General features: G+C 38.4%; 1 protein-coding gene across 2 annotated transcripts; it reads right to left on the bottom strand.

Annotated features, from left to right (window-relative positions):
* Positions 1-33445: 33445 nt before the first annotated feature.
* GPR63 (G protein-coupled receptor 63) lies at positions 33446-99329 on the bottom strand. 2 transcript variants are annotated; one of them, XR_004284843.1, is made up of 3 exons: positions 99235-99329; positions 48137-50843; positions 33446-33477 (listed from the first exon to the last, which is right to left on the bottom strand). XR_004284843.1 is itself a non-coding variant. In XM_032339016.1 (2 exons), the coding sequence occupies exon 2, from the start codon at positions 50695-50697 to the stop codon at positions 49438-49440; it is 1260 nt and encodes a 419-aa protein (XP_032194907.1). In that variant the 5' UTR covers positions 50698-50843; positions 99235-99329; the 3' UTR covers positions 44799-49437. The 2 variants fall into 2 exon arrangements, 1 of the variants encoding a protein (XP_032194907.1); XM_032339016.1 differs by lacking the exon at positions 33446-33477 and having other exon boundaries at positions 44799-50843.
* Positions 99330-144179: the final 44850 nt, after the last annotated feature.

Here is a 144179-nt window from a genome sequence, read left to right as displayed (position 1 = left end):
AGCCCACTTATACACCAAATGTCCTAGTTCACACAAGTCCTCAAGTGAGAACAATCAGTTAGGGCTCCACGGCAAGAGGACGTGATAACCTTTCTGTGATCCAAAAGAGGAGAGTCCAATGATCAAAACAATAACCTTGTCTTTCAATAACCATCCACAGCTAAACATGATCAGGAATTCTAATAACAGATCACAGGAAAGAGGTCACCAGGCTCCAGCATGCTCTTATTCTACCCTGTGAATGAATGACTTCATGTCTTTCTGTTGATCTTGGAAAGTCACTGAGGCCATGTTAAAAACACCGACTCTCAAATGAGCAAAGGGAAAAGTCTGTCTAGATATTCCTTCTCTTGGACATTTTTTCAGGTTTCAGCCTCAGCTTTTCGAGATCTTAGAAAGCTAAGAAAAAACAAAGACATATGAGCTATGCTTGGCCAGTGTTGGCTTTCCAAAGACAAGTGAAGAGATTCAGGACAACACTGCTACTTATAATCACTGCAGCCCACTCAGGAAGATTATTCACTAGATGACAATATTAACCCAGAATTATCATCATACAACTCTTCTTGCCTCCTCCTGCAACAAACTCACATTCTCAATAATATATCTTTGGCTGGGGAAGATTGAGTTAAATTATGCGGTTAATAATGCAAATTAATTCCTGCGATATTTTAATAATCACTCACTCATAAAACATTTGAATTACATTTTCAAAGAAATCACTGTGCTGGGGTACTATAAGTCTTAATTACATGTAAACAAGCCAAGATCCATTTCTTACCCAGCAACTGATATGGTAATTTTCAAGCAGTGAAGAACCATTTAAATTTCCATTACTGCCACTGTCCTACTTCTCAAAATCCCCTTTGGATTCACATATCTATAGTTTTGGAGTAAATAAAATCACTGACTTAAAAAAAAAAAAAAAGATGGCATCGATAATATAAAATAAGAATTTTCCAGACACCATCTGATCTTGGGTTGATCATTAGCGGCAGCCTAATTACAGAATAAGACAAATCTTTTATCAGAAAGCAGGCAACCCAGAGGTCTAATAAGTGGAGGAATTACCAGTGAGGATGGTTAGAAGGTAGAATATATTTGGCCATTACAAAATAAAAACAAAATATTTACTCAGGGTCCACCATATGTGGGTAATGGGGCTTTATTTGATACTGTTGAGGAAATATAATTAAAAACCAAATCTCCTGGGGTGACTGGTTGGCTCAGTTGGGTTAAGTGTCCAATTCTCTATTTCAACTCTGGTTATGAACTTAAGGTCTAGAGATTGAGCCCTGCATCAGCTCTGTGCTGGGTGTGGAGCCAGATTCTCTCTCCGCCTTGCCCTCTAGCCCTCCCCTGACCTAAAAAAAAAAAAACAAACAAAAAACAGAAAACAAAAAACCTCCTGGCCCAGAAATCCTCTCCACAAAAGTAGCAGAAAAAGAAAACACTATATCCAGAAGAAACAATTTTTTATATGTTTATGACAGGAGGTACTTTTTCAACTTGAAGCAAGGTGCCCACTAAAGTTGGACTCCTACCCTCCCACAGAAACTGGAGAGGAGCTTGGTATTTATATTTTAAAGCAGTGGCTCCTGGAGCCTTGAGAAAGACATTCCTGAATCATAAGACTGACAAAAAGCTTATCTAGTCTTCAAAGGAGATATATATATATATATATATATATATATATATATATATATATATATATATATTTTATATATTTCAAAGAGAGAAAAAAATACATGCAATTACAATTTTCTAAAGTAAATGCTCTAAGAAAAAGTAGGAGGCAGAAGTTTCTTCCCTCATTTACAGTAGAGTTACACTTCTCATTTTTAATTTTTATTTGTCCTGAAAGGAGTAATTCTCAACACAGACCCAATTTCTTCCAGTCTCTTAATGTCACATAGATCTGAATTTTGTTCTCAAAATTCATGACTTCCCATTCAAGCCTTTGCACTGCTCATTTGTGTTGGGGTTTTTATGTGCATGGCAAAACACAGCATTGGCAGCTCCCAATAAGAAGGAGGGTAACATACTCATTTACTCTGAAACTGGGCAAAAGATTGGTCGCTGGAGTATTTCACATGGAGCCAGAATCAAAGTCTGTAGAGTATTCCAAGTGTTGGGGAAATATAATTAAAAACAAAATCTTTTCCCAAGCCAGAAAACCTCTCCACAAATATAGAAGAAAAAGAAAATAATTGTATTACTGAATAAACTTAACCTCCATATAATACTCATCACAGGCAATCTACTAAAGAGATTGCAAAGACTGAGAAAAAAATTGTACTCTTTAAGTAGTTAAGTGGCTACAACCCATGACATCAATGTTTTCAAGTTAAAAATTGCTAATTTTCTCATATCTTTATGACCGGAAGTAGGGTTTGCAATTTGGAGTCAGGTGACCACTGAAGTTAGGCTCAGAATCTTCCAGAAGAGTGTGAGATAGTGTGTTACCTTCTTTGATGATCACATTTCTGAAGGAGTGGTTTTCACCGGGTCCTTGAGGGAACTCTTAAATTGTGAGACTAGTAAAAGGCTTATTTAGCATGTCACCTTTCACAAGAAGCTGAAGAAACTCAGCAGGAGAGGGATGCATAGTACATCTAAGGAGACTGGGCATGAAATTTCACAAAGAAACCCATGGCCAAGTTTGGCAAAGAAGCATTTTGAAGTATTTTGTGAGCTTGGAAAATGTATATTCCAGGTGACCAGGGAAGACTGGAGGCCACTGTTCTCTTTCCTAATGTTTGATATAAAGTCAGATTCTTATCATTGCACAACCAGAGATAATGGGAGGAAAGTTTTCATTTGTGACTAAGATTGAATGTCTTGTCAGCAAGAAATGAGAAGAAAGTAACTCAAAGGAGAGTTATCTTACTTCTAAAAATAAGGAAATGTGATATTCTTCCTCTTCTTTTTTTTTTAAGATTTATTTATTTATTTATTTGACACAGCAAGAGAAGCAGGGGGAGTGGGAGAGGGAGAAGCAGGCTTCCCACAGAGCAAGGTAGCCCCATGCTGGGCCCAATCCCAGGACCCTGGGATCATGACCTGAGTTGAGGGAAGATGCTTAATGATTGAGCCACCCAGGCACCCCAGGAAATGTGACATTCTTACACTAAATGTGATAATTAGTATTCATGTACTCACTGCCTATTATATACCAGTCACTGTTCCACGTAAATAAGACTAGGAAGATGCCGGCAATCATGGAGCCTAACAAGTATTAGAAAACTCACGCAAGTAGATAATTATAATCAAGAAGGGTAACTTACAAAATGAGAAGCATAGATGACACAGATGTTGTCAGAAACCCATGTTTGAGCTGTTAAGGAAGGTTTCCAGATCTTTCTAAGTCCAAACTGAGACTCAAATGAAAAATAGGAATTACTGGGACACCTGGGTGGCTCAGTGGGTTAAGCCACTGCCTTCGGCTCAGGTCAAGATCTCAGGGTCTTGGGATCGAGCCCCACATTGGGCTCTCTGCTCAGCAGGAAGCCTGCTTCCCTACTCTCTCTCTCTCTCTCCGCCTGCCTCTCTGCCTACTTGTGGTCTCTCTTTGTCAAATAAATAAATAAAATCTTAAAAAAAAAAAAAAGAATAGGAATTACTACCTGTAAGTACAATACGATAATGGATTTAAAATGGTGACTTCCAGATTTAAAAAAATTTAATTCTCCCAAAGTATTTTTACTAAAGTAAGGAAGTGTGGCCTGGATCTTAAAAGTATTTCCACCAAAATAGTTAAACTTCAAAGAGAAAAACTTTCATTATCCGGAAAATGCTTCTTATTCATCTCATTTCTTTAATGATGTCAAACTGTTCCTTTTGTTTTCCGAACTTCAGATTTCACTGCTTGAGTCTTCAGGAGTTCGAGGAATTACTTAGCATAAAGAGAAGATTCAAATTACTGATTATGGGGCACCAGGGTAGCTCAGTCGGTTAAGCGGCTGCCTTCGGCTCAGGTCATGATCCTAGAGTCCTGGCATAGAGTCCCACGTGGGGCTCTCTGTTCAGGGGAGAGTCTGCTTCTCCCTCTCCCTCTGCCTACCACTCTGCCTACTTGTGCTCCCCACCTCTCTCTTTATCAAATAAATAAATAAAATCTAAAAAAAACAAAAACAAAAACAAATTATTGATTATGATTTTGCCAAATTCTTTCATGCTTTACCCAACCAAATTTGCTTATAATACATGGGTACTCCATCAGGTGCTGGGGATAACAACATAAAAAATAGCCAGTCCTTCCCTTCAAGTATCTTTCTGTACCAGAGTAGCAATTATAGAAAGAAATAATTGTCAGCTACCTGCCATGATGGATGCTTCCCAAAGTCACACAATAATGCAATTACATGAAGGCTCTAACATCTTTACATCACCAACAGATTGGAAACACACATTTTAACAGATGACCACCTTGAGGCTGCTGCCAGCTTAAGACATTCATTATCTTTTTTTTTCTTTCGAGATTTTATTTATTTATTTGAGATAGAGAGAGCACAAGCAGTGGAAGGGGCAGAGGGAGAGGGAGAAGCAGACTCCTCACTGAGCAGGGAGCCCAATGTCCCAGGACATGCAGGTGGCTCATTAACGTCATTAACTCATTAACGTCAATGGTTGTACCATTACTGACTGGTCCACTACTACTATTTCTGATCACACCTGTTAATGGCAGTTTGCAACATGCTCTTACAGTGTATCTTCTGCTGTCCACCTCTCCCAAAGAAGAAAAGGATGACCTAATAACAGTCTCAAAAATCATCATCATCATCATCAGCAGCATCAGCATCATCATCATCCACATGTGTGGATACATTCTTCCATTGAGAAATCTTTTCTAAAATCAAGACAAGGGGGACATGGATGGCACAGCTGGTTAAACATCCAACTCTTTTTTCAGACTAAGTGGTGATCTCAGGGTCGCAAGATTGAGCCTTGGATGTGCTCCATGCCCTACAGGGATAGGGGGAGAGTCTGCCCTACAGGGATAGGGGGAGAGTCTGCTTGGGATTCTCTCTCCCTTTCTCTCTCACCCTCTGCCCCTCCTGTTTGTTATCTCTCTTGTGAGTGCTCTCTAACTAACTAAATAAATCTTTAAAAAATTGAATCAGTAGGGGCACCTGGGTGGCTCAGTGGGTTAAGCCTCTGCCTTCGGCTCAGGTCATGATCCCAGGGTCCTGGGATCGAGCCCTGCTTCAGGCTCTCTGCTAGATGGGGAGCCTGTTTCCCCCTCTCTCTCTGTCTGCCTCTCTGCCTCCTTGTGCTCTCTCTCTCTCTCTGTCAAATAAATAAGTAAAATCTTTTAAAAATTTTTTTGAATCAATAAAAGCAAGGCAATATTTTACCTCTGTTTTTAATTTGAAGATGAAAGGAAAAAGTGAATAGATCATTAAATTTTGAAATCATACAAACTTCTTTATTAGCTATTTTCATAACAGCTCAGCCAGAAAAACAAATGCTTTATTTCAGCATTTCACTGAATAAAATAGATATTTTCAGCAGGAAAAACTCAGAAAGAAATGGAAGGAGAATGCTATATTTTTCCATTTAAAAGAATGGTAAAATTCAACTTAAATATACTTAATTCATTGATGGAATTTAGGTATTCGTAGATTCCAGGTTATTGTGAATATATAATAAGTTTTTAAAAGTTAAAACATTAGTATGTACTGACTGAGTTTTTAAAAGTTAAACATTAGTATGTACTGACACTACACATTACAGGGAAATTAATCCTTAAATTGAAAATTTAGGTATAATTGCAACTAATCACTTTAATTGTGTAATTGCCTAGTCTAAATGGGCTGCTTGCTATAAGCTGTGTTGTGGGTAACTTTTTAATTAGATCTGTGTCTTGAGAAACAAAATAATCCACCAACGCCATGTTTATCCACCAATAGAACCATGTCTATCCACCAATAGAACTCCTAAGCAATGAAATCAAAAGGAATAAAAATCCATGCAAATATTCTAAAATAATAGTTGCTAGATTGTAATGATTCTCCCAAATCCCTAGGCTGACTTTTAATATTATCTCATTCAAAACAAAAAAAGCTTTATCTCTTTTCAAATAAAATAATGCTCAATTTTTAAATTTTCATGCAATACAGAAGTTCTATTTCTAAAGAATAAACACAAAGCCAGATTTCATGTCTCCACCTAGAAATAACCACTGATGTTTTCTTTTATATCTTCTAGACTTTTTACTATCCATAAAAATTTTCTTACAAAAACTGAATTATTTTTAAGTAATATCCCTCATTCTGTTTCATTTACTTATCTTAATATTGAAATGTTTTAGAATCTATTCATAAGTTCTATCTTTCTTAATGTATATGTTTTTCACCATATATATATTTTCCTTATTTATCTAACCGATCCATTGTTAAAGCTCAATTGTTTTCCACATTCTTTTTTTGCTATTATAAGAAATATTATCAGAAATAAACATTCTTATTAGACTTTTGAGGCACTTTACTTGATTAATTTCTAAATTTGGATTTTGGGGGTCAAAGGGTATATATTTAAAATATATAATTTAAAATATTTTGTTAAATATTTCTAGATTTTTCTCCAAAAGGTTATATCAACTTACAGTCTCATTAATAGTGTATGAAATGGCCTATTTCCTGACATTTGACCAACACTAGTTCTTATTAATATTTTTAATTTTCATCACACTGATTTGGAGTTATATTCTTTGTTTTGATTATAATTTGTTTCAGTTATATACCTACATCAAAACTTATCAGTATATACTCCAAGTACATGCAGTTTATTGTATGCCATTTATACCCCCAAAAAGGCTGAAAAAAAAAAAGAAAACCCAAAATGAAGGCAAGGCAAAAAAAAAAAAAAAAAAAGGTTTGGTTTTAATATATCTTGGATTACGGAGAAATTGAATAATTTTAGGTGCTTATGGGTTGTTAGACAATTGTGTTTTTTATTACTGACTTGTGTGTTCTCTTCATAAATTAATAACATATGTAAATATATATTACATAATTATACATCTATTGCATAATTACACATATATTACATATACAATCAAATATATATCACATTATATGTAAATATATTTTCCAAGTTTGCCTATTTTGATTCTGCTGTATTTGGTCACCAGCAGTTTCAAATATTTATGTACCTAAATCTACTAATCTTCTAGATTGTCAGGGCAGGGTCCTGCAGCAACATTTCTAAAGCGATAACAGTATTAATGCCAAGTGTTTTTCGAAGGAGGTCTACTCACTGTCCCCTGCCTGCTTTTGAAGCTCCAGTCAGAACCAAAGTAGGTTTCAGAGGACACAGGAGCCATTTATCTTCTTCCAACCTTTCTTTTTCTAGACAGAAAAAGTTCTTACAGCTCCCACAAAGAGTCACACACTTGTCTTTACAAAGAGCACATATACTCTGTTGAATCATAAAATGAAACGAATTTGACAATTTGGGACTTACAAGAATGGCAACTTTACTGGGCTCAATTTAACAGGCAGACCCAGGTACGTGTCAGAGATTTGGGCGTGTGGATCGCTCAGCAACGGCAGCCTGCAAAGAGGTGGATTTCTGGGAGGCGAAGTCCCATATGGAGAGAAGATTGTGATCTGTATGTGTAAAAGTCATCTGGTACTGGGAGGGATAGAGATCGGAAGAACGGCTGCAGACGTGATGGCAATGCCATTCGTTTCCCGGGCCAGGGCAGGCCTAATTCTGTTCACGCAGAACTGTGGTGTGCAGGCTTTCAAATTATGGTGACCCAACCCTGGCTTCCCCATCACCCTGCTCCTCAGCTATATTCCAGAGGAAACGGAGGGCAGGAAGTAACTTTACTGAGGCCACCAAAGTAAGGAAGTTTAAGTGAAACCAAGGGAATTCAAAATAGGAGGAAAGGCCAGGTTTGGGGAAGACATGGTGACTAGCACAGGGCATCTTGGTCTTCATTGGGCCCTTGAGGCAGGTGACAGCACCAACTACAAGTCCAGTGTAAAAATATATTCAGATATAGAAATGGGATACATTTGTAGAAACGAGAGGTAAAACTGTTCAGGAAAGCAAGCATTAGAGATGTTAAGAACTCCAGAGCAGGAAATGGAGACAGCACAGAATGATGAGGGTCTTAGGTTCCTACTGGGCGTAAAGAAACACCACAAAGGGCTATGGGGAAGGTAGCCGGGGTCTTTGATGGGAGAGTTGCTTCTATCGTGGGGCGCAGGGGCATTGCTTTTTAAAAAATACGGAAGTGGTATTCCAGAATACCTAGAACTCCATGTAGCACTCAACTTCAGAATGCTGAGATCAAAGAAAGATGCTGAAGGACAGAAAACTCGGAAATCATATTGTAGAGAAGAAGGGAGACTGAAATTCTCTGAATTTTGTTAAAATGTAAAATGATGTTCTCCCAAACACGAAGCATTTTACCTGGGTGCTGACCTTTTTCAAGGTGAAATGAGACAGTGTCAAAATTAACCTCCTGCTGGATGCTTTCCACCTTCTGACTTTGAAATTCACAAGAGATTTGAGATCACTGGAATGGATTTGCATGCAACCTAGCAAAGCTGAAACAAGACCCTTTCTCTTTCCCTCTCTATTTTTCTCCTTCCAGTGTCTTCCCCTTCCCCCAACAATCTCTATGTGTTACTTTTCTCCCATTTTTTCCTCTAAAGACAAGTTTACGTGGCACTGTCTGATAAATATCAAATAGCCAATGCAATTAGGCCAATTTACCATATTCACCCTGAAACCGCTTAAAAGCATAAAGTTGAACAAAAGTCAAAACGGCTGCACTAATGCTTCAGGAAATCTCAATTTTAAACTAAGTAACGTTTTTCCTCTCTTCTGCAAACCTCCCCTTCTCCCTTCTTAGACTTTTGCTCCAGGAACCCCATTGCACCTTGAGGACAGGATGAATAACGCTGGAGCACATACATAATTCCTGTGAAAACTGGATAAAACCCCCTTGTCCCTTTCCTCCGGGCAGGCTTGCAGTTTTGAAGGTCTTGGGCTGCTGTAAAGCAATAAAGCCATTGTTCTTCTTTATACGCAAACCGTCTTTGTGTTACATATTTTGGATCTGGAGCACAGAGGTCAGTTTTTGACAAGCTCATGGAAAAAAACAAAAAACAAAAAAAAACAGTGGTGCTTTGGGCTGGGCATTGTCCCTTCACAATATCAAAGTGTGACAGACGTTGACTTTATCAAGCTTTGTAATAGTCAAGAAACGTCAGGCAAAACCCAAGAAGGGGAAACCCTGCTTGTGAGGAATGCATCCTTCAAATTAAATTTAATACTGATCCTTCTCTACTTTTACAAATACTTATTAATAGAATTCACTGAATTTGGGGTGCCTGGGTGGCTCAATCTGTTAAGCATTTGCCTTTGGCTCAGGTCATGATCCTGGGGAACTGGGATTGAGCCCCAAGTCAGGATTCCTGCTCAGTGGGGAGCCTGCTTCCCCCCTCCCTCTGCCCCTCCCCCTGCTCTCTCTCATGTTCATGATCTCTCTCTCTCGCTCGCTCTCTCTCACACACGCACGCTCATGGCATCTCTCTCAAATAAGTAACACCTTAAAGAAAAAAAAAAAAAGAATTCACTGAAATGATCCTATATGGAATCTCTTTGAAGAAACACTATTGCACTACATAAAGTGTCCCCAGGAAGTAAAACCTGAAATTAAAAAAAGAAGTACAAATGCACAGGCTTACACCTGAAGAAACTAGGCGCATCTGATGTGTGAGCTGCTGTCCTTTCAACCATTCCTTTCTCTGCAGGCCTCTCTCCCGCTAATCACCCGCTGAACTCCTGATACTGCCCTAGGCACTTCGGGCATGTCATATCATTTCATCGTCACCACAGCCTTGTAAGATAGGCATGGTCATCTTCATTTTAAAGGGCAAGGACATCGAGATTCATAGAAATCAAAATACTTTGCCTTAGCTAATACCTGGTCTTGTCTGAATGCAAATTACATACCTTGGGAGACATTTATTCATTCAACAAATATTAATTGAGGGCCTGGGCACTGGGGATATAGCAGCAAACAAAGCAAATTTCTTGTCCAGACGGAGCATATACTCTGGTGGAATTCTATCTCAATTATGATATTATGCTACCATATCCCAGCAAACATTCCTATTCCTGTCCTTTGGCAATGGCTGCTGACCAGTATTTTCATGGGAGGCACCAAGAACTGAACATGATTAAGCAGCATGAGCAAAAGAACTTGATGGACCGATTTAGGTTTTCCTTTGATTCTGGATACTTCTCATGCTTGTGATTATCTTACCTTAGTTGGGATCAAAGGGTAAAACTGGTTATCAGCCTATATCATAAACTTGAAAAGAAGCTTCTTTTTCCTTCCCTTTAAAGAATATAAATCCAAGCTAGGCTAATATTTAGGGTACAGGAGACATTTTTGGTTCAGAATCTAGCATGAGTCAGAGATTATTTTTCAAGTATTCAAATGGCCCTGCAAAGAAGTGTTCTGAGTTTTACTATTGCTTAAGTCATCTCTGTAAGTTGGACTGGTATAGTGGAGCCAAACTTCACTCAACCTTCCTCCCTGCAACTGGATGTGGAAGAAGATAAAAAGCAATAATGAGTAATCACATGTTTCTCATATAGTCTCATATATTCCTCACTTCCTATTCACATGCTCAGGGAGGACAGTCGCCCGATAGAGGGCTCTGAGAGAAGAGAATTTTGAAACTCAATTTACAATTGGCCCAAAAGTGAATTAACTGAAAATGGGGGTCCGGGAAAGCAAGTGGTATTCTGCAGCAGCCATCAATATCCGCCCACCCCCCTACAGTCCAAGTCAGAGAAGGAAGGTCCAGATCAGAATAGGTCCAGCAAGAGGAGCTAGAAGATGGGGTCTTTGTTTTCTCTTCCGGGGGTCCATTATTCCAAGCAGGTCATCTGTTGAAACATACTGGATAAATGGAGTTAACTGTCTATAAATCAAGCTAGCCCAAAGCCATTCTGTAATACCTCACACATGTGAATACCCTACCCATTTAACTCACAAAGGTTTTGTAAAAATGTAACGGAATAATTTAGTTTAAAATGCTTAACACAGAATATGTTGCAGAATATTAGTTCTCATTAAATATTTCAAGAAAATAGCAGTTACAATTATTTAATCTATTAAATGAAAAGGTCTGAGCATAGGTATGATTTCTAGGTTGACATAACATGGACAATGCTTGACCAACACGAATGCCACCAGTGAAAAATAAATGGGGGAAATACAAAGATCCCTAACCCACAGTCTTGATATCTAACCTGCCAGTTATAAAGATTAGCTAAACTTGGAAAAAAAACAAGAAGACTGAGTGAGAGGAAATGCACAGGTGAAAAATATCACCTCTTAAGCAACCACAATCTCCTTTTCCATAAATGAACATTAACCACTACAATTCTTTAACTCTTATACAACTATTTTTCAAAAAATAAATAAATGAACAAGAATAAAATTACAGTGATTATGTTCATAATACAATCACAGCAATAATTACATTCAGCTTATTAAGTAATTTTGCAAGGAAATATCTTTAAATATCTCAAATTCATTTCTGAAAATGAATGTTTTAGGAGCCAATTAACTGAGCAAGAAAGATCAAAAGAGCTCTAACACAGTAGTGTTAAGAACTATTTTTAACCACCCTTAGATGTGTCTTTATTGTTTCATTAAATTCTGCCCATGACCTAGATAGCTACCTTCTCTCTTCACCTGGTGTTTCCACCTCAGTAAGATACACTCTTCCCAAAAAAATTTAAAAAAAAAAATACACACTTCTCATTTTTTACACCATACTATTTTTACTTTAACCAAGGAAGTCAACTGTCAATGACTTTAATATCATGAAATCTGCTTTATTTGAAGGCACTTTGGGAGTTCATTAAAAAAACAAAGCAAAGACACCCCAAATTATAGTTTGCAGTCAATGAGCTAACCTTGAAATCGTTTTTAGATGAAGTTTAAAAATGTAATAAGGCCATATACTGTGTTCAGATAAGCAATAAGACCACAATTCTTCTCAAGAGTCTTGAGAATGCATACTGTATGCTTATGCAGGTGCTCTGTAATTATAAAGAAGCATATACACCTAGTTTTCAGGTTTCTTAAGGAAGCTTATTCACATAGAACTGGTGTTCTATGTGAATAAGCACTGGAGATCAAGGATAGGCATTCAATAATTTCTGTCTAAATAGATTACCAAAACTACATTGCTCTATTATAAACATTCTGTTGTACAATGACTTTTACTTGGAAAGTTTAAATATATGGAATTTTAAAAGCTCCAAGATCATAATATTCATTCTTATTCAAATGGCTTCTGGGAAATTTTCAACAGAGCCACCTTTCTGAGGAGAGTTTCATTAATGATTTTCACACAGTCAGTAGTTTTTTGAGCTGTGGGCTTCTTAGTTCCAGCCAAATCCCTGGCCTCATCATTTCTGGAAATGTCCCTTGCTTCCTCAAGCTTTCCAAAATGCTTTCCTAAAAAACTTGAAGTATGATCATACAGAGAAGTTAAAGAAACTGTCCATATGAAGTAAATTGTAAAGAAACATTTAGTCTTTAAGACAGCAAATAGAAGAATGCTAGCCACTTCCATTTTTTAAGTATCATCAAATTCCAGACTTCATACCATTTGACAGATTTCTGAGGTTTTTCCCTATCTCGTTGCTTTTATATGTTCATTCAATAGGCAAACCACAAGACCTCAATCACTCTTCAACGAGGACTCACAGATCATACCAATCGAAATCTCATTAACTTCTACCTAGAGTTCCCAAAATACAATTTCAATTTATTGGGAAAGATTAAAAGACGTATTTGGCATTTGTACTGCAATGAGGAGTTAGTAGTGGGTGAAGGACTATCAGTCTCGGAGTTTTATTCTCTTTTTTATAAGCTTATGTGCTAATTTTAAAAGGCTTACCAAGTGAGTCTTCTAGACAAGAAAATGGAGAATTAATCAATTCCTAGAAATGTCTCAGTGTAAAACACATGAGCACCTGTCGCTGCCAGACCCGAGACCTTAACTAACCCACAAATACATACTTCAGCAGATACAGAGAGGCCTCCCTTTAGGTGATAGTACATTTTAAAATATTTGGCTGAAAGAGACCCAAAATTTAAGTATTCTCTTTGATTTCTCTATGTCTCAGAAACTCTATGTTCAATTCTTCAACACGTTCTGTCAGCTCTTTACATTCAAAATTTTCCCAGCTGGCCCCACAGCCCTGCAGGTTCATGGTGGCTGGGCCCTGTGCGCAAATCCAGAAACAAGCCCAGAGCCACAGAATTTCACCACCACTCAGTAATATGGGGCTCTCAGCATGGCCACATTTCCCCTTGGTCCAGCCCGCTTCCATCTGAATTTTTCTGCAAATTTCCTCCTACAATATTACAATATTGGGCAGTAGTGGATTCTGAGTGGTTGAAAGTGAGGATCTGGTTGACCAGCTGAGATAGGAGCTAAACAATGAGTAGTGATGTTTTGTTTGGAGCAGAACTGGCCCCCAGCCCCGGGCTCCCCTGAACCTCAATAAAGAGACCTCACAGAATGCAAAGGGAGATATAATGGTGGGTCTGCTGGAGGATCAACTGGTAGGATGAGGACATTCCTGGTAGATGAAAATGACTCACTAGCTGTCATCACCATTAGCTGCATCCCACTGTGCCTCAACAAGTAGTTCCCAGAGCCTTCTTTCTACCAAGCCTTTCCAATATCAGCCACTGGTTCCTTCCCTGCAACTACCAGCTCCAATTCCAGACTATCTTGAGGAAGTTGTAACTACCAATATTAAATTTTACTTGGGAAAAATCTCATCACATATTAGAATATGGCTTAATTGACATTAAAAAGTTTGCAGAAAGGTAGTCTGATGTGAGTGTACATTGATTGCTGAGCCCAAGGCTAAGCACCTTGGCTCACCTGCCCAAGAGTACCTTTGTGTTGGGACGAGTCAGAATGCAAATCACCCAACAAGAATACCCTTGTTATAATGCTACATACTTATAAGAGAATTCTAGTTGAAATGACTAGTCCTTGTGGTATGCTGAATATAGCACTGCTGGGACTCACTCAGACCTTCATGAATTGCAGCCTAATCACCAGAAAGCTGGACAGTGGATGGACACACAGGAAGAGGCCCTTGCCAGAGTCTTCCTCTTTGCAATCAATCACAGCTACTCACTTTATTTTTGGACTCTGAGCCTGATTTGTCTTCTCACTGAGTCCAGATTGGAAGATGGACTATGAGCAATTGACCTGGTACAAACTGGGTCATGCAGATGAGATCTTGTCAATAGTTTGAAACTGCCTTTAGAATGTAGGCAAAGAATTCATGTAAGAGAAGATCACCAAGTGATTTTGTCATTACCTAGAACTGTTGTTCATAACGGAAATGAAACATTGAAATCTCTAGAACATAACCACTTTTTTCTATTGCCATGGCTACCACCCTAGTACAAGCCACCATCTTTTCCATCTCCACTAATATAGTATCTTCCTAACTAGTCTACCTACTTCCACATTTGTTCACTGTGGTTAATACTTCACATGGAAGTTGATATAATTCTTTTAAAATAAAAGCCAGACCATGCTATCCCTCTGATGAACACATTTCAAAGGCACTCCATCACCCTCAGATAAAATCCAAATTTTCAAAATAATCAGATTTTATATTTAAGCAAAATCCTGGCAGAGTAGATAAACTGCATTTCCCAGGTAATAAATGCTCCTTAAAAACAAAACCCTCTTATAAACAAAACAAAACAGGAACAATCACAAACCCTGTTCATGGGAGGATCATTTTCTCTCCTTATTTCTTCTCTTTTGTAGTCCCAAAGGCTTCCTCATTACTCACCTTCCTCTAACAAAGTCCTTGGCATCTGGCTCATAGTCTTCCTCACCACCCCAAGACTTATCTTCATCCTGAGGGACTCCAATCTCCTTTTTAAGCCCTAATCACTGAAGTTTCAGTCCCAGCATGTCCAGTTATCTTCTCAGAGCTTCTAATTCCACTACTTCCACAGTCAGTTATCTACACGTCACAAACTTCCCTCCTTCCATCTGGCTTGCTGATTGAATCTCTTTCATTAACCAATCTTCTTGCTTTTGGTCTACTTTTTTTTTAGTTTCTTTTTTATTCATCTTTGATTCTATTGTCCATAATTTCAATCATAGTCAAAATTTTCTTATCTTGTACTTTTGTTGCCACTGTCAGAAAAAATCTCTACCCTAGAGAGCTATAACTATTATATTTCTTATGTTGACTGAAGAAAGTCATAAAATAAGGTAGAATGATTTCACTTTAGACTCTTGTTTACCAACCCAAACAGAATCCCAACACTACCTGGTATTCAAACCATGATTCACTACTCAACTCACTTTCTCCTTCTCCATAGTGGCTTATTGAGAAAACAACATTCTCATGAAGTGTTAAAATACAATTTTTAATGGAATGTTAAAAATGAAACATCCCCAATTTTAAAAATATAAATTAAATGTATTAATTATGAGAGAAAATAAATAATAAGGTACCTAGCTCAATCTGACAAAAGGAAGAAAACATGGAAAGAAAATGTGCAGCAAAAAGAAAGTACTATCTATTATGGCACAAAAAATAAGATGGCATAAATAAATCCAAATATATCAGTAACTTTATAAATAAAATTGAACTAAAATTCCATTTAGATGACATATCTTTCAGAATGGATTTTTTTAAAATTAAAATATGGCTATGTGCTCTTTATAGGAGAGATACCTAAACCATAATGATATAGAAAGGTTGAATGTAAAGTGGTGAAAAATATATACTAGGTAAACTATAGCCAAAAAAAGTAATAAATAGTAACTAAAAATGTAATTGAAAACCAGCTTTAAAATGAAAATCATTATTAGGAATAAAAAGAGAGTAAGTACATGATAGAATGATTTAACCGTTCTAAACATATTTAAATTATAAAAAGAAACTAAAGGATATATTTAGAAATCTGTAATTATAGTGAAGAAATTTTCACACATATCTCTTAATAAGTTAAAACTATATAGCATTTAATAGCATTCATATGTCAAACACTATTCTAATCTCTGTAAATGTATATTAATTCCTTTGCTCCAAATGAGCATCTTCACTTAAATGTCTAGTAGACTCTCAATCTTAACACACTCAAAATGGAACTCCTAACTTTCACCCCCAAATTTGCCTCAACCACAGACTTTCCACTTCTTACTGATGTTCCATTGCTCCAGTCACTTTAGCCAAAAGCTTCGGAGTGATTCTCTCTCCTCTTTCTCTCATACCTCATATCCAATAGGTCAAGAAGTCCTGTTGACTATGTCCTCAAGATACATCCAACCATCTCTCACCCGCTTCTCTGCTACCCTCTGGCCCAAACCACTATCATCTTCTGCTTACACAGACCATCCCTGGCTTACCATGGTTCAGCTCAGGATTTTTCAACTTTATAATGGCATGAAAGCTGTATGCATTCAGTAAAAACCCACACTTTGAATTTTGAATTTTAGTCTTTTTCCAGGCTAGAGATATGTGTTATGATACTCTCCTGTACACATGCCACCATTCTGTTGTTCACTTTCAGTACAGTATTCAATAGATTACATGAGACATTCAACATTACATAAATATGCTTTGTGTTAGATGATTTTGCCAAGCTGTAGGCTAATGTAAGGATTCTGAGCATGTTTAAGGGAAGCTAGACTAAGCTATGACATCTGGAAATTAGGTGTATTAAATTCATTTTCAGTTTACAATATTTTCAACCTACAATGGGTTTATTAGGACATAATCCCATGGCAGGTCAAGGGAGATCTGTATTCCTTCAGCAGCCTTGTAACTAGTCTCCTGGATTCCACACATTCCATGATACCATTCTGTTCTCAACATAGCAGCCAGGGTGATTCTTTTAAAATATATGTCAGATCAGATCATGTCACCCTTCTGCTCATAAGCCTCTGAATTCTCCCTTTACATAGAGTGAATGTAAAAAATGCTTACAGTGGTTTCCAAGGCTCTACATTCTTGATCCCATTTTACCTCCTAGACTACTTACTCTAGCATGCTTTCCCTTGCAAACCCTCTCCATAAAATCGCTGAATCCTGAAACATGCCAAGCATACCCTGGTCCTTTTGCATTTTCTTCTGTCTGGAATATTTTTGTCCCCGATATCAGCATGGCAAGCTTCCTCACTTCTTTCAGGTCTGCACTCAAATGCCATCAGCCTCATGAGGCTAATCCTTACAACCCTATATAAAATAGGAACTCACCTCCCACTCTCACTTCTACCCTCCTTCTTCTACTCTATTATTTCCATATCTTCGAAGATACTATATAATTTACTTACTTAGTATATTTTTTTTTCTTTCCTCAAGAAAATATAAGCTGGAGTGGGGGTATATTTTCTGCACTTGCATGTCATATGCCAAGAATTGGCACACAATTTTAAGGAATTAAATATTTGCTGAATGAATAAATGAGTACTCAAAAACTCACCAGAGTTAAATGGCATTGTTGATCATCCCAATTACAAATGAGGAAACTGAGGCACAAATAGGTTAAGTAATTTGCCCAAGCAAAACAATGACAGAAAACAGATTTGCTTCTGTTTTCCTCACATGTTCTTTCAACTTCTATGCTGTACTAACACTCAAATACTGCTCCTCAGCAACTAAGAAACCAAGCCGCAAAACCACCACAACAAAACATGAATATTTGAATCACAAAGTAAACAAATTATATATATATATACTTCATTCCCAATAGAATTCATATCTTTTTCAAGCACATTTAACATATTTACCCAGAAAAAAACATGTTAAACAGTAAAAGATAATGCCAATAAAGATTCAACATAATACAGACATTATTTTACTTCAAACATAATAAAACCAGAAATTGATAAATTAAAGATACTTTTTAAAAGATAATAAACAGATGGAATCTAAAAATCATACTTCTAAATAATTCACATGTTAAAAAAGAAATTTGGATCAGAATGAAACATAAAAAGCACTAGATAGCTAAATTTCTGGGAGTCGTTACATTTGTTTCTTTTAAAGCTTTCTATTTAAATGTATGTTAGAAAACAAGAAAGACTGCAAATATGTGAACTAACAATTTATTCCCAAGAAGCTGGGAACAGAATTTACAATAAACACAGACAAAAGTATAAAAGAGGAAATAAAGATTAAAACAGAAGGTAATGAAAAAAAAAGTAGATGTGATTCACAAGTTAGTACTATTCCTTAGACAAGACTATAAAATAGATAAGTTGCTGGTAAGACTGACCAAGAAAATGAAAGGGATGATGAAAAGAAACAGTATCAGGAATAAAGCATGAGGTATAATAGAGTAGAGATTTTATTTTATTTTATTTTATTTTATTTTATTTTATTTTATTTTCAGAGTAGAGATTTTTTAAACATGGAAAATACAGTGGGGGTTGCCTGGCTGGCTCAGTCAGTGAAGTACTCAAGTGTTAATTGTGGGGTTATGAGTTCAAGCCCCACGTTGGGTGTGGAAATTACTTAAAAATAAAAGCTTTAACAAAATAAAGAAAATACAGTGAATAACTTCATGTCAATAAATATCAAAACTTGAGCAGATATAATAAATTATGGGAAATTACCAAAACTAACAAAAGAAGAAATAGAAAACTTTAATAAATTTATAACCACTAAAAAACTGGGGTTGGTATGTTAAAATCTACCTACAAAATCAAAAGGGGAAAAAAAAACTTTTATGTGGCCAGAAAACCTTACCTATATGTTCTTCAAAATTATCAGAATTCATATATCTCTCATAGTTCACAGTTTCAAAGAATACGAAATTCAGAAAATTTCCCTAACTCATTTTGTGAGGTTGTTATGACACTGATGTCAAAGCTGGGCCAGAACAGTACAAAAAAAGAAAAACTAGCAGCCAATCTCACTTATGAACAAGAACATAAATATCCTAAATAAAATGTTAGCAGACTAAATCAAGGATTATGTGAATGTAATATGTGAATAATCTATGTAGGGAGTTTTTAGGAGTCATGGCAGTTTACATATCAGACGATGATTGAGAGGATTCTGAGAAGATGGAGGAGTAAGAAGCACCGAGAATCTCTCTCCCTCCTACACAACAACTGCATTAGCAAACTCTGTCTGATCCAACTATTTGGAACTCTGGAGTCTTTTGAAGGCTTGCAACATCTAGAAGAAGGCTTAGATGGTAAATTGGCATGAATTTCAGCTCTTCTACAGTAGCAGCCACCAATCTTCCACATCTCAGACACATGGCAGGCAGATGTGTCTGACATCCTAGAGCAACTTGCAGCAGCTTATGGAAACTAAGGTGGGCAAACAGCACTCTGCCCTCCAACTATGAGGAATATTTGCTCTGATAGCTGATGGCTGCTTCTGATCACAGAATTGAAGAGAGGTGGGCGGTCCCTGTTACAAAATCTCTCTCCCGTTGTTACAAGCCCCTGTTCTAGCTGAAGTGAATTCCAGGGGATTTAAAGAGCCAGTATCCTCCCTTCACCTTTAATTCTTCTCCTTTTCCCTTTTTGAAGCCAGACATTAAAGGTTAGGACATTCAAAAATAACTACATATTTGGGGAAAATAAGAAAGTGACCACCCATATCCAGGAAAAGGTTAAGACCTGAGAAGACCTTAGGTTTATATCTCAGGCTCATCCTCAACACAGAGCTAGCTTATAAAAATGAAAATAAATAAATAATAACAAACAAACAAATAACAAAAAATAGCAGACACTAGAAGGTGGGGAGAATCTGATATCCATAATTACCACATCATTAGAATCAAATGTCCAGTTTTCGACAAAAAAATAATAAGACATAAAAGAAACAGAGGAATATGGCCCATTCAAAAGGAAAGGATAAACAGAAATTGTCCCTGAAAAAATATCTGATGGCAGATCTACTAAACAAAAACTTTAAAACAACCATCTTAAAGATGTGCATTGATCTAAAGGGAGATGTGAAGAAAGTCAACAAAATGATGGAGGGACACAGCATAAATATCAATAAAAAGATAGAAGACCTAAACAAAAGCAAAAACAAACTCTAGTTGAAAACACAGTAACGGCAATGAAAAATTCAGTGGAGGGATTCAAAGATAGATTTGAGCTGCCAGAAGAATCTGTGAACTTGAAGATAGGACTATGGAAATTATTGAGTCTGAAGAATAGAAAGAAAAAAGATTGATGAAATGGCAACAGAGTGTTAGAGACTTGTGGGATACCATCAAGTAAATCAACACACTCATTGCGTAAATCCCCAGAAGGAGAAGAAAGAGAACGGGGCAGAGAGAATATTTGAAGAAATAAAGGCTGAAAACTTCCCAAATTTGATAAAAGACATGAATGTAGGGGCGCCTGGGTGGCTCAGTGGGTTAAGCCGCTGCCTTCGGCTCAGGTCATGATCTCAGGGTCCTGGGATTGAGTCCCGCATCGGGCTCTCTGCTCAGCAGGGAGCCTGCTTCCTCCTCTCTCTCTCTCTCTCTGCCTGCCTCTCTGCCTACTTGTAATCTCTGTCTGTCAAATAAAATAAATAAAATCTTTAAAAAAAAAAAGACATTAATGTAAATATCCAAGAAGCTCTATGATTCCAAGTAAGATGAACACAAAGAGATCCACACTGAGACATACTATAATGAAACTTTCTAAAGACAAAGAATTTTGAAAGTAGCATGAGATACAACAAATCTTTAATAAGATTATCAGCAGATTCCGATTTTCTCACCAAAAACTTTGGAGATGGGGCGCCTGGGTGGCTCAGTGGGTTAAGCTGCTGCCTTCGGCTCAGGTCATGATCCCAGGGTCCTGGGATCGAGCCCCGCATCAGGCTCTCCACTCAGCAGGGAGCCTGCTTCCTCCTCTCTCTCTCTCTGCCTGCCTCTCTGCCTGCTTGTCATCTCTCTCTCTGTCAAATAAATAAATAAATAATCTTTAAAAAAAAAAAAAAAAACTTTGGAGATCAGAGAGAGTGGAAGAATGCATTCCAAGTACTTAAAGAAAAGAAACAACACTGTCAGCCCAGAATCTTACATCTGGCAAAACTGTCCTTCAACAGTGAGGGAGAAATTGAACAAAAGCTGATGGAATTCATTATCACCAGATATGCCCAAGGGAGTTCTAGAGAATGAAATGAAAGAACACTAGACAGTAACTTGAAACCATATAGAAAAATAAAGAACTCAATAAAGTTAATACATGGGCAACTAAAAAGCTAGTATTATTTTAAGTATTGTTTGTAACTCAAGATTTGATTCTCTGTATGATTTAGGAGATTAATAGATTAAAAAAATTACTAGTTGAAATACTAGTACTATTGTAACTTTAGTTTATAACATCAAATTTTGTTTCCTACATAATTTAAGAGAATAATGCACTTTAAAAATTTATTAGTTTATGTTCTGGGGCACATACGATATAAAATATAATTTTTGGAAAATTAACAACTGAAAGGGATGGAGACAGTTAATTTTTATATGTTATCAAAGTTAAGCTGCTATAAATTCAAATCTGAGTGTTATAACTTTAGGATACTAAATGTAATCTCCATGGTAACCACCAAGAAAATAGCTATAAAATATACACAAAAGGAAATGAGGAAGGAATTTCACTACAAAAAAAAAAAAAAATCAACTAAATGCAAAAGAAGGGAGCAATGCAGAAAATGAGGGGGAAAATAACTATAAGGCATATAAAAAAGAAATAGCAAAATAACAGAGATAAATCCCTTATTATCAGTAATCACTTTAAATTACAGTTGACCCTTAAACAACAACAGTTTGAACCTCAGAAGTCCATTTACACGTGTTTTGTTTTGTTTTGTTTTGTTTTCATTAAATACAGGACAGTACTGTAAATGTATTTTCTTTTTCTTATAATTGTCTTGACAACATTTTCTCTTTTCTAACTTACTTTTTGTAAATGTACAGTACATAATGCATATAACATATAAAATATGTGTTAATAAACTGTTTATGTTATCAGTTAGACTTCAGTCAACAGCGGGCTATTAATAGTTAAGTTTCAGGGGAGTCAACATTGATACATGGATTTTTGAGTTTGCAAGGGGTTAGTACCCTTAACCTTACATTGTTTAAGGGTCAGCTGTACTGTCTCCAATCAAATCTGAATTAAATTCTCCTATCAAAAGACAGATATTGGCAACATGGATAAAAACACATGACCCAACTATATGCTATCTTCCAGAGACTCACTTTGTAACCAAAGACACGGATATACTGAAAGGGAAAGGATGGAGAAAGATATTCTATGCAAGTAGTAACAAAAAGAGTAAGGGTGGTTCTACATATTAGACAAAGCAGATTTTAAATGAAAAATGGTTACAAGAGATAAGAAGGACATTGTTAAAGAGTTTGATACAGCAAAAAGATATAATAATGATAACATTTGTATACCTAATAACAAACCATCAAAATATGTGTAACAAAATCTATCAGAATTGAAGGGAGAAATAGACAGTTCTACAATAATAGTTCAAGACTTCAAGACTTCACTCTCAATAATGGATAGAAAAACCAGACAAAAGATAAGTAAGTAAATAAAAGCTTAACATAATTAACCAACTAGATTTAGCACACATGTATAGAACACTTTATCAACAACAACATTTAACTTATTTTTCTCAAGTTCTCATGGGCCATTTTCCAGGATAGAACATATAACAGACCACATATTAAGTCTCAGTAGAGTTTAAACGGTATATATTATACAAAGCATCTTCTCTGACCACAACAGAATGAAATCAGAAATCAATAAGAGAAGTAAAACCAGAAAATTCACAAATTTGTGGAAATTAAACATTAGTTTAAAAATCAATGAATCAAAGAAGAAATCACAAGGGAAACCAAAAAATACTTTGAAGTGAATAAAATAAATATCAAATTTTGTAGGACACAGCAAAAGTAGTGCTAAGGGGGAAATTTATAGCTATAGCTACATGTATTTATTTGTTTGTTTATTAATATAAATAGCTATAAGCCTATAGCTATAGCCCTGCTAAGGTAGAAATTTAGAACTTATATTAAAAAGAGAAGAAAGATCTCATATCAACAACCTAACGTACAATGTAAGGAACTCAAAAAAGAACAAACTAAACCCAAAGGTGGAAGGGAAGAAGGAAATAGGAAATAATAAAGATTAGAGCAGAGATCAATGAAATATAGAATAGAAAAACAATATGGAAATGAATGAAGCCAAAAGCTGGTTCTTTGAAAAGATCAACTAAATTGGCAAACCTTCAGCAAGACGGACTAAGAAAAAAGAGAAAACAAAATTACTTATATAATTACCAAGTCCTACAGAAATAAAAAGGACTGTGAGAGTGCTATGAAAAACTGTATGCCAATAAATTGGGTCATGTACAAGAAATGGAAAAATTCCTAGAAACACAAATCATGAAGAAAACATCTTAATAGATCTATAAGTACTTAGGAGAATGAATCTCTAACAAAAAACCTGATGGCTTCACTAGTGAATTCCAGCAAACATACAAAGAACTAATACCAGTCTTTCTCAAACATCTCCAAAAGAATGAAGAGGAAGGAGTACTTTTTAACTCATTCTATATAACCAGCTTTGCCCTGATAGCAAAGCCCCAAAGACACAACAAGAAAATGGAGAACAATACCTGTAATGAACGCTGATGAAAAATCCTTGACAAAATACTAGCACACTGAATCAGCAGCCTACTAAAAGGATCATATACCTTGACCAAGTGAGATTGATTTCTGGAAAGCAAGGATGGTTCAACATACCAAAAACCTCAGCCAATGTAATACATTACATTAACAAAACGAAGGAAGAAAAAAAAAACCACATTATTATCTCAACTTATGCAGAAAAAACACCCAAGAAAATTCAATATCTTTTCATGATAAAAACACTCAGCAAACTAGAAGAAAGAATACCTCAACAATAAACATAATCATTTGCTCTACCACAACCCCTTTTCAAACCATAAGCCATGGATACTTGAATGGAGAGATAAGGCACCTGCACATAAAATTTTATGAAGCCTGCAAAAAGCTGGGTGGTCAGCACGCTTCCTTCAGTAACTGTGTTCAGCTTGCCTAACTAATTATTTGGTCTATTTCTAATCTACCCCAGACCCAAAGGCTGACAGATTCCCACATTCAAACATAAAAGCATACAAAATTTCATGTGAGTGAAAAGCCCACACTGTAAAAAGGAGGGGCTTCTTTGACTTCCTCATACTATACCAGATGTGCAGAACATGCACATGTATGGTACAATTCCTTAATAATGCATTATCATTAAAATTATTTTTGGAGTCCACTCCCTACCCCTAGGTAAATCAAAAACCAAATCATCCACATAGATGTCCACACCTTTATTTTGGTCTTCTTAAGAATATGGCTATCTTTTTCCTCCCCCCGCCAAAAATAAATCAAAGAATAAAAATGCAGTATAATTTCTACTTCTGAAGTGAGATAGACCATAGGTCATGCTTAGCTCTACTTGTACTGATCTTGAAAAGCTGGCAATGAAGCCCTTCTTTTGGCCCTGGCCAAACTACTATTTAAAAGCCATTGGGAATAGATAGATGTACATTTTTACAATTATATTTTTTTTAAAAACACACAAAAGCACACACATGTTTTAGTTCACTCCTTCTTTTTTCTCTTTTAAACTTAAGCTTATGAAAATTAAATCATGTATTCAGGAAAAGTTTTTGTTCTGTGTATTTATCCGCAGAAGTTTTCACTTAAAAGCAAAGATCACTGTGGCATTCACTCTTTCGAAAAAGGCTTATCCTTTCTGTTACACTTCAGTAATTAAGGAAAGTATTCCTAATGAGCACTATTTTGACAATAAAAAATGACATCCGAGCAGAAATGTGTTAACTAAGTTACTGATCTTTTGAAACAAACAAATAATATTAAACAAATCGTGAACAAGTATTCAGGATAATTAGTATTGATTTCTACATATTCAAGGATTTTTGAAGTTGTGAGAGTCACATCCACTCCTATGTTAGAAAATCCTCTTTAAAGCAAGAAAGCCTTCAAATGCTTATTGTCAAGGGATGTTGCATAGGATTTACACAGCACTTCAAAAACACTGAATGTAATTGTATTAAACTTCAGTCTTCCACCATAATTACAAAATAATATCTTTCAGAAACCATACCCTCTTTTAAAAGACAAAGAGGAATTTTCATGAGTAGATTTTAACATCTGAAAATATTAATTTTCTTCAGTACTTCTCTATTGTTGACTTAAGGTAAACTTCTCCCTGTTCTCTCCCATTATAATCTTTCATCTTTATTGAGTGCTACTATTCCTGAAAAATATATTTCCAAAAACTTGCTAAGCCTGTGACCACAAGGAAAACTGCCTACATGAAGTTCACAAAGGTTACACTCATCCAGTCCCTTCAAAGGAAATCAGCAACTCCCAGTATCAAATTTCTTGTTTGTTATTGTTTATGGTCAGTTTGGTTTTTTTTATTCTGTTTTGATAAAAATGCTAAAAACTCTCCTGTAAAATTTAGGATCTGGGAAAGCAAGTGTCAAATTTCATTTCCAGCTGAACTCTCCAGCTTCCCATCCCGATATACTCACTCCCCATACATTCATTTAGTAACCCTCTACCCTCTGGTCTCTACCTAGGAAAAAACCAGGAATTACTAAAAGAGCTAGACAGGGTATTCTTTAAGGCAGTTAATATCAATTGTAGTATTACCCAAGACAAAGAAAGTCCAATTTTAAGAATACCAAACACTATCCCTTTTCAAGAAGTAATGTTAAACTTTTGTTAATGATAGGAGCCACATAAATCTCTCAAGAAACCCAGAGTTTCTCCTAAGAAAGACATCAAATCCGAGATGCTAGTAATAATATTTCATTCCAAATACTTTAGGATCCTAGCTACCCCTAAGGAGATGATCCTAACTCTACCCTCACAAACACATACACAGACACTATTTCCACTCTTAACCTCCACCAGATTTTAACTTGAGCCTCATCTCTGTAAAGCTCCAAGACCCTAGAGGAGAAAAAATTCATTGGTTTTTCAGAGTATGTTTGGATTTGTACAAAGAAATTAGAAAGAATTAGAAATTAGAACTACCTGGGATTTTATCATATCTGTGGAGAAACATAAATCCTGGGAATATGGAGAACTAAAGACACAAGGAATAAGGGTAAGGATCAAGAGAGAATACGATAAGGAGGAGGGAGCAGTCCTGTGGTCCCTCTGGGAGGCTGAGGTAGTGAGATTCATCCCTTGTAAAGGGATGCAAGGAGCGAAGTGGTTAACTTAGGAGCACAGTGCCCCCTACATACTGACCCTTTCACTTACTTGGAACTGACCTATGCTTTGCAGTAAGAAGCTTTTTACATTTTCAGTGGTGTCGTATATGCAATGAGCTCCGCTGTCGTTCACATAAGGCTTTGACATGATAGCCTCCTTGTCTGTGGTCCAGTGGGAAGCAAGGAGTATTTCTCAATAAGAGTATAAACAATAGAGGACAATAGTTTTTGTCATTTTTTTCTTGCTATATAACAGGACCTAAACATAAAGTCACTCAATAAACATTTGTTGTGTGAACATTGAATCACTTTGCCTACAGACTACCCTGTAAGAGAATTGCAGCTCTTCAATAGCAGATTCCAGATTAGAAACTCCTAAGGTTCAGGGAGCCTGAATGGCTGAGTTGGAAGAGCATGTAATTCTTGATCTTGGGGTTGTGAGTTGGAGCCCCACATAGGGTGTAGAGATTACTAAAATAAATGAATAAACTTAAAAAAAGAGAGAGAGAAAAGAAAAAGAAACTCTTAATGTCCAGGCCTGTTATACTTTTCACACAATATCAGATACTGACAAGCAATTAGGAGTTTAGTGTGTAATTAAGTAATACTCAACACCTTAAATTTAAATAAACTTGAAATGCTAGGGAAACAAGCAAGGAACCTGGGAACAGATTCTGGGAGAGGGATGAAAATAATTACTTTCATTTTTAAAAAGAAGAGTTTAATTTTTTAAGCTTAATTTATATAAACCCCAATTTAATTATTCTAAACTCAGACTAATTATAGGTAAGATTATATTTATAAATTTTGAAAATCAAAATATTTTATTTTTAGAAGACTTACTTATTTGAGAGAGAGAAAGTAAGGGGGGATAGCTCAGAGGGAGAGGGAGAGAAAATCTTAAGCAGACTCCATGCCACGCATGGAACCCAAAGTGGGGCTCAATCTCATGAACCTCAATCTCATGATCATGACTTGAGCCAAAGTTGAGAGACGGATGCTTAACCAACGGTGCCACCCAACATTCCAAAATAATATTTTTTAAAAGTAATAAATCCAAAACCTCTTCATGATCAAAAACAAACAAACAAACAACAACAACAACAACAAAAAACAAAACTTACACTGACCCGGAAATAGAACGGAACTTCCTCAACTTGAGAAAGAATATTACTAACTGCACAATTGAAACTAATATAGCACTATATGTTAACTAACTGGAATTAAAATAAAATAAAGACTTAAAATAAATAAATACTCTGAATAAAAAAAGAAAAAAGAGGCAAACAAAGAAACAGGCTCTTAATGTAGAGAACAAACTAATGTATACCAGAGGGAAGTTGAGTGGGGAGATGGGTTAAATAGGTGATGGGGATTAAGGAATGCACTTGTGATGAACACCTTGTGACAGTTTTGTATGAAGCATTGAATCACTATACTGTAACCTGAAACTATCATTACACTGTATGTTAATAATAGGAATTTAAATAAACACCTTTAAAAAAATAATATCTACAAAATATCTAAAGCCAACATCACACTTAATGGTGAGAAACTAGAAACTTTCCCAGTAAGATCAGGAACAAAAGTAGGATGTTGCCTCTTATCACTGCTTTTCAGTATCACACTGGAAGTCCTAGTCAATGCAATAAGACAAGAAAAAGGAAATTAAATATATACAGACTAGCAAAGAAAACACGAAACTGTCTTTATTCACAGATAACATAATCATCTTTGTAGAAATCCAAAAGAGTTGACAAAAAAAAAAAAAAAAAAAAAAACTTCTGGAACTAAGAACCAAGTATAGCAAGGTTGCAGGATACAAACTTGCAAGTTAAAATAAAAAAAAAAAAAAAAGAGTCACTTTGCTGTACAATAGCAATGGACAAGTATAATTTTAAATTTAAAACAGAACACCATTTATGTTAGCACTCCAAAAAATAAAATAGTAATCAAACATAATATGTATTATACTACATAAGGAAAACTATAAAACTCAGATGAAAGAAATCAAATAAGTAAATTAATAGAGAGCTATTCCATGTTCATGGACAAAAGACTAAATATTGTCAAGATGTCAGTTCTTTGCAATTTGAGTGTAATCCCAATGGAAATTCCAGCAAGGTATTTTGAGAATATCAGCAAATTAATTATAAAGCTTATATGAAAAGGCAAAAGACCAAGAATAGCCAACATAATATTGAAGGAGAAGAACAAAACTAGAAGATTGACACTATTGGACTTTAAGACTTGCTATAAAGCTATAATAATCAGGACAGTGTAGTATTAGGGAAAGAACAGACAGATCAAATGTGATACAATAGAAAACCCAGGAATAAACCCACATAACTGCAGTCAACTGATCTTTCACAAAGAAACAAAGACAGTATAATGAAGAAGACAGTCTTTTCAATGAATGGTGCTGGAACTGAACATCCACTTGAAATCAATCAATCAATCTAGACATAGACCTTACACCCTAAAAAAAAATTAACTCAAAATGGATCACAGACCTAAATTTAAAAGATAAAACTCTAAAACTCCTAGAAGAGAAGAGAAGAAAATTTGATCACCTTGCATATGGCGATAATTTTTTGGTACAACACAAAAAGGCACAGTCCACAAAAGAAAGGTGAAGGTGAAACTGGATTTCATTAAAATTAAAATGTTCCACTGTAAAAAACACTATCAAGAGAATGAAAAGATGAGCCACAGGACAAAAAGGGAATATTTGCACAAGACATATCTAATCGAGAACCACTAGCCAAAATACAGAAAGAACTCTTAAAATTCAACAGTAAGAAAATAAGCAACCCAATTAAAAAATGAGCAAAAACTTTAACAAAAAAACCTCACCAAAAAAGATACATAGATTGTAAACAGTGAAGGAAAAGATGCTCCATGTCATATATCATCAGGGAAATGCAAATTAAAACGAGATACCACTATGTACCCTTTAGAATGGCCAAAATCCATAAAACTGACATCAAGTACTGTCAAGGATATGAAGCAGTAGAAACTCTAATTCGATGCTGGTAGAAATACAAAATGGTACAGCCACTCTGAAAAATAGTTTGGTGATTTCTTACAAAACTAAACATACTCTTACCACTTGATTCAGCAGTCTCACTCCTTGGTATTTACCCTAAGAAACCCCAAATCTATGTCCACACAAAAACGTACACATGGATGTTTATAGCAGCTTTATTCATAGTTGCCAAAGCATAGAAGCAACTGAGATGACCTTCAGTAGTTGAAGGGATAAACTAAAGTATACCAGACAAAGGACTATTATTCATCACTAAAAAGAAATGAGCTATCAAGCTATAGAAAGACATGGAGGAAACTTAAATGAATATTACTAAGTGAAAGAAGCCAATCATACATACCATAAAAATAAAAAACAAGAAAAGCAATCACATCTAACATTTTATAACTATGTTCTTATCCTCAAACTCTATGAAACTGATATCATTATCATACTCATTTACAAATGAGAATTTGAGACTTCAAAAGGTTAAATTTCCCTGGGAAATACTGTTTCATCAAGGATCAAGTCCCCGCAGTCCCTGTCCAGAACAAGGGTACTCCGTATCCAAGCTCCACATTCCTTGTCCTTACGGAACTTAAAGGGTGCAGGAGTAGAGACAGAAAAGCAACTGGCTTCAATATTAGAGGTAAGAGCTGCATACAGATACCACTGTTATCATTCCATTTATTTGGAATCTTAAGTTGTGTCTCCTGTGTTTTGGAGATAATGATAAACTATCAGGCTAGCATCCAAACAGCTGAGCAGTAACACCAGATGCTGTCACTACACTCAGCAATAGCCACAGTCATGTCTCCTAGCTACACACTTAATGAAACAAAAAATGCCACAGTCCAGCTACTTGTCTGGAAATATTCCCTCAAATTCACCATGTTCAGAAGCTCCATGGAGAGAAGCACTCCCTATGGAGGACTTCCTGACTTCTTCTGTCAATTCCCCCTGATTTTGCTCAGTGAGGTCTAGTTTCAGAATACACCAGACTGGCAGAGAGGAAAGTACTGGTCCTGCTTACAGTTCTCCCTATTGGGCTCTTACTGAAATGTAATCTTAAGTGATGCTCTCCACCTATAGTGAGAGGACTTGACAAATTCTAGAAAACTGTGTATTCTATTAAGATGATATTAAGAATGCCTTTCAACATGATCTCTAGTATCTTACCTGTGAAAGAAAACTGAAAGTGGTTTATGGTCTCAGTGCCAAGAATAGTTTCATTCCCACCAAGACTGACTTTTGCTTACCTTGTGACCTTGACACTCCTATGAAAGATCCCATTTCCCTCTTTGTATTGGCCCTAAGGAAGCTCAGAGTGGATGTGTGGCACACCCATGCAATTTGTGTGCCTACTTTTATTCCCAACTCTTTCTTACAAATTAACTCTACTTTCCCTTGTACTTCCTTAAATTAATTCATCTCAATGAATTGTGTGTTTCTTGTCACCTAAATTCATTTTTTAATAAGACAAAGTGTAAATATATATTTGAACTAAGTATTTTATCCTCTTTTTTATACTTTCAAATACTACAAACACACCATGATTGGAACTCAAGCAAATCTAAGTTACAATTCCACTTACATAAGTAAAGAAAGATGCCTTCATCTGCACCAGAATTTCACTGACTTCTCACTTGTGATAATTTGTATCTCTGGTAAAAGAAGGGTCAAGGCACATCAGAATTCTCTTCAGCTTTGGCAACTGTCTGGCATGCTAACTTCTACCTGCTTGAACCAAGCTTACATTATTAATGAGTTTTCTGATTGTTGCTTTGAAGCTAACAGACATGGAGTCTTTAAATTAAAATAGAAAATAGTACCTAGGGGCGCCTGGGTGGCTCAGTCGTTAGGCATCTGTCTTCGGGTCAGGTCATAATCCCGGGGTCCTGGGATTGAGCCCCAACATCGGGCTCCCTGCTCCACGGGAGGCCTGCTTCTCCCTCTCCTACTCCCTCTGCTGTGTTCCCTCTCTCTCTGTGTCTCTGCCAAATAAATAAATAAAATCTTTAAAAAAAAGAAAGAAAGAAAAGAAAACAGTACCTAAAATATAAACATCCAAGAAAGATATTAGCCCTTCTACATGGCAATAAAATCACCCAAAGAACAAAATGAAATTACCTAGAAAATAACTTTAAAATAACTTGCTACAGAACAGGAAACATAGGATTCTATCAGAAAAGAATCCTAATGTGCCCAGGGTGCATACTTAGTATCTCATTCCGTTAGCCTTCTGTGAATTAAAACACAGGACTATTCTTACGACTGAGAGAATTTCCCCATGTTCTCAAGCTTCTCTCTCTCCCACTCTACTCACAGAAGACTACCAGCATATTCCAGTCAGGAAAAAGCATATATAAATCTTTAGCTCATTGTAATGAAAAATCAAAACTAAGAAAACCCAAATATGTTTGTAACTATCCTAAGAAGAAAAGTAAAAGATTTTGTCTTAACTTTGTCTATTTGTTCACTTTTGTTTCTTTTTCCTTTTCAATGATTTCATGAAAAACTCAGGGTTTATTCTCCCTAAGCCTTGAATCATTTTATATTTAGACAAGCTGAGTCTGGCTATCTCAGGAAAAATCATGCTTCAGACTTTTGCAATATTTCTAACCTCAAAAAATTACCAGTGTTCCTGGAGTCTAAAATGACTATACCCAGAGGAGCTAATTTTCATCTGTGCTTTGAACTTATGCAAAAACCACAGCTGCCTTTATCTGTCTGGCTTATAGGTTAATTTACCACAGGGTGTTCTGTTTGGTTCTCTCTGGTATTATTTAGCTGATAAAAACTGGGAAATATTGTGACTATCTGTGTCTTGCCCTTATTATACTGTCCGATTTGGTTCAAATCATCTCACCTCACCCTCCCTCTCTCTCTTTCTCTGTCTCTCTGAAATTAGGTTTTGCTGTTGCCAAGAATAAATTGTTCCTTAGGGAAACCAGTAAAAGTCTTGATTGTGTGTCACCTTGAGCACAAGTGTACCAGGTAATTTTCGTTTTACCCTCTGTTTAAAATCACTGCTTCCAACTCTTGCTTGTCTTTGAAGGGAGGTGGGGAGCATTGGGATCATTATAAAGTCTGTTATTAGTCACAATTTTTTTTTTAAAGATTTTATTTATTTATTTACAGACAGAGATCACAAGTAGGCAGAGAGGCAGGCAGAGAGAGAGGAGGGAAGCAGGCTCCCCGCTGAGCAGAGAGCCCGATATGGGGCTCGATTCCAGGACCCTGGGATCATGACCTGAGCCGAAGGCAGAGGCTTTAACCCACTGAGCCACCCAGGCGCCGCCCCAGTCACACTTTCAGCCATAGTGTATCTACTAGCATGGAAAGAGACTAGCCTCAATCGGCAAGAATTAATATTTAATAGAGCCATTGGAAATAAAGCATATATCCCCCACTGACGATAAATAAACAAACAAACCCAAGAGATAAGTCTTCATTTCAGAGGGAGAATATGAGACTTTATTTGCTGGATTAGGGTTAAAATTTTAGCTCTTTCTGGATTTCATCTAATTTCTGGATCCCTCATGAAACCATTCCTTTATTACTTGCAGCTGTAATGCCTCCCTTGGGCTGCTCCCCTAGGTGCGGTTCCTTGCAAAGGGCTCAGGGAAAACATTTCCAGTTAGTATAAGCAGAAGAAAGGACAACCTGCTTTTTTTAAGAAAAATAAATTTCAAAATTTCAAAATGGTAAACTATGGTAGATACCATAAGACTAGCAAAGTTTACATACCCTTCACATTGTCTAAGCCACTCCATCAAGCAATGTTTTCTTCTAATTTCCAAATTCGGACACATATGAAGGTGGAATCATTAGTGAGGAAATAATTAAAGATCCAAGCATATAATTCAGAAAAAAATTTGAATAAAACTCTATGACAAACATTTAAACAGGCCAAAGTTGCACCAAGGTATCGCCATTGTGTGTAGTTATTAACAAGAATGAGTTATGTCTGTTGGCTAACCTAAAAAAACCCAGCTATGATCTATCAATTAAAAAAAACAAAGTTACTGTACAACAATGCTTACAGTATGACCTCATTTTTGTAAAATGAAATAAACAAACAAACAAAACTCAACACAATAGAAGGCTATAAGTTTCTATAAGCATAGAGGAAAATACATTAAGTATACATAGTTAATGGTTAACACTCATTACCTCCGTTTATGATCTTAAAATTAAACAGAACAAAAAAAGTAAGAAAAAAAAAACTATGAAGGAAGATATATGCATCATACATATGAAAGAACATTCTATTCAATTCAATGAACATCCGTTGAGCGCTCAGAAACAGGCATGTTGCTAAGATATGGTGCACTGGGCTACCAGTAATAGAAAACCCAACTCAGATTGCCTGAAGTAAGAACACTGATTGGCCTGCACAACCAGAAGCCCAGCAGTGATAAAGGTCTCAGGAGGGACATGATCTGGGACTCCAGCTCCATTTCACTAAGATTCTCTTGGTTTTCCCTTTCTCTGCATATTGATCACCACCATCTGATAGGAAGGATAGGACTTATTTCCAAATATCACATGTCCAGAAGGAGAGAGAATTGCTTCCCAAAGAGATGAAGTAAATGCTCCTGCCAAATCTCTCCTTGTGCCTCACTGGCCCAGTTGTGCCACATTCCTAATCTTGAAAAATTCATGACAAAGAAGATGGATATTAGATCAATCAGGGATAGTCTTGAGCAAGGCATGAAGACAGTCTACTGAGGAACATGGGCTGAGTCGGGGAGAGGACAGGAGTAGATATCAAAACAGGGTTCCATTAGCAAAGAGAACAAAGAAGTGATAACTATGGTCAAACATGAACAATAGCAGCACAGTCCTTACCTAGTAGAGTTTACACATTCCAAAAGGCAAGCAATAAAGAAGCAATTATGACTGGGAGAAGCATTATGGAGTATATAGTAATATGCTTTGGGAACAGATAGCAAAGGATTTATCATTGGCAATAAGAAGATAATTCAGGCATTACTCTAATGTGATTGCTCAGTAAAAAATTATTTTTTATATTAATGGTCAGAATGTATAAAACACGAGCCTTCAATATAAATACTCATCATCTGTAACACTGCCAAAGTTTTCCACCTCGCAAATATGGAAATTCTGATAAATTCTATTTCACATTATTCCCATCACAAAAGAAACATATATGTAAGTTGGGTTTTATACTGCATTCGTGAATACGTTCTTACAGGAAGAAAACGTCTGTTTTACTAAGTTTCAATGAAAATTTAATTTTCTACTTCTAATTTTACATATATGAAGACTGGAAGAATTTTGCACAAATTAGTTTGTGGCTCCAAACATTTCAAACACTATATTTCTGGTGCCAAGCACTGAAAGATGCATTCAGACAGTACTTTCATGTTATTCCTGGAAGCCATTCCTACACTAGATTTGCTAGTAATAACTTCACTGTAAATGCATCCCTCTAAACCAGAATTTGTGTGTCCCCGATTCAATTTGGATCCCAAACTACGTACAAAATTCCCAAGCATAAAGGAAGTATGACAAAGGTAATTCAAAGTAGAAAGAGACAATGGTCTTAGAGTGAATGAAAAACTATATATATAAATATTACCATTACTGTATTTTACACTTGTACACTGCACAAATACAGATGACCACAGGAACACATTGCTAAATTCCCACCCAAAGCCTTGAAAGGGGCTCAGGCAAGTGAGAAGCACAGAAGTTTGTTTAGGCTTCATTAGCTTTATGGTAAAGCCAGCTCTGCCTGGGAAAGAAAAGTAGGTTGAGAGAAGACTATGCAAATATAGGAAAGAGAGAGCACAATGATAGTTGAGGGCTTCCTGTAAGGGAGAAGCCTGGAGTGTGACACACTGAAGCAGGAAAGGAGCACAAGTTATTTCAATATAGGCAAGTTTGCCTATGTAGAAAAAATATGTTTGCCTATGTAGAAATAATATAAGTTTGCCTATGTAAAAACAATATAAGTTTGCCTATGTAGAAACAAGAAGTTGAAAGAGGTCTCCTCTTGTTTCTGTAACTTTCCATAGGAAGTAAAAGGCAAGGCTGTCTACAGAATGTGAATGGGTAGTTGTACCTAAGGAATAATGGTAAGGCTTATGAATAATCATTTGGGAACCTATAAAAGAGATGACAGGGCAATGGGGAAAATTTGCTAAATAGTGCTGAGGTCAAAATAAAATTGAAGAACATAATCTTGACATGTCACCAATCTTTAGGGTTGTGTGATAGTCTCCAGTAGAATACAGCAGCTTAGCTGAGAAACCAAATGTAATGGAATTTTGTTGCTTTTTGACCACCCAATATTCATAGACCATCATTTTATTCATTGTACCCCAATTTCTCTCTAGAGAACCATTTAATTATTCCCCCACTTTTAGCCCACATACTCTGGGCCCCAGTGTGGAGCATGTTCCCTAGACACAAACCAGATTGTTTTCTGTCACTTACAATGGAAGAAGTCCTCACTGAATTCCAGAAAGAAAGAAGGAAAGAGACAGAGAGGAAGGGAGGGAGGAACCAAGGAAGAAAGAGAGGGAAACAGGGAGAAAAGGAGGGAGGGAGGAATGAAGGAAGAAAAGAAAGAAACCGGAAGTGGCGTAGTGCAGATAATGGATCAACAAAATAAAACAGGAGAAGATAGAAGAGAAAGTAACTAAGGAGTATCTCGTCTTCTATTTGTACCTCGGGACTGAGACCACGTGCTTCTTGCAACTTCCCCAATAAAAGACTTGACAGGAAAAGAGGAGTTCGGAGAGTATTATTTATTGTGGCTTTCAAAGAAAAGATTCACTTAGGCTGAAACTGGCCCATCTGAAAGGAGAAAAGAATGAAAAGTATGGGTATGCAAATGAAGACCACTTCTGTTTGTGGTCTACAATCCAAGGTGGCTAAAAGTCTAGTGAAATGAAACCAAGAGTTGGAAAAATGGAATGCTTTCTTGTCAGCTAAGGTTCATGTCAGGAAAGGCAGGTGGGAGTTGTTCTAGGAGACCAAAATTGGGATATTTTCCCACTCAAATATTTGCTGTTATGCACTCTAGACTGACAAAGAGAACTAACCTAATTGCAAAAAGCTGGGATGGAGCCTGCGAGCAAAAGGCAAATTACTGGACTCTTACCGCTGCTATGGTTTAATTTTATCCCTAGGCAGAGAGCAAAATGGAAGCCATTCAGCTGAGTCAAGTGCATGAGCCAGTGTCTGAGACTAAGGCAAGGCCAGTAGCTACAAGACTGAAATTCCCATGCCCACTTCCATGATTCACAAACTCTTCTGATACAACATCTGACTTTGGATTCTTAGATCATGGAACTCAGGGAATGAAAAGGGGAGTGGGAGGTGGAAACCTTCATAAGTTGTTAAGGAAGTTGCTTTGCTTCAGTTCTAAATCAACTCCCAGGACCCCAAAATCTTTACTAACCTGAAGGCGACTGCTCCAAGATGATACTATTAGATGGCTCATCCTCCCCGTACCCATATGAGATGTAGCTATGGAAAGCAATGGACAAAGGAGAACTTCCTAAAGGGCAGAAAAGAGATCAGTCACACTGTTTATTAAACCTTTTGACTCAGTAGATCTTGGTAGCACTTTGTACTTTCATCAGCTAGATGGGCTTATTGTACACACGCACTTGAAATATAGTATTTTAGGGGTGAAAGAATCTGAGATACAGGCAACTTGGGGCACTGACCTATATCAATGATTGTCACTCATTCCACCTCCTCTCTCACAACCTGGGGTGCACAGATCATCAATGGCATAAGGAAATCAAGCACTAGCCTAGAAAATCTGAAAATCTGTCTTCTAAAATTATCAAATAGGGGTCCCTGGATGGCTCAGTCTATTAAACATCTGCCTTTGGTTCAGGTCATGATCCCATGGTCCTGGGATTGAGCCCCATGTGGGACTCTCTGCTCAGCTAGAAGCCTCCTTCTTCCTCTCTCTCTGCCCCTACCCCTTGTCTATGTGTGCTCCCTCTCTTAATAATTAAAATCTCAACAAAAATTAAAAAAATAAAAATAGAAGCTGGGCCTACATATGGGGTAGTTCTACCAGGTCACTATTAAATAGAGAATCCCATCATCTCAAGTGGTTTCCTCTCTTTGGGAGACTGGCCAGAAACAGGGTGGGAAACTGCTCGCTCTATTGTGGCAAAAAACACTGTTTTCACTAAAAGTCATTTCTTCTTCATTTGGGCAAGCCTTGAAGGAAGGTGTATACATGTGGAATGTGGGGGGAGAAGTGATGAACACCACTTAGGCTTAGGCCATAAAAATCTGCCAGGTTTCCAAGCATGGTACTTCATCAGTACAGTCTGCTGGATGTTGGCACAATGGCATTCACATGCTGAAGATGGCAGAGCTTCTATCACCCTGGATTCCTGGGCGATTACTTAGAACCAATCAGGAACATCTGAATTGGGCTATTATATGAAAAACATCAACTATTCTTGGGTTAAGCCACTAATTGGAGGGATTTGTTGTCATAAAAACTAGCACTAATTTAACGAATATTCAGATTGATGTTTGTGTCACATTCATGAGGCCAGAGTAATACATCCAGAATTATGACTGGACCAGGGGAGATGATTAACCAGGGTCACCTGAGGAAGCATGGCTAGAGAATTCTAGTTGTAATGAGAAGGAAGCAAAACTAACTGCTAGAGAAGTATCCCCAAAAGTCAGGATCAAGGGAGGAAAGCATTCATAAGAGAGGAAGTAACAGGCAGCAAGCCAGGAGGCCCATGAGTGAGTTGGGTTGCTAAGCATGAAGGCGATCAGAGCATGTGGTGGAGTTGAAGGCAGAGATGTGAGGGCAGCAAAGGTCTGTTTGCACAGATGCCCTTAGCAGGAGGCCTAAACGTGTGAAGGAACTGTGCAAATCCAGACACTTTCAGCCCCATCTCTCACAGCCAGTTTTGCATCCCATTAGCTTGCTAAAGCCTCAACCCACTGGCTTCATTTCTCCAAACCCCATTTCTCAAAGGTTGGTTCACTTCTCAAGTTCGTTTCTTTTTTTTTTTTTTTCTTTCTTTCTTTCTTTTTTTCTTTTTAAGATTTTCTTTATTTATTTGAGAGGGAGACAGAGAAAGAGAGAGAAGAAGCAAGAATGGGGGCAGGGGCAGACAGAGGACAAGCAGGTTCTCCACTGAGCAGGGAGTCTAATGCAGGGCTCAGTTCCAAGACCCCATGATCATGACCTGAGCCAAAGGTCGATGTTTAACTGATTGAGCCACCTAGGTGGCCCCCAACTTCTTTTATTTAACTTAGGTCTGTATCTGCCACACACTGATAACGTTTTCATGTTCCATTTCCAAGTCCTCAGCATATCTATGCTTCATAGTTGAACTTTTCTGTAAGCCAATAATTGTTGAGAAGCTTACTCTGGGTAATTGACCCCTATCCAGAAGAGAAAGCACCTGATGCTTTTCACTCTAGTGTTATTCCTAACACTCTCACTCCAAAATACCACTGTTTGTTAGCCCCTTCTGGGATTAAACTAAAAGCGCCTAGAGGAGCACCCACGGTGCAGAAGGGGGCAAATACCCATGAAGTCCCCTGCTTTGGGGACATCAGAACTTCATGACAAGTGCCACAAGCCTCCATGATCTCTTCACCAAGCTAAAATTCCTGAGGAAGGAGGCATCAAACTTTTTGTTAAAGGACTCAATAGAGACTTTGGCAGCCTCAGTCCTTCTCCACTACCAAAATCCTTCCTATCTCTAGTGGTCCCCATGTCTGAACCCCTTCCCAAGAAGAACCCCAAAACAAAGAAACTACCATCATTTGGATTATTCCAAGATCTCAAAGGTCTTTTGTTTGCCCCGGCCTCTAGGAACTGTATGCCTGTCTTGCAGGATTTCTGCCCTATCTTTGTAAGTTCTCTAAGGACAAGAGCTGAAAAATGCTTAATAAGAATCTTTGGTTCATTTTCTATGCTGCTTCTTTGCAAGTGTGTAACACATGACTTTAGATCACAATGAGAATATTCACGTTTATTTTGCGGGGTCCACCTAAGCAAATTATCGGCACTGAGTAGTGCTTAGCAATGCTGAAACTTGGATACTCCAAGATGAATATGTGATGAATAATGTAGACAGATCACCAAAGCTTATGGCCAGAAGATTATAGAAGAGTTGAGGACAAACTGAGGGAGGCCCAGAGGCAACAGGAGGAATCACTAAGTCCAAGGTAGGTCAAAAAGGACAATCACATTGTAAAGGAAAATCCATTATGAATGAGGGAGAAATAAGGTGAAGGAAACAAGAAAGCCCAAGTAAGAGGATGGACAGATGGCACTGCAAGGTGATAAAACCTGAATATCAGTGTCCACACAAATGAGACTTTGAATTTTTGCATCTCTACTTCCTGTGTCCTATGGCCTCTTAAAATTCAATTAACCACTTAGAGCCTTAAATTTAGGACTTGTAAACTACAATAATAATATCTACATCCTAGAGTCATTCTAAGAATTAGAGACTATATATTTATACAGATATATTACGTGCATCATATAGCAGGCATCAATAAATGGGGGCTGTATGCATAAGATTACTGGTTGTGAGCTTTCTGTGGCATTGTAAGCAGTAACAGTCTCAGCCAGAAGCTGATGACTGAAGTTGGCTTTGTTTGTTTGTTTGTTTTTAATTTTAAGTAGGTTCCACGCCCAACATGGGCCCTGAGATTGAGTCCCTTGCTCTATGGACTGAGCCAGCCAGGCGTCCTAAATCATTATTTATAACACTTAACTTGTTTCAGCCAACAATGAACCTTTGTTTAGTACTTAAACATTTTAGTATTTCTTCATTGAACAGAATAAGTAAACCCATTTTCTCTGTAAAAGTCCAAGCTAACTGCCAAAAACACAGTATGACCCCATGCATGCACCATAATATTACCTGTTTTTATGTAACCATCCATCTTGGCTTTCAATTGCCAGCATTTTTAAAGATTTGTTACTAAATATAAGTCTTCTTCATTTCTATGCAATCTTACTCTGATTTGGCTGCCTTTTTTTTCCTCCTAAATTCTTTTTTTTATTGAATCAACCCTTTGTTCTGGCACCATGTTAATATACCTTTTGGTCTATTTATACATGTCACATCTTGGACTGACTTTTTATTCCAAGTTTCTTCCTGGCAAAGACAATGATCACAGTGTGCATACTTAATAAATGTTACATAATAATAACCATTAAATATTCCTTTAAAATCTTAAGCAGCTTTTTATCTTTAGCTTCTACTTTGAGATAATTATATACTTCCCCAAAACTATTTATAGTTCCCATCAGGAAGAACAGCTGAAAAAAAAAAAAAAATGTGTTCCCAGTCCTGCCAAAACTATGGTAAAAGTGATTTAAACTCTGAATTTCTGTTGCAAGTGTTCAAATGGCATTCAACATATGGGTGTCTGAATCCAACAATAGAAAACTTTTCCTAACCAAACTCTTCCTGATGGAGGTGGTTATTGGACACATCTTGCCCACACACCATCATCATTCATTCACCAACAAACAGATATGCAAAACGGTTACAGAAAAACACCTTGTTCTTTGCTGTTCTCAATCCATCTGGATCTGGGCTCCTCAGCCGCACCGTGAGTCATGACCTCCTCCTTCCCTTTGAAGCCTGAGCACCAGCATATTTAGTCTAGACCACAAGATGTAGTCAGAGATGACCTTACAAATTAGAGGAACAGAGGACCTCCTCCACGACATGACTTGCACATCCCAGGGTCCAAAAAGTACATACATGTGTTTACTATTCTTGGGGTTGCCAGGTTTAGCAAATAAAAATTTAGAACCCTTATCCATTCTACAACCATCCCTACATCCCTATCCATTCTACAACCAGCCCATTCTACAGACCAGCCTAGCGACAGTGTCTGAAAACCCCCAGATGAGAACCTTCAGTCAGGGAAGCAGTTCTAGCTAGTGGGATGGTCACTGGGTTTGGAGACTGAAGACAAGGGCACTGGTCTCAGGTCTTGTCACTTAGAAGCTGTTTGGTTTAAGTAAATCCATTATGATTTTTACTGCTCAGACCCTATTCTCAAAAGGTCCATTTCCTGACTTTTGGGAACCACTGCGCTTTGTGAGTCCCTATGCTAGGTGCTGGGGAAACAACAGATGAGCACAGTGCTCTGCCCTCAGAGAGCTTCGTGTCCAGTGGGAAAGAAACCTGTGAATTCAACAGAGAAACATGGGGCTGGAAATCAATAGCACATGTCTTCTTTTGTTTTTGTCTTTTGGCTTTCATTGCTTCTAGGCCAGATTACGTTTCCCTTCAGTGTGCATACTACTACATATTTGTTTTCATGAGAAGCCTTTTGCCCTCGAGAGGTCAAATAGAACCCACTGCTTAGCAATAGTAGCCTCCACACAGATGAGCATGGCACCATAACATCCTAGCATCTAAGTCAATCATCATTTCTGAGATTACAGATACCTCTGGGGAGTCGTACAGGAAAATGTCATCTTTCTTCCTGTCAGAAAGAAGTGTCTTCTGTGCCCTTTGCAGTTACCCCACTCATCAGATGATGGTCCTGGAAGAGGAGATGAGAGCAAAAGGAAATTCTCTGGCTACTGATGGTTTCCCAAGGGGTCTCCAGCATCTACAAAGGAAAAGTTCTTCCAGCATAGACCCAGAGGGACAGAAAGGACAGCAATGCTTACCAAAGCAAATGTGGGGTATGCAGACCCAGCTTAGGTCCCCTCTGAAGTTTAAGTCCACACTGAGAACAAACTTCTGGCCCACATACCGGGAAGCAGCAATTCCTGGTCACATCACATTGACCTGGTTCCTTTGTCCATGAGTTCAAGTTCAGCGTTCTTTTTTTAGTGGGAAAGCTTGGATGATAAACTAAAATAATAATAATAATAATAATAATAATAATATTTTTTAAAAACTTCTTTAAAATGTAAACATTCTATTATTCTCCTTTCTACTAATAAACATGCACCTATGCAATTAAGGTACTGTCCAGGACCACAAACTGGCCTCTGCTTACTCAATCACTGGTTTTTCCAAACCTTGCAACTTCATTGTCCAGCCCTTCTCTCTGTAACAGTGAAATCTCACTGCCTGGAAGTGGAAGGAGCTCTGAAGTTGGAAGCCGTCAGCTTGGTTTGAATCCCAGCTCTGCTTCCTTATTGCTGCAGAAATCTGGGTAAGTCGTCTAGTTGCTTCAAACTGTTTCTTCATCTGTTTATTGGGGTAAAATGTATTTGACAACCTCTATGTATTTGACAACCTCTAATAGATGCACTATCACAGATGGTCAATAAGATAAATTACACTATTTAAAACATACCTTCATTAATACATAATAACAAAGTACAGTGATGGGTTTGGGTAGTTTCTTTCTCAGTGTAGTTTCTTTTTCAGTGTAAGAATTCAGTTGATTAAGCAGTTCTAATTCCTATACCAATCATGAGTTAATGGGCATCTTAAAACACTGCCATCTTATATCAGGCTGAGAGAGATCTGGTGACACAGTAGGAGTGTCAAAGTGGGAACAAGGACGCTGGAGTTCTTGATTTTATCACCTCCACCGGCTCACCCTGTCTTAGCTACTATACCTAAATGCTGGTGCATTAGACAAATCAGTACATCATTGAACCCAAGTGGTGCACCAAGGTGAAAACCTTTCCAAAAGGGATTCTGGGATCTATGCAATTTAAGGGGAGTACTGGGTATCAAAGTGTCCCCAAAATTTCTGCCATAGTCAGCAAATTCCACGAAGGTTCTGTGCAATGGGAGATGGTATGTCCAAGGCTGCCAGGGACCCAGTCAACTTAACCAGTCTCTTTTCTGGTGTAGCTAAATACAGTTAAAGACTGTATTTGTTCCTGTACCAGGAACAAATCAACCTAGGTTTTATGTTAATATTCACAACTTTGTGTGTAGGTTTTGCTGCTAAATCATTCATTACCTAGGGCATGCAGAGTTATAGTCATCCAGTATGATGCTCAGTAAGCTCTTCTCACTAAGGACTCAGTTCTCTCATGAGAGAATAATAGAAGCAAGGTGACGTAGAAAAATGAACTCTGGCATTTGGCCAAAGCTGTGAATCTAAGCTAAGCCTGAAAAAGTTACTTCATCCCCTGGCAACAGTTTCTTCAGTTGGAAAAAGGAGAAAACACTGTGAATTAAAGTGGATAAAGTATATTTTGATTTAAGTGGCCAAAAATGGCACCCATCATTACTATTAGCACACTTCTATGCTAAGAGTTAGTACTGTTATAATTGTTTTCAAATTCATGGGGTGTCTGGGTGACTCAGTGGGTTAAAGCCTCTGCATTTGGCTCAGGTCATCCCAGGGTTTTGGGATCAAGCCCTCCATCAGGCTCTCTGCTCCACGGAGAGCCTGCTTCTCCTCTCTTTCTCTGCCTGCCTCTCCACCTACTTGTGTTCTCTGTCTGTCAAATAAATAAATAAAATCTTTTTTAAAAAATTTAATTCTTTAAAAAGACGTCATCCTTCACAGTATCACAAACATAGAAAGGAAGTTGGTTTACATAATCTGGTCAATTGACTATTTTCCCTTTTGGGAAGTTTCAAGAGATACAGTGAAAATCAGAGATAAATACTGTGCCCTGTGATTATGTGGATTTGAATCTAGTACAGTCAGAATGTGCACTCCACCCTCTGCCACAAGCTTATCCCAATTGTTTTACTAACCTCAACACAGACTGAATTTTTTGGACTAGCAGTACAACATCATGGGAGGATTTTATTATATTTTAAATTTGGATTTCACCCTTGTAATGGTCTTTTGCTGCATCAGTTTGGCCAGGCTACAGTCTCCAGTTCATCCATCAAACACTAATCTAAGTGTTGCTGTGAAGGTATTTTGTAGATGTGATTAAAGTCCATGATTAATCCACATTAACTAAGAGAGATTATCCTAGATTATCTGAGTAGGCCTGATTCAATCGGTTGAAAGACCTTCAAAGCAGAACTGAGGTTTCTCCCAGGAGGAGAAAATTCCATCTTGGGCAACAGCTTCAGCTAGTACCTGTGAATTCCAGCTTGCCCTACCTGAACACCTGCCTTTGGGATTTCAGATTTATCTAGCCAGTCCCACAATCAGTAAGCCAATTCTTGCAATAAATCTCCTAAAAAATATCTCTACCAGTTTGGCTTCTTTGGTTAAATGTTAACTGATATAGCCATAAATTGTTTCTTTTTGCATTAAATCTAATTGACTGCACCTTGATATCTCAATTGTTCCTAAAGTTTCTCTTTATTATATTTACATTAAGTAGGGTTCATGGCGGATAAGAAATTTTTTTTTTCTATTTTCATGGTAGATATGAAAATGTTTTTAATTCACATGTTCCTCTACTTCACTATATCTTTCTTTCCATTTCAGGGAAAAAAAACTATCAAACGTAGATTCAATGGCAATCTTCTTTTGTAACTTAAAAAGAAATATGTTTATTGCTTAGGTGTGAAAAAGAAGAGAAAATACAATGCTCATATCTAATTTGCAAGAACCTGAAACTCATATATAAAAACTGGCATTTCCTATAGATTTAAAAGTGAATTTTAGAAAGAACTTGGGTTTTACACATGGAAGTGCAATCTGAAATCATTTTATCAAAATAGGAGCAGACATTGTCATAGCTTTGCCAAGTGAAAAACCAATTTTAAATAATTCAGGAGTAAAATTTCCATAATTCTCCTAGAGAGAATTCCTTAAAACCGTTTCTTAATACTAGTGGTCTTTTGCCAAGTTTCATCTCATCTTTAACTTCTCTGAGAACTTCTAAAACTAGAATATAATTATATACGCACAGGCTTTGAGAGCTAATTTGAAAATAAAAACCCAAAGGAAGCAGGATTTGAAACTCAACTCAAATTTTAATTTAACAGAAAGTATTACTCATGACAAATCTTTCTAAGATAGGATGAAGTAGTCCTTTAAAAAAAAACTCCACTTTTAGAAATGTTAAATATTTATTCATTTTCTTATTGGGAGCTCTTTTCCTGGTTGTAATAACAATATCCACAAATAACCATACTTTATTCCATTCTTGAATTATAACTCAAAATTCAAAATGGTTTTCTTTTTCCGTATGGGTCAGATACTATGTAAAATAAATTAATTTTAATTACAAAGGACTAGTACCATTATATAGTTAAGAAATGTATTACCATTTACCTGAAATAACAAACATGTGCTTTGATACTTTTATTATTTGAAAACTGAGTCTTCAATGAAGGCAGTTTAGCAGGATTATGGTTGTGAAAATAAATTTGAATTTAGCAGTCCTTTAAACTTAAAAACCATAGTAGAATAAAATGTCAAGCAAGTAGAAATTTTTCTGTGATATATACATAAATATTTTCATGTAAACAAAAGCAAAGATTAAGAACAAATTAAATACCTTTGTCAGCAACTGAAATTATACAATAAGTAAAAAGATTATTTTATTTTCTTCATGCTTCCATTGAACACGACTGGCATAGGAAGAGCAATGGGAAATTCAATGAATTTTACATTCCCCTCATACTCTTCTGGAGATTATATACAGTAATGACAACTGTCTAGAAGAAAATAAAACATAAGCAGAACTAGACTCTTGGAAGTCATGACTTTCAAATACTAAATGGGCTCCCTTTGCTCTAGCGTGAGACAACATGGCCTATCAGAATTTTGCCAACTGAAAGATATAGCTAATACCTGCGAGACTCAGCACTAACACATGTGGCAGCAAATTAGGCACAACGATGTATATATTTTCCTCTCAATGTGGATGACCCATGCACTAGGAGATAATGGCTTCCAACACTAACATTTTTGTGTAAAACAGACAATCTTAAAATTGGTATATTTTCAACAGGAGCGTTTCTTGAAGCACCCCAGGACCCAGGGACCCGCATGGAAATCAGAGTGCTCAAAGACATAGTATGCATTCTTGGGCCCAACCCCAGCTCCTCTGGGGAACCCGGACCTCTGCATTGTTAACAAGCTCCCCTAGGAATACTTGGACACAAATTCCTATTAAAGTTTGAATATCACTACTCCAGGCTATTGGGGATTTCTTTTGACTCTTTCCCTTGATCGCAGATATTTCATGATCTCTCTCATGCCTCTTACTTATTCACTAGAAGGAAAAGGAAAACAGAAATATTTCTGATTATATCTGTCAGTGGCAATAATCAATAGTGGTCTTTTTCCCCCTCAAGAAAACACAGGGGTATAGGCAAAATAGGATTTTGCACCTAAATTTTGCAAAGGTACATCAGAGTATATTTTTTTAAAGCTTCCAAAATGTATACATAACAAACACATTCAAAATGGTTTGTAAACCGCTCCCTATCAAGAGTCTCTGGTGCAAACAGAACCACTGCTGAGTGGTGGTGCTGAGCTCCCACTAAGGTCCCGCACAGTCTTCTCTCACAAACAGGGAGCATCTCAGCAGGCATCCCAAGTTCTTGCTCTTGCTCTAGCCCAAGAATGCACTGCCTACCGGGAAGCACAGAAGTACCCAAGAACTGCTCATAAAAAAGGACAAAGGAAACAAAGGTCAGTGTCAACTCCTATCACTAAAGGAGTCTCAAGACCCACTGCCAATATGGGAGATGAATACAGATCATGCTGACTTTCCTCAGACAAAGTCTCATTTCAAAGAGACATTATCCGCTTGCAATCCAGTCTATATTGAAAGTGGAAAGCATGATACACCTCGCAGGTGCGCCTATGTATCTACTACTACAGTGTTTATATTCTGTAAGATCCCTAATAGACAAAAACAATTTTAACCTATGAATAATACAAATTAGAAACCAAAGAGGTAGGTGACTGTCAGCAAAGGCTGATCCCAAGACAACATGCTGAGTAAGTCCTTTGAGTCCCAAAAGAGTTCTTTACCAGGAAAATGAGTTCTAATACCATCACAACTGCCTTGAGAGCAGGCTTCCTCAGGTCACGATGTCATCAATCTTCCAAAATCCTAATTCCTGATACTGTGCTATGTATGGGCTCTTCTGACATTCAGTAGACATTCCATTTGGAGAAAGAGCTAGTAAGTAAACTGCAAAGAAATAATACTGGAGACCAAATATTGATGCTGAGGTCAGCCAAGCTCTTCACAAATCTCTACTCTCACATGGAGGAAAGCACATTAGAGTTGGGCAAGATTCATCTAATCCAACTCTGTGGTTGTAAAAATGAAGAAAGAAAGGCTCATTTTTCCCACTGGCTCACACAGTACTAAAATGTTGAAAAGATGCTATAAAAAATCCCAAAAGTGTTCATGTTAACTCAGCTACTTGGCCACCATGATGTGGCAAAAAGGCTATACTTTCAACCCTTATGACTTTAGTCTGCAGTCCCGTCGCCAACAGGTGCTTTATAAAGTGTGTCAGTGGCCACAGAGCAAGGGGACAAAAGACTCTGGATGTACCTAGGGCGGGGGGTGGGGGAGGGTAGGTGGTCAGTAAGAGAAAAATAATTTGAAACCCCAGACCTGCCCTATTAAAACTTGCTCTATGTTCGGACCAGGACTTATCTTTGCTTCTTTGTAGAAGACACACTCTTGAGCACATTCACAAACTCCAGCTCTGTTATGGGCCAGCCCTCAGGCAACAGTGCTATTTTGTCCAGAACATTTAGACATAGCTGGACAACTGGAAACCTTGGACCCTACAAGGCCAAGACCTACATGCAGCTGTATTTAACTTCTCTGTAATCGTCAGTCACTTATTTTGCAAACTAAAAAACAAACAAACAAACCCAACTGTATTTCTTTATAGCCTTACTTGTCTAAGATTTTTAAGTTCCACTATAAAAGGGTTGTGAGTGAATTTTTTTCTATTTTCCACACTTTCTGTAATGTTTTCATATTTTTTAGTAGTAAAAAAATGATACTACTTTTAAAAGGAAGATCTTAGTGCTAATAAAAAATGCTACACAAAGTTCCCTCTTGACTATGAAATACTTAAATCTGAATGATGTGTCCATGTGGCAGAGAAGACCAGCAGTCTCAGGATGCTGACACATTTTTTTTGGATTCCAGCTCTACCATTAACCTTGGGCGGGATTTTCATCTCTCTGAGACTTACTTTCTTTGTAAAAAAGAAAAAAAAATACCTACCTCACAAGATGCTGTAAGGATAAAGATGCACAGTGCCTGGAAGATGGTAGGGGTCTAATGGTTGGTCCTTCTCCCCACTGGGACTCCGTGAGAGCACGGAGTGAAAGGAAATACCACAGCCCATACCAGCTACCCCCTCACTGCATCCTATTTAAATTCACAAAGATGCTCTGTCTTTTCAAATTGGCTCTGAAGCATCACTATTGTGCTTAGAAAAATGTCTACATTTTTATGTTCTCTCCTTTAAAACTGGACATGCAGATAAAACATTTCTTAAAAACCTATCTTCCTAGAAATGATAATGCAGTGTCCCCTAAAGCTCAACATGTCATGTGTAAAAACAATTCTGAAAAGCATGACTGAATTAGTTTGTACATTATTTCTTAAAGTGCACCAAAGTAAATATTAATGACCTTTAAAATGTCACTAACCCCTTGGGTTATTTATTTATTTTTTTAATAAAAGTGAATATTTATCTACTGAGATGTGTGTGGTTTTGGCTCCCATGTGATGGCAAAAAGCAGCAATGTCTTCCAGGAAAAAAAAAAAAATGACAAACTCAATTAAGCATACCTTAGCAGCATACAAAACACCTACAATTCAATGTAACCACAGGCTCAATAAAGCACAATCTTGATTCCTACTTCAAAAACAAAATCAGTCAAAGAAACAAAACACCATCTCCCCACCTTAAATCAAGGATTTCTCTTGAACCCTGGAGGTAACATCTGTGATCATTTCCCTATTGTGTATCCTTGGTAATAGAATTATAACTAATCACCCTTCTTCCTTTACACTGTGCGCACACACGCACACACACAGAAACCCTATAAAAACCGGTAAGGTATACTTGCAGAACCCATGGGATAGAAAGTTCAAAGTCAGATAAAGAGCAACCAACACCCCAAATGTCAGGCAGTGCCAATATTCACACCACTGTCCGGTGTTCCCCACACACATAGACAGCACTGGGACGTATCCGCCGCCTCGTGTGACCAGGAAGACGTGGCAAAAACTTGAAGGACTTGGGCATCATGTCCAGGCAGGCGTCATGGAATTTCTTAATCCTCCAGTAGTAAATCAGTGGGTTCAATGCAGACTTGAGGTAGCAAAGCCAGAGTAGCCAGGTGCTAATCTCAAAAAAGTTGTGCTTATAGTAAAAGTGCTTACTGAACGTTGCCACAAGGCTGTAAGTGGTGAATGGGGCCCAGCAGACGATGAAGACAGCAAAGAGAATCAAGATGGTGGTGAAGGCACGCGTTTTAAAGCCCATGTCAATGCTCATCTGGAAGGGTCTCTGTAGACTCATGAGACCCAACTTGCTGGCCTGGCTGAGGCATATACCCTCCGGGTAGCTGTGGATCCTCAAGGCATTGTGCCGAAGGGTGTTGAGGATGCCCATAAACGAATACAGGATCACCAGGAAGGGAATGAAGAAAGAAACCAGAGAAATCAAAATCACGTAAGCTTGGTAACCCGGATCAGTTGTATATCCAAACACACACTGTGGGGCTCGGGAAGGGATCTGCAGGTCAGGGTTTCCTACAGCCAAAGGAAAAGCTATACAAAAGGAGGCCGCCCAAGACACTGCAATCAGAATCTTAGCCCTATATGGATTTAGCTTATCCTGCCTCTGGACTATAATAAGGAACCTATCGATGCTAATGATGAGCAGGATGGCTACTCCCTCTATCACAAACAACCAGAAAAACATAGCAGACACCCTACAGAAGAATTTCCCAAAAATCCATCTTGTAGTAAGAATAGTTACCAAGGCGAAGGGCATGTTCAGCACTGCCAGCAACATGTCTGCAAATGCCAGGCTGGCAAGGAGGATGTTAATTGCAGAGCGCATGGCAGCTTTTTGGTAAACCATCAGGCAAACGACCAAGTTCCCAAGAAAAGACACAGACAGAATAAATATCATTATAGCAGAAAGGATGATCTGGAGAGGCAAGTTTAGGCTCTTAAAAACTGCTGGTGTTGGGGGTACAACTGTGCTATTCTTGGTCAAAGAACTCATCCCCGTGGGAGCCATCGTTTCCATGCTGTATCTGAGCAGTGGGCCAAGGCCGGGATGTTGGAATGGTGGAGGGACTGTAATGTTCACATAAGTGTTTTCATAGACTACAAATGTTGTGTTGGTTGCCCCGGTATGGGACGCAGTCAACACTGCAGAGAAGACCATGGTTTCAATAGGATGGAAGGTGCTGGCAGAGATATGGGTATTCTTCAAGCATTTCAACACAGAGCAGCAGTATCATGTTTCATTGATGGGTCTGGAAACACATTCTGGAAAACAGAGAGCTCCATCTTCCACAGCAGTCCTTTTGCCTGAAAACAAGCCCAAAACACAAAAAAGCCAATGAGAAATGGGCTTTGGAAATAACATTTGACTTCTTACCTTTCATCATGAAGGATCAGTTTTTTAAAACCTTGAAAAATACTTAAGCCTCTGGCCTATTCAGTGCTAAAATATGGTTGTTCTGTTTTATATTTGTCAACCACGATGGAATTTTCATGACATTTATATTAAAGTGAAAATGAAGAGAATCAGAAATGTATCATTGCCTCAAAGGCAAAAGTTATAACCTTCCTGTTAATTTTTCTTTTAAATTTCCAATGGCAGCATGGTCTTTCCACAGTAACTATTAATATAGTCTTTAGTATCTGGTTCTCCTGAAAGTACTAATATCTTTCCTAAAAACTCTTCAGTACAGGTTCATATTCCATTTTTACATTAACACAAAACTATTCAGCAAAGAACACTGAACTCAGTTTCCCATTGATTGCACTGTAATCACACACTTTTGTTCTAACAGCCATATAAGAAGGTACTAGGTTATTTTCTATAAAGGTCTGAAAGAAGTTCCTAGCTTTCCATTTTTGCATGTTTCTTCTCAGAAATCCCAACACCAACCATACAGGAGGAGTTATTCAAGAGGAGAAAAAAATTGTATGTAAAAAGTCTGGGTCATATTTTCAAGAGTTTTCTTTTCCTAAGCTCTCTTGTTTCTCACATTCTGTCTTCTGTACAATGTCCACTCATTTCCATCCTTTATTTCTGATTTACATATTTTATTATCTCAATTTCTTCTCCCTAAAACCAACTTGATTGTGTGCTAGCAACTTGATAAAAGATATCAAACAAATAACAAAGATGGAGATTCTAAAGGAGATAACCAGAAAAACACTAAGATGTGGAGAATGTATTATAAAACCTTTCAAGGGACACCTGGGTGGCTCAGTTGGTTGGACGACTGACTGCCTTCGGCTCAGGTCATGATCCCGGAGTCCTGGGATCGAGTCCTGCATAGGGCTCCCAGCTCCACGGGGAGTCTGCTTCTCTCTCTGACCTTCTCCTCGCTCATGTTCTCTCTCACTGTCTCTCTCTCTCTCTCAAATAAATAAATAAAATCTTTAAAAAAAAAAAAACCTTTCAAAAATATTTGGTTATCTTTTTTTTAAGACTTTATTTTTAAGCAGTCTCTACACTCAACATGGGGCCCAAACTCACAACCCTGAGATCATGCATACTCTATCAGTTCAGCCAGCCAGGTGCCCCAAAGATATTTGGTTACCCTGCTTCAGTTTTATCACCTTTTTCTTATCCTTACCCTCAACTTATTATCAACCTTTGCAACCCTAGAATTTTCCATAAGGAGCTTTCTTAATCTACTATTTTAATAAACCACTTTTATGGCAAAAGTTCTCTCTTCTTTCCTGGGGAGGCAACCTCTCTCCAAAGAAAGACCTCTCTTTGGGTTGATGAGTAGATTCCTTTAATAAATCTTGAAGATTGAGGGGAAAATAAATGCATGGAAGCTTAAATCACCACTGTAATTTGCGCATTTTTTGAGCTTAGAATAAAGTCATCAATTTTAGGGTAAAATGCAAATAAGTTCACTTTTTCATTTCTTGGGCTATGAAGGATGGAAGCATCCCATTTGCAAGACCCAAGATCCAGCACTCTAGCTAAATCACAGGCTGTCTGCCATACTTGTATCTCTCTACAATCCCCTCTTCGTTGTCCAGGGCTGACTTTATGAATAAAAATACTAATCTGTTTGCTCAAATACTTATTTTACTATTTCCTCCTATTTTTATAGCTTAAGTTCTTTGTCCCTATTAGCTTTCATCCACCTTCACATGTTCACTTTGAAATGCAAAATATACTTAAACAAGAGGACACACTAATCTATTAATTCTCAAACTTTATTAACCACAAAAGTCCAATGATTAGGGGGCAGTGGTAGCTGGAAAGCTTTACAACATAATCACCATAAGTCTCTTTAAAATTACCTAAATATAATAATTAACTAATTAAAATGATCTAAATATACATACAAATAAGAATAAAGACTGTGCTTGCAACATAAATCAGTTTCAACACAAGTCTATCTCTAAAGAAAAATTATAAATAGGCAAATGTGTATCTTAAGCCTAATAATTCTAATTGTGCTTGACCAAGTAAAACAAACATGTCTCCATCCTGAAGTGGTACACACTTTATAATTTATTTTTTCTCACTGAGGTATAATTGACATGTAATTTTATTTCATTTCATTTGTACAACATATTCGATATTTACATACATACTGAGAAATGATCACAATAAGTTTAGTTCACATCCATCACCACAGTTATGAAAAAAAATTTTTCCTGTGATGAAAATTTTTAAGATCTACTCTCTCAGCAACTTTCATGTATGCGATACAAAATTATTAACTATAGTCATCACGCTATACATTTTATCCCCATGACTTAATTAATGTATAATTGGAAGTTTGTACCTTTTGACCCCCTTCACTCATTTCACCCACTTCTACCTTCTGCCTTTGGCAACCGCTAATCTCTTGTTCTCTTCTATCTCTGAGTTCGGGTTTTTCTTATTTTTTGCTTGTTTGTCTTAGACTCCACATATAAGACAGATCATACAGTATTCATCTCTGTCTGACTTGTTTCACTTAGTATAATGCCCTCAAGGTCCATCCATGTTGTTGTAAATGGCAAGACTGCATTCTCTCTATGACTATTCCATTGTGTATATACACCACAATTTCTTTATCCATTCATCCATCAATGAACACTTGAGTTGTTTCCATAGCTTGGTTATTGTAAATAATGTTGCAATGAACAAGGGGTGCATATATCTTTCTAATTTAGTGTCTTTGTTTTCTACAGATAAATACCCGAGAGTGCAATTGCTGAATATTTAGCATTCTATTTCTAATTTTTTGAATTTTCATACTTTTTCCATAGTGGCTGCACCAATTTACATTTCCACCAACAACATATGATGGTTCCTTTTTCCCCACCTCCTTACCAATACTTATTTCTTATCTTTTTGATAGTAGCCATTTTAACAAGTATGAGGTGGAATCTCACCAGTTTTGATTTGCATTTCCCTGATGATAAGTGATGCTGAGCATTTTTCATTTACCTGTTGGCCATCTGTATATATTCTTTGGGAAAATGTCTATTCAGATCTTCTGCCCACTTTTTGTTAGGATTTTTTTTTTTTTTTTTTGCTATTGAAATTGCATGAGTTCTTTATAAATTTTGGATATTAACTCCTTATCAGATACATGATTTCTAAATATTTTATCCCATTCAGTAGGCTGTCTTTTCATTTTGTTGATGGCCACACTTTGAAACACTTTGTTGTTCAATCATGTTGAGGAACAAAAACAAAACCACAATTTAAGAGATGTTTTTTAGGTTGTTACATAAACATATATAGTCATAATATTTTTCTGCCATCAAAGTCCCCCTTTACTATAAAAACTTCCAACTTAATTCATTCCATTATTCAGTCACTAAATATTTAAGTACCAGGTATGTCCCAGGCACTAAAGAGATGGCAATGAACAAATAGTTTGAACTTCTGGTTAAAAAGGGCAGACCAGGGGCACCTGGGTGGCTCAGTGGGTTGACCCTCTGCCTTTGGTTCGGGTTATGGTCTCGGGGTCCTGGGATCAAGCCACCGTTGGGCTCTCTGCTCGGCAGGGAGCCTGTTTCACCCTCTTCTCTGCCTGCCTCTCTGCCTAGTTTTGATCTCTGTCAAATAAATAAAATCTTTTAAAAAATAAATTAATTAAGGAGTTGGGGGAAATTGGAAGGGGAGGTGAACCATGAGAGACTATGGACTCTGAAAAACAATCTGAGGGTTTTGAAGGGACGGGGGGTGGGAGGTTGGGGTACCAGGTGGTGGGTATTATAGAGGGCACGGATTGCATGGAGCACGGGGTGTTGTGCAAAAATAATGAATACTGTTATGCTGGAAATTAAAAAAAAAAAAAAAAAAAAAAAAAAAAAGGGCAGACTGATCACAGATCCTGCATTTCAAAACCACACTGAAATGACCGGAAAGGGATTTTTTTTAAACAAAATGTACAATCCCAAAGGACAAAAGGTATGAATGAAAAACACATCAACAGATAAGGAATTTTTTTTTAAGTGTCGTAAGATAAAAAGCAGATGGAGTAGCTGACTGAACAGAGCAGAAAACTCTCTATCCTCAGTATTTTCAGGGAAATATGCTTAGAAGTAGCTGACACACCCTGTAGGGCAGCTGTGGATTGGAAGGCACCAGTTCCCACAGAAAGTGTAGGTGGCGCTAAAAACTGTTACACTGACTGAAAATCTATCTCCAGTGCCAGGAAGGAGAACAACCCTCCACGCCCAGGTCTCCCCTCCACTGAGCAACCACATGAAAGCACACATGCCATTTCAGCAGCCCAAGTCTGTGACACAACCAAATCTGATGAGCATAAACTTGAGACTATGAGTGCAGGGCTGAAAACAGGAAGACTGACTGAATGTCTGCACATTCCACAGGAGAACCTAGCCTTCTCTACCCTGCTCCCACAGTGCCAGCAGCCTGGTATATGCTATTCATGCAAGGCTAAAATGTTTGCATATTCCAGTAACTAAAAAGCCCAAAGGAAACATTTCTAGATTCTAACATTTGATGGTACCCCAACAAAATTCTAGCATGGCGCCCAATCACCTTGTATATTGAAGCCCATCTACTCTCAAGCCCAACCCATGCACGCAGACTTTCTAATCAGCTTTTCGATGCCTATTAAATATAAATGATCAATTTTTCTAATATATAAAGAATCTACAAAGGAATTAAGCAAACGCAGTTTTGTAATTAAACATTAAGGAAAAGAACCTGAATTTATAGTATCAAGGAACATTCATGCACTTACAATGCCTTCTCCCTGGTATCTACAGTATTCCTCATTCATTACACTTCTGGCTCACCACAGTGTAAATGTAAATATTCTCTGGCCTTCTTCCTTTCTTAGTGGGAAGCATAACAACCGAAGCAAAGCTTTGAATAATCACAGCAACTACGTTAAAAGATTCCTTCCTCCAGGACTTCTCATCAAATACTACTGTGATCTGGAGTTACTGTTGAATTTTATATTAGATTAAATAAAAGTTTTATATAAAAATTTGCATTTCCAAAACAAAAAACAAAATTTGCATTTCCAAAAGAAACGGGACAGTAGCAACATGAGAACTAGAAAAGGAGCATAGTTTGATAATATCTGCATAAGAGTTTAATGTTTAATCTAATCTAGACTAGCCTTTATTTGTCATTTGGTGGAAGCTCTTACTACATTTTCCAAATAAGAAAAACTTAAAATTCTGTGAATGTGTGCATACATGTATCACCCCCCCACACGTATGTGCTCATGTAAAACTCACATATGGCAAAAGTAACTGGATTTATGATTCTTCCCCTTTTCTTAAGGCATCTCCAAGAACAAACACAGAAGCTGGGGTAATAGGTTAATAACGGGAGTATACTGTTTCATGTTTGGACTGTGCCAGAATGTCACAATTCCTGGGGTGTTGGTGGCTAGAATGGGCAGTGGAGGTTGTAGTATTCTCTAGTCTCCCTGCTACTGCAGTGCTTTAGATACTTGTTTATTCTCTGCAAAGAGTATATTCTCCTAGAAGGCATAGACTGATTTTGTTAATTTCATGTTTCCCTATGACTACTATCCTTTACATACAACCCAATACACTTTGGGAAAATTAAATTCGTTTGTACCATGTTTTGGAAGAGCAGGGAATTTCTTTACTCATTTTAATATTTATTTATATGAAAAATGAACATAATTTTTTAAATAAATTATTTTTAATTAATTTATTTATTTGAGAGAGAAAGAGAGAGAGAGCTTGTGCATCCAAGAGGGGGAAGGGCAGATGGAGAAGGAGACAGAGGATCTCCAGGAGACCACTGAGGGTGGAGCCCAAATCAGGGCTGATCTCACAACCCTGAGATCATGACCTGGGCCAAAACCAAGAGCTGGATGCTTAAACAACCAAGCCACCCAGGCACCCCTAAAATAATCAAATAGGTTTTTAAATGAGAGTTTAACCCTATACCACCCTTCACCAATCCATTACCATTTTCTGACATAGCCATTTTTCATTATTTTAAAGGATTTTCAAGTATTTATTCTTTATATATCTAAATAATATGAAGAAATAGTACTTTTGATTATCAATATTATGTATTAAATCTTGACTTCCTATTAGAATAGATGAGAGTTTAGATGTCACAACACCTCCATCTTATTTCTCCTCCCTTCATACTACCAAAATCTTACTTGAAATTTTAAATTACAATAGACACTAATGTTAACATTTGCTGATAAGCCAAGAGCATATTTTCCTATCATGTATAAATTTTGGACTTCCTAGAATGAATAATTTATTTATTCTTATTTTCAACTTTTAAAAATAACCATCGACCATTTTTTTACCAGCTCTACAAGACAGATTTTATTCCTAACCATATTTTATTTGGAAGGTCAAATTTATCAACTACATTTCTTATCTTACAGTCATGGGTTTTGTCCTCTTAACCCTCCCTGGAGGAGTTACTCTCTGGATCTGCTACGCAGACAGCAGCCTGAGATACCCCTTTACTACCATCCTGGAAATCCTCCTTTCGGCCTCTGGCTCTTGGCTTCCACATTTCTGGCCCTTTGTCTTCCACTTCGCTGCTTCCTTTGTTTACTTCCTTCTTTCCCAGGAAATGTTTGTCCAATTGTTTTCAAAGGAAGAATACAAGGGAGGTAACTTCTGAGTCCCAGTATGTTTGAATTAAGTTATTATTCTGTCCCTTCATTATCTTGGTTTAGAATTATCCAATGAAAATAATTTTCTCTGAGAATTCTGAAGGTGCTCTCTATCAGTGGTTCTCTAAGGTGAGGGCTCATAATGCTCCATCACCTGGAGCATTTGTTAAGCCACAGACTTCAGAATCTCAGTGCCTGAGTCACCTACTCTGTCTGGGGTGGGTCCCAGAATTTGCATTTCTGGAGGAAGGAAAAAAGTAAATGGAGAACTTTAAATTCCAGACTCAAGGATTAGTGAAAAAACAAAAAACTTCATTAACCACTGTGAAAGAAACTTCTATCAGCCATAGCCCCAGAGATGAGGTTTCCAAAAACTAAACCAAAGTTCAATCCTGTGGGTGTCTGATCAGAGAAATAAGAGAGAAATAATTAGAAGCTTATCAAGTCCTACTTGATATTTATTAGCATCAAGGCTATAAAATAGAAAGTAGCAGCCCCTCAATCAATTCCCAAACTTGAGCCAGTATACCCACCTAGAGTTTCCTGAGTAAAAGGAAATTGGGCCCCTTGAGGAAGGACCTTGCTACACAGACAAAAACCCTGTACTATAAATCTTCCTCCCATTCTTCCTCAAAACACCTGCAGCCAACTACCAGAGTGACTATACACTGGGGAAGAGGAAATAATCAGAATTTTGTGGGACTGTCCAATCTGGCTCTGAACTGGCCCTCATTCCTGAAGACCCAAAATGGTAACAGCTTATGGAAATCACGTAATTAATGGAGTTTGGGCTCAGTTCCAACTCCCACTCATCCCAGAACTCATGCTATCCTTATTTTCTGAAATATGAAGTTGGAACAGACATAGCAATGGGAAGATTCCCTCATTGGTTCCTTGATGTGTAGGGCTACAATTGTTTTTAAAAAAAAGAAAGAAAGGAAGAAAGAAAGAAAGTAAGAAAGAAAGAAAGAAAGAAAGAAAGAAAGAAAAGGTCAAGTACAAACTTCTAGTGCTGTCTCTACCTGTGAAAATAGTCAAAAACACTTCACTCTTGCAGAAATTGCAGATGTTAGGATCACTATCAAGGACCTGAAGGATGAAGGTGATCATTCCTAGCACATCCACATTCAACTTGCCTGTTGGCCTTATAGAAAACAGATGGATTTTGTAGAGAGCAGATGCTGTACCAGATGTGACTTCATTGCTGGAGTAAGACAACACAATCCCCAGCTCTGGCACACAGCGATTGATCTGGCAAATTGTTATTTTTTTTCTCTATATGTGTTAGCAAAGAACACCTGAGCAGTTTGCTTCCAGCTGGCACCCTGCTGTCCTACCCCAGAGCTATCAATTCTTCCAGCATACTGTCATAATCTAGTCCACAGGGATCCCACTTGTCTCTCCATTCCACAGAACACTATGCTTACCATTACATGCTGAGTGAACAATAAACAGTATCTACTCTACAAATATTGGTAAGATACATACGTGCTAGAGGGTGGGGAATGATTCCTACAAAACTTCAAAGGCCTGCCATCTTAGTACATTTTCTAGGAGTATTGTACTATGTCAAAATCTCTCTTCCTAGGTGATAGCTGGCTCTCCCTTTCACTAAAATAGAACTCCCCGCCTCTTAGTAGGCTTTTTCGAATTTTGAAGGCATCATATACCTTATATAGGTATGTTATTCTAATCCATTTATCAAGTAGCTTGAGAATCTGCCAGCTTTGAGTGGGATATCTGAGGTTTGAGTGGGCTGCCAGGGCAGCTGCTCTGCCACTTGGGCTATACGACCCAGATTCACTGGTGTTTAATATCTCTGGGACAGATGGGGATTCTGGATGGCATTTGGCAAGTCTGCTATAGGTGAATCACAACACAGATCTCTGGGATTTTAGAACAAAGCTATGCAACGAGAGCACTCCACATGAATTTGGTGTTGACCGACCTTCTGAAGCCATAACGTTGGGTGTGCACAGAGCATTTCAACCTTAAGCAGAAGTAGCATATATGAAATCAGGCCTGGCAGGTCCCAAAGGCACAGCTAGGTAACATGAGCAAGTGGCTCCGATTCCCAGAGCTCCTATTCTTGCTGCACTGGTCCTCTCTTCAAACTTCATCTGTAATATTCTTAAAGAAAATAAATTCTTTTCTCCTGAGTTTTGCTAAGAAGTATAATGTCAAAGAATGTCTTAAGCTTTTTGGATACAAATTAGCTTTTTACAGGTGCTGCTTTTTCACAGCACCTCTATGAGGTTATTACTATTAAAATTCCCATTTTAAGGATGAGGAAACTAAACTATGACATGACAATAAATTAGATAACTTAAAAGAAAAGGATAGATTCCTCAGAAACATACAACTTATGAAGACTGAATTATAAAGTTAACAGAAAACCTGAACAGACCAATAATGAGCAAGGAGAGTGAATCGGTAATCAAAAACCTCCCAAAAAACAAAAAAGCTCGGTCAGTTAAGCATCTACCTTCTGCTCAGGTCATGACCAAGCCCCACATCGGGCTTCCTGCTCAACAGAGAGTCTGTTTCTCCCTTTTCCCTCTGCCCCTCCACCCCCACTAATGCACGTGTGCACGTTCTCTATCTTAAATAAATAAATAATAAAATGCAATAACCACCTATAGCACACTTCACCCATGGAGAAGAAGGTGAGTAGCAAACCATCCAGACTGTGGGCTATATCAACAATGGGTCCAGCACAGGACTAGGCTCCCATCAGAGACCTCAGACCGTTCCCGGTCTCATCTCACTGTACCCATCCTAAGGGATGGCCTTGAGTCCACTGAGCCCAGGCTACTGGGAAGAGTCGAAGAGCACCAATTAGAAACAACTACTGCTCAAAATCAATGAAATAGAAAGCAAAAGAATAGTAGAATAGATCAAAGAAACTAGGAGCTGGTTCTTTGAAAGAATTAATAAGATGGACAAACTTTTGGCCAGACTTATCAAAAAGAAAAGAGAAAGGACCAAAATAAATAAAATCATGAATGAAAGAGCAGAGATCACAACCAACACCAAAGAAATGCAGTTATAAAAATGCATTATGAGCAACTATATGCCAGCAAATTGGACAATCTAGAAGAAATGGATGCATTCCTAGAGACGCATAAACTACCAAACTACCAAAACTAAACCAGAAAGGAATAAAAAAACCTGAACAGACCCATAACCAGTAAGGAGACTGAAGCAATAATAAAAAAAATCTCCCAACAGACAAGAGTCCAGGGCCAGTTGGCTTCCCAGGGGAATTCTACCAAATATTTAAAGAAGAATTAATACCTATTCTTTTGAAACTGTTCCAAAAACACAGAAATGGAAGGAAAACTTCCAAACTCATTTTATGAGGCCAGCATTATTTTGATCCCAAAACCAAACAAAGACCCTATCAAAAAGGACAATTACAGACCAATATCCCTGATGAACATGGATGCAAAAATTTTTCACCAAAATACTAGCCAATAGGATCCAACAGTACATTAAAAGGATTATTCACCATGACCAAGTGGGATTTATTCCTGGGCTGCAAGGTTGGTTCAACATCCACAAATCAATCCATGTGATACAATACATTAATTAAAGAAAGAACAAAAACTGTATGATACTCTCAATGATGCAGAAAAAGCATTTGACAAAGTACAGCATCCTTTCTTGATCAAAACTCTTCTAAGTGTAGGGATAGAGGGTACATACCACAATATCATCAAAGCCATTTATGAAAACCCACAGTGAATATCATTCTCAATGGAGAAAAACTGAGAGCTTTACCCCTAAGATCAGGAACACGGCAGGGATGTTCATTATCACTACTGCTATTCAACATAGTACTAGAAGCCCTAGCCTCAGCAGTCAGACAACAGAAAGAAATTAAAGGCATCCACATCAGCAAAGAAGTCAAACTCTCACTCTTAGCAGATAATATGATATTTTGGGTGAAAAACCCAAAAGACTCTACCCCAAAACTGCTAGAACTCATACAGGAATTCAGTAAAGTGTCAGGATTATAAAATCAATGCACAGAAATCAGTTGTATTTCTATTCACCAACAGCAAGACAGAAGAAAGAGAAATTAAGGAGTCAATCCCATTTACAATTGGACCCCAAGCCGTAAGATACCTAGGAATAAACCTAACCAAAGAGGCAAAGAATCTTTAACCAGAAAACTATAAAGTACTCATGAAAGAAATTGAGGAAGACACAAAGAAATGGAAAAACGTTTCATGCTCATGGATTGGAAGAATAATTATTGTGAAAAGGTCTATCCTACCTAAAGTAATCTACATATTTAATGCAATCCCTATCAAAACACCAGCAATTTTTTTCAAAGAAATGGAACAAATAATCCTAAAATTTACATGGAACCAGAAAAGGCCCCAAACAGCCAGAGGAATGTTGAAAAAGAAAACCAAAGTTGGCGGCATCACAATTCAAGACTTCAAGCTCTATTACAAAGCTATAATCATCAAGACAGCTTGGTACTACCACAAAAACAGACACATAGATCAATGGAACAGAAATGAGAGCCCAGAAATGGACCCTCAACTCTATGGTCAACTAATCTCCGACAAAACAGGAAAGAATGTCCAATGGAAAAAAGACAGTCTCTTCAACAACAAAAAAAGTCTCTCCAAAAGAAGACAGCCAGATGCAGAAGAATGAAATTGGACCATTTCCTTACAACACACACAAAAATAGACTCAAATGGATGAAAGACCTCAATGTGAGACAGGAATCCATCAAAATCCTTGAAAAGGACACAGGCATCAACCTCTTTGACCTCAGCTGCAGCAACATCTTCCTAGTAAGTTCACCAAAAGCAAGGTAAACAAGGGCAAAAATGAGCTATTCAGACTTCATCAAGATAAAAAGCTTTTGTACAGCAAAGGAAACAGTCAACAAAAACAAGACAACTAATAGAATGGAAGAAGATATTTGCAAGATAAAGGGTCAGTATCCAAAATCTATAAAGAACTTATCAAATGAAATGGGCAGAGGATATGTACAGACATTTCTGCAAAGAAGACATCCAGATGGCCAAGAGACACATGAAAAAGTGCTCAACATCACTTGGCATCAGGGAAATACAAAATAAAACCATTCACACCAGTCAGAATGGCTAAAATTAACAAGTCAGGAAACAACAGATGTTGGCAAGGATTCCCACTGTTGGTAGGAATGCAAGCTGGTGCAGCCACTCTGGAAAACAGTATGGAGGTTCCTCAAAAAGTTAAAAATAGAGCTACCCTATGACCCGCAATTGTACTATTGGATATTTACCCCAAAGTGATCTGAAAGGGCACATGAACCCCAATGTTTATAGCAGCAATGTCCACAATAGCCAAATTATGGAAAGAGCCTAGATGTCCATTGACAGATGAATGGATAAAGAAGATGTAGTGTATGTATGTGTGTGTGTGTGTGTGTGTGTGTGTGTGTGTATGTATATGTGTGTGTATATATACATATGTATATGTGTATATGTATATATATATATATGTATACACACACGTATATATGTATACACACATGCAATGGAATATTATGCAGTCATCAAGAAAAAAATGAAATCTTACCATTTGCAACAACTTGGATGGAACTAGAGAATATTATGCTAGGCAAAATAAGTCAATCAGAGAAAGACAATTATCATATGATCTCAGTGATATGAGGAATTTGAGAAACAAGACAGTGGATCATAGGGGAAGGGAGGAAAAAATGAAATAAGACAAAACCCAGAGAGGGACACAAACCATAAAAGACTCTTAATCTCAGGAAACAAAATGAGGGTTGCTGGAGTGGAGGGAGGTGGGAAGGATGGGGTAGCTGGGTGAGGGATATTGAGGATGGTATGTGCTCTAGTAAGCACTGTGAATCATGTAAGACTGAGGAATCACAGATCTGTACCCCTGAAACAAATATATATTATAAGAAAGAAAGAGAGAGAGACAGACAGAAAGAGGAAGGAAGGAAGGAAGGAAGGAAGGAAGGAAGGAAGGAAGGAAGGAGAGAGAGAAAGAAAGAAAGAGAACTACTACTCTAGAACTCTTCTGTTCCTTAATGAGTGAAGTAAACACACAATTGGCAACTGGGAAAAACCAGGAGGACTCATGGAAAAATCCAAGTGTTCTGGCAAATTCCTATGTGACAGAGCAGAATAAAAACAGGTTAGAATTTGAAATATTGGCCTTATTCAGACTGTCTGCCTCTGTCTTGAATGAAATATAAATCTAAAAGAAAGGAGAAAAAGACTTAAGAGAAAGGAGAGCGCTAGTCTTGACTTACAGAGCATCTCTCTCCCACTCTGGGACAGAGGCTGTGCTAAAGAAAAGGTCTTACACCACTGTATTTTTCTGATACTTGCCACACTCCTAGCCAAAAAAGGAATTTCACTTGTCCCCAAAGCCTTCCACTCTTCACCCCTACCTTTCCTCTCATTCAAGAAAATAATTAAATGGAAAACAGAGAGGAAAGAAATTACATATCACACATAAATCCATATTCTTTGCCTTTATTAGACTCTGACTACGTATCTACAGATTCCCATTAGAAAAGAAGAATGGCAAACAGAGAACACACCGGGATGGAAGCAAATATTCTGAATATACCCCTGAATTCTGTAATGAAGTAGGTGGAACCAGAAATAAAGAACCAAGCAGTTGACCTCAGAGGTAGCCCAAATTTTAACTTTATTTCATTAAAAATGACAGGAGCAGTCACTTTCATTGGGCAACCTGCTTTATAAGTAAAAAGAATAGTCCAGAGATAAATTTATACCACTATAAAGATATCTACTTTTTTTTTTTTTTTTTTTACTGGAGTCTGTTATTTTTTGGTTTATCTGTAGGTAGAGCAAAAGGAAGCGTTGAACAAACTAACCAGAAGAAAATATGCCAACAATCAAGTGGAGTAGATGGGGTAGGGGCGGGCTTATTTGAAGTTATTTTTATAAAGAAAAAAAAATCATCACTGAATCAAAATTTCACTTATTTTCAAAGTATATCTAACTTAAAATCTATATGCAATAAAGCTAAAGGGAAAAAACGCTGTGTGCACATTTTAAATGTGAACTATAAGCAGTGTTCTATTTATAACACTGTTCCATTCCCCATATATTTCTAATTCCAACCAGAATATTCACTACAAAAAAGAACTTTTCTCACTAGTGTTCCAAGGAACATTTAGTTCTTCCACGGACATTTTAAAAATTAGATTAATAAGCATGAGGATTTATTTGCATTCATGTTACTTTTCCCCATAAACACTGAGAAATTAAACTAAATGTCAGCAAGGGTCTGTTTCAGAGAATGTTCTAAGTGACTTCTGATGACAATTAAAACTGAAATTCAAGCAGCAAGAAAGAACAGCATTTAATAGAAAAGTAAATTAATTGTAATTACAAACTAGGAAAATATATATTTTACGTGGTTAATAGAAGATTAAGCTTCTAGAACCTTTCTAAAAATACACGAAGCGATAAAAAAAAATGATAAGCCCCATGGTGACAGGTTTTGTTCATATTCCTTTTGTCTCTTACTTCTAATTCGTATTCCTTGGCTCACATTTGTTAGGTCATTGTTCTGCTGAGAATCTTTACCTGCCTTGAAACTATTCTTGGGAAAAATGCTGGCCAATTTAATTTCATCAGCCTTTTTAAATAGTTCACAGATATGGTATTTACCTACCGCTGATGTTTCTTCACAATGGTGGTTTGTCTATAAATTCAACATTTGGAAGAAAATACCAAGGCTTATTTAATAGTGAAACTGGAATCTTAAATCATACTGCCTAGATCTATAACTTTCATTAAAACTTGAATATCTCCTCTTCTCACCCATGAACTATCTGCATAGGGCGAGGGGTAAAAATAAGTTTTATTTCTTCAGGGAGTAGACAGCATTTGACTGAAATCCACATGCTAATCAAAAACAATATAAATTCGGTGCACCTGGGTGGCTCAGTGGTTTAAAGCCTCTGCCTTCAGCTCCGGTCATGATCACAGGGTCCTAGGATCAAGCCCCCCATCGGGCTCTCTGCTCAGCAGCAAGCCTGCTTCCTCCTCTCTCCCTCTCTGCCTGCCTCTCTGCCTACTTGTGATCTCTGTCTGTCAAATAAATAAATAAAATCTTAAAACATATATATATTATTTCATTTGATTTTGAAAAACACCGGTTTTTAAAAAAGGTTTAAAAGCTCAGTTCTTTTCTTCTGTGCCATAAGCAATCTTCTCTTTGCCCAGTGCCATTACCCCTTGATGCAGGTACCTGCTGAGTGTGTTTTAATGTCCCAAACCTGACCTCTGGTCTCATGTATCCAACTGCTGCTCCCTTAGCATAACTCCCTGGACATCTCAAAGACACTTCAAACTGTGCATGTCCAATTAGATGTCAGTCCCTCCCCACTCGGAGTTACCCCACACCAGTGTTCTCATGCTCAGTGACAACTGCCACCCACCTGGTTATACATGCCAGAAACAGGAGTCACCTTGACATCTACCACTATCAGCTATATAACTCAGTCCTTTCCCCAAGAATGATCAATTTTGACTGCTACCTATTATTCCTATGAAGCCACTCTTCTCCACCTCCTCTGCCATCATCATTCTGTTCCAAACTAACAACGACTCTCATGAGGCAGGACTTTTTGCCCGGGTTATTCACAACTGGATTCCCAACACCTAGGACTGTGCTACTGCACAGTTCGTGTTCAGTAAACCCTTGTCAAATGAACAAACCACCTCCTGCTACCACCTACCCCCATTCCCTGTTCACTTTGTGAATTCTTATCCTTCGATTCCTATGGAAGTCTCTGGATACCTGACCAAACTGCCCACCCCCATCCTATTGTCTCATTTCAACATGTACTTCTCAATGATAACACTCCAGTGAGCAGTCATTTTTTTTTAAAGATTTTATTTATTTATTTGACAGATAGAGATCACAAGTAGGCAGAGAGGCAGTCAGAGAGGCAGGCAGAGAGAGAGGAGGAAGCAGGCTCCCCGCTGAGCAGAGAGCCCGATGAAGGGCTCAATCCCAGAACCCTGAGATCATGACCTGAGCTGAAGGCAGAGGCTTAACGCACTGCGCCACCCAGGTGCCCCCCCAGTCAGCAGTCATTTTACAGGGATCCATCTCATCTTTTATTCATGCCTGTGACCAAGCCTGCCATGTTTCTGTCCCCCCGAGAGAGAAAAATCCATGAAAGCAGAAATGGGACATTTTTTCATCAGTACTATCCTTAAACTCAGTTAAGAGCCTCCCAATAAAATATACATTCAATAAAAAGCTAGGGGTGCCTGGGTGGCTCAGTGGGTTGAGCCTCTCTGCCTTCAGCTCGGGTCGTGATCTCAGGGTCCTAGGACCGAGCCCCGCATCGGGCTCTCCACTTGGCGGGAGGCCTGCTTCCCCCTGCCTCTGCCCGCCTCTCTTCCTACTTGTGATCTTTCTCTCTGTTAAATAAATAAATAAAATCTTTTTTTTTTTTTAAGATTTTATTTATTTGACAGAGAGAGAAATCACAAGTAGGCAGAGAGGCAGGCAGATAAAGAGAGGGAGAGCAGGCTCCCTGCTGAGCAGAGAACCCAATGCGGGGCTTGATCCCAGGACACTGAGATCATGACCTGAGCCAAAGGCAGAGGCTTAACCCACTGAGCCACCCAGGCACCCCAATAAACAAAATCTTTAAAAAAATAAAAATAAATAAAAGCTACTAAATAACTTAAAAATTTCTGACATCATATTCATAGAGCAATGTCACCTTTTATATCCTGTTTATGACATCCTTAAAAGAAGAGTCTATTATAAAGCATTGCCTTTAAAGTTCTTTATTGAAACATTTGGTGTATCTTGTCTGTTTTGGAAGCAAGCTACTAAGATGAGCACAGGAATATAGAGAACAGACAAAATCAAGCACCTACTGGAATCTGACCGTTAGGGAAGTCTTTTTGTCCTCTAGGTAATGAGCCACAGAGTTGCTATAGTCTGAAAGTGTGTGTTGCCCACCCCCCCAAAAAAATTCAAATGTTGAAAACCTAATGGCTCATAGTGATAATATTAGGAGACAGGCCTCCGGGAAATGACTGAGTCATGATGGCAGAGCCCTCATGAATGGGGTTCATACCCTTATAAAAGAGGCCCCACAAAGTTCCCTTGCCATGAGAGGATCTAATGAGAAGTCAGCGATCTGCACTGGAAGAGGGTCACGAACCCGACCATACTGACACCCTGATCTTGGACTTTGAGCCTCCAGAATTGTGAGAAAGAAGCTACCCAGGAAGTGGTATTTTGTTATAGTAGCCCAAACAGACTAAGATAAGAAAAAATAGATGAACACCATTATATTAAACCCATAGTCTAGAAACTATGTGAATGGAAGTATTAGGTTCATAAACTAGAAGAATATGAATCTAAGATTAAAACCTGAGCAGTACTAAAAACAAAACAGTATAGTAAAAATCAGGGCATCATAAAACTCCCAGACTAAAAATGGGAAGCCAGGGAAAAGAATAGGGTTGAGGGTAGTTGGGAAGTGCTTTGGACCCTGCTGGTGTGCCTCTATTTTTACTCCCACCCCTGCCACCTGTACCTCCATAAATCCCCTGGACCTCAGCTGTTGGCCCAAATCCGACTCTACAGAAACCTCAGAAGTTCCAGCTCCTCCAACCACTCCTCGACTCATATTATTCACCACATTATGGGGCATGGGATCTGCTTCCCACTGACTGCCCAGAGCAACCCCTTACTCCCAATCCAAGGGTGAAGGTAAAACAACACCTCCATGGGGTGAACTTCAGCCTGAGAGACATAGAAAATGGAAAGGTATGCCCCTGAATGACCACCAGGCCCAGGGAGAGTTCTTCAAAGCCTGCTCAGAAGATCACTCACTTGAAGTTGCAGCTAGATCAGTAACATACCACCTTGCATGTGCTTTTCCTTCCTCCTATTTTACTTTCCTATCCCCTCACTCTCACTGCCCTGGGACTGCGCGTCCCAACATAGCCTTCCATCATGTAAGCTTTGTCTCAGGCTGCGCTATCTAAGAAACTCCAGCTAAGAAACACAAAAGCACTGGAAAACAGATACTAATCTAAAAGGACATTATTGTCACCACCTCTCTTCCTAATTGCAGTTCATGACCTCACCATCCATTTACTTCAACGCAAAACCTGGAAGTCAAACACAGTTTCTTCTCACCCTTCTACCAGCACACCAAATCAGTCTACCAATTTCCTCCCCTGAAGTAGTTCTTTAACTGTTTTCTCTCCTCCTTCTCCCACCCCAGTACCATGTCTCCAGGCCAGCCTACTAAATGGTCTCTCTGCCGCAGTCTCATCCTCCCTTTTTACTTTAATTTCAGCCAAGATAGCACACAGTGTCATATAAATTTCAGTTCCATAACAGAGTGATTCAACAATTTCACATATTATTCAGTCAGTGCTCATCAAGAGAAGCATAATCCCCTTCACCTACATCACTCACCCATGAACCCACCTCCCTCTGGTAACCATCAGTTTGTTCTCTACAGTTAAGAGTCTGTTTTTGCTTTGTCTCTCTTTTTCCTTTGCTCACTTGTTTTGTTTCTTAAATCCCACATATGAAAGAGATCATATGTTATTTGTTTTTCTCCAACTGGCTTACTTAGCTTAGCATTATACTTTCTAGATCTATCCAGGCTGTTGCAAATGGCAAGATTCCATTCCTTTTTACGGCTGAATAGTATTCTATTTTATACATATAATCTTCTTTATCCATTCGAATGTCGATGGACACTCTGGCTGCCTCCATAATTTGGCTCTTGTGTTGCAATAAACACAGGGATGCATATATCCTTTCAAATTAGTGTTTTCATATTCTTTGGGTAAATACCCACTGGTGTGTTAGTAGGTCATACAGTAGTTCGATTTTTAATTTTTTGAGGAACCTCCATACTGTTTTCCAGAGTGGCTGCACAGTTTGCATTCCCACCAACAGGGTAAGAGGGTTTTTTTTCCTCCACATCCCCACCAACACTTGTTTCTTGTGCTTTTTGTTTTAGCCCTTATGACAGGTGTGGGATTATATTTCACTGTGGTTTTGATTTGCATTTCTCTGATGATGAGCAATGTCAAGCATCTTTTCATGTGCCTGCTGGCCATCTGCATGTCTTTTTGGAGAAATGTCTATTCACATCTTCTGCCCATTTTTAATTGGAATATTTGTGGGGAGGGGAGTTGAGTTGAGTTGTCTAAGTTCTTTATATATTTGGGATACTAACTCTTTATTGGCTAAGTCATTTGCAAATATCTTCTCCCATTCTGTAGGTTGCCATTTAGCTTTGTAGGTTGTTTCCTTTGCTGTGCAGAAGATTTGTTATGTTAATATTGTCCTCCCATTTTAAATTCACTGACCAACTGTGGCCAGATGAATAATATTTTAAAAATCACAATCCTAATCATTTAAATACTTGATGAATTCAACTGCAACAATGGTAGCCAACCTTTTTTTTCCGGCCTGAGGAATCCAACGTACTCATAAGAGTTCAGGGGACAAGGGAGTTTATTAGGACAGTCACTCAAAAATTTGTATCAGAATTTCTGAAGGACACTAGAGTAGTTAGGGAAAGCTTCCTTCCTCTCTGCTCTTCCAGATTATAACATGCCCACTTGTTTTTCTTTTTTGTTGCTGTTACCCTTGTTTCTGACTAGTGCCTCTTCCCCTATCATCTGATAAGAACAGGGTTCCGGGGCCATGGAGGCAGTTGCGTGACTACCAGGCACTCCATCTCCCTGTAGCAACTGATGTGGGAACGGGACCATGACATCTACATCGGTTGGTCCCTCTACCTAGAGGACCTTCCCCATATCTGTCAGGTCACTCTTCTACACTCTTAAACTTCCTTTAAGAAATCATTCTATCCAGGAATCCTTCCCAAGACTGCAACTTGGGCTAAGCACTCTCTCTTTGCGCTCCAACTGTACACCTCTAGGTTAGCTCTGTGTTACGGTAACATTATTTCCCCAAGAGCAAGACACCTATTAGGAAGTTTTATCAGGCTTTTAACTAAGGCCAGGTAGTGAGGGAAGACTGATTTTAAAAAGTAATTTGGGATTCTTTTGGATTAAATACACTGTGTTACATATAAATACTCACCAAGTAAAACACCCATCTCTACGAATCCCTTCAAAAAAGTAACAGAACTGTCTCACACTTGTCAAGATTTAGAGATAATTTTACACTTAGAGAAAAAAGATACCAAAAAAGAACAAAAGACTATTTCCTTTTCTTAATCATCTACAATTGCTTCCCATTTCCATATATTCCAAATGCTGGCAACTCTTTAAGGACCTTTCAACCGAAATGACCAATATTTAGGGATTTAGTTAACTCAATAAGACATGATGCAGTCACTTTAAGTGCTACCGATGAAAACTTTAAAAACATAGAGGATTGCTTATATTGTAAAATCATAAAAAGTAGGATGTCATATTGCTTCTATAATATAACTACAACTCTGTTTTACATACACACACACACACACAGAAGCTCAAGGGAAATAATTACCTAAATGCTGTGTCATATGTAAATTGTGGTAGGAATGTGGACTTCTTCTTTTCTTACTGCATTTTTAATGTGCTTTTATTATTTCTATGAGAAAGTAAAAATAATTAAATTGAACCCCATGGAATAATTTCAATATATTTGAAAGAGTGCATAAAGCCACACCTCAATGAAATTCTTATAGTAAAACCTCAGCCTATAAGAATTATTCACTGGAACTGAGTAACCCAGCTAAACTGAGGTTAGTGAATGAAATTCACCAACCTTCCAACATATTTCAACAAGTACTATTTCCTAAAGCACACTTTCCTAGCCTCTTCAGTTACACTGCCTTGTTGTTTAAGGGGCAGATCAGATGCATAGGACACAGGGCTAAAGGACCCAGCTTCAGGGCTGCTCTGCTACTGTACATCTTGAGAGCTCCCAAAAGGCTGCAGAAAGACAGGTTTGGAATGGTTTGCTCTCCCTAGTGGGACAGAGGGTTGTTCCTGGGAGTCAGTGAACTGTATGAAAGGCCCACACTGCGGGACATGTCTCAAGGAGGTTCCCAGTATGTGCTTTCAGAGTCTAAAGCAACAAAGAGAAGGGAGCTAGCTATTCAGCTCCAGCTTCCACCACCCCAATTTTGATCACTTCCTCTTGCTCAAAGTGTCTTCAGCCTCTCCCTCTCCAGTGCTGCTGCGTCCTGCAGTATAGGAGGCTGATGCTCCATGGGGAAGACATCTCCACAACGTTGGCTAATGACTCCTCTTTCCTCCTCTTTTTCCTATCATTTCACTGATATTCTTTGATGTGACTCAAAGAATAAGCCTTTACTATGAAGCCACTTGCTAACCTGTCCCTTGTATGTAAAATATCAAATGAAAAATAGGCATATCTGAAATATTGGGACTTGTTACTCAAAGGAGAGTCAGCAGCATCTGTGTCACCTGTGGACTTGTTAGAAATGCAGAACATTAGGCTCCAGAGCTGCTAAATGACAATTTGCATTTTAACAGGATCCTGAGATGGAAAAACAGAGATGTTCGTAACGCCTCTTTGGGCATATTTTATGCAGTTTTGACTTCTAAACCATTGAGGTATTTTGTATATTCAAAAAACATTAAAGGGGTAAGTATGTAAAGTCTCAAAATTTAATACACACAGAAATAAATGAACCTGAACCTATATGCCAAATTGATAATCACACTGAAGAAAGTTTATCTTGTGTACATAGTACACTACTGTATGCCCCTAGAATACCCTGTATTCTGGGTCACCTGGGTGGCTCAGATGGTTAAGCGTCTGCCTTTGGCTCAGGTCATGATCTCCGGCTCCTGGGGTCAAGCCCCACTTCACTTAGAGTTCTCTGCTCAGCAAGGAGTCTGCTTCTCCCTCTCCCTCTGCCTCTGCCAATCCCCCCAGCTTGTGCATGCTCTCTCTCACTCTCTCTCTCAAATGAGTAAGTAAAATCTTAAAAAAAAAAAAAAAAAAAAAAAAAAAAAAAGCATACCCTATATTCTAAGGGCAAAAAAAAAAAAAAAAATCTGCAAAGAAACTCTGGACTTTAATTAGTATAATTTTTGTTAGTAGTGATACTGATAATTGGTAAAATTATTTTATTTATGTAATATAGGATAAAGCATTGTATATTTATATCTCCTCCTACCTAGCTCTACTCATTGAAAGGGTCTAGAAGCCACCATATTCTGGATATACAATGAGCACATTCAAGTCTTAGTTTCCAAACACCACTGACCATCTAAAGGAACCAAGGCTCCTTAGGAAGAGGTCTGGGATAGGAAAAGTATGAGATGGGGCTGAAGTGCCTCAGAGAAGTGCTGAAGACTAGAGAGCCTGACAACCTCACTTCCTTCTCTAGAAGCTTTGAGGATCTTTTCTTTAGAACTTAGTGTCCTTAAATTTCATAAGAATTAGCCTAAACTCGAAATTGTCTTCGTCTAGTTTGCTGAGCTCTCAGAACTTGTCACTGTGAATATTCAGATGGTGTCTCAGAGCACAAAATAAGTTTCTATTATTAATTTGATCTTTTCAAATCTTCATTAATTCGGTCATATCTTTTGGAATTCTAAGTGGGTAGATAGTGGACCAACTTGATTGAGCCTATCTCTGCCCTTCTTGTAAGTTTTCTGCCTCTCTTTTTGCACTGCATTCTCGATTTCCTTATAATTGTCTTCCAAATTTCCCATAGTACTATTTTAATTTTAGCAAACAAATGTCTGATTTTCAAGAGTTCTTCCTTATTCTTTAATTGTTTCTTTTTCCCTCCATCCTGTTATTTTTAAGATGTCATCTTCTTAAAACGCCCCTCAAGTTTCCTTTTATTTCCTCTCCTCAATTCCTTAATTAATCTGTGCTTCTCCTAGGAACATTTGTTCTGTTTATGCTATCACTCCTTTGCTGCTGTTTCTTTTCACATATCTAATGCATATTTCTGAGTAAAGGCCAGGATGACTTTTTCCTCTGTGCCTGCTGCGGGTTTCCTCTACTATTCTGCTGGTCTCTCCTATCATAAGGCAGTTTGCAGAGAGTCTGTGTGTGGAGATGTTGGACTTGTCAAATGACTGACTTTATTTTAAGATAAGCAGAAGGTGGGCCTTCAAATACCAAGAAGACAAGGACTTTGTCTGGGGCAGGTGCACTGCCCTTATCAGCTCCAAATCTCCACCAGGCACTTCCTCTGATTTCTTGGGAAAAGAAGACTCCAGTTTTCAATTCAGGGGTAAAATGATGAGCTGCTCTATTCCACACCTTAAGGTTGCAGGTAGAAGAAAAACATGCGAGTGTGGGACACAGGCTTACTATTCATTCTACCTCCTTCATTCACTGCACTCGGCATCCTGAATCTTTCTCTTAAGATACCTATTATGGTCAATGGAAGTCTACAGAAAAGAAAACATGACGAACTCTAAAAAAATCCTCAGGGATTCAAGTATTCTCAATATTCCTGCAAAGAAATTACTGAACCAAGCCACCTGTTTTTATTCTTTCTCTTTTTAGAAATCTCCGTAAAATTTGAGATGGAAGGAAAAATCACTGTGCCAGAAAAAGCATTTCATTTCTCATTTTATAGACATGACACATTCTTGAGTTTCCCCCACAAGTTTGTTTTACCTTTAAGATGTCTTCTATTCTTTGATTTATCTCTGGGCAGTAACTATGGCTTTTTTTAATAAAAGCATGAGCATTAAGGACGGCAAATATATGAGCATCTGCATAAATCTACCAGATACTCCATTTGTATTAAAACAAAGCCTTATGTGAAGATTGGCATTAGCTCAAATGTAGGATATAAAATAAAATTATTATAAAAATTCAATGAAAAAAGAAGACAACTCTGGTATTATTTATGCTAATTCAAAGTAAATTTAAAAAATTTTATGCACAATGACATCCAATGGTATTCAGAAAATAATCCAGACTTGTTCAACCTCCAACCTTCTATCTGAAACATAACAATATAAAAATCTACTTGTATATATACATATGTCAATTATCTATATACACATATGTATTTTTTTCAACCACAGGAGATGTATGGTGTTCTGGAGTGCTACATGGAAGTATCTCCTACCCACCCCACATTCCTTCTCCTTTGCTCTCTTTCCTGACAGTGGTGAACACAGCAGAAACCACACTTGTGATAACATTTCTCTTCAGGCTGACGTCAGAGTGAGCTAAAAGTATGTATCTCCACCGCTCTGATATTTCTACTGATCCACAGCAGCCGTGGGAATCTGTGCCAGCTTCAGAGTGGTCGATTTCTAGCCCTCAAAATTTGTTTGCGCCCGCTTCCCTTACCTGCAGGCCGTCATTGATGACTCAGCACTGCTGTCTCTGGCCCCATCTCTAATCCTATTACCTTTACTAATAACAACAACCAATTAACCTCGGCTTGAAGTGTTCACTTCTAGATGTCACATACTTAACTAGTGCTTACATATTAGATAAAAACTATTCTGGAACTCCACAAACATTAATATAATTAACAACTCCAGAAGGTGGGCATCAGAACTGTCCTCACTGAAAGATGAGGAAGCTGAGTTACAAACTAGGCAGCTAGTCCAAGGCCGCCCAGCTGATGAAGGGCAGCGCTATGCACCTGCGCAAACTGGCTCTAGTCTGTGCATCATCACCCCATTGGGGGGGGGGGTCTTATTCTAGAATGAGAGAAAGAATTTAAGATGTGCAATTACAGCTACCACTCCTTAAACACCTACCATGTACCAGATCTTCACAGGTATTATTGCTAATCCCAACAAACCACCCTTAACGCAGAAGTTATTTTCCCCATTTTGAAGACAAATAAACTGAGGCTCAGAGCTTGACATGCTTCCAGTCACACAAACAATGGGAGAGCTGGAATTGGAACCCAGGGCACCCCAGGTCCAAAGTCCCTGCTCTTTATGAAATGCTTTACTGCCTCCTTTATCACCCAACGAAAGAAAAAGGAGACTTTTATTCCATTTAATCCAGCAATTTGTGATGTTAAAAATGCTGTCCCTAGGGGCACCTGGGTGGCTCAGTGGGTTGGGCCTCTGCCTTCAGCTCAGGTCATGGTCTCAGGGTCCTGGGATCGAGCCCTGCATCGGGTTCTCTGCTCAGCAGGGAACCTGCTTCCCCCTCTCTCTGCCTGCCTCTCTGACTACTTGTGATCTCTCTCTCTCTCTCTCTGTGTCAAATAAATAAATAAATAAACAAATAAAATCTTAAAAAAAAATAATAAAAATGCTGTCCCTAGATCTGGTCTATTCTTCTGGTCTAACACCTTAGGGATTTTATTTTTAGACCAGCCTTCCCCCAAAGGCTTCAATTTTTTTTTTTTTTTTTTTTTTTTTCAGAACACCACTCCCTGAGGGCTAGAGGCAGCATGAGAGCAGACACTATGTTTTATGCAGAGTTGATGAAATGACAAAAAAAAAAAAGGAGAACAGTAACTAATAACTAAAACAAGGACATTTCTGGGAGTAAAATCCTTACTTCCACAATTAATAAAGCCAAACTATCCCTGATGTGATAAGGAAAATTCCACTATCCCTCATCCTCAGACACCACTTTCATAATGTTGACTAAAAATTAAACTGGATGATTTCCTGAAATCCAAACACTTGGTTAAAATTGGATAAACTATGTGAATGCAGAATGCTTTAGATTTTTAAAATTTTTATGAGCATGCTTTGGAACTCTGCAGTCTAAAACTGCCTTACCCTTAAACTCTTTCAAAATGCAACCAGTAAGGTTGCCATTCAGCAGTTAGATGGTACTTCCAGGAATGACACTAATTTAACTTCATGTGACTGGGAGGTAAAACATTTAATCTCTGCCTTTTACATTTGTGGAGAAGAGATACTATACTTATCTTTAAGGGATGTGGTATATCACAAAGGAGAATGTGACCCCAAGTTAGTGATTTGGATGGATGTGAAAAAGAAGGTAATAACTCAAAAATGGAAGCCATGCTCCTAGATGAAATAATACAAACCAATTACTGAAGAAATTTTTCACCATGATCAATCACTGAACACTGCCTGACACAACAAACAATCTTCTAGAATTCCTGGCTCCTATCTCTACATGACTGTTTAATATAACGTTTCCCCTTATTATCTGGTGTTACACTGTACACCAGATACCAAGAAAGAATACAAAAGAAAAGGAGATATAATCCTTGCCTTCAAAAGTGTTGAAACATTATAAAGAACAATGAAAGGTCAATTATTAAGTCCATTAAAGACAAGCTTGTGGCTGACCAATACTCCCACCAAGAACTGAAAAAGCTGGATAGTTTTTAAAGAACTTCTTTGAAGCATCTAAGAACTACCAAAGCAAGGAGAACTTGAGGGGGTCAAGATCTCAGAGAAGGAAGCATGGCAACATGAGGTAGCACTGCATTCGATGAGACTTTTCTCCTGAGATGTGAGCCAGCTCTGAAATGCCAGCCTCACAGTTTTTCTCAAGGAGGCTAAGAGGCCGAGAGCCTGAAAAGTGGCAGCTGAAAGGCTTGAAAGCAGCTGAGAAGCTTAAAGTTGAGTAAGAGAGGCAGCTGGGAGGCTGAGACACTGAACAGAGCTCAGTCTGTACCAGTGTCCAGCAGCCAGAAGCTGGTGTCCAGGGCTCATGGGAGGGTGGTAGGAACGACTTCCAAAGGACCTCATTCTTGGATGAGGCATGGACAGGAAATCGAAGGCTCTCATAACAACCAACCACCAACCTAATTAATTCGCTCAAGTTTAGGTTTCTTAATTAAGTTTCCAAATGAAGTTTACTTTTTGAGACAGACACAAATGGAACATCAAAAGCACTAACTATGAGGAAAAGACTGGTAAGTTGGCCAAAAGACATCATTTGAAAATGAAAGGCAAGTCAAAAAGAAGATATTTGCAATCACATAATTGACAAAGAACTCATACCCTGAAAATATATACATTTTTTTCATGCTGATACATTTTTAAGAAAAACAAAAGCACATCCAGTTGAGAACCAAGCAGAGGAACTAAACCAAAACTTCACAAAGGAAGATACCCAAAGAGCCACACACACACACCAAAAACAAGTGCTGTCCCTCATTATTCATCAGGGAAATGCAAATAAAAAGCACAAAAAGACAAACTGAACAGAATGGATAAAATTAAAATGACCACAAACAGTGAGTGTGGGTCACGATGAGGTACAAGTGGAACTTTCATACATGACTGTTGGGAGCAGATACTAGTTAACTGTCTGTGGAAAACAGTTTGTTATTTATTATAAATTTGCAGTCATACCTGCTCCATGACCCAGCAACCCCACTCCTAAATATATGCTGAACAGAAATATTAACATTTCTGTACCACAAGTCAAGTACAAGTATAATCCAAGTAGCACTAACCAAAATACCCAAACATTAGAACAGCAAATACATCCATCAACAGAAATGTGGTATGTCTGTATAATGAAATGCCGTACAATCACGAAAATAAACAAGCTACTGCCATGTACCACATGGATGGATCTCACAAATATAATACTGAGCAAAAGACACAGAGACAAAAGTTTAAAACAGACAAAAATTCAAAAACAGGCAAAATGAATATTTGTTTTTGGACGTTATTGGTTATCTTTGGGGAAGAGTAGAACTAATGATGGGGAAGGGCCTTCTAGAAGGTTCAGCAGTTCCTGAGATGTTGGTACATCCATGGTGGTTACACAAATGTATTAATTTTTTTCAAATTTCACTAAGCTATGCCCTTGATTTGTACATCTTCCTGCTAATATATATAATATGTTTTAAGTCATTAAACCATTAAACCATTTTAAACCATTAAACCATCCATTAAAAATAATTAAAAGTTTATAGAAATTTTACTTCTCAGGATCCATTCTTTTTTTTTTTTTAATTTTTTTTTAAAGATTTTTATTTATTTATTTGACAGAGAGAGATCACAAGTAGGCAGAGAGGCAGGCAGAGAGAGAGAGAGAGGAGGAAACAGGCTCCCTGCTGAGCAGAGAGCCCGATGCGGGACTCGATCCCAGGACCCTGAGATCATGACCTGAGCCGAAGGCAGCGGCTTAACCCACTGAGCCACCCAGGCGCCCCTCAGGATCCATTCTTAAGAAATATTTTTAAATATCCTCTGAAAGTCCAAGTAATTAAAATATATATAAAATCTTCCAGACCTTAGGTTAGGCAGAGAATTCATAGATAAGACACCAAAAACAAACCAATCCATATGAAAAAAAAAAATGACAAATTGGCTCTCATTAAAACTCAAAATTTTTGCATTCAGATAACATAATTAAGAAAATGGAAAGCCAAGAAACAGACTGAAGTATTTACAAAACACCTATCAAAGACATATCCAGCATGTGCAAGAAATACTCTCAAGTTAGTAATATTCAAACCTAACTGAGAAATGAACAAAAGATTTGAATAGACATTTCAACAAAGAAGACATACAAATACCTAAGAAGTGTATGAGAGGATGTTCAACATCATTGTCATTAGGGAAATGTATATTAAAACTACACTGAAATATTTCACATCCACTAGAATAACTATAATAAATATGACAGACAACAACAAATATTGCTAAGGATATGGAGAAATAGGTACCCTCGGATATCACTGGTGGGAATGTCAAATGGTGGAACCATTTTGGAAAAGAGTCTGGCAGTTTTCCAAATAGTCAAACACAAAACTCCCAATACAACTCAGTAATTCCATTCCTAGGTACTGGCCCAAGGGAAATGAAAATGTGTGTCCACACAGAGATTTACCCATGAACATTCATAGCAGCATTCTTAATAGCACAAAGCTGGAAACCTAAATGTCCATCAGCTGATGAACAGATAGACAAAAGGATATAATTATCCCTACAATGAAATACTGTTCAGCAATAAAAAGGAATGAAGTACTAACATGCTACGTCTTGGATGAGTCTCAAAAATATTGTGGTAAGCAGAAGAAATCAGTCACAAAAAGCCACATACTACATACTTCCACTTAAAGAATCGTTTAGAAACGTCAATTGTACAGAGACAGAAAGCAGATTAGCAGTTGCCTGGGACTAGGAATGGAGGAGGAGATTAACTGTAAATGGGTGTGAGGGACCTTACCTGGGGAAAGAAAATGTTCTAAAATTAATTATGGTGATGGTTGTACCACCTGGCAAAATTACTGAACACCACTGAATTATGCACTTGAAATGGCTGAATTTTATGAAATGTTAAATATACCTAAATAAAGCTGTTAAAAAATTTCATGTACACAATAGCAAGAAAATAAAGCAAACCTAAAGGTTCACATTTGTGAAACAGTTTGAGCTAATTATGTGATTTATCACATAGAACGCTGTACAGCCATTAAAACGTTTTTGAGGGACACCTGGGTGGCTCAGTGGGTTAAGCGTTTGCCTTCATCTCAGGTCATGATCTCACGGTCCTGGGATCAAGTCCAGCATCAGGCTCCAGAGCCTGCTCCTCCCTCTGCCTGCCACTCCCGTGCTTGTGTACCCATGGTCTCTCTCTCTGACAAATAATTTTTTTTTTAATCTTTAAAACAATAAAAAAAATTAAAAAATTTTGAAGAGTATTTAATAACTTAAGAAAATATTATGCACGCATGTTGAGTGAAGAAAACAAACTACAAAGCAGTATATATAGTATGTTCTTGCTATGTTTTTTTTAAATTTCTAAAAGGGGTTGGAAGGAAACACATCAAACATGAACAGAGGTTTCTGACCAGTAAGTTCTTTAATAATACTTTTTTTTCTGTACTTTTCTGTATTTTCTAAATCTTATGAGTTTTCCTATTGTCCAGAAAAACACTTCATATATTGTAAATATATATATATGAATAGTTCTTTTCAATGATCATAAGACATATTTCTTTTTTATTTCTTAAAAAGAAAACTCTACTCCCTAAGAAGATATTAAGAAAGCAAAATAAGCATCTTCTTATCTCATCATGCCTACTGTCCATGGTTAAAACATAATACAATATTTAAAAATTTAGAAACTGGTAGGAATTACTCAAGGGTTTCTGCTACTATGCAAGAAATGTATTCTCATCGATAAGGGTATAACAGACTTATAAACAGAATTTTGTTATCCCCAAAACCGCAAATTTTAAATATAATTTATCTAGTACTACTTCTAAAAAGTATTCCCATATCTCCTCTAATTATTTACCTACTAAACTGTATTAATCTTTAGATCACCTTTCTGGTTCCCTCAAACATCACCTGGGAATAGTGCAACTTCAAAGCAAACAAACAAAAAGCCTGCCTATTTTTATTTTCATGCTATTCTACAAAAGGTGTTTTTTTTTTTTAATCCCTCTTTAGCATATTCTGAATTTCTGGGTACAGCTCAACTTGCTCTGTTCTTTAAACCTGTTCTCTTAAGTAACTCTGTATCCATCTGACCCCATATGCCTATCTGCGTGAGAATTAGACATTTAAACTTTTTTTTTTGAACATTTTATTTATTTGACAGGAAGAGAGAAAGCACAAGCAGGGGGAGTTGCAGAGGCAGAGGGAAAAGCAGGCTCTCCGCTGAGCAGGAAGGCCAAAGAGAGGCTGGATCCCAGGACCCTGAGATCATGACTTGTGCAGAAGGCAGATACTTAACCAAATGAGCCATCCAGGCACCCCTAATTTTTCATTAATAGTCACAAAGAGCAGTAAGACTTGTTTCCAAAGCTTTCAAATAACTTTATCAAATCAAAGTTCAGTGTTTTCCAGCATACCGGTATTTCTTCCAAAACTGCTGGTATTCTCTTCTCCACTGTCTCTTACTACAAATGATTCCCGCATGTCCTTCAGAGGTTAGAAAAAGTCAGTCAAGCGCCTCCATAAGCTTTCTATTGAGCACTTCCCTGCCCTTCCCCCAGATGCCCACCATGTCCACATTAGCAGTGGTCAGAGTACCTGAAGTGTCGTCAGGCAGGTTACCTGATCTCTCAGTTCCTCAGAAAAACTGAGGTGATCATAATACACCCTAGTTCGCGAAGCTGTGGTAAGCATTAAATGAAATCAAATGTAAAATACTGACACATAATCAGTGCTCAATAACTACAGCTACCAGTTCTACTTAGCCCAAAAAAGAAAACCATGTCCTCCACAACACCAGCACTTCAGCGACACTTGGGGAACTCCTTCCTCCATCACCCTTGCAAATGACTGTTTTCTGTATCTCACCCCAAACTGAATTTAAATCTGTTTCTCACTTCAAGATTCTGCACTGTGATTCTGACATACCTTTGTTTCTCTTCTTCTGTCCTTCGCCACTCCAGTTTCTGCCTCCTTTATTCAGAACAGTGAGTTGTAACAGTCTCTTTCACAGCAAAACAGATACAGCTTCTCTCGTTCTTCTCATTTTTAGAAGTCTACATATTCCTTCCTAGACCTTTCAGAAACAGTCACTACAACCATGTCCAGTTTATTCCTATACATCTAGGTGCAACTATGATATAGCCTATTTGTTTCTCACAACATTTTTCATGACTGTGACTGCCCCTGAGAGCTCCAGCCAAGTCAAAATTCAACAAAAATGTCAAGGGCATCAACCATGTGCCAAGTACTGTGGTAGCTGGTAGAGATTTATATGACATGCTACGTACCTACTAAAAACAAGAAGGGACAAACATCCCTATACCATAGTCTCTTTCTTTCTTCCTACATATCTGGGCAATGTCACTGCCTAAGATAGCTCAAACATCATCTCTTAAGACAGGGCTTAAGACAGTTTATGAATATACTCCCTCCCTACCACTTACTACCTCACCTCACCTGCAATGACTGGACATTATGTTCTTGTTCAGTATCATCAAAATTTCAGAATGTAGAATCAGAAGACCTAAATGATATCACCAGAGACCTCAAATAACCTCTCGACTGTATAGATAATGGTCAACTGTCTTATCTTTTTTTTTTTTTTTAAAGACTGCTAAAATCATTGTCCCTTGGTCCTGTCATATGAAGATATAATTCATTACCATAGCAAATTCCAATAATGAACATAAGGGGAAATATGCAATCACTAAATTTTTTCATGAGTGGGAAGCTAGAAGATAACACAGGAGTATCAGCACAGAATTAAAGATCATTCTGCTCTTAGGATGCCATTTCAAGATACTGCTGAAGAGCAGTGTTGACTCATCCTCAAAAATAATGGCAGATCTGTCTGACCTTGATTCACTGCCATGATCAAAATAATTCTAGTTAACTTGGAAAGATTCTGAAAAATCTAAAGGTCATACTTAAAATACTTAGAGTTCAAAAATCTATGAAGTAAGACTTTAGTTTTAGTATTCAAAGTAGCTACCAGATAAAGACAAAGAAAACGGCCAGAGTCATCACGTGCCAATTGAAATTACCTTCACTTGCATATTTTGCCCTGATGTTCAGTCTTCCACGATGCTACCCATGTATTTTAAAGATTTTATTTTTAAGTCATCTCTACACCCAATGTGGGGCTTGAACACACAACCCTGAGATCAAGAGTTGTGTGCTCCGCTGATTGAGCCAGCCAGGGGCTCCACTAGCCATGTACTTCATACAAATCCTTGACATATATTTTCAGCTTGACTTATACACATCTTTAAATGAATTTCTTGTTTTTTCCTTTAACAAATAGTTATTAAGCACCTGCTCTAAGCCGGCTTCTGACTAAGCACAGCATACAACGGAGAACAAAACATGTCTCCTGATCTTATGCAACTCACAAGTCTAGTGTGGAGACTCATTGTGATGGTTAATTTTACGTGTCAACTCAACTAGGACAGAGGGTGCCTGATTAAAACGTTATTTCTGAGTGTGTCTCGGATGGTGGTCTCTGAGTGTCTCTGGATGAGATTAGCATTTGAATTGGTAGACAGAGTAAAGCAGACTGTTCTCCCCAATGTGGTAGGGCATTATCAATCCATGGAAAGCCTGAATAAAACAAAAAGGCAGAGGAAAGGGGATTTTGCACTCTGCTGACTGTTTAAGCTGAAACACCAGTCTTCTACCCTCGATTTATATTTATACCACTGGTCCTCTAGTTCTCAGAACCATACCATCAGCTTTCCTGGGTCTCCAATCTGCAGACAGCAGATCATAGGACATCTCTGCCTATATAATCATATGAGTCAATTCCTTATAATAAATCATATGTATTTCCTATTGTCTGTTTCTCTGGAGAGCCCTGACTCATACCAAACACACACAAACACAAAAATAACCAATGGAGTATGTGTGCTGTAAAGGAAAATTCAGGAGTCTCAAAGAGAAGAAAACAGAAAACATAATTCCTCATTTACATGTGTACATATATTCTTGCAACATCCTCTAAATCTCATATTCTGTCATATTGTGATATTATCCACTATGATGAACCCGAAAGTACTAGGCTAAAGACTAGTATATTTTAGTTTTAAAGTTATCATTTATTTTGTATTCTGTTTTATTTCTTAGTGGGTACAGGGCAGGAGAAAAAAGGTCATAAGGAATAAGAAGCAAAATAAAATAAAGACTAAAAGCTGGAATCTTTCATTGAAAGAATAAGTAAAACTTTACAAAATGCATGTGTTCCTGAGAAAAGTTTTCTAAAACCAAATTCTTGACAAATACTTTTTTTAGGGGGTGTGTCCAAACAGGGGCAGGGAGGGGCAGAGGGAAGGGGAGAGAGAGAGAGAATCGTGAGCAGGCCCCCTGTGCTGAGCACACAGCCCAACACAGAGCTCCATCTCACAACCCTGAGATCAGGACCTGAACCAAAATCCAGACTCCACTGCTTAACCAACAGAGCCACCCAGGTACCCCTTGACAAATAATTTTAAATTCATGGTTCTTGAAACCTCACTAGCCAAAGAACTCCACTAAATCCTACCATAAAGCAGAATTCATGCATCAAAGTGACTATCTACTCTAACCCACTCTATTTCCATTTCTGTTATTTCTAAGTTGAAATTTTCAATCAAGTTTGCTCTACATCCAACAATGGGAAAGGATCACTTTAACCAAAATGTGTTACATAATTGTCATTCTAAATTCAAAGTGCTGCATATCACTTCCCAACATCCACCCTGCTCCTTCCTACTTTCCTCACAAAAAATTATGCCACAGCAAAAAAATAAATAAATAAATAAAATAAGATTAATTTATTTTATCTTAGAGAGAAAAGGCATGCAGTGGAGAGGGGCAAAGGGAGAGAGAATCTCAAGCAGACTCCCACTGAGTATAGAGCTCCATCTTGGACCCTGAGATCATGACCTGAGCGTAAATCAAGAGTGGTACACTTAACCCACTGAGACACCCAGGCACACCTTAGCAAAGAATTTTTTAAAGAAAATCTTCAATATTCATTTTGAATCTTTAGAAATTAAAAAAAAAAATCAAGGTGATAAAATGGTTGTATTCTAAACTCCAAAGAACAATTTCTTATCATGCATCACAAAATTATAGGGAGAAAGGATCAGCGTTGTAGTGTTTGCTCCTTAGTAGGTTCCCTACTGATAGGGTACCAGTGATGCTGCCATTCAATAAGGTGCCTGTTGCTAGTCCTCCAGTCCTCTGCTCAAAGATCACAGCATCAGTAAAAGCCTTGCAAGTTCACAAGGTGCTGATGCAATTGACATACAGCTGGTAAGACCAAGTACCATAGGGAGTTCACTAGCCCAATGTCAACTACACACACAAGAGTCAAAACTGCAATTTCTGGCTTTGCTCTTACACACACAAAAAAAGGGGGGGAGGAAGAAGAGCACTAAATACTGCTGTACAAACATCACTGCTTACATTTACGTGGGGTTTTTCAGGTTGTATCATACTTTATTCATTCCCACATCTCACTTGATTTCCCCCTAGCTGATACAGCCTATCAAAGAAAGAGTGATGCCCAGAAAGTAGTGTGTGTGTGTGCATGCAGGTGTGTGTGTTCAATATTTCAATAATGGCAAGAACCATTGCATTAGAATGGCTCAAAAGTAGAGTTTGCCTAATGGTTGATAAAACAAATGTGAAAATTCTTCTTATATGCAGAATACTTTATTATGCTGGATTTGAGCAGAATATGCAGAATTTAACATGGATTCTAGAAGGGACAGCATTCAGTGAAATGATCAATGCAAGTCTCAAGTTTATTTTCGATAAATAGAAAATTCCCTTTCACAGGGCCACAAATGGATGCTTTATGTAATATGGCTTTTTGTATGACTACTCTCTGTCTATTCATTTAAAAAAAAAAATTAACCTAAAGATCTTTTACTGGAACTTTATTCCAACTTAGAATCTAGATACAAGCAAAGACCCCACCAGAATAATGGGGCACCTGGGTGGCTCAGTTGGTTGTTTGACTCTTGGTTTCCACTTGGTTTCAGGTCAAGATATGGACCCTTGTCTCTGGCTCCACACTCAGCAGGGAGTCTGCTTGAAGATTCTCTCCCTCTGTCCCTCCCCCCACACACAAGATACACTTTCTCACTCCCACTCTCTTTCAAATAAATAAATAAATCTTAAAAAAAGGAGGAAAAAAAAAAAAAAGATCTTACCAGGGATAAGACTCTAATATTCAGGCTTCAGAAATCGTTTCTGTACTGATGCCTCATTATGTAAGATGAAGAAAATTACTAGGACAAAAAAAAATGGTCTTTAAAACTCAGAAGGCAAAAGAAAAATTATTTCATAAAAAGAGCACAGAAAATAATAAAAGCTAACTTGATGACATGGATAATTAGCCCTTGATGAATGGAATAATTACCCAAAGGTAATCGAGTTAATTACTTTAGTCTTCCTTTTTTTTGCGGGGGGAGGCTTCATTTTATGACTGTATCTAAGTTTTTATAGCTAGTCCACAGTAACTGAGTGTGGAGAAATAAATGTAAGGTTCTTAAACTCCTTCGACTTTGACTGTTCATCACAACCAAAGCTGTGCCCACGCATCTAGCCCATGTAGGGTTAAAAGGAAAAAGGTGAGTAGTTATAATAACAAAAGGAAAATCTATACTCTTCTTAAAATATTTACCAAGATGTAACCATGAAATAGGAACAGAATAATTACTCCCTTTCAAAAGTGAGCCACCCAAAAGAACCCACAGTTTGCCATCTTTCACTTACCGCTTTTGAGAGTATAAATAAGGGCAATGTGGACCATGGTGGCTTTTTAACTTTCCCTACTACCATTTTAAAAACAAACACCTAGAAATCTGAAGAAACAGAAAACTAACTGTGAGTGGCAGTGTTTTTCAAACTCAAAGATATAACCAGATATAACTAAATAATTTAAAGTAAGATGCCTACACTAACTCCCTAAAAAACAAAATCCAAAACTAAAGTTAAAGTGACTGTAAATGAGATGCAGTTTACAGCTTAGGAAGAGAAAGTGTTAATACCAATATTTCAAATTTATCAGCAGAGGAAAATAAATTATAAAATTGGACTTAAGGGGGAAAGAAAAGTAAGCAGCTTGCCATCATATCTTAACACATTAGTGTCTACTTTTTCTTTTCAAAAGCAAAACCCTCTAGTGATTAGTTAAGGTTTACATACTAAGCTGGAAAAAAAAAAAAAGACATCCTATTTTGGACATGTCTACAATCACAGAAACAAAATAAACTAGAACAAAATAAAACAAAATCGTTTCTTTAATATAGTCATACTTAAATCAAATTTTGAGTTGGGATTATAGGATTACAATATTTGTCAAAAGACCCCAACAGCAACCAGGACTTCAAAGGGCTACATTTGCTATGTTAGAGGGGAAACAACTCCATGTCAAAAGGGCAAAGAAAAAGAAAACTGCATATCTTGATCCTGATGTTAGATGGAGGAGGGAAATACTTCCCCAAAGGATTGTAACCACAAATTAGCACTGAGATTAAAAAAAAAAACAAAAACCAAAAAACCCGTCAAGCAGAAATCTGATTTAAAATGTACCCAGTTACCCACACCCTGTGCCAGTTTACTAGCACCCAAGCTAGTAGCAGAAGCAAAATATATTTCTCCTCTGGAGGAACCCACCTTCAACCCAGGCCTGACACAATTACCACAAACAAAATCCCAAAGGAAGTGAGTAGCTCATAGCCAAAAATCACAAAATCCTGGGGCACCTGGGTGGCTCAGTTGGTTAAGTGTCTACCTTTGGCTCAGGTCATGATCTCAGGGTCCTGGGACCAAGCCCCACTTTGGGCTCAATGCTCAGCAGGGAGTCTGCTTCTTCCTCTCTCTTCACCCCACCCCCTGCTTGTGCTCTCTCTCTCCCAAATAAATAACTAAAATCTAAAAAATCACAAAACCTTAAAATAATAAAAGCAACATAAGTGATTAAGAAGGGGCTCCTGGGTGGCTCAGTTAAGCATCTGCCTTCAGCTCAGGTCATGATCCCAGCGTTCTGGGATGGAACTCTGCAGCAGCTCCCTGCTCAGAAGGGAATCTGCTTCTTCCCCTGCCCCCACCCCCCAATCGTGTGTGTACTCTCTCTTTCTCTCTCTCTCTCTCCCTCGTGCTGTCTCTCAAATAAATAAATAAAATCTTAAAAAATAAAAAAAGAAGCAAGAGGAAAAAAGGAACTGACCCACCAAAAGACTTCAGTTATATAAGTTACTAGAATATGAAATAGTTGAAATTATGAGATAAGCAAACATGAAAAAGAATCAAATAAAATTCTATAAATTAAAATACAATAACCAATACTAAAAATCAACAAAATGAAACATTAGGCATAGCTAAAGTGAATTAGTAAACTGCAAGTTGAAACATAAATTTTCCCAAATGCAATCAAGAGATTAAAGAGATAAGAGACAAGGAAGATAATATAGGATGTCTAACAAACATGCAATTAGAGTTCCAGAAGGAGATCATTAAATTACTAGAGAGAGGAAATATTCAAGAAATAATAAAGAGAGGTTTTCAGAATTCCTAAAAAGATGCTGGTTCTCAAATGTAATCTCTCTAATGCCAAGCAGATTTTTAATTCATACCTAGAAATATTAGATTGAATATTCAGGAACAAGAGAAAGAGCAGGAGAGTATCTTTAATAAGGTGGAGAATAACTGAGTATCTTTAAAGGATACTTCTTTTCAGGAAGGAACCAGAGGGGGAAGATGGATTCCCCTACAGAGGCGAAAAAAAAAAATCTCTTGACTGTTTAATTCTCAATGGCAACAGTAAAACTGAGAAGACAAAGGAATTATATTTTTTGATGTACACAAAGAAAACTGTCAAAATAGAACTCAATACCAAAGAGTCTCTCTTTCAAGAAACAAGGTGAAATTAAAAAATTATCACACTCAAAAATCTGTCTCTGCCTCTCTCTCTCTTTCTCTCTCTCTCTCTCTCACACACACACACACACACATACACACACTCAATAAAGGAATAGAAAAGCATGTATTTGGGGCAGAAAAAAATGATCCCACATAGAAGGTCTGACATCCAAGAAGGAAGGGTGAGAACAGATATTGATAAGTACATGGTTAAACAGAAAGACGCTGTATACAACAATAAAAGTAACATCTGACTTATGAGAGAAAAAAAAAAACAGGCTAGAACTAAAATACTTAATTGCAATAACACATAAGCTGGAAGTAGTTATCCTAAGAGTTAAACAATTCTAAGAATTTGCATATTTTTAAAAGGACAGTGTATTAGTTTGCTAGGGCTAACATAAAATACCAAAGACCAGTGGTTTAAACAACAGAAATTTATTTTTTAATAGTTCTAGAGGCTAGAAGTCCAAGACCAAGATGCTGTCAGGATTGGTTTTTGGTGAGACCTCTCATCCTGGCTTACAGACAGCCAACTTCTCACCGTGTCATCACATGACCCTTCCACTGTGCATGTGCAAAAGGGGGAGAGAGAGCTCTAATGTCTCTTCCTCTTTTTTATATGAACACCAATATTCTTGGATTAGGGCCACACCCTTATGACTTCATTTAACCTTAATTGTCTCCTTACAGGCCCCATCTCCAAACAAAATAACGTTGGAGGTTAGAGCTTCAATATATGAATTCTGGGGAGGCACAATTCAGTCCACATCAGAAGGCAAAGATATTAACTTAGAGACTATTAATATGAGTATGCATAGTAAAATTATCTGGGTACCCACTAAAAAAATAGAACTGAGTGTATAACAATCTCTTAACCGTCAAAATAAAAAGAATACTAAAGGGACGTCTAGGTGGTTCAGTCGGTTAAGCATCTGCCTTCAGCTCAGGTCATGATCTCAGGGTCCTGGAACTGAGCCCCCTCACCTCACCACATAGGAAATCCCAGCTCAGCAAGGAGCCTGCTTCTCCCTTTCTCTCTGTAGCTACCCCTGCTTGTGTGCTCTCTCTCACTCTCTCTCAAGTAAATAAATAAAATCTTCTAAAAAAAAAAAAATTAAAGAAAGTGGAAAATCAATGTATCCAAAAGAAAGCAACAAAATAGAGGAGAAAGACACAGAAAAAGTAGAATAGAAAATGTGTCATAATATAAGAATAAATGAATCCAAATATACCAGTTTTCATTCTAAATATAAAAAGCCTAAACTCGGGATGCCTGGGTGGCTCAGTTGGTTGGACAACTGCCTTCGGCTCAGGTCATGATCCCGGAGTCCCGGGATCGAGTCCCGCATTAGGCTCCCAGCTCCACGGGAAGTCTGCTTCTCCCTCTGACCTTCTCCTCGCTCATGCTCTCTCTCACTGTCTCTCTCTTAAATAAATAAATAAAATCTTAAAAAAAAAAAAAGCCTAAACTCTAAAGCAAAGATCCAGCTATATGCTATTTACAAGAGACGTATCTAAAAACATTACTATATCAAGTTGATCACAGAGAACCCAACATCATTTTATTAATATCAAAGAAAAAACATTAAGTCAAACAATGCTATTAGAGCTTTAGAAGGTCATTATATATGATAAAAAGTTTCACTTACTACACAGTATTTAAAAATCTAATCTTAAAAGCACCTAATAACAAACTTCAAAATATGTAAAGCAAAGGTAAATTATCTAGATGAAATCCATTATTATAATTTTTCAGTAGTGAAAGATCAAAACTATTAATAAGGATAAAGAATATTTAAACAACACAGTTAAAACTTTTGTCTTATGGATACATATGGACCTACATGGAACACTGCACCCAGAAACTGGAGAATACATGTTATTTTCAAGTTCCACACTGAGCATTTATTAAAAAAAGAACATTTGCGCTAGCCCATGAAGCTTACATCAAAAAGCATCAAAGACCTGGTATGATAGAGACCATGTGCTCTGACCACATCACAAGTAGGTTAGAAATTAGCAGCAACAACCAAGTATGTTTAAAAATTAGAAAATGCCATTCTCAAGAAATCACAGCAAGCAGCACGGTATGATAACAAAAAACCCTATATAAGAATTTCTGAGAAGCAGCTAATATAGTGATTCAAGGGAAATTAATTGTCTTCTAATAAGGCAAGACTCAATGAGCTAAGCACCCAATCTAAGAAATTAGAAAAACAGGAGAATAAACCTACAAACACAGAAGAAAGAAAATAAAAGAACAAGAATCAAAGAATTGGAAACAAGCATATAATAGACATGATCGATAATGCCAAAACCTGGTTCTTTGAACAGATTAAGAGAAATTATACACCTCAGGATTGAAGGAGACCGAGAATTTAGCACATCAGGAGCTTTAAAAAAGTGGACATATCACAGTTGCAGCAATGATTAAACAGATAAAAGAATATCATGGAAAATTATATGATAATACTCTATGCTTTTAAAAACTTAGTTACAATGACAAATGTTCCTTCACAGTAGATTGGATAAATTAGAGAATTCACACACTAAAACACAAACAAAAATGAAAACAAATTATGGGTATAACAATAACAAATCTCAAAAACATAACAGTGAACAAATAAGCAAACATAAAAGTATATGTACTACACAGTATAATTCCCTTTACTTAAAGTCCAAAATTAAAGAATATGCTGCTTTGGGGATAAAGCAAGCATTGCCATTAGGTGAGGAATAAGGAAACAGAGGGAGTCTAGATATATCATACTTTCTAATCTTGATAATAGGTCATGGATATTCAATTTTTTTAACTTACAAATATGTTCTATGCACTTTATACATAAAATGTACTTCACAATAAATATTCTTTTAAAAAATTTCATAGTAAAATCAGTCTCATAGCGTTATTCTGAACTTTCTCATACGAACAGTGGCCATTCACATGATCTCCTGAAAAAAATTTATGTATTCAATCTTTACATGCCTGTGACTTTCCATGCCAAAATACAAAGACATGTTTCTTGTTCTCTAAGATATTACAAAGGGAAATAATGCTCCCCTAAATAAAAAAATTCATACTGAAGTACATACTAAGGAAACGGAGAACCTCAGTCCAACTTGCAGAAATGAGGAAAGCAGACTATTTCACAGTGGAGAAAACAATGCCTGAAAAAAGAGTAACTGGCCCGGAAAACATGTTTGGTGTGTATGTGTTTACTTTCTCTTTCTTTTTACATCTAGGATCAAATTCTAAAAATGAAAAATATGCATAAAAACACAAATGTGACTGCACTCACCAGGATCATGCTTAAAGGCTAAATATAACTATGGTCAGAAAAATGAAGGGGAGAATTTCTACATTTAACCCTCCGTCCTTAAGTTTCCACACATGACCTTTTCCTGGTTTTTGCCCATTTTTCACCCATTTTTATCTCTAGTTTTGTTCCTAGAAGTGACTATGTTTCTGTGACAGTCAGAGTGATACTTACCTGGTTTCAAAAGGTAATTTCCGGTTAAGATGAGTTTTTATACTAATGACAGAATGGGAAAAAGATATAGATAAAATATAGATTGCAGAAATAGACCCATTTACTACACAGGACATTAAGATTCCTAGAGTTGGCAGCAAAGGACAGAAAAGAGGACATTATTAAACCTTAGAGATGATTACACAGGAGACGGTATCTACTCCTTCTACCACATAGCAATTGTGTATGCATCAGTATATGTGGGCAGCAGGTCAGATGGTAATATAGCAAGGAGACTGAAAATGAAAATGGAGAACATTCTCAGGGCACATGATAACTGCTGTGCTTGTTAAGGAGGAAACAGCATTTACAGCTATGTGGGAGCACTAGTGAATGGGTTGGTGTGGAAGCTGGACTTTATAGTTGAGTCCTCAGAAATATCTAGGTTACTTCATTTGGATAAAGCCTTTGTCAGTCATGTCTGGGTTCAAATCCTATCTGACTTGAGCATTTCTTATTAGACTGACCAAAAAAAAAAAAAAAAAACTGCAGAAGGTAATGAAGGAAAGTATAACCAAGTCTACAGATTAGATGTTGAGAGTGATAAAGTGCCTTAAGGTCAACAAAAAAATATCAACGCCCTTAACCCCTACCAAAAAGTCTACTTCTAAAACTTTACTCAAATGGATAATCATAGATGTGTACAAAAAACTGAGCTTTAAGACATCTATTGCTTTATAGTAGCAAAAAACAAACAAAACAAAACAATCAAACAAAAAGACCTGTCTGATATTATGGCAAATCTCCAATAAATTATGTTAAATTCACAGACTACAATATTATTTAGTATTCAAAGTATGTAATGAAAGATCATTCCGTGATATGCAATGTGGCTCATCCTTGCATGAAAATTAAGAAGAAATATATACTGGGGCATCTGAGTGGCTCAGTTGGTTAAGCCTCCAACTCTTGATTTTGGCTCAGGTCATGATCTCTGGGTCATGAGATCGAGCCCCACTTTGGGCTCTGTGTTGGGTATGGAGCCTGCTTAAGATTCTCTCTCTTGGGTGCCTGGGTGGCTCAGTGGGTTAAGCCTCTGCCTTCGACTCAGGTCATGACCTCAGGGTCCTAGGATCGAGTTCCGCATCTGGCTCTCTGCTCCGCAGGGAGCCTGCTTCTTCTTCTCTCTCTCTCCTTCTCTCTGCCTGCCTCTCTGCCTACTTGTGATCTCTGTCTGTCAAATAAATAAATAATATCTTAAAAATAAAAAAAGATTCTCTCTCTGTCCCTCCCCACCCAAAAAATAAAATCAAATTAAATTTTAAAAATTAAAATTAAAGAAACACATGGCACAGTATCATTTTTAGAAACCGAAAAATTATTTTTCTATATTATACAAAAATATACACCAAAATATTAACAATTCTTATCTGCGGGCATAATTTTCCTTCTTTTCTGGGTTTTTTTGGGAGAGGGGCTAGTTTTTTGCTGGTCTGAATTTTCTAAAATTTTCTATAATGAACATGTGTCACTGCCATCATAAGAAAAAAATATCTAGGGGTGCCTGGGTAGTTCAGATGGTTAAAGCATCTGTCTTCGGTTCAGGTCATGATCCCAGGATCATGGGATCGAGCCCAGCGTTGGGCTTCCTGCTGGATGGGGAACCTGCTTCTCCCTCTGACTGCTGCTACCTTGCTTGTGCTCTCTCTCTGTGTCAAATAAATAAATTGAAAATTTTATTTTTTAAAAGAAATATCTATTACAGAATAAGGATAAAAAAATAAAGATTTGAAACCTTACAATACCAACTAGTTACAAAATATGGAAACAAAAATGAGAAATTCCCAACATCATTACACCTTCTGTAGGAACAAATTTACCCAAAGCCTATTATGGACAATGGGGAAGCTTCAAATTCAAAACTCCTTTCATGAAAGAGCTCAATAATTCAAAAAAAAGGAAAAATTTCTGAAGAAGTACTGAATGGGACCTAGCTGAAAGGATTAAAGAACAGACTTTCTGCTACTGTTGGACAGTGCATAACTTCAGAAGGTACTACAGTTTGGGCAAACTTAATCAAAATAGAGCAGGAAAATGGCCCACTTCATATCCAGCCTGGAGGTAATGGCAAAAATAAGCTAAAATGATTAAAAGAATGGGTTTTTAGGGGTGCCCGGGTGCCCCAGTGGGTTAAAGTCTCTGCCTTCGGCTCAGGTCATGATCTCAGGATCCTGGGATGGAGCCCCGCATCAGGCTCTCTGCTCCGCAGGGAGCCTGCTTCCTCCCCTCTCTCTCTGCTTGCCTCTCTGCCTACTTGTGATCTCTGCCTGTCAAATAAATAAATAAAATCTTTAAAAAAAAAATGGGGTTTTTATTACAAGTACATGTTTAGAGTTGTGTGCAAAATGCAACATTTTCCCCTCTGGAAGGTAATGGATGCTACGCCAAGAATAGTCCCTTTGCACAACACCTCCCTTTGAATCTGTATCCTCCCAGGACCAACTTAGATCAAAAAACCTGCAGCAGACATCTCCAGCCAGACACTGTACTGAACACCTGATATAAATGTTAACTGATTCTTAGGTAACTTTCAGCTGAAACTCTTATTCTGATCCAAACTTCAAGCATCTTTAAATCCTGCAAATGTTCTTTCTTTAAAATGTTTAAAACAACAACAACCAGAAGAGGTGATAGCATCTCCCTTTGGAAGGTAACAGCTAGAACAAAGACTCATGTCCCTTCTGCACTGCCTCCTCAAGGAAGAACATTAGAGTTTCCACATAAAACATTTTGCCTAAAATATTTTTTAAATGCTTTAGTGATACAGACAGGACTTAGTTAACTGAGAGAAAAGAAGCTAATGAAGCTTTGGTCAAAAACCCCAAATGGTATGTAAAACTTATGGTTAAAAGGACACAAATTACCTAAGACTTGATGAACATATATGCCAGGTGATTGGTTATTTGTACAGTATATGGCTGGGAACGCTTTTCAATCTAAACTGGGCCTAGGAGAATATAATTTCTCTAGCATTATCCCTCAAAGGAAATGGTGATAATAATAGTGTTACTATTAATTTCAATAGGTGACCCCTAGATTACCCTCCTAACTACAAATAGAACTCTTTTGCCCAAGTTCTGAAAGCTCTATTAAAATCCAAGCTTCCCAACTCTCCTTTACATTTTTAATAAACATGAATGAGCTTTCCAGTATATTAAGCTAGAGTTTCATGCTTGAATTTTCTGAATCTTCTGTCACACAGACAGAAATGAGAAATTACTTTTACCAATCCTGTCCCAATTTGCCAGCACAGAGGCTAAAAGGCACTTTATCCTATGTGTCAAACTCAAAGACTGAAACAGCTCACTGTCAGCTTCAAAAACCATTTTTTACAAGCATGGCACACTGCCTCAAGCCAACCAAACACTAAAGCATGTTGGGCTGCCCAAACTGCAAATTATTTGGAATGTTCTCCATGTTTTGTGGTTACAAAAGTACCTATTTTGTGGACCATCCAGTTAAAATTAGGGCCATAATCTGACTTTAAACAAAAAATTCTCAGGAAACTGAAACTATAGTTGACCAAGATCCCAAGAGTTCTGAAAGGCAGTGACCTCAGGCTCATAATCAAATATCTCAAATGTTATTTTTTGAAAGCCAAAGAGACACAACATAAAGTCAGTGAAACACATTACTGTCTGTTTTAAGTAAACACTAAAACTTTACCATAAAATACACCTCATAGTTGCAAAAAAGGAGTAAAATTGCCACCTGCAACAAACTAAAGTATATATGTGACAAATAAAAATGCATATTTAAAAAAAAAAGGTCTAGCAAATAAAGCAAAAATCAGTCTAAAAGATTATTGCACTTCATTTCTAATTTTTACACACACATGTTAAAAGGTAGCAGTTTCAGCTGTGAAATGTGATGATATACTCCAAAGCTTTGCTTGTAGTGATTAGAGCCCTGTATCATAGCTATTATTTTCCCAAGCATTAATGGATACCTCTTTCAAATCAAATACTTACTTAGGACATCATTCACAAATCTGAATGCCAAAACTTCCCAAGGTTTGCGTCCCTTGCCATCAAGATCTACTCTGAGTCTCAGACCTTTGGAGAATGCCCTGAAGATCATTTTTAAAGTGTGAAAAAAGAAAACATCGTATTGACAAGCTAATTTTTTCCTAGGGATTCCTCTGTGGAAGATAAATTACTGAAGCATGAGAAATCCCTGGTTCAATCATCCACTGATGGGATAATTCAGTCCATTTTAATAAACATGTGGTTAAGATCGTTGGCATATGGCCCCCTGGTACAAGCCTTAGGCAAGAACAAGAACACAGGGGAAAACACAATACTTTTTAAACTTAACTGATACTGATGAAATTGATGAAAATGCTGAAGAGATGACAAGCCTTAATGGGAACTATTTTTAGCTTTTGATCTCTTAGACCTGTGTTTCTAGTACATGTATATTATCAAGTCCCTTTATGCTTTTCTCTGTTACAGATTTACAGATCTATAAATATGTAAGTATAGACATGATAAATATGGATTTTGTAAATATATGTGGGTACGTGTGTGTGTGAGAGAGATATATATTTACTTTTTTTTTTATTAAAGTTTTATTCATTTATTTGACAGAGAGAGATCACAGGCAGAGAGGCAGACAGAGATAGAGGAGGAAGCAGGCTCCCTGCTGAGCAGAGAGCCTCCATCCCAGGACCTGGGGATCATGATCTGAGCTGAAGGCAGAGGCTTAACCCACTAAGCCACCCAGGTGCCTCTATATATTTACTTTTAAAAAGAATAATTCATGGGTGCCTGGCTGACTGAACAGATAGAACATGTAACTCTTGATCTCAGGGTGGCGAGTTCAAGCCCCACATTAGGCATTGAGTACTTAAAAAAAAAAAAAAGGCATATTCATAAAACAATCATTTCAAATCAAATAAATCATATACTAAATCTCAAAATTGCTGAATTTCCTAGAAAATTGTGTATTCTAGGAACTAAGTCCCATCCACCTTAGAACCCCAAATTCTCATTGAATGCAGTACTTCCTTGCCTGGACTCCAGCAAACTTAAGGTAAAACAGTAACTGCAGTGAAGACTTTAAGTATGTGACTTTTTCTAAGCAAATTTTTTTCCAAGAACGGTCAGTGTGCTGCATATTTTCAGAAAATGCTTGGACAGTGAGTTTTTCGTTTGTTTGTTTGTTTGTTTTCAAGTTTCAGTCCTGGTATATTTGACACCAGAGTGACAAAATTTTGCTCAGAGAGAAAAATCTATATCCCAAACAAAATGTTATAATATTAACGGTTATTCTGGAATGGTTTCCTTTCAAAACTTCCTCACTACAAATGTTTCCTACAATACCCTCCTCTGTTTTGATAGTATTTTTTCACACAGAGATTATACATAATGCATATAACTGAGAATTTAAATACTTAACGATATTCTTTTCTTTAAACAAGCTCCCACATTCTATTTTAATTGTTTAAAATAATCTGGATAATGTAATCAATTATGTCACTAAAACTCTGGCTATGCAACACTTCACAAAATATAGGAACTTTTCATCAGCACCTTTGATTTGCAGCTGATACCAGATGTATGAAATGCCAGTGGAGAGAACAGAAACAGGATTAGACAGGCGTGGTAGAGACCTGGGGGTGTGAGAAAATGGGCTTCCTTCACCCACAGGACACATAAAAAAAGAAAACTTACCCATTTGTGTAATAAATGTACTCATATAATAGGTTTCATCAAATAATTACATATATTACGTACCTCATCCAAGGGTAAAACTGTCTGAAGTAAGGTCAGATTATGCAAGGACCATCAGGGTTTGGTTTGGTTTGGTTTTGATGATTCTTAGAAATACTACCCTTAAAATTAGTCGGGGCCTTTTAATCTAAGACATAATGAAAACCATACTCACCAAGAAACAAACAAATCAAGAGAAAATCCTATCTTAAAACGGTATAGGTAAAAACCTCACCTTGCCTCACTGAAAAAAACTGCATACCTACTACAGGGGATACCTGTATTTCCTAAGTGTCCAGATCAAGTCTAAATAGCTCATCAGAGACTATAGGATCACTTTGAAATGTTGGGTCGGGCTTAGGGGACATATCATAAACATATATTGGGGGGGGGGGTTGTGTGTGTGTGTGTGTGTGTGTGTGTGTGTGTGTGTGTGTTTAGTACCCTGAACCTCAAGGATGGGGGGGGGGGCAGAATGTTTCCCAAAAGGGGCGGGGAAGAGAGGACTTAAAATCAGGGCGACGCTGAAACCCGACCAGGGCTGAAAGGCAGACACACAGCGCCGCAAGCTCACCCACATGTAAGAAGCGAGCTCTCAAACTGTTGGAGCTCGCAGGGAGCCTCCCGACTGGGGCAAACGACGTGAATTTCACCCTTAAAGAGGGACGAGAGCACAGTGTAAAAGTTCAAGAGGATTCCATCCCCTTCCTCTCACTCCCGGCACTTAGCTTCTGAGGAGAAAGCCCGGCTGAGAAAAAGCCGGCGCTGGGTGCCAACCTGCAGCCGCCCAGTTTCCTAGAAGGCCTAACTGCTCCAGCGGGCAGGGGATGGCGACAGGGGGCGTCGGGAAGCGAGGCGGGCGGCTCCCGGGGAAACCGAGTCCCGGCCGGGCCCCCGCCGTACGGCGCGGGCTGCCGAAATCACTCAAGTCCAGCCGCAAAACCTTCCCGAAACCCCGGGCTTCTCCTGCACAACTTCGGTCTAACCGGCTCCTTCTCCGCCACACACTCTGCCCAACAGCACCGCCTCCCCAGCGCGGCGGATGGAAGCGCTCCCCGCGGGCGGCTACCTGTCCGGGGGGCCGAGGACCCCCAGTCTCACCTCATACAAAGGGCTGCGCGCGGGCGCCTGCCGATGAACCCAGGGAGCATGGCCCCGTCCAGTCCCTCCCGGAACTTTCCTGACATAGCACTTCTCTCTGCTGCAGAAAACAACGCTTCCAGGCAGAGGAGGAAGAGGTGGAGGCGGCGGTGGCGATCCAGGCGGCGGCGGCGGCGGCGGCGGCAGGAGCTGGAGCAGAAAGTGAGGAGCATCGCGGACGAGCGCCGCCGCCTCCCAATCTGCCGAGGGGTTCCCGCCCCCAGGGTAACCAAAGCTCCCTCTTAAAGGCGCCCGCCGCGTTTTAGGACCGGAGGTAAGGGGAGGAGGGGAGAGAGGGCGGAGGCAAATGAAGAGGGAGAGGGCCGGCTGAGACGGAGCGATTTCGGAGGCCACCGTCCAGGCTGCCGCGCCTCCCGGCTGCCGCGCTCGCGGGTTTCTCGCCGCTGCCCCCACCCCCCCCCCCACTCTCCGCCGGGTCTGGTTACCCCTCCGCCTGGGCAAACGTGGGACAAGTGCTGGGACCCGGCACCGGGGCGCCGCTCCCGCCTTTGGCTTGCGCCAGGATTGCCCCTGGAACTTCGCCCAGTCTCCTCACCGCCCCCATCCCTTAGGGTCCTGTCTTCCTGCCCCCACCGCGGCGCCGCTGTCGCCCTCGCCCCCAAAGCCCTTGCGCGCCGCTGGCGACTGCCCAGTGGAATTGCGTTTCCTCACGTGGGTCCCACATATTCTTCCTCTATCTCCCACGCAGTGATGAGGGTCTCCCCGGGAGCGCCGGAGACTGAACTAAGTAAAGGCCAGTGGGGGCCCCTAGACGGATTCCTGAAAGTGTCACTTGGGTAGGGCATGGAAGATGTGCCAAGTGTCCTGCTTTACCCTGTGCTCGCTTCTCCGATGGCCAATTGCCAGACGGCCTCCAACTGGATTTCTTGAACTGTTGACTTTCATCAACAGAGATTGGCGGTCAGGATCCCCAAAATGGACTCAGGAGGACGCTCCCGAAGAGTTACCGTCTTAAGATCTAAATGATGCAGGGAAATGCTGCGTTCAAGTAACACGTGATACTGTTTCTCCAGCTCTCATCAACACTTGTGATCGCTGCTGAGACCACGGCGAGGTGTGTGCAGTGTGGAGATGCCGCAGAGACACACAGCACCAGCAGCCATCACACGTTAGGAACAGACCAAGGTAGCAGTGAGTGTGGGCAGCAGAGGGCTTGTTTTTCGACCTCATGGCTCCAATTCTTACTTCTTTGGACTGCGGGTCTTCAAGATAGGCTGTCCTTTGGTCCCTGCACAGTATCCTTTGGCTGAGGTGGAAATGGGCCCACAATTCAGGGTTAAGATACAGCCTGGGCTACCAGGAGCTGCCTCCCTAGGGGCAGTGGGCTCAGAAGGAGTGGTAGATTCTAATTCACACAAAAGCACTGGTGTGGTAGCCTGAGACCGGACCTCAGTCCGACCATCCGTGTATCAGGGCAGCTGTGTAACAAGCGCATGCTGATTTGTGGAGGAAGAGGCCAGGGAGACAATGTATAAAAGGTTGGAGCAATTTCTCTTAAAATGTGGAGAAGAAATAAGCCTTGGGGTCTATAAGAGCAGGAGATGTGGTCCTTCCTGGAGCAAACATAAAGATGAGAGAGGAGGCTGGCAGTGAATTAGGAGGGAAGAGATCTTCCTGTTATGGTAAATTCCTATATAGTCAGAATAATTGGAAGTACTAGGTACCCAACTCAGAGTGACTCCAGAAAACTTACAGTGGAGGAGGTTGGAATGTATTGGTTCCTATGCTTTAAATCCCAAGAGTAGATTTGGCAAAGAAGAAGGGGAAGGGGGGGAAGAAGAATTATTTTTTTTTAATCTTTTTTTTTCTCCAGATGATCAAAGAATGTTAGGACTCCGTTTTTCTCCATATTGTGCTGTGCTTTCATTGTACAGGTTTTATTTTCCCTAATCAGGGCCTAAATTGACAGCCCCAGACTTATTTTCTCCACTGATCTCCTTTGCAACTGATCCTATCAGCAAAAGAGCAGGCCAAGGAATGAGTCTTATTGGACTAACTTGGATCCTACTTCCTTCTCTGAACTGGGCATTGAATATGCAGTGCAGGTTGGGGTCACTTGACTATGTCTGAAAAAGATCAAGGGAGATAGCTTTAGTGCTCCCTGCCCTGCACGCCTAAACCACATGAACTGAGAAGAGAGGAGGTTCCCCAAAGGAAAATTAGTTTTGTTAACAAAGAGAAAATGAATATTGAGTAGGTAAAGACCATAGATGACCCATTCCCAACAGTCCTCCATTCCCCACCACACACAGAACACCGAAGGGGACTGAATACCTCTCTAGCTTCTCCGCCAATAGCTTCAGGACCAGAAAAATGCCAGTGGTCTTGGGGTGACAGTTAGCCACATTGTTTGGCCTCAGAAGCCCTTGGGAAGGTGCTTGTGATATTTAACAAGCACTTGCAAACAAACACTATCTAAAATGTAATTGTATTCAATCATTTTTTTTCCCTAAATCATGATACCTCTGCTTCCACATACCCCCAACTCCACATTCCTTTTCAAGCTCAGTGTTATTATATAATCAATTCAACTTGATCAGAGTCCATGGAAATGTCTCATTACCTATACCGTGTGTTCATTCAACTGGAGGAAGAATTGAGGCCTATGAATAATCACATTTCAGTATCCAAGTGACACAGGGCCCAACTTCATTTTCAAGTTCCAGTAAGTTCTTCTTTAATCTTTTCAGACATGGGCACAGAAGAGTTTATATTTTGCCTACCAAAAATGCCAGTTTCAGGCTATTTTTCTTCCCACACAAGAACTTTTCTTGTAGTTACTCACAAAAATGTTTCATATTTTCTTCCTTCATTTGTTTGTTTTAGAGAAGTTTCTATGTATGATAGAAAAATGGACTTAACAACCTGGAGGAGACTTTAGAATGAACCTAAAACAGCCCCCTTTATTTCATGGAAGAAATGAAAGCTCAGAGATTGACTCATCTGGGGTTGCACAGCCATTTTTGGCATCTGTGATGTGCCCAGCTCTGTGCTTGGCATTTCAAAAAGTACAGAAACAAAAGCATACAACATGGCCACTATCCTCAAAGAAGTTAAAATTAATCAAGGAGACATTAACCATCTAAGATATTATAAGACAATTATAGAGAATCACAATATACCATATAATTTAGTATTTTTAAATGTGTGATGAGCTGTGTTACCTGTAGGCCTTGAAATAAAAGATACCATAACCCGGAGTAGTCTGGGAAACACAAGCCAGGAACCACCCTGATGATCTTTAAAAAATGCAGAGGGGGTAAAAAAAAAAAAGGGCTTTCCACATGAGAAAACAAACAAAATGAGAAGGCATTCATGGAGGAAAGATCTTACCATGTGTTTGGAACAGAATGGAAATCTGTACTGTCATGGTTAAGAAGAGTGTTTCTAAGTGCAAGTCATGAAATCAATTTAGTGGGTTTTGAGGAATATATATATATTTTTAAAGATTTTATTTATTTGACAGAGATCACAAGCAGGCAGAGAGGCAGGCAGAGAGAGAGGAGGAAGCAGGCTCCCCGCCAAGCAGAGAGCCCGATGTGGGGCTTGATCCCAGGACCCTGGGATCGTGACGACCTGAGCAGAAGGCAGAGGCTTTAGCCCATTGAGCCACCCAGGAGCCCCTTGAGGAATATTTTTTTAGTTAAACAGAATATCCATGTGCATCATACTTAACAAGATTAAGTACTGTTTGTTAAATTTGTGTGTCATTATATTATGTGTTTTTAGTTATGATGTAAATTTTTTATCTTACTTTGGATTATGTTCCAAAAAAGTTCAAAAGCCCCTAGTTCAGAAGCCAGACACACTGGGTGTGAAACTCTGCTTTGTAGCAAAATGTTGATTGAGTAACTTCCCTCCAAGGATCCATTTCTTCATGTGCAAGAGATGTTCAGCACAGTCCTTTGCATGGAGTGTGACCTATAAATTGCACCTATTATTTGCTGGCCAGATTGGAGACAACTGCATATGAAAATCACCTGAAGAATTTTTTCAAAATCCCAGTACCTGGGACCCACCCTTAGAGAAACAGACTCAATTCTTTTTTTTATTTTTTAAAGATTTTATTTATTTATTTGATGGAGAGAGAGAGAGAGAGAGAGATCACAAGTAGGAAGAGAGGCAGGCAGATTGAGGGGGAAGCAGGCTCCATGGCAAGCAGAGAGCCCCATGTGGGGCTCCATCCCAGGGCCCTGAGATCATGACCCGAGCTGAAGGCAGAGGCTTAACCCACTGAGCTACCCAGGCACCCCAAGAACCAGACTCAATTCTAAGGGAGAGTCTACACATCAGTGTTTAAAAGCTCCCCAGGTACAGTCATGGCTGCGAGCCCCTGGGCTGGACCCATAGCAAAGCACATCTAGCTCCTCAGCAGCATGGTGAAGCATTGTCTCTTTCTTCAGGAGATGCATTGATCGTCATGATTTATGTTGCTGTTTCTTTACCAAGCAATAGGGAGCACGTTAGGTCGTCAGCAGAATTCTAACTAGTTTTGGCTCGGAAAATCTTCAACTGTGCTGCAAACCGCTTGTGGTTTATCTCAGTCAGTAACACAGCATGGATCCTGAGTCATAATCTCCTATGTATCTCTCCAAGTGTACAATTGATGATCAGTTACCAGCATACAGTGGTTTCTGGAGGTGTTAAAAAGCAGTAAAATAACCACCAAAAATTCCCTAAGGAGGAGGAAAAGGGTTAGAAGCAAATGGCATTGAAAATCCATAAGCTAAATAATTAGCAAATGACTCATTAAATTTCAGCTATTCTCATCCTGACTTTTAATAGTACAGTTTCTAAATATACTAATTAGTGATGTGCTTTTTGTAATCTTACATTTAGTAATCCCTCTGTGTTCGTATCTTATGTCTTTCCCCTATACAATCACTTTATGTGTGAAGCAGGAGAAGCTTTCTTCAAATACAGATTGTCCAAGAGACTCAGATCTGGTTATTCTACCTAGTCATCTTGTCTCTGTACATTTTGGCTTTTTTTTTTTTTTAATTCAGTTGGGCAAGTATAATAATGTAGAATGGTTTTGTAATCTCACCAAAGAGACAGAGCATCTGAGATAAGAAAGGAATAAAAAAACCTAAAACCTAAAATTCCAACAACCAGACCTTATGTGCAACATGATATAACAAAATCAGAAGTACCCAGAACCACTATCAGGTCTTCTTGCCTAAGATAGAATCTGAATCTAATCAAGCCTCTGGAAGGAATAGGAAATACAGAGGACCAAGGATGGAGTTTGAAAACCAAACCACCTCAAGAAAGCAATCAGTCAAATCCAGAATATCAAATGTTCAATTAAAAAAAAATGACATGGTTTCTCTATCAAATCAATGGCATGAAGAAATAAGGGCCTGATTAAAGAATAAAAGATATTTAAAAATCATTATCATGGGGTGCCTGGGTGACTCAATCAGTTGGATCCAACTCTTGATTTCGGCTTGAATCATGATATCAGGGTTGAGACATGGAGCCCCGCGTTGCACTCCACACTCAGGCAGGGAGTCTGCTTGGGATTCTCTCTCTCTGTCTCTCCCTGCCCCTCCCATTGAGTGCTCTCTTTTTCTCTCTCTCTCAAATAAATAAATGAATCTTTAAAAAATTAAAAAAAAAAGAATCATAATCATGAAATGCAAAGTATGGACTTTGTGTCCTGTTTTGACCAAACCACCTATGAAAAGAACCCTTGAGACAATCAGGAAAATCAGACATAGGCTAAGTATTAGATACCTTAAATGAATAATTCTTAATTTTCTTAGATGTGATAATGACATGACGGTTACATATAAAACAAAAATTTCATCAGAGGTGCATGCATACTGAAGAATTTTATAATCCTGCCCCCCAAAAGGGAAGGAGCAATAGGTGGAAAAAATGACTGATAATTTTTGAAACTGGGGGATGATGCATAGAGGTCTATCATCCTATACTTCCTTTATTGTCTGTTTTGGGGAAGTTCCCTAATTTGATGTTGAGTTAACCTTTTATTAAAATCTTTCACTTAGGGATGCCTGGGTAGCTCAGTCAGTTAAGCCACTGCCTTCAGCTCGGGTCATGTTCCCAGGGTCCTGGGATCGAGTCCTGCATCGGGCTCCTTGCTCTGCAAGGAACCTGCTTCTCTCTCCGCCTCTGCCTGCCCACCGCTCTGCCTGCTTGTGCGTTCTCTCTCTCTCTCTCTCTCTCTCTGACAAATAAATAAATAAATAAAATATTTTTCAAAAAATATCTTTCACTTGGTTTGACTAATGGGACAGTGATAAATATATGCAAGTCTGGGCCTGGTTACATCTTGAGTATTTTTAGAAACAAGCGTCTAGGCTCAAAAGTCTTTTCTTAGAATATCTTGGGCCACTGTTTTCTAGTCACATTCAAGGCATAGGACTGGAGCAAAGAGTGATCAGTGAGGATCTCTGTGGGAGGAGCCCACAGCCACTGGACACACAGTTGGCTATCTGCATCCAAGGTGCCCATTCTCCAAATTATCTCTGTGCCCCAGTGATTATCTCCAGCTACCGGCCTTGGCAGCTTCCACCATGGCATGTCCAGGGTGAACTCTACCAGTGAGTCCATAGGAACTAATTGGCTGAATGCTTTTATCCTTTTTGTAAGTCTTACTGAAGGCATGTTCTTTTGGCCTCTTCCCATCCCCTGCCTTATCCCATCACACTATCTCCCACCCCCCAGAGCAGGCACACACTCCCGCACTCACACAAACGTGCACACACACACACACACACCAAAAAAGCATTGCAGTCGTAAGATCTGGCAAGCCAAGGCCAGTCAGAGTAGATAGGGTGCAACCTTTCAGCCTGCCGGGAGTTTACATCTTAGTCTGGCATGTCACCAACACTTTTATCTGGACCAGTTATGGCATGTGATTCAATGTTAGGAGAAGGTAACTAGGATGTTTATTTAATTTATCATGAATTGGAAAATATAACTAGCACATCAATCTCACAGACATTACTTCTGTGGATGAAGCTGTTTAAAAAAATGAGTCAATTAAAAATATTTTTTTTTTTATAAAGATTTTTTTTTTATTTATTTATTTGACAGAGAGAGAGATCACAAGTCGGTGGAGAGTCAGGCAGAGAGAGAGAGAGAAGCAGGCTCCCGCTGAGCAAAGAGCCCGATGCGGGGCTCGATCCCAGGACCCTGAGATCATGACCTGAGCTGAAGGCAGCGGCTTAACCCACTGAGCCACCCAGGCGCCCCCAATTAAAAATATTAAGTGAATAAAAGTACAGATATTTTGAGAATATGACAAAATTCATGAAAGTGTTTCATATATGACTAAGAGTTTTGAAATTCTGTCTTCATCTGTAGAAGGAGAAAGAGGCCTTAGAGCTCACACACAAGCCCAGATGAGCAGTAGCTTAACTAGAAATGCAAGATAGTGCAGTAGATAAATAAATCCTTTGATAACTACAGGTTCTATTTTTAGTGCCACCATGATGGAGGGACCTTGGGCAGTTGGTTAGTTAACCTCTTCAACCTTCAGTTTCTTTATCTGTATATTGAGAGTAAAAATAAAACATTATGAGGGTTAAATAAAACATTCATCCAAAAAACTTAACATAGTCTCTGATACAAAGTTAATGTCAGTGTATGTTGGAACCATCACAAATGATACCAACTTTGTATTTTTCTGGATATTCCTTTATCTTGTTTCCTTTTAGAAAGTTTGGGAATTGATTTGAAATCATTCCATTAAGAAATATAACTAACAATGTTCAGTATCATTGTCACTGACTGTGAGGTTTTTTTCAGTATGAATTTTTTAACAAGTGAAGTGGTTCTTATCCTACGATAATAGGTTTTATCACCTATAATCTCTTCTGTAACACTCATTTTTCATATATTTGAAAAATCTATTATTTTTTTAAATATTTTTTAAAAAACAATTATAATTGGCCCTTACAAAAGGTATCACTTCAATAACCTTTCGAGAATATTTAGAAGTTATAAAATCTGAGTATTCTAAATTTTTTAAAAAAGATAATGGATAAACATATACTTGAGTTGAAAGGAATTTTGTTTCATTAGTCTTCTTGGAAGTCATAAGTTAAAATGATCCATTTTAGAATAAAAATCACCAAGAGAAAATAGTTATTCTCAGAATTACCGTGTGAAATCATTTTAATTCTTTATTAGACATAATTGTTTCATGTAATACTTAGCTTCTAAGGGTTTTCTGCTAGTATTAGATACATAACTTGTACAGATAATAGGCAAAGTAGTAAAAAAAAGTATTCCAACAGAAAAGAAAGTGTTGAATAACAGTGTGGTGGCCATTAAAACATGCCATCCAGGGCCCCCTGGGTGGCTCAATGGGTTTAAGTGTCCCCCTTCAACTCAGATCATAATCCCAAATTCCTGGGATGGAGCACCGCATCAGGCTCTTTGCTCAGCAGGGAGTCTGCTTCTCCCTCTCCTTCTGCCCCTCCCCCACCAGATAAATAAATAAATAAGTCTTTTAAAAATAAATAAATAAAAACGAAATGCTCCACCCCGCTGTTCTGAGGAATGCCACCTCACTGCCAGCCTGCATTCACTGAGGCCACGCTCCCCTCGGCCTGCACTCAACCAGTGACAGAGAATGGCTGGGGTACTAGTGTTATCCATTCCTGCAGACGTAGGATTCCTCTAACAGACAGCTTTGGCTCCAGGACTCCTCATCATCCCGACCAAAACTTTCTGACAACTGTGCTATAGTCTGAAATTCTTCGTCCGCTGCCATCCTTCCTCCTTCCCCTCCTTGCACTCCAGTGAGACCTACATCATGGTCTGAAGGCTTTTGCTACTTCCTACATCCTCCTCTGTATCTTTCACTGACACTTCCACCCATGAATGTCCGCATCATGCCTTGCTCTTGGTGGATGAAGGCACACCAACTCAGGTACCACGAGTTTGACAGCTGGAAATACTCTGAAGAGCATAGCTGAGGTGTTATTGAAACGGTAGGGAAGGTGCAACCTCAGGGAGCCGCAAGGAATTAGTGTATGTTTATTTTGCTTAGCAGAGGGAGACTTCCTTAAAAGACCATCATGTGTGCACGTTATCAGTAGAACAGTGAGAAGCGGTCTGCAACTTTAGGAAAAGCGTGACGTGCTTGCAGTGAGGTAGAGACCAGCATCAAGGACTGCCTAGAAAAGAGAACTAAATGTACCAGCTAGATGGAAAAAGAGAGCAAGACACAGAAAAAGTAAACACTAATTGAGGACTCCTGTTTTGGTATGTCAAAGAGATAACAGCAGTGCCCACTAGAGGAAGAGAAAGAGAAGAGCTCCATTTAACTCACTTGAGAAAGGGGTGGGAGAAAGGGAAAAGATGATTCACTGAACCATTCCACCAGAATCCCCCCTAAGCAGGAAAGTGTCATTGTCTGGGAGAAGAAACTGATGAGGTCGCTTCATACAAGCAAGGCCATTAAGGCTTAGATGACAAACATGGACCAAAACATTCCAGAAGGGAAAAGCTGGATTGCATGGACAGGGGATGGGATATTACTTCTCCTGAGAGTAACAAGGAGAGAGATGATGAAGAACTGAAGAGAATTTCTTCTCTCCAGAAATTAATGTCTTACTAAGCTACACGTTTTTAGGAAGTTGTTTTTGTTTGTTATTTGTTTGCTTTAAGAGAAGTCAAAGCTGAGATCCCTAGCTGGGTCCACATGGTAGAAGAGTCTCTAAAGAAGCAAAAGCCTGGGAAGTAGACATGAGCAGACTGCAGTAAGTCCTTCAGGGATTCTCAGAACTCTCGAGAGGACTTAGGATTTCCATGGCCATGGACTTAGGGTTGATGGGGTTGAGCCTATTTGATCTGGCTCATAAGAGACAAGAAGGTCGGGGCATCTGGGTGGCTCAGTGGGTTAAAGCCTCTGCCTTCGGCTTGGGTTGTGATCCCGGGGTCCTGGGATCGAGCCCTGCGTCGGGCTCTCTACTCAGCCAGGAGCCTGCTTTCCACTCTCTCTCTCTGCCTGTCTCTCTGCCTGCCTGTGATCTCTGTCAAATAAATAAATAAAATCTTTAAAAAAAAAAAAAAAAAGAGAGAGAGAGAGACAAGAAGGTCGTGTTTGATGTCTGGGTTGCATTTACCGTCATGCAATAGAACTATAGAATTCTTGAATTCATCTCATACAACACCTTGACTTTTTATAGTTAAGGAACTGTGGCATAGAAAGAGTCTTAGTTCCTTTAAAAACAGATCCTGACAGGATTTGAGTGCAAAAAGTTAATTTGGGAGGTGGGAAAACGCGACTGGAAAGGAAGAAAATCACTGAAGTGTCTAAAGCAAGTTTCCACTGTGTGCAAGTAGAATTAATACTGCTAGGGAACTTTGGAGCCAGCACTGCAGTTATCCTGCCCAAGGACGAGGGACCCGGATATTGAGCTCCTGTCAGTCATTACCTGAGTGGGGAGTGGTCATTGTCTGGAAAGTCTGGCCTATCCTCCTCTGGGGCAGCACAGGCTCCAGAGGGGAGAGAAGGCTCTCAGGCATTGATGCAGTTTCCGACAATGAGAAGTGTAGCTCGCGTGCACAGAAATACTACATGCCAGGGGGACTGGTGGCGCAATGACAGCATCTGCTATGTGAAGGTATAGAGACTTGTGGAGTCTCACAGAGGAGTCCCAGAGACGGGCTGAGAGACACAAACCTTGAGGGGTAGAAGTAGAGGTTGGTAGGATCTGGCTGACCATTGGGCAGACCTGGGTTTGAACCCCAGCCCTGTTCTCCAGATTCTGTGTGATCTTAGAAACCTACTTAACCATTCTGAGCTTTAACTGCCTCATCCCAAAACTGGGGATAACTGTCTTGTAGGGTTGGTGAAAACTGAATAAAGAAATATTTGTGAAGGAAATAGCAAATTGCCTAGAAGAGAGAAAACACACAATAAATGGGACTAATATTAATAGTAACTCTTATTTTATTAAATAGGATGAATCTGACAGGGGAACAAACCAGAAACAAAAGGAAAAAAGCTTTCTTCTTTTCCCTTCCACTGCTGCCATCAGCCATGCTGTGGAGAAACTCCCCTCCTCAGCCCTGGACCTACGCTCTCCAGACAATTTCAGTTGTTAACATTTTTTACTGATTCTAGAATACTGTGGTGTGAAATCAAGATATATCTGATAATCTACTTAGTCTTAGACTGGATGTAGTACTGAAAACAGGACTTCTTTTGGTAATGAAGACTCATTTTTCATATATTTAAATCTAGTCCGAGGGTAATATGATGTTGATAGATGTTGAAGCTAGAGGAGAGGTACATGGGATTTATTAAATTATTCTCTCTACTTTTGTGTATGTTTGAAAACTTGCATACACAAAAATTTATTAAGGTTTATTCTAGTCCCATTAAAACTTTGCCTTCACATACAACACTTCTTAAAAATTAAACATCAGAAAAGTTAGACACAGATTTTCATAAGTTTATTTTTTAAAGGAACATGAAACTGAAAGGAACTGTACTGTTTTCTTCCTTCTTATTTGTGTTAGTTTTTTGTATTTTGCTTAGAGATGGAAAGAGAGAAGGGAGGGAGGAGCCATGAGAGAGAGAATCTCAGGAAGGCTCCACTCCTAGCACAGAGCTCAACTCAGGGCTCAATCTCACAACCTGAGATCATGACCTGAGCCAAAATCAAAAGTCAGATGCTTAACTGACAGAGCCACTCAGGCACCCCTGATTTTTGTCAGTTTTGATAACAAGCTAGCCTTGCTTACAGGGATGTAAGCATGAATGAGCACAATTTAATAAAATTAACTTTGATGACAGTTTGGTAAACAAGCATTTAACACAGGATGGGGAAAAATAAAGGAGGTACCTTTATTCTGGTTCATAGAGACCTACTTAAGGATATATTTTTCTTTTCTTTTTTTAAGATTTTATTTATTTGACAGAGATCACAAGGAGGCAGAGAGGCAGGCAGAGAAGAGGAAGCAGGCTCTTCGCTGAGCAGAGAGCCTGATGCAGGGCTCAATCCTAGGACCCTGAGATCATGACCTGAGCCGAAGGCAGAGGCCCAACCCACTGAGCCACCCAGGTGCCCCAAGGATATATTTCTGTAATAACTTACCATTAAGAGAGACAATGGCTGGGGGGGAGGGAGATGAACTTAAGATCAAAATTAGTGTCCCCTATGCTTTGAAAAATAACTTTAGAGCCAGATCTACTTCCTTTTCTCAAAACCATCCTTTTAATTATCAGCCTTGGGTGATCAGAAGTTGGGTGAATCAAGTTTTAGAATTAAATAGTAATTTTTCTTTTTAATATTAAGTCATAAACAAATTATTAACATTGAAGGCTTAGATCCCTAAAAATCAAGGAAGAGGGATAGTGTGTGCACAGATCAGAATAATTGTTTAGAATTTTACAGTTATGGTACAATATTTCTTACAGCAGCTGTCCTTCTACACCAGTTCTTTCCTCAGTCAGATACTCCGTGCCAAGCACTGTTGGAAGTCAGCCGTGAACAAAATAGTCAAAACTACTGCCCTCAGGGAGCGCACGTATTTCTGGGGAGAGACAAGACATTAAGCACAATAAATAAGTGAAATATATGGGATGGTAGGAGGTGATAATTACAAGGGAGGGAAAGAAAGGGAAGGAAGATCAAGAGGGTTGGTGAGGAACCAGAGGGGTCAGAGCAGTGACTGGCCACAGAAAAGCGCCCGGGGTGGGGGTAACGACAAGGTAAAGCCTCGGGCTGAGAGGCTGGAATGGTCAAAGAACATCCCGGGGACCCTTGTGGCTGGAGAAAGGGGGAGAGGACTAGATCACGTTCTAAATGTTTCTTAAACTATGCTTCGGTGGAATATTAGTCCTTTGTGTGGTTAGGGAAGTACTATAGTCTCTGTCCCTCTTGGGAAATCACAATGTTGTCTGCATGTTAAATGCACTAGGTCCTGCCAAAAACAATCTGTTTAACATTTATAACCCATCTAATGGCCTGAATATTTGTATCCCCCCAAAATTCATATGTTGAAATCCTAACATGCAATGTGATGGTATCTGCTGGTGGAGCTTTTGGGAAAAGGGGAGGTCATGAGGATGCAGCTCCCCATAACTGGGATTAGTGTTACAGCCCCAGAGGACCATCTCACTCTCTCTGCCCTGTGAGGACACAGCCAGAAGACAGGCAGCAGCTGCAAACCAGGAAGCAGGCCCTCACCAGCACTGAATCTGCTGGCTCCTCAATCTTGGATTTCCAGCCTCTAGAACAGAGGAATAAATGCTTGTTGTGTGAGGCTTGCTGTGTAAGCAGATCTCTTATAATAATCTGAACAGACCAAAACAGCCCAGCATTTTTCAAACATTCAAACCACAGATCTCTTCTGCATCAAGCACCTGTTTTTGGAATACACATTTTTAGACAGGTGGTTCTAGCTTGTGAGCTCTTACAGTAAAGGTAAAGTGTGCTGTTCTTTGTATCTGGTTAAATGGATTCTCAGTAAATATTTGTTGAAGGGGTCAACACTCATTAGGCTGCAATTGCCTATTGCACAAGCTTAGTGTGCTTTAAAGAAAGAGGCCGAACCAATCATTTCCTTCTGTTTCTGTGTGCAGTGGTGGGTAAGCCTCCAGCCTCCTTTGGTGGATCTACCAGGCAGTTTCCTTCCTCTGACCTTTCCTGAGTGAGTACATTAGGAGAATATACTCAAGTGCATAGCAGCTACTTCTCTGGCTTAGCCAATTCTTTTTTTACTACAGTCTGGACCTGAAGTACCAGATACATGCCTGGTTATTAAAAAGTAAGCCTAAAAAGCAACAGAGCCATTTCCTTTCTTCAGAAAAAAAAAAAAAAAAAAGTATCATCATTTCCCTGATTGGCTTAATCCCTGTATATACAATTCTGCAAGCAAGAGAGCCCCAGAGGGGAAAAGGTGGAAGTGGTAGAATTTGGGGAAACAACATTAACAACACCACTCTTTATTCTTCTCCTTCAAGCATAGATAATAGAAAGTTAACTTGTGTGTGGGCCCGATATCCACAGTTTACATAATACATAATAAACTAGAAGTGATTTCAAGAGAGCTATGGAGTATAAGTACTGTTTTCATTTCTAAGGGCATTATGATAATGCTTATTTCTGAATGGTTAAGAAAATTTACAAAACAACAGATATCAATATAAGTTGGGAAGAATGACCTGTTGTCAAGACAGCAAATAAGTGCATGGAAAAGCATTCAGTGCTAGCCCACGGCTCCTTCACTGACATCTGGTTATATTTACTGAGACTATGTTGTTGTGAACCATCTAGGGAATTAACATTCCCCTGGGAAAATTCACTCTTCAGTTGGTTTCGTGTGTACATAGTTTATAAGAAAAGCATCAATTAGTATTGACTTCAGCAACAAATATCGCAGCCATTAGCAATGTATCACTCATGTGACTTTTTTGTTTGTTTCAACCCCAAAACAAAGAATATGGAATTATGTATGTGCTTGCATTATGTGTGTATGTTTTACATATAAAACTAGAAAAGCATCAAGGCTTTTTGTATTGACTGTTCCCCAGTGAGTCTTTTAAGATTTCTGACAGAAGAGCGTTGTCTTCTACTAGAATTGTTTCTAAATAAAAATGGGAATTTAAGGGCGCCTGGGTGGCTCAGTGGGTTAAGCCGCTGCCTTCAGCTCAGGTCATGATCTCAGGGTCCTGGGATCGAGTCCCGCATGGGGCTCTCTGCTCAGCAGGGAGCCTGCTTCCTCCTCTCTCTCTCTCTGCCTGCCTCTCCAACTACTTGTGATTTCTCTCTGTCAAATAAATAAATAAAATCTTTAAAAAAAAATGGGAATTTAAGTTTTTTTCTCCATCAGTGTACTCATAGAAATTGTCCTAGGTTCATGAATTGGGGCAGGGCATATATGAGGATGTTGATCAGTCTTTTGTGGTACTGGGGAGGCAAGCTGCTTGCTCATGATTTGGAGAAAAAATGTTCAATGTAGTAGATACACACCATGAATTACCATGCCTGCTGTTGGGGAGAAATACATGAAAATGTACTGTGAAGTGAAAAATGTAAGAAATGGTACAAGATGATATTCCTTATGTAAATTAAAAACACATACATCCAAACAATACTACACAGTTCTCAAAGTCCTGTATCTAATCAAAGACATTTTAAAAACATTAAAAGTGACAATCAGAGCTTTCAGAGCTTTCAGCACTAGACAGTGGCTGGAACAGATGCAAAGAAATGGTTCAGAATTTGTAATAGTAAAATAAGAGAGAAAACATGAACAGGACTATGATGGTTAATTTTATGGGTCAATTTGGCTGGGCTACAGTACCCAGATATTTGGTCAGACATTATTTTTGATGTTTCTGTGAAAGTAGTTTCTGGATGAGACTAACATTTATATCAGTAGACTTTTAAGAAAGCAGGTTGTCTTCCATAATGTGGGTGGGTTTCATCCAAACAGGTGAAGGCCTTGATAGAAAAAAGACTGGCCTCCCTAGTGAAGAGGGAATTCAGCCAGAAGACTGCCTTCAGACTCCAACTGCATCTCTTCTCTGGGTCTCCAACCTATTAACCACCCCACAGGTATTGGACTTGGCCAAGCTTCTGTCTCTCTGTCTCTTTCTCTCCATGAGATGTGTGTGTGTAAGCATGTGCATCTCCTATGGGTTCCGTTTCTCTAGAAAACCCTAGCTAATATAAGGACATTAAAGAATTGGGAAAGTGAAATGAGAGAGTTTCTTATATATAAAATGAGAGTCTTAGAAGAAGAGAATAGACATAATAGAGAAGAAGAAATATTTAGCAAGCTAATAACTAAAACGTTTCCAGAATTGATTAGAAACATGCATCTACAGATTCAAGTACTGCACACAGCAGAATAAACAAAAAGAACCCCACACCTAAGCGTGTGATAGTAGAATTACAGAACACCAAAAAACAAAGAGAAGATCTTAAAATAAATAAATAATATAAAAAAGAACACAAATGAATGGCTATTAGACTGACACACACTTCTCAATAGCAATAATGGATTCCGAGGACAGTGGAATAGTATCATCAAAGTGGTGAGGGAAAATAACCAACCTTGAAATTGGTACCTAGCAAAACTATTTAAGATTGCAAGTAGGGACGCCTGAATGGCTCAGTCGATTGAGTGTCCCACTCTCCATTTCAACTCAGGTCATGAGGTCAGGGTTGTGGGATCCAGCCCAGGCCTGGGCTCCACTATCAGGGTGAGCCTGCTTATCTCTCTTCCTCTCCCTTCCTCCCCCTACCCCAGCTCTCTCAGTCTCTCTCAAATAAATAAATAAGAATGGAAGTAAAATAAAGATATCTGTGAATAAACAAAATCTGAGAATTTGCCACTAAGAAATGATCAGTAAAGGATCTATAGAGGATATAATTTAGGAAGAAGGAAAATGGTCTTAGCAGAGGGGCCTACGATTCTAGAAAGAATGGTGGATGAAAAACATGGTAAATTAAAAACATAAATATAAATCCAAACAAAAACTTTTCTCTATAAAATAATAATGATGATAGTTTCTAATTTTAAATGCTTTTAAAAAAAAGAACAGAGCTAAAATGCTAGACTATAAGTACACCAGACAGAGGGGTAATTGGAGTTGGTGTTCTTAGGTCTTTGTGTGTCCAGTTAAGGAGACATATTATTTTTATCTTAAGAAATGTAAATGGCAATTTTTCAGAGATAAACACTAAATGAATGAAAATGGTGTCTAAATTCAGAATATGTGAAGGGGGAAAATGGAATAAGGAAAAAGCAAAAATAAATGAATCCTAACAACTAAAATCAATCTCTGTGAAACAAGCAAACATAACACTAGAAGCACAGAAAAAGTAGAACAAAAATAAATGTCCAGAAGTAAGATGTAAAGATAAATCCAAATATATCAATAATCAAAACTAAAAGTATATAGGGTTTATACTCAGTAGCTGAAAGATCTCTTTCTCTCTGTACTCTTTACATTACTATAGACTTATGGATTTTATTTATTAACTACATTATAATTAGTTTCACCATCATTCTTATTGGTGCTCAAATTATCTCAAATTTGGAACATGGGAGCTTCTTCTGGCTGACATCTGTAGCTTTTTGACATGATCCAATCAGTTTCAGGGTGTTTGCCTGCTTTCTGTCAAACCTTAAGAAAAGGGGGAAAGTGAAAGAAAGTACCTCTTTACAGAAGAATGCAGGTTAATAAATGCACTTTGATAGAATTAAAATAATCATCATTTTGTAATTTCCAATGTATTTTATATGATCAGGACAAAAATTATAAGAACCATTTCATGAAAGGTTGACGAGGAAGAATATATTCTCAGAGTGTAAAATGTCGCCCCACACATCATTTGAGAGCAAATAGGAACATGTGGGTTTATCATGGAGATTTCTAGGAGATAGCAAGAACTAACCTTCCATTAGTGGCCTCCTGATGTGGTCAGATAAGCATTACACAGTATCACCTATGAAGTGGTCTTGCCAGTAATATTTAATCTGAATCTGATTAAGTGATAAGACACAATTTCTGGCCTTCTTCCTGCCAACCCCCTCCACACCCACCGCACCCCTTTTGCAATGGTTGATTACTTCCACAGACAAGCTCTCACCTACCTTGCCCTCCAGCCATGGTGAACCACTTCCGGAGACCACTCGGAGCCCAGCACGCCCACACCTTCTGCACTGGCAGGTACTTCTAATAAACCAGCTCTGGCCACACCTTCCTGTAAGTTCCTTCACCACTGAAATGTTTTCAAAGAGGCCCTCTCTGAAGAGGTCTGAATCTCAGCCTTGGCAGTGAGAGGTTGGAGAACTCAGCACTTTTAGACCTCTTACTTTCATCTTTCACTTCTCCTCATAGATAACTACCTTCTACTACTTAATATTTCTTCATATTAAATTTTTCCTGTTCAAATAATTGGTGTGATTTCTTTTCCTGACAGTACCCTGACTTATTTTAACATATAACAAACCTAAGAGCATATTCATAATACATGAATGACTACTACAATATGGAAAAGACAGTATAATAGAAAAACCAACAAAAGATGTATGTAGGCTTTTCATAGAAGAATAAAATTAATGTCCAATAAAACATTAAAAATGTTCAAATTCCTTAGCATGCCACATCACAGTGATGTAGAGAGCTATCGGACTGATGGAAACATGTATCACTGGTGAGAGGGCACACCAATTTGGCAATATCTCTAAACGCTGAACCTTGTTATAGCAGGTGACCCAGTATTCTCACTCCTGACTACATACGCAAGAGAAGCTCTGGGCATATGCCAACCAGGAGACACAAAAGTGCTCCTCAGGAAGTAGGGAGGAAAAGGAAAAAAACAAATATCCATTGAGACGGCAGCAGGATAAACTGCAGTGCATTCACATAATGTAGTATCACAAAGATGTTAAATGAACTCAGAAAATGCAACACAGAGCGCCTGGGTAGCTCTGTCACTATGCGTCTGCCTTTGGCTCAGGTCATGATGCCAGCGTCCTGGGATAGAGCTCTGCATCTGGCTCCCAGCGCGGTAGGGAGTCTGCTTCTCCCTCTCTCAGTACCAAAGTGCTGGGTTACTTTGGTAAGTAATTAAACTTTCTGTTCAGACCACCTCATCAGTACAATGTTGAGAGTTTGACTAGGGCATCATTACAGTACATTCCTGTTCTAAAATTTAATTTGTCTATTATCATTCCAGGGTAGCATTAAACCTCTGATCATAATGTTAGTATAAGAGATAATAACATCGTTAGTGAGCATTCACAGGGACCCATTATCCCTTCACCAACATCTCAGTGAGGCTTCCCATGCCTGGTGGCCCTGGGAACATTTGCTAAGAAAAAGTCCTTTTACACAGGGATCTCCCAAAAGTAATGGGAGTCAAGTTCCCCTTGTGTTCTCTGCCATGTGGTGGACAAAAAAATGTTCTTGGGAAACGAATGCCTGCTCCAGTCCTCTTCTGCTTCACAGGTGGATGGTAGGCTTTGAAATTCAAGGCTTGAAACAATAGCATACCCTTCTTCCTTAAGGTTTTGGAGGATCTGCTTATTCTGAAATCATTAGGCCTTAAGAGCAATGGTGTAGGGGTGCCTGGGTGGCTCAGTGGGTTAAAGCCTCTGCCTTTGGCTCAGGTCATGATCCCAGGGTCCTGGGATCAAGCCCTCAATCAGGCTCTCTGCTCAGCAAGGAGCCTGCTTCTCCCCTCTCTCTCTGCCTCTCTGCCTACTTGTGATCTCTCTCTGTCAAATAAATAAAGAAAATCTTAAAAAAAAAAAAAAAAAAAAGCAATGGTGTGGATCTCAGGGGATAGATAGGGTCTGTCAGCCCAGATGATTGAGCACACCCAGACCCCAAGGTGAGCCAAAGAGACTGAGGCAAAAGTCATCCCACTATTAACTGGCAATTTAACACTATTCTCGGGTTCCAGTTGTGGTCTATCTTGTAGACCTATTTTCATATGAATTGTTCTGGAAACAACAACAACAAAACCAAGATAATTCTTCCTTCTTGAAACAAATTGAGTGCTTGAATTTTAAAGTTAAAATTAGTCCCTTATATCAGTATTCCTGGTGAATAGTCGGCCATTACACCATATGCTATAGTACTTACTGGTTATGTTTATTACTCTGTTCTATATCCTTAAGGGTCAAAAAGCAAAATTATAGCTCTCAGAATCACTTCTGGCCATTTTAACTGTGCATTCTTAGATATTTTGCTGTTTGGGTTGTTGTTTTCATATTTCTAAACCCATTAGAAGTTGTAATTAAGTGTGCCTGTCTAGCTCCTATTTCTCTTTTTTATATCTGTGTCACCTGGAGTGGTTTTTAGGATCTATTTTTCCCAGTTAAATTTAACTACATGACCTCATGGTTATCATTGAGAAAAAGCTTATAGGAGTGACTAACTTCAACCAAACTGCTCTAGAGTCATAAATCGCTCCAGCGAATGCTTGGGTTATGGCCGAAGAATTCATGGTGAGATACCTCTTTGAAATCATCAAGACTGTAGTTCATTATGTCAGTTCTAGGGCACTTGTAATCATAGGATGATAAGGATCCATTTTTTTTAAAAATTTAATTCTTTTTTTTTTAATTTTTTTTATTTAGTATTAATTTTTTTAATAAACATATAATGCATTTTTATCCCCAGGGGTACAGGTCTGTGAATCGCCAGGTTTACACACTTCACAGCACTCACCATAGCACATACCCTCCCCAATGTCCATAACCCCCCCCCCCCCCCCCCCCCCCACCCCCAGCAACCCTCAGTTTGTTTTGTGACATTAAGAGTCACTTATGGTTTGTCTCCCTCCCGAAGGATCCATTATTTTGAAAGTTAAGTCATAATGGTTTTGATTTCACTTAACTTAGCACAGAAAGTATTTATCAGATGCTTGTTTTGTGCAGAGGTTTGTGTGAATACCGTAGGGCATAGCAAAATGATAGGGCTGCTTCCCAAAGAGGAAGGCTTCCCCATAAAGCAGATGGAAGCAAGCGCTGTAGAGTGACAAAACCAAATATGGTGGTGGCACAGAAGGGGAAAAGCTTCATTTCACCCCTGGGGGATTGATAGGCTTTGAGGAGGAAATAAGTTTTGACTGGCCCTGGAAGAATTGATTAGAACTTCAGAAGAGGATATATACATGAGATAAAACCAGATTTCAACAATGAGTGTTAACAGGCTACAGAAATACATACATGCCACACAACTCATAATGTATGTCACAAGTATAACACAAGATTGCTGTCTTCAATATGTATGTTAGAAAAACACTAAGACCTCTGATAGAAAAGCAAGTAAAAGACATGTTTACAGAAGAAATGGATGTAGTTAGTAAACATATGAAATATGTCCCAGCTCATTCATAAGCTAAGAAATGCAAATTCAAATAATTGCAATTTTTTCAGCATTTCAAATTACAAAGAGTTTTAGAAGATAGTCTACAGGACATTCAAGATATCATAAAATGGGCATTCTTGCATAAACTGATATAATTTTCTAAAAAGCAACTTCGTAATCTCAATTGAGAGCCAGAGAAAGTTTGTTTCTTCTGTCTCCCCAAATAATTCCACATCTATGAATCTGTCATGAGGAAATAATTGAAGTATGTCTAAGGTTTCTGTGCAACGATTTTCACCATAAAATTATCCCTAAAAAGGCAGAATGGTTAAGTTATCCTATACGTTTCTGATGAATTATCAGTCATTCAAAATGATGTTTGGGAAGAATTTTTAAGGACATGAGAAAAGGTTAATAATTTATTATTGAGTGAATAAGATAGGATACAAATAGTATCTACAGTATATCTCCAGCACAAATCTTGGACTATACGAGATAGAGGGAGAGGGAAGGAGGGAAAGAAAATATATAAAATGCATTTAATACTTATTTCTGAATGAAACTAAGTTTGTTTTCTTCTCTAAATTTTATTTTCCACTTTCCTCAATTGAGCATGTAATGCTTTTGCCTTTAGGAAAAATAACTTTGCAAATGAAATCGGAACCCTTCTATCCCTTGGCCTTCCACGTTTGAGCCCACAAATTTTACAAACAGAACAAGGCCGTCACAGTGCTGGTTTCTGCCTTAGAATTCACATTCCCTTTGCAAAGCATTCAGCCCATCGTAGCACTTGCCCAAATCGAATCCAAATCTGCCCTCTGCTGCTTCTACTTCACAGAAATTTTTCTCAAGGCAAGACCCCTAAATTATCAGCAGAGAGTTAAAGACTTTAGTACTCTGCATCCTAGGCCTTTTATCTGAGAATTAACCCAAACAAGAGAAAATGGGGCTTTGATAGCACTTTAACCAGGAATGACCTCAGCCAAAAACTTTTCTTTACGTTCTAGTTTTCATTTATGCAAAATAGATCATTGCTTATGTAAATCTGAGTTGCCTATATCCAATTGACTTAGAAGGAGAGATAGTGAAATTTGTGATCCGTGTACTGAAGCTTGACCCTATCCAAATAAATTCTCGTCACATATAAAGACTAATCCTTTTAAACCAGAATTAAAGGCTAATGGGTAGGGAGTGCTTCCCTGTATTGGGAAAACCTCATAAATCTAGGATAATCTTATTCATTTTTAGCATTTCTGCTAGATTCCATAAGACAAAAAAAAAAAAAAAAAAAAAAAAAAAGAAGTGCAGCTGTTGAGTCACAAAAGGAAAAAATATATACCCTTCACAGAGAAGGATACACCTGAATTACCTTCACAGAAAACAAGCCCAGATGCATTAGTACTTGGGCAGAAGCCAATATTGGGTAAAACTATGTAGCTATAAGAAACCCAGTCCACAGCCTCAAGGATGCCTTCAATTTCACTTAATTTTCATGAATTCAATCCATGTTCATCCATAGAGCCTATCTCACTGGAGATCAGTTCTACTTGGGTCATTAATTTGGGACTCCTGACCCCATCCGGAGCTTCATCAGAAACCAGATGGCATTCCTGCTATCTGGAGATAGCCCTTTACTACTCGCAGCCCTTTACTAAAGGTTGCTGTGCATCTTTGTTAATCAAGCCTGACGTCATCTCTCTATCTCTTGGCTTGCTTGCCCACAGTAGGACCTGAGCATCTTCCAGGAGGCTGGCAACTCAGCTCCTGAGGCACTCACCTCCAGAGGCTCACCTGGCAGCCATCCCAGCAGCTACAGATACCAGATATTTTGAGCCCCTTCTCCTCCCTATTCTTAGGAGAACCTCGTTCCAGGCTGAAGAAGTTCCTTCTTGTCTGAGCTTCTCTGTGCCACTCTGCTTCTTTCCCTAGACCCTGTCCTTCCTCTTGTACTTTCCCAATGAGCCATGAAGGCTTTATTATGCCCAGAGCCTAAATCTTCAAGTCTTAAAACTAGTTTCTCCTTCCTTAATGGCAGAAAGGACTCTCTAAACTCTCCTAGATGCTGAAGGAATATTTCAATTTCTATTCCTAGGGCATCAAAGAGAAAACAAAACAATATATGTATGTAGCAGCGAAATTGAACAAGTCAGGGCATTCACATCTTGTCCTCTCCATCTTCATATTCTCAAGTCACACACTGTTATGTGCCTCACAGTGAAACTGCAGCAGTTCCACATTATTTTCAGCCACTCTTTCTTTTTCCTCCCTTGTATCCGTTTCAGGGGCCTGCGGCGCGCACACCTTCGTACCTCTCCTCCGCTTACCCATTGAACCAACTTCAAGAAGAGTTATTTCTTTATATTTACCCATGTAAATATACCCTGTTTCTTTTAAAGTTATTCTAAATTCTTGATTCCTCTCTCCTCCCATTCACTAATTCTAGTTTCTTTTGAACATTTTACGGAGTTGGGAGGGATTGTCAGAATAAGATGTCTAGTAGAAAAGACATCTTCCTGTCAGTATCCTGTCCCACAAGCCCTTTTTAAAATGCCCCAACAGAGGCGCCTGGGTGGCTCAGTCCCTTAAGGGTCTGCTTTCTGCTCAGGTCATGATCACAGGGTCCTGGAATTGAGCCCAGGTTGAGCTCCCTGCTCAGCGGGGAGTCTTCTTCTCTCTCTCTCTCTCTCTCTCTCTCTCTCTCTCTTCCTCTGCCCCTCCCTCCTGCTCATAGTCTCTCACTCTCTTACTCTTGCTCTCTCTCAAATCAATAAATCTAAAAATCTTAAATATACCAAAAAAATCACTCTCAGTCCCCTCCGGGTGTGGATGACCAACCTGAGAGATGCTGTATTTATGTAGCAGCTCTTTCAACCCCATAAGGACATTCATTGTTCAACCTTGAAAGGCAAACACATCTCGGCGTTTGAGTGTTGAGTACACTTCTCTCTACAGAAGGTATGTCATGAATTACATTTTTTAAGTCTTTCTAGCTTTTCATATTATTTATAACATTAGTGAAGACAACTTTAGCTGTGAGTAACAGAAACCAGCTCAAGGGCAGGACAGAAGCCAGGAATCAGTGAGCACACGTGAGTTCCTCTCATTCTTTTCTGGGCTTTGCCAGCGCGTCTGCCGGTTTCTTCCGTCTTGGTACTACTTCCCTGGATTTTTCCCTTTTCCATGCATGGAGCAGCCCCTACTCATAGAAGAGAGCGGTTTTCTACTTCTGCTGTTGTTGTTACTGTTTTTGCGAGCAGAATCTCACTGGTTATTTTTAATGATTCTTTCTTAATTTCCACATCAATCAGAAGTATTTGGTTTATTAAACCGAACTAAAATCCAAATTTGGAATCTGAAATAAATTGTTCCGTTTTTTTCACCTGTTAAGATTTTTTAAATAAAAACTATAAAGCCAGGGGCACCTGGGTGGCTCAGTGGGTTAAGCATCTGCCTTTGGCTCAGGTCATGATCCTGGGACCTTGGAGATCAAGCCCAGAATCATAGGGCTCAGCACTCATCCGGGAGCCAGCTTCTTCCTTTCCTTCTGCCTCTCTACTCCTCTCCTGCTTTCTCTCTCAACTAAACCCTTTTTAAAAATCATTAATTAATTAATTAATTAATTTGTTAAAAACCTGAACTAAGAAACCAAGCAAAACCTCAAATGTAGGAGCAGTAGGCTTGATTTGTTTCTTTCACCTGCACTTGCTTTTAAGCCAAGAGTTCCACTTTGCTCAGGCCCACTCCACTGTGGCTTAAACAGGGATGACTTATTTCACCACTATGAAAGGGCATACAGAAGTGACATGATCCTACTTAGAGAGGATTGGGTATAGCTTTGATTGGCACCTCTGATTTAGTTCAAGGAATCCAAACAGCTGAATCTAAAGGAAGCCAACCCTAGCTTTTTGTTTTTGTTTTTGTTTTTTATTTTATTTTATTTTTTCAGTGTTCCAAGATTCATTGAAAAAAAGCAAAAAAAAAAAAAATTATAAGAAGTTAAAAAAAAATGAAAGGAAGCCAACTTTCCATTAAAAGCAAGTATCCTCCCTCCTGCTGTAGCCTGGTGAGGAGGAGGAAAAGGAAGATGCCTGAAGCAGGAAGTTACAGCCTGGCGGGCCCTGGGCAAACTCTTAGGGAGGATTATTTTTCTTCCTCATATTCAGCTACTGTGTTCCCAGCCTCTCTTTGTTTCTTTCACACAATCACCTCTACATCTGAAATTTGCTTAGGGGCCTGGAATTTAAATTTATCCTAAATACCCTAATGAGCTCTGCTGGGACTGAGCTCTAGCTGGCCTCCAGAAGCAGAAGTGCTGATGTTTAGCATGAAAATAAAGACACGCTTTATCTCTTGATCATTCATTGGAAGAGAACAAAGGGAAGATGCTTTATGTTGAAAGAGAAGATGCGGGTGCTATTGTGTGAAGAGACTGAGGCATGATCTGGAACTGAGGTTAAAAGGCAGTCTAAAGGGGTGCCTGGGTGGCTCAGTGGGTTAAGCCTCTGCCTTTGGCTGGGGTCATGATCCCATCGGGCTCTCTGCTCAGCAGGGAGCCTGCTTCCTCCTCTCTCTCTGCCTGCCTCTCTGCCTACTTGGGATCTCTGTCTGTCATATAAATAAATAAATAATCTTAAAAAAAAAAAAAAAAAAAAAAAAAAAGACAGCCTGAAAGGGCTTCCATCCAAACCCTGAAATTGTCCCCATTTCTGCTCAAATATTGCATCCAAGTAGTTCTTTGCATCCTACGTGAGGTTACAAAATAGGGATGGCTTTGCTATAGTTCACAAATAATTTGAAACTTAAATACCTTCTCTGAAACACTGAAAATTAACATGGATATTTCCATTGTCTCCCATTTCCTCTTTGTGCAATCACGGCTTCCATACAAATGTATTTACAGACTTCTCAGCTAGCAGACAAGTCTCTCCTTCTCTTGCCGCGTTGCATGTTGGGGAGGCTATGGCAGCTGACTAGGTCCATAGGCTCTGGAACCAGATCACCTGCCTCATCTTCCTGGCTCCTCCATGTAAGTGGGGCAAGTTACTACACTTCCTGTGCAATAGTCATGTCTTCATTAAAGTGCCTAATTCACAGGAGGATCAAAGGAATCAAACAAAAATCCCTTAGACAAGTGTGTAGCAAATTCGAAACTCTTGCTGATCCTAAACATTGCCAGATCGCACGAAAAATCAATGGAACTTTTACATACATAAGGGAAATTTAAAGTTTGACAACATGGGAAAAAATTGTAAATCTGGATTTTAAAACTAAAAATCACCTTTCCCAAGTTGTTTTGAGGCACAGATCTGGTTAGAGATAATATCTGAGTCACATTCAGGGTCATCGTTTAAAGAAGCAGTGGCTCTTGCCTGCTTCCAAAGTCATTGCATTTTAGACAAATAAACATCTTGGCATCAGTCTGAAGGGGAACAGAATATGCCACCCCAAAATATTTCACTTTGGCATATCAAGTCTTTTGAATTAAAGTTGCTTAAGAAATAGCTGATTCAGGAACACTCTAACCTCCTTTGTCCTCTGGAAACAGGAAATAAATCTCCCAGGTAGAAGTTACCCTGCCTGTGCCAGGAGGAAGAGAGACATCCTTATCACCAGAGGTAAGGAATTTCGGGCCAAGAAGGCTGTATAAACAATCCTGGTTATTGCTTCACTAATTTATTACCCCAAATCCAAACCCCTTTGTCTTGTCAATTCTTTACAAATTTATTGTTTCTTTTTCTAGAAGGTATACAAACTGCCTGCTTTAGTTCCTTTTTTGAGTCTCATATTTTTTGTGAAGTCCCATACATATGAAACTAAATTTTTCTCCCATTAAGCTTTTTTATGTCAGTTTAATTATTATGCCAGCCAAAGAACCTAAGAAAGAGGAAGGAAAAAGTTTTCCTCCTTTACAGGGTCTTTAGTGGTCACAGTTACTTGTAACCAAGTAGACAGGGTGAAACACCCTCTTCACCAAGTCATCCTGGGTCTAGGGACTCATTATTAGCCAGTCCTACAGCCAAGCATCTACTGGGCACAAGCCTATTACTTTCTTTCTTCCTTTTCTTAACTAAGATCGGTCTGCTGTTCTGATAGCCCACAAAAATTTCAATTTCAGCCAGTATCAAATATTTTAGGCTGAAAAGAGTATAAATGGTATTTTTAAAAAATAGAAATTGAGTAAAGCTAGAGTTATACTATTGAAAAGGAGGAAGCTCCCACCTTCCTGGGTCATTCAAAAAGCCAACAAATTCAAAATTTCAGAGTTCTCTTGCCTTTTACTTTATGGAATGAATGAGAGAATAATTTCATAAGGGACAAGGCCATGGGACACATAAATTCAGTGAGAAAACAGACCAGAAAAGCAGTTTGGAGAGAATCCAAGAAATCTTGGTATGAAAAACATAACACCAGAAAAGAAACTGATATTTACAAAGATTTGCAGCTTGGTCATGATATATAAAATGTAATTTCTATTAATAATAAAAGTAAATATTTTTATGTTATAGTACAATTTTTACATTTTTGTTATACATAGATGAACCCTTAAAGACAACAGATAAAAATTAAAGCAGATGGAGATTTTGGAGGATAAGTTTGTGAGGGAATGCTCTTTTTCCTTTATTTTGATTTTATCTGCTTTGGACAGTAAACTTAAAAGCTTAAAGTTATAGGAAAATATTGTTTTTATTAATTTGAATGTTGCTTAAGGCATTTCATTACAAAGAACTGAACTTAAATTTAACGGTAAATATTTCAGTGGTGATCATTAAAAGTCTTTGTAGTTGAAACTGGATCTAAGAACTTGATATAGTCCTGAAGAATTCAAAAAATACCCCTTAAGAATTAAATTCAATCCATAATTTCAGCAGATTTTTAGGCCATAAGTACCTCCAAAAGACTATTCGTTCAAGAGAAAAAATGGACTTTCAAACATAAAAAGTACATCTTATTTGCTTCAGAAATAAAACTAGCTTTATAAAATAAACATCTTTAGTTCCCAACTACCAACATTGAAATATCTATTTTAAATGACCTAAATTTCCATGTCATTGGTTAAAATTGATCTTGTCAGCAAATAAACATTGAGAATAAATACAATACATTAAGACTTAAGAAATACCGATCCAATGGAAAATGTTAGGAAACATTCAAGTGATAAATTATACATCTGCAGAGAAAGGGGGCTCTCTCTCTCTCTTGAATCACAATGAAACTTTCAGCTCAAACTTTCTCAACACCACAGTGATGTTGTTTTCCAGAGCAGTCTTCATGTCCTTGGATAGCCTATTTGCCTGCCAAGGATGAATAGAGAGATTTGTGGAAAAATATGCTTACAAAATAAATTAGAATGAATATCAACCATTAAATATTGTCAGTGTGGTATTGTTATGATAACTCTCCTCTTTCTGATCCAAACCAAAACAATTAAGGAAATGTGAAAAGAGGGACGAAGCATGCATCAACACTGGAAATGAACCACTGAAATACCAGAAATGTCAGGAGATATCTGCCAGGTGCAATGCAGACAGATCCAGATTGAAAAGCAGCACAGTCTGGCTATGTCACTCATCGCATGAAGGAAGTAGGCTGATCTCTCACAAAACTAAGTGGAGGGAAAAATCTCCTAACTCCTTGTTTGGAAGGGCAAACAGGCTGTGAGACAGATGGAAATGTTGGGGTCAGCACTTCAGTTTGGCTTGCTCGCGGTGTTAGGTGGGAGAGTGGTTAAAGGAGGTAAGAAAGATCCCAGAGTAAGAAGAGCTCCACTGAGAAGAGCTGCAGTGGGATGGGAAACAAAGCATCTGACCTACAACCAGAATTTAGGTGGCCATGTTGGTGGGTCAGGATCCAAGCAGAGTGGGTCCATATCGAACTATGACACTTGTGTATTTCTTCCTACAGAAAACTTTTTTTTTAACTCAAAAAAAAATAATAAATGCAGGTTGGTCCTTGAACAACATGGCTTTGAACTGCATGAGTCCACTTACATGTAGATGTTTTTGATGTAGTACAGAGCTATAAATGTATTTTCTCTTCCTTTTAATTTTCCAAATAATATTTTCTTCTGTCTAGCTTACTTTCCTGTAAGAACACAATGGACAATACATATCACATACAGAATTTGTTAATCGACTTCTTATGTTATCAGTAAGGCTCTGGTCAACAATAGACTATGAGTGAAGTTTTTGGTTATTCACAGATTTTCAACTCTGTGGGAGCTCAGTGTTCCTAAACCCCAGATGGTTCAAGGGTCAAGCGTCTAAATATTATTAAAGTTAAGGAAAACCAGAAATGATTAAAATACAAAGCATCTCCAGGTCCTTGCCCGACACACCCATGCACCCGCCCAACAGACTTGCAAAAGATCACTTTTCATGTAAAAATTTGGGTACTGTTTTATAGTACCCCAAACATGCTTATGCATATTAGATTAAATAAATCTACACTCACACTGAATAAATGGGTTCAGACTATTTTATAATCTGACATTTTTACTCAAAATATATTTTGGAAAGCATTCCATGAGAGCACATTTGATCCTTTTTACGGCTCTGGGGTATTTCTATATATCAATGTATGATGTTCTATGAAATCTGTAATTTATAAATGTATAAATTGTTCCCAGTGTTTCTGCAAATATAAACAATGCTGCTGTTACATATGTGTGATTCTTTCTAGTAGACAATTTCCTAAATGTAAACTCACTTGCTCACGGAACACATGTGTTTTTAATTTTCATAGATATCATCAAATTCAAAGTCCCTTCCACAATATATACAATATAGGAGAGACCTTTCCCTACACCACTCGCAAAAGAGGAATATCCATCTAAATGGCTAACATCAGAGCACTGCTTAAGGCAACTAGGTCATATCCATGAGGAAATGTGCATTATCTATTTAAAATCGTGGTGTAAAAGAATATCTAATCACATAAGAATATGCTGATGAGGGAACCTGGGCGGCTCAGTGGGTTAAGCCTCTGCCTTCAGCTCAGGTCGTGATCCCAGAGTCCTGGGATGGAGTCCCGCATCGGGCTCTCTGCTTGGCAGGGAGCCGGCTTCCTCCTCTCTCTCTCTCTCTCTCTCTCTGCTTACTTGTGATCTCTCTCTGTCAAATAAATAAATAAAATCTTTAAAAAAAAAAAAAAGACTATGCTGATGATACTGCCAAGGAAAAAAGAAAGATTCAATAAAGAATATGGTATGCTCCTACTCTTACAAAGCCTTTCTGAGCTTTACTTTTCTCACTAATACATGAGGATAATAATGCCCATCCTACTTTGATAAGACTAAAATAAGACAGTTTTTTTGAGAATAAGTAAAACATCAAGTTTCTGACAAAGTATAAGATCCCCTAATTGAAACTAATGCTGACATTTTCTCAGAAGTTCTGTCAATGGTATAATGCAGACCAAATCCACTGGATTTTGTGCCCAGAAGTCCTGTGGGAGGCATAGGGAATGGAACACCGTTCTCGCTCTGTCCGTAGGCTGCCTGATGCTATTGGCAAACATGGAGACCCTGAGGACCTCTAGACTCGACATGGCATGGCCCGCCCAGATTTGCAAAGGGTGCGGGTCTTCCCTCAAGAGCTCTCCCAGGCTCCTTTCTTCGCATTTCCAACATACCACTTCTAAAACTGGTCACCTTTTCTGCAGCACTTTTCTGACCCCTCAGGTCTTGGATTAGTTTCTCTCTTCTCACATTCCTCTACACACCTGAACACCCCATCACCCAATGCCTCGCACAGGTATTTTAATGCGTTGTGTGGGTACATCACCTATGAGTCAGACAGATTCCATCCAAATCTTTGTCTTACCTGGATCCCATTTGACCTAAGTGATCTTAGACAAATTACTTAACTTCTCTGGGCCTCAATTTCTTCATTTGGGATGGGGGACTGTTGAATTTATCTTAGAAGATCATGAATGCAAAATACCTTACACAGTGTCTGCCGAGAGGTAAGATTGCAATAAATATTAACACTGCTATTTTTTGATACTGTTAGTTCTACTATTATACTTAAGGTCAGTGGTTAGGGTTTAACCCCACACCATGAAGGATATAATATTGTTTTAAATGGATTTATCTAGATTTCTGTATCTTTTATAAATCTGGTCCAGTATTATTTTCTTTAGATGATAACTTTTTGTATAGGTTCATTCTCAGACTCATGGTATTAAAATAATAAACTACGAAAGATTACAAATGAAAAGGCAAATACTTCTTTGGGGACAGAAGGTGGAAGGTGGGAAGTTAAGTGGGAGGAAATAGCAGGAGAAAAAGAATACCATACTAGGGGTGCCTGGGTGGCTCAGTGGGTTAAAACCTCTGCCTTCAGCTCAGGTCATGATCCCAGGGTCCTGGGATTGGGCCCCGCATCAGGCTTTCTGCTCAGCGGGGAGCTTGCTTCCCTACCTGCCTCTCTGCCTCCTTGTGATCTGTCTGTCAAATAAATAAATAAAATCTTTAAAACAACAACAACAAAAAAGAATACCATACTTCTCAAGCAAATGTGCCCCAGACCCACGGCATTATTAACCAGGCCAAAGTGTGTCTGAGGGAGAAAAAAATAAAATCTTCACACCAGAATATAAAACAATGAGAGCTGAGAGATATAAAAATATCTCAGGTTCAAGGTGAACTCTTCAGCATTTGTATCACATTATGAGCAGTTCCCAGATATTATACTTCCCTCTTAATCAGCCGAACAAGTGTCATTCAGAGTTTAGGTCTGAACAAAATGTCTGGGCTAAAATTTGACTTAATGATGTCAGAGAGTCTCAGAGCAGTTTACACTGAGTGAAGCAAAACAACGCTGCCAGTCTCCAGGGTGCTTACACTCAGAAGAGAGGTACTGAAGCCTACAGAAAGTGTGCAGCAGTGGTTTTCAGTTGTACAAGGACTTAAACAACTTCAAAGCCACCCTTTGTTTCATATACCCCTCTTGCATGTTTTTAGCCCAATCACGGGAGAAACGAGTTGCCTGTTTTTAAATAACATCCCTCCTTGGTGGCTGGTAACAAGCTGCATCTGGGCAGGACTGCTAATTGGCAATTTTAAAGACTCATGGGGCCAACAAGGTCTCCTGAGCACTGATCAACAGACCTGATGTCTAATAAGGAAGGGAACATTAGGGATTAATAGTAGAATGTATCAATTTTATCATTTTTTAACAGCCTGCATTTAAAAGAGTAAACCATATAATGATCCCATCTTCTTAGTCACATAGAGCACAATCTACATTTCAGTGCTCTATACTTCTTAGCCTGAAATAAGTTTATATATATATATACACACATATATATATATATATATATGGAATTATTTTAATCCCCCTAAGTACTCTGATACAAAACTGACTGCTCAAGAAACATAAATTCATTAACCTCATCCAGGTTTTGGGTTTTCTTAGTCTCAGTCAAGTTGATATTTCAGGTGTAAGAAGAACTAGATTTATAGCAGGATTTTGGTGTCATGTTGGGTGTACTGACTAAAGAAATTTGCCTACTTACTAACCATAATCAAAATAGAAGCAAAAATAGAACTGATGCACTCTGATTACACTCAGAAGCTTCTCCTACTAAGGAGTGAGGCCTTAATGGAAAGGAGGCGTGCGAGAAAAAGGGAAAGAAGACTCCTTTTACCCTGTCCAGGGCCAGTAGTGATGCACAGGATTTGCATTCCTTATGCTACACCGTGTCTGGGGTCAGCCGCTCAGTACCACCACTGCTAGAAATATCCCGCAGTCAGAACATGATAGCACCTAGAAAATTCCTAGACTAAGAAAGCTTATGCACTCAACTTCCAGAGCCATCTTCACCTATCAAAGGATTTGTATAGATGTCCCCCACCAACTGAAAACTGAGAAGACAAGGATATAGGAAGAGGCATCCTTCCACACACCTGGCATCATGCTTTCACTGAGAGGAAAGTTTGGGGTTTGGGTCCATTTTTATTTTGCATTAATTAAATCTTTTGAAGTTTAAAAAAAAAATCCATTGTAGATTCATGTAAAGTTTCCATGAGTGACCCACATAAACTTATTTTATCCTAAAAGAAAATAATATTTGGAGGTATATTATAATACAAAGCATTTATTAGTCTAAGGGAAAATATGCTCTAATTAGGGATAACTCTTTGTATTATACTTGTGTTTTCCTTTGGGTTTACTTCTTGATAAGTGAGATTTTATAAAATCACACTTGATTCTCATATTTTAAATCTATATGTCACATTAACTCACAAGGCTACAACTTTGTATATTCACGATTTAGAGAATAAACGTCTTTACTTTGTAAGTTCAACATACTGCTTTCTGCTCTCTTTTCCTTCTTACCATTTAAATGTGGAATATAATTATCTGTGTTTTTTTAAGAGGTATTTATTTATTTGAAAGAGAGAGAGCACACAGGTCAGTGAGGGAAGGGAGGGACAGAGGGAGAGGGAGAGAGAATCCTCAAGCAGATTCCACACTGAGTGCAGAGCCCAAGGACTTCGGGGCCCCACCCCAGGACGCTAAAATACGGAAACCCCCCTGACTGAGCCACCCAGATACCCCTATAATTATCTGTTTTAACATTAGGAAAGTCAAAGTTGAACTTCCACTATCTCAAACATAACTAAATAACTGATTAAGTTTACCCGTAAAATAAAGTTTGGAAGAGACCGCATTTGGTAAAATATTTCAATAGTCTCCATCTTTAAAAAGCTTCAAGAGACTTCATGGCTGTCCTAGAGTTGAGCAATTCATCTGCCTGGATGCACAGAATTAAATGAGATCTTTTAAGATTCTGCCGAGTTCCTGGATCTATAAAGTCTCGGGCGTAGAAGCAAACCAGAAGTTTCTACACCTACGTGGGACCGCATAGGACAGCCTGCTCGCTCTTAGTAATGGACAGAGTTTGACCTGGTCTACTCCCACGCTGTGGGATGTGTCCGCTAGAGCCAGCAGCTCTCTTGAGGCCCATTAACAAACACCTGATGAGTGTCTGCTACATACACAAGGCGTCAGGTTAGGTGCTAGCCAGAAGGAAAGATGGACACAGTGCCCATCCTGAAGAAGCCCAGATGGTAGAAAAGGATTACTAAGTACCTATTTTCAATCTTGCTACACGAAGCAAAAGCTATGCAAAAGATACCAAAGACCTAAAACAGCCAACTTTCTTCTTTCTATGAATATGCTAATGAACTACCATAGATCTACCATAAAAGAAAGTTGAGTGGAACTATAAAAATAAACATATAGCTATATAGATCACACAGATATACACATATATGTAGATCTATCTATCTGTCTATATCTATACACACACATACACACACATACACACACAGGCATGTGTATAATATACAGAAATAAGTCAGATGTTCAGAGTGGGAATCTGGATTTGGTCAAATGAGATTGTTTTCTTTTTGTATTACCATATTTTCTAAATATATTCAAAATTGAGAGGCCTCTACTTTTATAATAAAAACTAGTTATTAAAACATAAACTCAAATCTGGACTTAAATTTTTTTTCCTATTTTTAAAGCTTATTTATCTTTAAGGAATAGCCTAGAAATCAAATAAAAAATGTAACTAATGGAATAAATCCTGCGTTTTGGACATCATATCTAATCTACCTTGTTAACATGATGAAAGAACAGAAAGTAATGTTACAATATGTATTCTGGTCTAAAATCTTTCTGGGCTTCCAGACACTATGATGATGAGTACTTTAAATGCATGCATGAATGAACCAAAATTTAATGTAAAATTACAAGTGCTCTATCACAAATACCACCAGCTGTGTTTAGAATTTATGTCTTGATATTTTCAAAAACCAACAAATTTAAATGCATCATAGAAGCTAATTACTTCCACAACCCATTTCCTATGGCCAGTGACAGAGAAAAATTTGCAAATAAAGCCATTTTATTTACTCTCATTGTCTTATTCAACAAATCTATAAAAATATTTGTTAATTATCACTACACTGAGTACTGGGAATCCAAAAAAGTAATGTGATTAGTTAACAAGACAAACAATCCAATTTTTAAAAATGTGCAAAACACTTGAAGAGACACTTCAGAAAAGATATCCAAATGGCCACATAAGCCAATGGATAGGTGTTCAACATCATTATTCACCAGAGAGATACAAACTCAACCTGTATTATATACCCACCCAAATGATCAAAATTAGATGATGGGCCGTATCACGTATAGTAAGGAAATGGACCAACTGCAAGGCTCATTAACAGAGTGGGAGAGTAAAACACTGCAACCATTTTGGAAAACTTTTAGACATTTTTTAATAAAGTGAAACATATGCTTGTCCTATAACCCTGCAAATTTATCCTCAGGTCCTTATCCCAAGAGAAATGAGTGCATGTATCACCAAAAAGACATGCACAAGATGTAATATCAGCTTTATTCATAATAGCCCCAAACTAGAAACAACTCAAATTTTATCAACAGGAAAGTGAAATAGTCATACCTCAGAAAAGTAAAAAAACAATTAAAAAGAGCAAAAATAAATATAGTGACACAAATGAATTAGCAATGTGTCACTTGTGTGACTTTTTTGTTTGTTTCAAACAAACACACTGAATGCTTCCATTTGTATGACATTCAGGAACAGACAAAACTCGTCTATACAGTAGAGGTCAGAATAGTGGTGACCCGGGCAGGGGCTGAGACACTTCTGACTTTTGGCTGAGATGGAGCATAAGAGAACTTTCTGGGGTGATTTAATTATTTTACATCTTGATCTAGGTACGGGCTATATGGGTGTATACACAAGTAGAAAGTAACTGAGCTGTACACTAATGTGTGCATTTTATGGAATGCACTTCTTTTCAACAATTTTTTTTTTTTAGAAAACAACATGATTAGTTCCCTACTTTCAAGAAGTTATAATAGGAGGGAACTAATAGTAATACAATGTGAAAAGAGCAATGATACAGTTTAGTGAATCGAGTGTCCCTGGAACTCAGAGGAGGATCAAGAAATTGGGTCTGGGGACAGCTCAAAGGCATCATAGTAAGTATGGAATTGGTGTTTGACTATGACCATCACCCCAGAGACATCTCTCTCAAGGATATCACCATTTTCCTATTTAGAATCATTTTTCAAACTTTAACTGAATTTTCAAACTTCAAATTTTCACCACAGGTATTGTAAGCTTTATTGCTTTGTATGTAGTCTTCATTTGCTATGTTCTGTCATGCAGTTCAATTTACACTGACATATGCCTAGTGGATACTGAGAGCCCCTTATACTGCGGGAGGAGGCACAGAGACAAGTGAGACAAAATTCCAGCTCTCAAGGAGTTTATAATTTTTCAAAATGCCTCTCATATTCATCTCTTTTCCATTTCTACTGACCCTATCTAAGACCAGTTCTCTCCTACAACACCTGGAGAAGTCATCAGAATGCTACCTCCTGTCCCTCACTTCCCAGCCCCAACTGTCATGTATGCAACCATTCTTATTAAGTTTCTTGGATGTTCTAAATCCTTCAGTTACTCTCCAGAGCTAACACATCAAGTGTAATCTCTTTGGCATGGCTTATGAAGCCTTCCACAAGCTCAATATTATTTCAGAAAGGGTAATTTCTACTAAGAAGTAGAGGTATCGTGCAGACACATGCGGGAAAAACAATTCTCTCCATTAAAAAACAATTCTCTCCCCATTAAAAAAAATTTTTTAATTAAAAATTAATTAAATTTTAAATTTAATTTAATTTAAATTAAATTAAATTTAAATTTAAATTTAAATTAAAAATTAAAAAAAATTTTTTAATTAAAAAAAATTTTTTAATGGAGACTTTTCATTTTTTTGACACATGATACCAGTTCTAGGTATGATACATACTAGATTCTGTCTGATTGTAAATCTGCTCCAGTCTGAATGTGATTATTCATTCATTCAAAATCATTTACTCACTTTCTCTGCTCAATGCAGAAAAATAAAAGACCACTCGACTTTCAATGAGAAAAAGTCCACATTTCAAACTGAAACACATAGTTAGTTCTTTCTTTCTTACTTACTTTCCTTTTTTTTTTTTTTTTTTTTTTTTAAACTTCATATACTCCTTCTGCCTTACAGGAACAAATACAACTAATACCTACAATAGAGCCCCCTGGTGCAGTCATGACTTCTCAAAGAAGATGCACTCCATGGGATATTGGAGAGGGTCCTAAAAGAGAATTCCCTTGTTTTATAAAATGAAGGAGGAGGAGGAGGTGAGGGGAAGGAAGAGGAAGAGGAAGGAGAAGGAGAAGAATAAGGAGGAGAAGGAGAGGAAGAAGAAGAGGAGGAGGAGGAAGAGAAGGAGCAAAAAACTCAACAGCGTCAATCTGTTGCTCTCATCCATAGGACCTCTGAGGACATTTTTCCCCATTTTCTTATATTATAAATATATTTGAGAGAAACAGAGAGTGCACACAACCAGAGGGGAGGGGCAGAGGGAGAGGGAGAAGCAGACTCCCTGCTGAGCAGGGAGCCTGATGTGATGCAGGGCTCTATACCAGGACCTCATCATGACCTGAGCTGAAGGCAGAAGCTTAACCAACTGAGCTACCCAGGCGCCCCTCATTTCCTCAGATTATATACAGTCATCAGGCCCTCAGCTATCAGAATCAGATAACTGTCACAAACCCAACATCATTATTTAAAAACAAGGTGTTGCCATTGTACGCAAACAGCTTACATACATGTCAGTATTTTTTAAGATATTCTCATTTTTCTCCTGCTAGGAACCATCACACAAGTATCTTTTTCCAGCATCTAAAGTTGGTAATGTCTAGTAGAGAAGCAAAGATATAGTTACCAGGCCTGCTCTTCTGCCAAACATGATCTAGCTGATCACTGTTACACATTCGTCATTGACGTTTTGCGTCTTTTTTCTACTCTCCATTCCAGTCATAGCCTTCTGGCAATATGATGTTTTCAAGCACAGATTTGATATGCATACGCCATCAGTTTTTCCAGTGATTCATAATCTGTAATTTTAGAAAGACTCAGTTCTTTATCACTTGTCTCACTTTAATAAAAAGATCTTTGCTAAGTAGTTTCTGAAGTTCTTTTGGAAACAAAATCTCCAAAACAATTTCCAGTCTGTGAAAGTGACAAACTCATTTAAATAATCAGTTCAGAACAACATTTCTGTTTATGGTTAAGAATTCTGCTGTGATATTTAAAGTGTTTTAAAGAAATTCAACCAGTGAATATAGAATTAGGCATAATTGTCTCTTCTCTGAGAGGGCACGGAGGCTACAGGGGAAAATGGCCACTCAGAAGACATGTGGTGTGGTGACTTGCTCGAAGGAGTAATGCTGAACGCTGAAAAGGTTTGCATTTTGCAGCCTCTGCTGACTGACTGCATGTGGAAGCTTTTCCTTCCCCTTCCTTGTGGGAGCCTTATGTCATCACTGATCATTTTGAGACTCCTTGACCTTTCCCAACATTCCATAAAGTCAAATATAGAATTTCATACTAAGAAGGACGTTTTCTTGCCTCAAGTCCAGAGCTTTGAAAGTGTGGAAAGCTTAAAAAGCTAACGTACAACTTGCCTCACTTTGGCTAAAATGTTGAATGTTCACTTGATTCTCTGAAAAAAATGCATCCGGTGGTTTATAGGGGTAGAAGGGAACAGTGAGAGACTCAGGAAGCCTATCCTTGAGCAACTTCTCAGGCGGTAGAGGTTGGATGACAGAGAATTCCATAGCACACACTTGGGAGAGTTCTGAATTTATTGGTGTTCAGCAAAAGAGTCTCTGCCCCAAGTGGTCTGACTCACCCAGGAGGGCACCAACTCCAAGAGTGCCACACAGATTAGACGGGAAGCTGACCCAGGCCTCTTTAACACAGGAACCATTTTCCTCAGATGCCTTCCTTCTGGATCAGAACACCCGTCCTGAGGATGGTAGCATGCGGGATGGAATGTATAGCAGGGATAGATCCTGTGGGGTCAATCCTAGGATGGAAAGCTGGGTTTTGGTCTTGGGAATCCAATCTCATCTCCATGGAAGGTTTTCTTGTCATGGAGCAGGAGGCCTGCACACCAGTCAGTCATACGAGCAAGGACAGTAGCTTTGCCTGTTGCGTTGTTTTTGTTTTTCTTTTTCTTCTTTTTACCCCCACAGAATGGCACATTCCACAGAGCAGTGACATCAGTCTTCATCAACTGTTTCCCCACATTTTGAAAACTACAGCCATCTTTTTGCCTCACCCAAATTTGTTGAGAAACTCTAATGGGTGTCCAGCATGGATATAAATTACTCCATCTCTAATTCCATTTTCTTCACCAAATCCAAAAATGACTTGTTATGGGTTGAAATGTTTATTCAGAACTGGTGAAAAATTACAGTTGGTTGGACAGCCAGAGAGCCTTTTTCATTACAATGAGACATAAACATTGAATTCTGATGGTAACAAGCCAGGTACTACCCTGAAAAGAGGCATCACACGCATCTGATTTTGGGAAAACCTGAAGGCCTTATTCAGGTTAAACTGAACCAGAAACGTAACAGCTTAGGGCTGTGTGCAATTTTAGATCCAGTGTTCTCATTATAGGGTAAAAATAGAAATAACTAGAAAATATTATTGTGTTTTTCTGAGGTAAAGCAAAGAAAAAGCCTGTATGACTTCAGTTTCTTCTGGAATCCTTCTGAGAACAAGATGTTTATGAAGTCCTAAGTATACATACAAAATGATGAAGGAAGATAAATGATTTGTTAAATTGTACACTACGTTAAAAAAATAAACATTTTTCAAGGGAAAAAAAAGACTTCTGGGAAAGGGGTTTGAATCATAGAAGAGGAAGATAGCTGAACCTCTTTTCTCTATGCCCTCAGCAATAACAGTGAAAGTAAGTCAACACTGCTGTAGACATTGGCATTATTTTAGAACCTTCATATTGTATTTTCATCTCTAGCTCGCCCCTCCTCAGAAACGATTTTTCCTCTTTCACATTCAGAATAAGTAAAAGTATTTATATATGCAAATACCATTTTTGAAAACCCACGGGAAAAATGCGTTTCAAACCATCTTCAAATGCTTGCCGACTTTTCCTATTTTCCTTTTCAAAAAGAGACCTGACCTCCTCTGTCCTACCTGTGACAATGAGGAAGGAACATTTTCAAGAGATAAATGATAAATTAGCTTGCTGGTCTACCTTCACTTTTTGAGCAAAAGGTTTTCTAATACCGAGGTGTCTGGTTGCTTTGTCTCATTCTTTGGTGTTTCAGAGAGGCTGGAACAAAATCTAGGACAACCCCCACCCCACCTCACCCCCGCCCAATCCTGAGTTAATACAGCAGACAGTGTGGAGGAAGGGCATTCTCCATCTTTCATTCCCATAATTGTTTGTAGGGCACTGCACAACCCCCAAGGTCAGACTGATAGGGTGTCCATTTAAAAACACAATCAGTTGGGAAGGAGAGAAACACAGGAAAGGTCTGTGATGATGACTGACCACTCAAAGCTCTCAGTCAAAACTGTTAGAGATAAGAACGTTTGCTAGAATCTTAGGTCCCTGTGTGAGACCTACCCAAAGGACAGATTAATTTTGCCTGAAGTAGAAGTCAGTAGTGGAGCCCTAGAGAATGATAAGGGCCAAATATTTACTTGACTGTGTTTTAATTATAATTGTTAAAATCAACTACATTATTAATAGAACTGGAGAAATATCTTTGAAAACTCTAAATGTAGTTAATGGTGAATAGAATAGGAAAAATGTACCACTATTGCACTTAGGACATGACTATCCATGTAAGTCCAGAGTTTGAAGTAATGGCAGAGGCTAGTCAGATGGAAGATCAGAAGCACAAGTATCACAGATCTTTTCTTACTTTTTGAGGATTCTTAGGTATATTTATTCTATACAGATAAAATATGTGGAATAATATATATGGAAAACATATATGGAAAATCACAGATATGACGAGCTATGTAACGAGAATGAGCTTTGATAAAAGATGTTAGAGCCTACTTCCTTTCCCTCAAAGCAAAACCTTTCACTACCCCTTCCTGGCTCTGCCTCCTCTTCCTTACAATGACCAGAACAACCCATGTGCCATAAGAAACATATTAAGATGTTGTTAAGAGAGGAGAGAAATTTTGGAACCTGTCTTTGGGAGTCTCAGTATGGAGCTGATTTTTCTTCCCTGAGCCCTTGAGATGCCTGAGGTATGAAGGCCTAATTAATCAGCATTTGAAAGCTCTATCAGCATCCCATCACCAAGGATGCTATGCAGAACCATGTGTGTGTACCTCAAAGGCCAGCATTCATTCATCATTCATTCATCAAAGATCAGGAGAACAGCAAGCCTGCATAGTCTCAAGATAGAATATGATGTTAGACAGGCTCTAGGAATACGAAATAATCTAGGTTCTCTGCACCTGTGCAAATGAAGAAACCAAGGCATAATCCTTGGTAGGGGCCAGAGAGATGTGGGATAAAAGACTGCAATGCAACCTATTGACCCACATCTGAGTAAAGTGACTGACCAGGTCCATATTCTCTATCTCACCTCTATACCTTGACAAATGTGTTTCCCTCTCTCCACACTAAACTTTGCCCCATGGTGAATTCCTACCTCTCTTTTTATATGCAATAACTACTAAACCTGTAAAATTCATTGTGATATTTCACTTCCCTTTGAAATTTATCTTTCTGGGAATCTTAGGCAATGGTTAAACTTGTGTCTGACCTGAAAGTTAAAAAGAATCTTGCTTGTTAGGTACTGGACATTGCAAGTAGAATACAGGTGACATGATGGTGAAGTTGCCCACCACCACCGTGGTCAAGACCTGGGCTTTGGCGAGAAAGTGCTCCTGGGATAGCGCCTCCGCCACAACTAGCAACATGACCTTAGGTCCAGCAAGTATTTCACATCCCAAGGTTTTCTCACATGGAAGTTGAGGAGGATAACAGAAGCTGTCATACAGAGTAATTGTGAAGATAAAATGAAATAAAGAATGTAAAGTACTTGCTACTATGCCTAGTAAGTAATATTCACTGCAACTATGCAAACTATGATAACAATATCATTATTATTATCAGCATTATAATTATAAACTTGGTGCTTTATATATTTATGGTACCCTACAAAGGAATAAAAGATTTTACTTTCGGGCTTCCCACAGATTATTCATTTCATAAAAATTTGCCATGATTGGAGTCAGATTGGATTGTTCACATGAAAGTAACAAAGGTGGAAGCCGCACCCACCTTAATTTTAAAGGAGTGCCGTTTTATCCTTTGTAAGTTCAAAGGACAAGCAAAGGTGTGAACATACACATCTTCCTGTTTTAAATAGAAATCCAGTTGGAGACAAAAGAGATAATCATGCATCTGTAATAAGCATAATTTCCTCAAATACATAGCAATACACTAAGTCTTTAAAGCAATTTCGGATCTTAAAAGCAAATTATTCTCCAGAACAGGTTAAATGTGTTATCAATACTTGCCTCAAACTGACAGTTTGCTTAAATAACTATTGTTTGCTTTCTTCTTAGAGATTTCTTTTATTTAAATGGTCTGCTTCTATCTAGTTGGCCAAATTCTAAAATCTCACATGATGGAGTCTGACTATATATAAAGTTAAACGTTTACAAATTAATCTTTTCGGGGTGCCTGGGTGGCTCAGTTGGTCAAGCATCCGACTCTTGGTTTCAGCTCGGGTCATGATCTCAGGGTCCTGGGATCCAGTCCCATGTTGGGCTCTGCACTCAGCATGGTGTCTGCTTGAGAGTCTCTCCCTCTGCCTTTCTTCCTCCGGCCAGTTTGTGCTCTCCCTTCCTAAAATAAACCAATCTAAAAAAAATTAATCTTCTCTCCAATGCTTAGATCTCCTTCTGCCTCTCATGATGTTATCTCAAATCATTTGACATTCTTTTATAGAATTCTTTCCTTTTAATTGATTAAAGTCTCAATGAGTTTATTTTAGACTCATTTTAAACTCAAACTGTACTATGAATTCTGAAAAAAAGCTCAAAATTGTAATAAAAGTTCTTAAATCTGGGGACACTTGCGAAGTAATAAGGTTCAAATTTACAAAGCTGTAAAGAAGAATTGTGTTCCCTCAAAATTCATGTGTTGAAGTCCTACCCATAGCACCTCAGAATGTGACCATATTTGGAGAAAGGGCCTTCAAAGAGGTGATTAAGGTTAAGGAGATCATTAGGGTGAGCCCCAATTCAATGTGCTGGGATTCTTATAAAAAGAAGAGATGGCGGTGGGGGGGGGGTGCGCCTGGGTGGCTCAGTGGGTTAAAGCCTCTGCCTTTGGCTCAGGTCATGGTTCCAGGGTCTTGGGATCAAGTCCTATATCTGCTCAGCAAGGAGCCTGCTTCCTCCTCTCTCTCTGCCTGCCTCTCTGCCTACTTGTGATCTGTCAAATAAATAAATAAATCTGTCAAATAAATAAATAAAATCTTTAAATCTTAAAAAAAAAATCCTTTTTAAAACAAAAAAGAGGAGATTGGGACACAAACAGGTACAGAGGAAAGACCGTGTGAAGACACAGGGAGAAGACGACTATCTTTAAGCGAAGGAGCGAGTCCCCGGAAGAAACAGCTCTGCTGACACTTTGATCTCAGACTTCTAGACTCCAGGACTGTGAGAAAATTTCTGTCATATAGGCTATCAGGCCTGTGGTCCTTTGTTACAGCAGAGTCCTTACAAACCAGTATAATCGGCTCTTCTACAGTGGCTATATAATCAAAGGACTCTGATGTAGATAAATATAAATACTAGGTTAAAAAAAGAAAAAAAGGACATTAGGTATCTAATGAAATAGAAAGACCTGGGACTTTGCTAAAGGTCACACCTTGTCTGTAAACATGAAAGAACTCTCTCTCTGGATAGCCTGGTCCCGCACAAAAGCCCCATAGTGAGTGTCACAGTGAGAGTCGCAGCCTACACAGCACCAGCCATAGTGGGGCTCTGCAAGGAAAAATTAAAAATAGAGACCGTATCTACCAGCATAAGAAAATCAAAACTACAAGACAAGTGCTTTCAATAGCCTCTCAAGAAGTGAAAGTGTATTCACAGGGAGTGGAAAACCTGCCTGCACAGTCACCAAATACGCCTTAGAGCCAGAGGGACTGGGCTCTCTAGAAACTTAATTCTATGATGAACTAATTACTTTTATATGATTTCCCCCTCCCCCATAAGTGGCAGCTTCCTTCTCCTTAGGACAACGGCCTTAATTAAGGCAAATAAACCCAGCTCAGAAGGGTTCTCATCTCTCCCTCCTTTGAATTCCTATTGCATTGTGTTTATACTTCTTAGGGCACTTATTAAATTCTGCCCTGTAGTTGGGTAATTTGTACTCTTATCTGATCAGGAAGCAAGGGGTGTGTTAATTCCTTACCATAACTGTTACCTCTGTATCCAGCCCAGGGATCGCATTCAATTAATACTCAGTAATATTCATTCAAAAGAATTGAACTAAATTACCATCCAATAAACCACTGAAGTGTTATTTTGCTCTTCAGGTCATAGGTAAATACATGCATCAATAGGGAAACTTCATTGGGAAAGCTGGAATTCACCCTGGGGAAGTCGTGAGAGATGAGTTTGGAGAGATTAAGCAGACCTGGAGCACCTTATAATTTAATAAATTTGGGTTTTATCCTAGGGCTGATGGGATGAATTTAAAGCAGGGGAGCAACAGTTTCTCATTTGCATTTTTAAGGAAAAAACCGGTCTGGATGTCAGTTGGAAAACAAATTACAGAGTCATGACTGAGGCAAAAAGCTGAAGGGGACAGGGTTGGGGGTGAGTTAGAGAACAGCCTGAGGTATCTGAGTTTTACAGTGTTTGTAATTGAGAGTCTAGTGGGATCACTGCCAAACCAACCACCCAACGTACCACTGGACAAGAGAGGAAGGTGAAGATGGCAACTTTTGATTTTTTAATTTTTAATTGAGGCATTAAGTGTTATAAAGTATATAAAACGCTTTATTTTGAAATGCACAGTTTGATGTATTTGTACATAATGTACATAATGTATATACTAACGCATTGTCCACCCAGGTTAAGACAGAGAATGCTTCT

The sequence above is a fragment of the Mustela erminea genome, chromosome 4 (assembly GCF_009829155.1).
Source record: "Mustela erminea isolate mMusErm1 chromosome 4, mMusErm1.Pri, whole genome shotgun sequence".
Lineage (NCBI taxonomy): Eukaryota > Metazoa > Chordata > Mammalia > Carnivora > Mustelidae > Mustela > Mustela erminea.
This window is presented reverse-complemented; position numbering and strand designations above follow the sequence as displayed.

What these genes read in the sequence shown, in the direction of transcription:
- GPR63 (XM_032339016.1), bottom strand. Translation starts at nt 50,697, where the DNA reads ATGGTCTTCTCTGCAGTGTTGACTGCGTCCCATACCGGGGCAACCAAC.